Source organism: Bufo gargarizans, chromosome 10 (genome assembly GCF_014858855.1).
Source record: "Bufo gargarizans isolate SCDJY-AF-19 chromosome 10, ASM1485885v1, whole genome shotgun sequence".
In the NCBI taxonomy this organism is placed as follows: domain Eukaryota; kingdom Metazoa; phylum Chordata; class Amphibia; order Anura; family Bufonidae; genus Bufo; species Bufo gargarizans.
Genome location: NC_058089.1, coordinates 122796305 through 122940483, shown reverse-complemented (window position 1 = coordinate 122940483; position 144179 = coordinate 122796305). Strand labels below are relative to the sequence as shown.

General features: G+C 47.0%; 4 protein-coding genes across 5 annotated transcripts in view; 3 read left to right on the top strand and 1 right to left on the bottom strand.

Annotated features, from left to right (window-relative positions):
* Positions 1-24739, top strand: part of GAS8 (growth arrest specific 8) — a 36029-nt gene extending 11290 nt beyond the window's left edge. The window contains exons 4-11 of the mRNA XM_044270690.1: positions 3927-4133; positions 5549-5603; positions 6894-7099; positions 15256-15423; positions 18715-18801; positions 22729-22938; positions 23027-23092; positions 24280-24739. Of these exons, the coding sequence (XP_044126625.1) occupies positions 3927-4133; positions 5549-5603; positions 6894-7099; positions 15256-15423; positions 18715-18801; positions 22729-22938; positions 23027-23092; positions 24280-24429 (1149 nt within the window). The 3' untranslated portion in view covers positions 24430-24739. The remainder of the gene's footprint in view (positions 1-3926; positions 4134-5548; positions 5604-6893; positions 7100-15255; positions 15424-18714; positions 18802-22728; positions 22939-23026; positions 23093-24279) is intronic.
* Positions 24740-24896: 157 nt separating this feature from the next.
* On the bottom strand, positions 24897-50311 carry LOC122920889 (blastomere cadherin-like). 2 transcript variants are annotated; one of them, XM_044270692.1, is made up of 11 exons: positions 50175-50311; positions 49940-50048; positions 47126-47331; positions 43025-43135; positions 39949-40104; positions 39719-39863; positions 34797-34972; positions 33014-33115; positions 29224-29360; positions 26542-26677; positions 24897-25121 (listed from the first exon to the last, which is right to left on the bottom strand). In XM_044270692.1, exons 1-11 carry the CDS (start codon positions 50208-50210, stop codon positions 25032-25034), a joined length of 1404 nt encoding a protein of 467 aa, XP_044126627.1. In that variant the 5' UTR covers positions 50211-50311; the 3' UTR covers positions 24897-25031. The 2 variants fall into 2 exon arrangements, with proteins under 2 accessions (XP_044126627.1, XP_044126626.1); XM_044270691.1 differs by having other exon boundaries at positions 50169-50291.
* A 3344-nt stretch (positions 50312-53655) lies between these two features.
* NUP210L (nucleoporin 210 like) lies at positions 53656-87631 on the top strand. The gene is made up of 42 exons (XM_044269330.1): positions 53656-53859; positions 54040-54221; positions 55176-55312; positions 55495-55626; positions 57985-58078; positions 59175-59325; positions 63807-63939; positions 64079-64237; positions 64576-64644; positions 64727-64836; positions 64972-65112; positions 65905-66042; positions 66404-66559; positions 66670-66859; positions 67807-67952; positions 68046-68267; positions 68345-68518; positions 69744-69936; positions 70280-70368; positions 70449-70550; positions 71304-71405; positions 71948-72076; positions 72161-72288; positions 72715-72847; positions 72935-72997; positions 73453-73632; positions 74167-74247; positions 78557-78688; positions 78776-78928; positions 79011-79102; positions 79193-79367; positions 79443-79618; positions 79727-79947; positions 81037-81173; positions 81578-81600; positions 82104-82168; positions 82289-82438; positions 82546-82781; positions 83330-83522; positions 83798-83902; positions 87130-87192; positions 87537-87631. Exons 1-42 carry the CDS (start codon positions 53656-53658, stop codon positions 87629-87631), a joined length of 5754 nt encoding a protein of 1917 aa, XP_044125265.1.
* A 15659-nt stretch (positions 87632-103290) lies between these two features.
* LOC122920759 (EP-cadherin-like) lies at positions 103291-131470 on the top strand. Its single transcript, XM_044270474.1, is given in 16 exon segments — positions 103291-103421; positions 104850-104964; positions 120496-120701; positions 120782-120925; positions 121969-122118; positions 122611-122755; positions 122962-123134; positions 123211-123339; positions 124031-124213; positions 126681-126925; positions 127122-127264; positions 127449-127673; positions 127890-128111; positions 129622-129752; positions 129856-129999; positions 130353-131470. Coding segments are annotated over 16 exon segments (2625 nt in total). The 5' UTR covers positions 103291-103358; the 3' UTR covers positions 130560-131470.
* Positions 131471-144179: the final 12709 nt, after the last annotated feature.

Below are 144179 nucleotides of genomic sequence, written 5' to 3'. Positions count from 1 at the left end.
CCGTTGCTTGGAGTACATTACCCCTTTCGCAAATCTGGAGGCTAAGAGATCCTTAAGTTGGACTCTTAGGTCAGTTAACTGTGTGAGTTGCGAAACGGCTAGCGATCGCTTATGCGTTTTTTCTAGTGATGAGATCCAGGATAGCAAAGAGTCGACCCCTTGTGACCTCCTCTTTTAAACTGCTGTGCCTAATGCGATTAATTCTCCCCTGATGTAGGCCTTAGCCTCCCACACGTCTGGAGTAGTATTAGTGTTGGAATACGCAGATCATTTCTCCCCTAATGCTGAGATCGTGGCGTCGTCCCTTTTTAAGAGGGTTTCATTAAGTCTCTATGACCAGGCTTTCCGACCTGGTGTTGGTATGTGTAGGGTAAGGTGCCTGGTCTGAAAGTGAGATCGACTCTATGCCCGCGGACCCCACCACTGACTGCGATGCCTGTGAAATAAATAAATAGTCAGTATGACTGTAAGAGTGATGTACATGCGAGAAAAATTAGAAACCTTTAGCTTCTGGATGGAGCGTTCTCCATGTGTCCACCAGGTGGAGACCGTCCAGGTAGGCCTTCAGTTTGCTCCAGTCGGCGAAGGAGACGGCAGATTGTGCGGTAGATGAATCCAATAAGGGATTAGGAGTGACACTAAAATCTCCACCGAGCACCACCATCCCTTCCGTTGAATAGTATTAAATAACCACTTCACTTGACCTTTGTTAGGGGCATATACATTCGCCAGAGTAATAGGAGTATCATCTAGTCTCCCCTTCACGAATATAAATCTGCCGTTCGGCTCCTCGCTGGATTGAAGGCATGTGAAAGCCAGGCCCTTTTTAAGGGCGATGCTTACACCCCTGGAGGCCTGAGACCCATTACAACTATGGTACCATTGGTTAAAGGGGGAGTATTGTAATTTGGGTATTTTATGAGCCTTAAAATGTGTCTCTTGAAGAAAGAGTATTGAAGGAGCGCTCCTGCGAGTCAGAGCAAAGACCCGAGACCTTTTTTGTGGCACATTAAACCCCTTTACATTAAAGGAGTAAATCACATGCTTTGTCGTGTCACCAGTTGAAACTGGAAAAAGCGCTGAAAAGGAGTGCGTCCCATCATCATCCCGGAGGATCCACGCATACGTATGAAATAAGAATTTACTAAACCATAAAGAAAAGAAACATGTTAATTAGTCTTGAGCGTACCTCTTTTTTTAAGTTCTGCGTCCAAAGTTCGGGTTATCGAAGAATCCCATTATGGATTCTAAATTCCGTTATGGTCCGTGGTAGCGGAATCCTTAACGGGATTCTTCGATAACCCGAACTTTGGACCCAGAACTTAAAAAAACAAGTTCGCTCAACACTAATGTTAATATGGCGAGCTCAAGCTGAGCTGAATCCCGGGGCTCAACAGGAGACCCCAGAACGGCCACTAGCCAGACCGGAAGGAGCTCGTCTGGTGCGGTAAGGCAATCGGGGGGGGTTAGTGTGTATGAAACACCTTTACTTAAGCCTACCCCACATAGGCAGCTAAGCCTGACTAGACTTATGATCGCAGAGATACTTTGGCAGGAGGGATAAGTAAAGAGAATAAACGGGAAAGAAGGAAAGTAAAGTATGGAAATATGGAGACAGAGAGAGTAGCAGGCCTGTTATTGGGTGGATCAAGGGTTAACGAGTCACAGCGGACCCGTATTTCCTATGAGAGAGCCCTTAAGAGTGAAAGATACTTGCAAGAGTCCCCTATGTTCAGGTCGCAGAGTTCTTTATCAGGGCCTTCTTCATCCTCTGCATCTGCTTCCTTTCGCCCGCGGTGGACCATGTGTCTCGTGGAGGAGGAAGGGTTGGCAAGTCATCTTCCATCGGGACTTGCATCCATGAGGGTACTGGACAGGAGGAATTTCTAGCTTGTGCCATGCGGCTTGTAGATCTTCTGCTGTGCGTATAGCAATTTGCTTATTATTTTTGAGGATTATTATCCCAAAAGGGTAGAGCCACCTGTATGTCAGGTTGTGTGCTCCAGGAGAGGCCTCATGGTTCTTCTTTTGGCCAGGGTGGTAGGTGAGAGGTCTTAATATATGTGTACTGGGGCTGAATCTAATAGAACTTCTCCCGGGCTTGGTGCAGGATCGCAGATGTGTCAGCAAAGTTAAGTAATTTGCAGATTGCGTCCCCCGGAGGCTCTGTAGGGCCAGGTTTAGGGCAGAGCGCTTTATGAATGCATTCAATAGTTATGGACAAAGCTCTCTTGGCCCAATATTGTAGAGAAGATGGTAGTGGCCACTTGGGTAAGAGCCTCTGGTGCATACCCCTCAGAAATGCCCTCTATGCGCAGGTTAGTCCTGCGATTGCGGTTTTCCAGATCCTCTATCTGGTTAAATGCGGCATTGAGTTGGCGCTGCTGTTCAAGGAATTTGGATCTCACCGAGCTATCAAAGGTGAGCACTGCTGCGTGCTGATCTTCTAGAGCAGGGATCAGCAACCTTCGGCACTCCAGCTGTTAGGAAACTACAATTCCCAGCATGCTCTATGCATTTCTATTTGAGTTCTATGAAGACCAGAGCAAGTATGCATGCTGGGAGTTGTAGTTTCACAACCGCTGGAGTGCCGGAGGTTGCCTAACCCTGTTCTAGAGAGTCCACACGGCCCCCAAGATGGCGGAGGTCTAATGTCCTTCAGCTCCCTCATTATAGGTAGCATCTGCTTAAGATAAGCACCAGTGATTGGTTCTTAGTCTTTCATACCTCCAGCCATGCTGTCCGTGTCCGAATCCTCCTCTGCTTCAGAATCTGGCGCCTCAGTTGCCAGCGCCATCTTGGAAGCCGTAGCGGCTGCGGCAAGATCTTTCTTTTTCAGGTATTTCTCCATCTCCGCCTGCTGTCTCAAAGGTTTTGGGGTTCCAGGGGTCTCCTTGCTTCTTTCTCTGCCAATCTTCCCCATGTTTGGATGCTGATGGCTAATAATAACCGGGCAAAGCGCCAAGTGAGGGGGGGGGGGGGGGGGGGGGTCCCCGTACAGTCTGACATTATCCAATCAAGTGCTGCCAGTGTCAGACTGTGCAGGGACACCCCCCAGCTGGTAACACCCGTCTGGACCTTTAGTTACAGACTGCTGCCAATTTATTCATAAAATTCTAATAGGAATCATAGAGGAACTACACAACATAGAGTTATAAGGATAAAAGCTCCAAAATGGTTTTCACATGGACAATGCAAGTAACTGCTAAAACAGACCCGTCAGGGGAGGTGACAGCCGGGCAAAGACTCTTGTCAATTAAAGGGCTTGTTTCGGATGGCAGACATGACAGGACTGTCTAACAGCCCCTATAGATTGGCAGTAGATCTTGTTGAAACCTATGGGATTTGCTGACCAAATCCTAATGTCTTCTGCCAGTTGTAGGGATCTCGTCCAAGGGGATCTGTTCTTGTGATAGGTTCATGTAGATGTTGGAGTGTGGACTATGGAGAGTAGATTCGATTGCGGTCACACTGCTTACCTGATTGTGTCGGGAAACAGCAGGGACAGAGAGTCCTTCTCCATCAAGTCAGCATTTTCCTGGAGATTCCCCGAGGCAGCGTCTGACTCTAGACCCACGGAGGCGGCGAGACATTTATCATCATCTCCTTCTGCCTCGGGCCAATATTCATAATGAACAAAACTCTGTTCAAAAGGTGCCTAGTGCTATCAGTACATTAAAGGGTATGTAGTATACTTCAGAGCTAAAATCACGATTCTGCAATCTCCCAGCTCAAGGTCTGTACATAGCTTGCTTTGGTGATTTGCATTCTGGGAAGTCCGCTATGTACACCGGCCACTGTCCAAAGGCTTACATTGTAGGGGCACACCTAAACAACTAGTTCTGATCAGTTTGTGGGGGCAGGAAAATGGCAGCTAATTTGACCCTGATTTTCTGCTCCCTCCGGTTTTTATTCTCCTGATTCAGGTATACAAGCAGAAAGTCAAACATCTGCTATACGAGCACCAGAGCAACATTTCAGAGCTGAAAGCAGAGGGCAGCGTCGCCATGAAGCTGTCGCAGAAGGACCATCACACACACGAGGGTCTGTTACGCAAAGATATGCGGGGACTGCAAGTGGAGATCAAAGAGCAGGAGCTGGCCAACGAGATGGTGGTGAAGAACCTCAAGATGGTAAGAAAACAAGGGAAACAGTGAATATGTACTGCCGGGGTAATTAATCTGTATTCCAATCTCATGTAAGACTCGCAGGTATTAGGGTTTATAGGCTGGAAGTCTCAAATTAGACTGCCAGTTATTATTATTTATAGGCTGTGTTCAGCATAGAAAATCTCAGTTTAGACTGCCAGTTATTATGAATTATAGGCTGTATTCACCATTGAAATTCTCAGGCTGGATCCCAGTTATTAGGATTTATAGGCTGTATTCACCATTGGAAATCTCAAGTTAAACTGTCAGTTGTCATTATTTATAGGCTGTGTTCAGCATAGAGAATCTCAGGTTGGATCCTAGTTATTAGTATTTATAGGCTGTATTCACCATAGAAAATACCAAATTAGACTGCCAATTATTTGGATGTGTGGGCTGTATTCACCATTGGAAATCTCAGATTAGGTTTCTAATTATGAGGATTTATATGCTGTAGTCACCATTACAGACTTCACATTAGACTGCCAATTATCAGGATTTATATGCTGTATTCACGATTGCAAACCTCAGGTTAGACTGCAAATTATTCACATTTATACACTGTGTTCAGTACTGACAATATCAAGGTAGACCCACGGCGATGATGATTTATAGGCTGTGTTCACTGTTGGAAGCCTCCGGCTAGACGTGATGTTATTAGGATGTAGAGGCCGTGTTTATCTGCATCCGCTTCTAACCACATGACCAAAGGTAAATTGTCTGGTCTCCGTCGCTCCTGAGATCCAGCACTCTTCCTGCGCTGTGCTGTGACCTGACGTTGCACACCCGCTACGTCCTCACACTGTGCGCAGGTCACAGCACAGTGTGTGGCGTCTGTAGGAGAAGACCAGGGAGTGGTGAGTACAGAGCCAGCACAGGGAGTGCTGTATTCATCGCTCCCTAGTCTTACTGTACTAATGAGCACTTCCATAATGGAAGCCCTCATTAGTATTCACTCTATAAGACGCACTGACATTTTCCCCACATATTTGTTGTCTTATATGGCGAAAAATACAGTACCACATCCTTCCTGCTTGCATAGGAGTTATGCATCCTCTTTTCAGGCACTGGAGCTGTAGACAGTGGCTCTGGTCAGCTATTCCCTACCCCATTTACACTTCTACACTGTGTTCAGTACTGACAATATCAGGGTAGACCCACGGCGATGATGATTTATAGGCTGTGTTCACTGTTGGAAGCCTCCGGCTAGACATGATGTTATTAGGATGTAGAGGCCGTGTTTATCTGCATCTGCTTCTAACCACATGACCAAAGGTAACTGGTCTCCGCTAGATACATCTGGGTTCAGCTACCTTTGTCTGTACAAGACATATAGCAATGCAGAAGCACTGGTTTGCCTTTCTTCTGACCGTTTCTACAAATGTTTTTTTTTTTCTTAGAAACAAGATGAAGAGATCACACGGCTGAGAAATGATTTTGAGAGACAAGTAAAAGGTCAGCTATGACTGTTGAACTATGCGCCCTCTTGCATGCCTCCATGTTGTCTTTGTGTGTCGTCCATCATCCATTAAGGATTGCCCTAAGAGGTGGAGATATAAACACTCGGTTCCTCTCTTTTAGGGTCCATTCAGACGTCCGCAAGTGTTTTGCAGTCAGCAAATTGCGGATCCGCAAAACACGGACACCGGCCATGTGCATTTCGCATTTTGCGTACCTCACATGGCCGGCACTATAATAGAAATGCCTCTTCTTATCCGTGTCTACGGACAAGAATAGGACATGTTCTATGTTTTTGCGGTGCCGCTGAACAGAAGTGCGGATGCGGACAGCACACTGTGTTTTAGAGGAAGAAAATAAGAAAAATTATATTTTTTCATCAGACCTCAGATCAGACCCCCAGTGCTAATCAGAACTCAGATCAGACCTCAGATCAGACCCCCAGTGCTAATCAGAACTCGATTAGAAAAATAAATATCTACTCGCCCCCCGTGTTCTGAACGCCGCCGCTCCAGCACTCTTCCTGCCGCGCTGTGCTGTGACCTGACGTTGCACAGTGGGAGGTCAGAGTACGCCGACGTCCTCGCACTGTGTGCAGGTCACAGCACAGCGTGTGGTGCCCGTAGGAGAAGACCAGGGAGTGCTGTGTTCATCGCTCCCTGGTCCTACTGTACTAATGAGCATTTCCATAATGGAAGCCCTCCTTACTATTCACTCTATAAGACACACTGACCTTTTCCTCCACTTTTGAGGGGAAAAAAGTGCGTCTTATAGGGCAAAAAATTGGGTACCACATCCTTCCTACTTGCATATAGTTAAGTGTCCTCTTTTCAGGCACTGGAGCTGCAGACAGTGGCTGCGGTCAGCTGTTCTCTACCTCGCTTATTTCGAGGATTTATCCTAATGTCTGAGACTTTCTGTTGAATGAATCTTTAAAAAGGTTGGTCACTTGCTTTTCCTTAGGAGAGCCCCCAACAATAAGCTGATTCTGGGGTGTCCTGCTGCTGTAACCCCCCAGCGATGAGCTGTAATCTATGGGGAACCTGACAGGAAGAGTCCATCTTCCCTGCAGCACCACCACAGGGGAAGTGAAGCGTTACACAGCTTCCCATCTAACCCTAAGGAAGCAGGGACAGGTCAGGTCCTCCAGACTGAGAGACACTCTTTGTAGCTGCTCTTTTTACTCTGGCTAACAGATGAGGGGATACCCTAATTCACAAATTGAAAATGCGGTTTCTAAACCAGTAAAACACTTTAACCCTGTGACCTCTCTAATCCCACATGCAGAAATTGAAACCAAATATGACAAGAAGATGCGTGTTCTGCGAGATGAGCTAGAGCTCCGCAGAAAGACAGAGATTCACGAGGTTGAGGAGCGGAAGAACGGACAGATCAACACTCTGATGAAGAACCACGAGAAGGCCTTCAGTGACATCAAGAACTATTATAATGACATCACACTCAATAACCTGGCTCTTATCAACTCGCTGAAGGTACGTAAAGCAAGGAATCCTCCAGCGGGGGACAGGAGACTGGCATTAATTCAGTAAAATGTCTCTACAGTATTTAGTAGGAACCTGGTCACTCTGCCGGGATGGTGACCTGGTAGAGGCAGACTTATGGCCTGGAAGGGACAGAAACCTGCTTGACACCACAGCTGCAGGATTTTTTTTTAGGCCATTTTTGGAAGTGTTTGACTTCTGCATGTTTAGTGTTTCACTGTACATAGCATCTGCAGAATGCTGAAATCCATTAGCTCCGTCTCCATAATCTCTCTCTTCTCCTGAACGATCTTCTAAGTTGATTTATGGCCATACATCCGTTTAGCAGATCATTCAGGAGAGGAGAGAAAGGGTCTGAGTTCTCTTGACAGATTTTGACGCTTGCTTCGTACTGTAAAACATAAAAGCTGCAGAAACCAAGTGCAATTTGGCTTCTGCAGCTTTTCAGCCAATAAGGCAGGGTTCATATCACGTTTTTCCCATCCGTTTAACATATACAAAAAAAGTATACGTTAAACAGATTCCTCAGACTGATGCCATACAGTAGCATCCATTCACCGTAAAGTTCCTTTGTAAAAAATAATGAAGATTACCCTTACCGGCAATTGGATTATCCTGAACCCATGACAGCACCACGACAGAGGCTTCGCCCCCATAGACAGGAACCCTGAAGTACAAAAAGGCAGAGGCTCTCCTCCCACTTCAGTATGTCTTTCCAAGGATGAGAGGAACTCTGTCCACCAGACCGCCGCCTTACAGATATCCTCAATAGAGACAGCCCAAGAGGTAGAAATGGCCCTTGTAGAATGGGCCCCAAGGCCTACCGGAGGAGACTTCCCTGAAGCTGAATACGCCAAAGATACTGCTGACGTAAACCATCTGGCAAGAGTATTCTTAGATGCGGTATGGCCCTTAGTCTTCCCCTGAAAGACAACAAACATGGAGGAGGATTTCCTCCAGTCTTTAGTTTTGGACAAATATTGCAGTAAGCATCTTCTATCGTCCAGGCAATGAAAGGACTCTTCAGGCAATGAAGATACACTTCAAAGTGCTAGGAGACAAATCAATTTGCAAACCTCTTTGAAGAAATTCTAAAATCTGGCATCTGGCGGAGCTTGGGAAGGGATGCATCTAAAATCTAGACCAGCAAAACTTAAAAACTTCCTCCATACTCTGGCATAGATAGAGACTGTAACTAGAGTGTTGACTAAATCAGAAGAAAACCCCCTATTGATCAGCAGGATCCTTTCAAATTCCATCCTGTCAGATGGAGGTTCCCTATCTGTGGGTGAAACACCGGACCCTGAGATAGAAGGTCGTGGACTTCTGGAAGGACCCAAGGGTCCGTCACAGACATCCTCCTGAACCACGTCCTTCTGGGCGAAAACGGAGCTATTAGGATTATTCTCGCCTGATCTTCCCTTATCTTCTGCAGAACCCTGGGGATTAAGGGGAAAGGCATAAGCCAGAGGGAAGGCCCATCTGTGGAGAAAAGCATCCAGACCACAGGGGATCCCTCTGGCGACAGGGAAAGAACTTCTCCATCTTTTTGTTCTGGCTTGAGGCAAAAAGATCTATCGAGGGGAGACCCCAACTGTTTGTAATCATCCTGAAAATCTCCTGGCTCAAACTCCACTCCCCCTGAGAAATCCACTGACGACTCAGAAAATCTACCTGGATATGTTCTGTCCCCTTGATGTGAACTGCAGAAATGGATTTGCAATTTCGTTCCGCTAAAGAATCTCGCCCGCCATTAACATCAGACTCCCGCTTCTGGTATTCCCCCCCCCGTCTGTTTAAATAAGAGACTACAGTCTTGCTGTCCGACATAACTCTGAGATGTCTGTCTGACAGTAACCAAAGAACTTCCAACATTGCAAACTTCATGTTCGAGGAGGCTGACTTTAGGCTCCCCATCCATAAGCCCTGGACGGATTAATTCAGAATATGAGCCCCCCCCCAACTCCAGGGGCTTGCGTCTGTTGTTAAGCCTAGGAGACCCTCCTTCCTACAAGGAGCCCTCTGAATTAGGATTGTCCCTTATCAGCCACCATCTCAGATTTCCTATTTCCTAAAGTCCGTATTGAAATCGCTATGTTCTCGTCTAAGGGTTCTTTTTCCATCTTTTCCAAGCTGTCAGTAGGTCCCACTGCAGGTCCCTGGAGTGAAACTGGGTCCATACAACAGCAGGAATACAGGACGTCAGACTTCCCAGAATTGACCAACCTTTTCTCAGGGATATCTTTGGGTTCTTGGTTAAGTCTCGAATCCTTTCTTTTAAATTCCCAATCTTCTCCTCCGGCAGGAAGCACTCTTGAACTCTTGAATCCAGGAGTAATCCCAGGAACGTCTGACTCTGGGAGGGCTCTGCTCCGGATTTTTCCCTGTTCAGGATCCATCCCATCTTTTCTAGGATCTGGGACACCACTTCTGCTTTCTTGCAGGACTCTCTGGTTTCTGCTACGATCAAGAAATCGTCTAGATAAAGAGAATGTCCCTCTCTCTGATGTGAGCCCCCATCTCTGATATCAGCTTCGTGAACACCCCCGTGTATTGTATCTAGAATCCAAGAACTGCTTGAAGTCTGTTTCCGTGCAGGTAGACATTTTGCTAATCTTCCTCCTACATGGCATCTGGCGTCATTGTTGATCTGGCTTCTTCTTTTCTCCCAAGGACTGACTGACAAAGGAACGGTCAGATCTCCCTCTAGCAGCAAATGATTGAGCAGGACATGTTTTCTTTTTATCTGCAGCCTTCTCTAAAAGCTTGTCTAGTGCAGGACCCAAAATATATTCTCCCCCGCATGGAAGAGCGCATAATCGCTTCTTAGAAAGCAGATCTCCACTGCAGCCCTTCAGCCACAAGGCCCCACGCGCAGAGCTAGCCAATGCTGGCGATCTAGCTGCAGAAGCATCCGCTAAGAAGTGCTTTTTTAATGGTGGGAAGCCCTGCTAAAATCTCCTCCTTAGGGCATCTGTTTTTAATCTAATCCCCTAACTTAGAAAGTCAGACAATTAAAGATCGGGCCGTACAGGTGGACGCAGCCGAGGGTCTAAAGGTAGAAGTGGGGGCTTCCCAGACGCCCTTCAAAAAACCATCTGCTTTTTTGTCTAACGGGTCCCTAAGAGAACCCATGTCTTCAAAGGGAAGACACGATCTCTTAGTTACCCTAGAAATGGCTACATCAGTTTTGGGGGCTTTATTCCAGGAAGCGCAGTCGTCTTCTGTAAAGGGGTATTTTCTTTTTAATATTTTTTTACCGGAAAAAGGGGTCTTCCTATTTCCTGAAGAATAAGATGAGGCCTTTGAATAAGGGTTCTCAAGGGAAAGAAGATCCGGTTTCTGTTCTGAGTCAGAAGAACGTAAAATAATGGTTGAGCCCTTTTAGACCTGTTTTCTTTTTGCAACTTTTTTGCGGCCATAGAAGAACTAACATCAGACGTCACCAAGGACAGTAGATTTTTATAAAACGAGGGTGACTCCTCGGCTACAGTTCTGTCAATGCAGCCCTGACTTAGCTTTTTTGAATACTCAGAAGACACAGGGGATCGGCATATAGCGCACTCCTTATTTTTCCTCTTGGCCAATGCCCTGTAACATATATATATATATATATATATATATATATCATTAGTATAGAACATATAAAAGGTGGCCAGTGGCCGCTCACCCCCCTTAGTAGGTACCAGCGCTGGAGTGGCAGGAGGATGATCAGGAGTATCTTTCCTTTCTTCCTCCATCATGGGGTTTTCTTCAGGGAACCCACCAGGAGACACTCACCTGCAGTTTGTATTCCCGCTAGACCTGCCGGCAGCTCATTGTATGCGCTTCCCCTGACGCCATCAATGATCACGCCGTTCTTCCAGAGCACCATGCGTTCCACACTCAATGTACTCCAATTCCTGTTACGCCGCTCCAGCTTCCGGAAGTGTCTGTTCCTCCCCCAGGCAAAAAAATAATTTCCTATAGTGCGTACCAACGCCACCAAGCAAGCTGCCCCCAAGCGCTCCAGAGCCCTCAACTGGCTACCGCGCCTCTGCTGACCCCCAGCGCATCACCGAATGCCACCCACAGGGAAGTCGCAGGTAAGAAAGGCACCCAAGGGAGAAGCTCTACCATACTCCAGGCTTCCCTCCAAAGACAGGAAACCATACTGAAGTGGGAGGAGGGCCTCCGCCTTGTTGTACTTCAGGTTTCCTGTCTATGGGGGCGAAGCCTCTCTCGTGGTGCTGTCATGGGTGAGGGGAAAAATAAAATAAAAAAATATACAGTACAGACCAAAAGTTTGGACGCACCTTCTCATTCAAAGAGTTTTCTTTATTTTCATGACTATGAAAATTGTAGATTCACACTGAAGGCGTCAAAACTATGAATTATCACATGTGGAATTATATACATAACAAAAAAGTGTGAAACAGCTGAAAATATGTCATATTCTAGGTTCTTCAAAGTAGCCACCTTTTGCTTTGATTACTGCTTTGCACACTCTTGGCATTCTCTTGATGAGCTTCAAGAGGTAGTCACCTGAAATGGTCTTCACTTCACAGGTGTGCCCTGTCAGGTGTAATAAGTGGGATTTCTTGCCTTATAAATGGGGTTGGGACCATCAGTTGCGTTGTGGAGAAGTCAGGTGGATGCACAGCTGATAGTCCTACTGAATAGACTGTTAGAATTTGTATTATGGCAAGAAAAAAGCAGCTAAGTAAAGAAAAACGAGCGGCCATCATTACTTTAAGAAATGAAGGTCAGTCAGTCCGAAAAATTGGGAAAACTTTGAAAGTGTCCCCAAGTGCAGTCACAAAAACCATCAAGCGCTACAAAGAAACTGGCTCACATGCGGAGCGCCCCAGGAAAGGAAGACCAAGAGTCACCTCTGCTGCGGAGGAGAAGTTCATCCGAGTCACCAGCCTCAGAAATCGCAGGTTAACAGCAGCTCAGATTAGAGACCAGGTCAATGCCACCCAGAGTTCTAGCAGCAGACACATCTCTAGAACAACTGTTAAGAGGAGACTGTGTGAATCAGGCCTTCATGGTAGAAGATCTGCTAGGAAACCACTGCTAAGGACAGGCAACAAGCAGAAGAGACTTGTTTGGGCTAAAGAACACAAGGAATGGACATTAGACCAGTGGAAATCTGTGCTTTGGTCTGATGAGTCCAAATGTGAGATCTTTGGTTCCAACCACCGTGTCTTTGTGCGACGCAGAAAAGGTGAACGGATGGACTCTACGTGCCTGGTTCCCACCGTGAAGCATGGAGGAGGAGGTGTGATGGTGTGGGGGTGCTTTCCTGGTGACACTGTTGGGGATTTATTCAAAATTGAAGGCATACTGAACCAGCATGGCTACCACAGCATCTTGCAGCGGCATGCTATTCCATCCGGTTTGCGTTTAGTTGGACCATCATTTATTTTTCAACAGGACAATGACCCCAAACACACCTCCAGGCTGTGTAAGGGCTATTTGACCATGAAGGAGAGTGATGGGGTGCTGCGCCAGATGACCTGGCCTCCACAGTCACCGGACCTGAACCCAATCGAGATGGTTTGGGGTGAGCTGGACCTCAGAGTGAAGGCAAAAGGGCCAACAAGTGCTAAGCATCTCTGGGAACTCCTTCAAGACTGTTGGAAGACCATTTCAGGTGACTACCTCTTGAAGCTCATCAAGAGAATGCCAAGAGTGTGCAAAGCAGTAATCCAAGCAAAAGGTGGCTACTTTGAAGAACCTAGAATATTACATATTTTCAGTTGTTTCACACTTGTTTGTTATGTATATAATTCCACATGTGTTAATTCATAGTTTTGATGCCTTCAGTGTGAATCTACAATTGTCATAGTCATGAAAATAAAGAAAACTCTTTGAATGAGAAGGTGTGTCCAAACTTTTTTGGTCTGTACTGTGTGTGTGTATATATATATATATATATATATATATATATATATATATATATATATATATATATATATATATATATATATATATATACAGGAAACCGGACAACACTCCAGATAAAAAATAGTGGACTATTTTTTATCTGGAGTCCTGTCCGGTTTCCTATGATATTGGGTAAGCAGCTATACCCTTGGACCTAGCACCCGTCCTCTTCATTTGTCCGGTGCGCCATCATGTTTCAGTGTGTGTGTGTGTGTGTGTGTGTGTATATGTATATATACACACTTTTTTTACTGGACTGTGCAGGATACAAGAACGTGGTGGGTTGTGTCAAACTGAGGCATAAAACGTGAGGTGAACCCACCCTAATACATGCATTTAGGTAGAAGAAATGGCGCCAGTGGTGTCCATAGCTTTTAACGGACTAGTGCTGATATTTTGGGTTTGCATTCAGATGTCCTCAGAGGTTCACCCTAAAGCAGTATCACCACAGACGTGTGGCTTCCATCAGCTGAATCCTGGGATACACATGGGCTAGCTATGTGTCCGCTATGCAGCTGATGAGAGGAGCAGACGGGACATTAATGGATACTATCTCTCCATGCCTATTGTTTCCCCCCCCCCCCCAAGATAAATCCCACTACTCTGACCATACACATTAGATGTACAGTATATGGCCTCATGCACTCCAGCTGTTGTAAAAGTACAACTCCCACCATGCCCTGCTGAAGGCTGATAACTGTAGGCAGTGTGGGCATGCTGGGAGTTGTAGTTTTTTCAACAGTTGGAGAGCCGCAGGTTGGCCATCCCTAGTCTAATGTATATGGGGGTCTCCCGGTTCTCCACTCCTAATAGCAGATGGCTGTTGAATTTCAATTTGCCCAACCCTCTTGTTCTCGGGGAGGTAAGCCATGGCCAGAGGAGTCTGGCAGCGGCTTTCTCGCCACTCTGAATTCAGAACACATGCATGCTCAGCCGAACAAAGCCTGAATGTGCACCAGGGTGGGTCGGGAGAGATCCCGCACTTGGCCGACAAATATCTCATATATAGCCAGGTTAAGGCTTCATTCACACGTCCGCAATCCTGTTCCACATTTTGTGGAACGGAATTGCGGACCCATTCATTTCTATGGGGCCACACGATGTGCTGCCTGGACCTGCAAATGCGGATCTGCACTTCCGGGTCCGCAATTCCGTTCCCGAAAAAAATAGAACATGTCCTATTCTTGTCCGACAAGATTAGGAATTTTATATTATAGTGCCGGCGATGTGCGGTCCGCAAAATGCGGAACTCACATTGCTGGTGTCTGTGTTTTGCGGATCCGTGGCACCGCAAGACACATACGGATGTGTGAATGGACCCTAAGAGGTGTCTGCTGGCTCCTTATCCAGATCCCACACATTCCCATTCACCTGATCCACACAGGCAGGTTTACGGCGAAGACTGATCAGTCCTCTAAGGCTGTGTTCACATGTGCATCAGATGCTCTAGTTCGAGTCCATCTCAGATTCGTGCGCACTGTGTCTGACTGAAACCCGACGGACCCTTCACAGTCAGTGGTGTCCATCAGATGCCATTTGTTTCCGTCGGTTTTCTGTCTCTGGTGTGAACACAGCCTTAGGATCTTTTCACACGTCTGTTTTTTCTTTCCTGATCTGTTCCGTTTTTTGCTGAACAGATCTGGACCCATTCATTTTCAATGGGTCCTGAAAAAAAACGGACAGCACAATGTCTGATTTTTTTTCAGGACCCATTGAAAATGAATGGGTCCAGATCTGGTCCAGATCTGTTCAGCAAAAAACGGAACAGATCAGGAAAGAAAAAACGGACGTGTGAATAGACCCTTAGGCCCCATGCACACGGCCGTTGTTCACAGCCGTGTGCGGGCCGTGGAACCGCGGCCTGGATCCCTCCTGAGAGCAGGAGCGCACGGCGTCACTGGTTGCTATGACGCCGTGCGCTCCCTGCTGCCGGCACAGTACAGTAATACACTGGTACGATCTATACCAGTGTATTACTGTACTGTGCCGGCAGCAGGGGGCGCACGGCGTCATAGCAACCAGTGACGCCGTGCGCTCCTGCTCTCAGGAGGGATCCAGGCCGCGGTTCCACGGCCCGCACACGGCTGTGAACAACGGCCGTGTGCATGGGGCCTTAACCTGATTTTACATTCGTAGTCATTTCTGGCTGAAATATTGCATTGTAATGAACTGATGAGACTCCATTGTAACGGCCCTTTATATGACCCACATTACAGGAGCAGATGGAGGAGATGCGGAAAAAGGAAGACCGGTTGGAGAAAGAGATGGCGGACCTCCAGCTACAAAACCGTCGTCTCACTGAGCCCCTGCAGAAGGCTCGGGAAGAGGTGGCTGAACTCCAGAGACAGCTAGCCAATTATGAAAAGGACAAGAAGTCTCTGGCAGTAAGTCTCATGCTGTGTAATGCCGTGTGACTGTGCGCCGGTCATGTTCTTCTCACTAGGAAGACATCATTTCACGCCAGAATCCCTCAGCTCGTATGTCCATATCCTCAGCAGCTTGATATCATTGTGATTGGCTCAATAGGGCGTCTGCCTTGAAGGAGATCTCGCGGTTACCACGTGCTGAGCGCTGGCCATCTATCTGCTCTTTAGGACGTCGGCGTCTAATGGAGTTTTCTATGTTACATTCATTCTTTTGGGCCGCAGCACAGCGGGGTTAATTCCCAGGATGAGGTGGCTGTTTATACGTGCATTTTGGTGGGATGCAATTTTGGCAGCATTTTTCAGACTATAAGGCCACTTTCACACTAGCGTTTTTATGTTACGGTATTGAGATTCATCAATACCGGAGAAAAACGCTTCAGTTTTGTCCCCATTCATTGTCAATAGGGACAGAACGGAACGCTCCAAAATGCATTCTGTTCCGTTTAGTTGCGTTCTCAGACCAGAGAGTAAACCGCAACATGTTCTAGTTTGCTTTCCGTCCTGGGATGCGGAGCGAGACGGATCTGGCATGACCCACAATGCAAGTCATTGGGGACGGATCCGTTTTCTCTGGCACAATAGAAAACTGAGCCGTCCCCTAATGACTTTCAATGGAGTTTATGACGGATCCGTCTTGGCAATGTTAAAGATATTACAACCGGAGCCGTTCGTATCGGATACAGATGGTTGTATTATCAGTAACGGAAGCGACTTTTGCTGAGCCCTCCCGGATCCAGTAAAAACACTAGTGTGAAAGTAACCTAAGACGCACACTTTTTCTCCCCCAAAAGTGAGGGATAAATGGCAGTGCGTCTTCTAGTCCGAATGCTAACGACCTGTTCCATTATGGAAGCAGTTATTATTATGCAGGCGGCGCGGGGAGCGGTGAAGGAAGTGCTGTGCGGCTGTACTCGTCCTCCCTGGTCTTCTGGGCCCTGCTCTGCATACAGCGTCGGGATGTAAGCGCGCACTATGACCTGATGCTGTGCGACGTCAGTTCACATAGTGCTGCGCGGACCGGAAGAAGACCAGGGAGCAGCGAGTCCTGGATCTGCAGTGCCATCCGAGGCAAGGGGGTCTTATCTGAGGCTGATGGAGGCTGGGGGGTCTGATCTGAGGCTGGTTGAGCTTGGGGGTCTGATCTGAGGCTGATTGAGCTTGGGGGTCTGATCTGCAGCTGATGGAGACTGGGGGGTTTGATCTGAGGCTGGGGGGGCTCTGATCTGATGCTAATGGTGGTTGGGGGCTCTGATCGGAGGCTAATGGGAGGTTGGGGGGCTCTTATCGGAGGCTGATGGAGGTTTGCCAGGTCTGATCTGAGGCTGATGGAGGTTTGCAGGCTCTGATCTCAGGCTGGTGGAACTTGTGGGTCTGATCTGAGGCTGATGGAGCTTAGGGGTCTGATCTGAGATCTGATTTTGGGGTCTAATGAGGATTCGGAGTCTGATCTGAGGTCTGATAAAAAAAAAAAATCTCTTATTTTCCTCCTCTAAATCCTGGGTGCATCTTATAGTGTAAAGAATACGGTACTTCTCATCCCATTGTACTCCATAGCAGTTCATGGTACAGCAGTGCAGATTAAACCTGGCGGCGTGTAGTTCCCCAGGGCTGGATTTAAGGGGTGGCAAACTGGGCAACTGTTCAGGGGGGACCCCCAGGAGCAAGCTAAAGCCACACATATAAAGCAGGGGTATATGGCGGTATTATTTAGGAACTGAATTGCAGTATTATATGGGTTTTGTTAAGGTTTTATTTTAAAAAAGTTTGGATGCTGCATATTAATGTTCGACATAAGATATTATGTGGGTGGTATATGGAAGTATTTTCTACGTAGTACTATATGGCGATATTATGTGGGCGGAAATTATGAGAAAATCCTAAATATGGCAAGTGGCGGAGCTCTTTGCTGGGTGCCCAAGATCGCGTTTTTATAAATCAACCCTAAGGCCTTATTCGCACAGTCAGTGTCTGGTCAGTGATTTTCATCAGTGATTTTGAGCCAAAACCAAGTGCGGGTCCAAAACGCAGAACAGGTGCAGATCTTTCCCTTCTACCTTATGTCTGTGTAGGATCCACTCCTGGTTTTGGCTCACAATCGCTGATGGAAATCACTGACCAAACACTGACTGTGTGAATGAAGCTTAAGTCTCTGTTCACACAACGTGTCCTGCTGACATAATTTTGATTGGTGGGGGGTCTGGGTGCTGAGACCCCACAGATGGGAGAATCGCTCAAGCATGTGCTGATAAAACCTCTATGAGCCTGTGGTCAGCTAGCTCCTTCCTCACTATAGCAATTGGTGGGGGTCCTGGCACCCGGACCCCCACTGATTAAAACGCTTGATGTGTCACTATGACGGGTAACAGCGGTCACGCTCTAATCATTGTCTATCCCGCGCTCGTTACTCTCACATCTCTGCCATGTACTGTGAGCGCTTGTCACTCTCACATCTCTGCCATGTACTGTGAGCGCTCGTCACTCTCGCATCTCTGCCATGTACTGTGAGCGCTCGTCACTCTCGCATCTCTGCCATGTACTGTGAGCGCTCGTCACTCTCACATCTCTGCCATGTACTGTGAGCGCTCGTCACTCTCGCATCTCGGCCATGTACTGTGAGCGCTCGTCACTCTCGCATCTCGGCCATGTACTGTGAGCGCTCGTCACTCTCGCATCTCGGCCATGTACTGTGAGCGCTCGTCACTCTCGCATCTCGGCCATGTACTGTGAGCGCTCGTCACTCTCGCATCTCGGCCATGTACTGTGAGCGCTCGTCACTCTCGCATCTCGGCCATGTACTGTGAGCGCTCGTCACTCTCACATCTCTGCCATGTACTGTGAGCGCTCGTCACTCTCGCATCTCTGCCATGTACTGTGAGCGCTCGTCACTCTCGCATCTCTGCCATGTACTGTGAGCGCTCGTCACTCTCGCATCTCTGCCATGTACTGTGAGCGCTCGTCACTCTCGCATCTCGGCCATGTACTGTGAGCGCTCGTCACTCTCGCATCTCTGCCATGTACTGTGAGCGCTCGTCACTCTCGCATCTCTGCCATGTACTGTGAGCGCTCGTCACTCTCACATCTCTGCCATGTACTGTGAGCGCTCGTCACTCTCACATCTCTGCCATGTACTGTGAGCGCTCGTCACTCTCACATCTCGGCCATGTACTGTGAGCGCTCGTCACTCTCGCATCTCTGCCATGTACTGTGAGCGCTCATGAATAAATGATTACAATAATTGTCTTCCTGCAGAGCACAAAATCCCGACTGAAGTCGACTGAGAAGGAGCTAAACGAGCTGAAATGGGAGCATGAAGTCTTAGTGCAGAGGTTTGAGAAGGTGAGTGCTGGAAGAGCGCAAGCTCCTGAGCCAAGGACTGCTATTTGTGGAGTAACAGAGGGGGATATACTCGGCATCCGTTACTCCGAACTTTTCAGGGCTTTGATGTCCAGAGCAAAATTTCCCTTTTTCAAATGCTCGATTCTAAAGCCAGGTTCACACATGACCGAAAATACAGCCGAGAACAACTCTGCGTTGTTGTTTTTTTTCATTTCCACAGAAAAAAAAAAAAATCGCAGGTACTACATATGGTTTATTGCAGAGGGTGTTTAAACAATGTTTATTAAGCAATCTAACAATTTATCATAAGAGGCATAAAGTGCTCACACTTTCAGATATATACCCGCGCAAGTCAGTGTCGCAACAGGCGTGTCGAAGAACAGTCAGCGAAGCGCAGATAGTAGTAAGGCAGGAGGGGAAAAAGGAAAGGGAGAGAAAGACAAGAATATATATATAATATATATATATTTATACACACACACAGGGAGGGCCATTTATATGGATACACCTTAATAAAATGGGAATGGTTGGTGATATTAACTTCCTGTTTGTGGCACATTAGTATATGTGAGGGGGGAAACTTTTCAAGATGGGTGGTGACCATGGCGGCCATTTTGAAGTCGGCCATTTTGAATCCAACTTTAGTTTTTTCAGTAGGAAGAGGGTCATGTGACACATCACACTTATTGGGAATTTCACAAGAAAAACAATGGTGTGCTTGGTTTTAACGTAACTTTATTCTTTCATAAGTTATTTACAAGTTTCTGACCACTTATAAAATGTGTTCAATGTGCTGCCCATTGTGTTGGATTGTCAATGCCACCCTCTTCTCCCGCTCTTCACACACTGATAGCAACACCGCAGGAGAAATGCTAGCACAGGCTTCCAGTGTCCGTAGTTTCAGGTGCTGCGCATCTCGTATCTTCACAGCATATGCTGAAACTACGGATACCGGAAGCCTGTGCTAGCATTTCTCCTGCGGTGTTGCTATCAGTGTGTGAACAGTGGGAGAAGAGGGTGGCATTGACAATCCAACACAATGGGCAGCACATTGAACACATTTTATAAGTGGTCAGAAACTTGTAAATAACTTATGAAAGAATAAAGTTACGTTAAAACCAAGCACACCATTGTTTTTCTTGTGAAATTCCCAATAAGTTTGATGTGTCACATGACCCTCTTCCTACTGAAAAAACTAAAGTTGGATTCAAAATGGCTGCCATGGTCACCACCCATCTTGAAAAGTTTCCCCCCCCCCACATATACCAATGTGCCACAAACAGGAAGTTAATATCACCAACCATTCCCATTTTATTAAGGTGTATCCATATAAATGGCCCACCCTGTATATATATATTAGTGGATATAAAAAGTCTACACGCCCCTGTTAAAATGTCAGGTTTCTGTGATGTAAAAAAATGAGACAAAGATAAATCATTTCAGAACTTTTTCTACCTTTTTAATGTGACCTATAAACTGTACAACTCAATGGAATAACAAACTGAAATCTTTTAGGTGGAGGGAAGAAAACAAAAAAACTAAAATAATGTGGTTGCATAAGTGTGCACACCCTCTTATAACTGGGGATGTAGCTGTGTTCAGAATGAAGCAATCACATTTAGAATCCTGTTACATAGGAGTCGGCAGACACCGGCCATCATGTAAAGGGCCTCTGATTAACCCCAGATAAAGCTCCGCCGCTCTAGTTGGTCTTTCCTGAAGTTTTCTTAGTCACATCTCACAGCAGAAGCCACGGTCCACAGAGAGCTTCCAAAGCATCAGAGGATCTGTGTTAAGCCACACCCTTTGGGGTGTGGCTTAATGATGTCGGTATTTTTGGTTGGGAAAAGTGGCAGCCCTAACCAGAACCGGTAGGGGGAAGATCCTGTGGGTGTCAGCGGTGTCATTGTACAGCTGGGACTTGTAGTCCTACACATACAACATGCTGCCGAGTCTCCCAGCAGTTTATTCACTCCTTTTATGTATATAATGCCGACCATCGGATTTACAGTGCTATATATTTGGCGATTGCGGCTGTGGAGTCCTGGCTATTAGTATATCGATCCTTTCGGCGCAGTGAGGTGGTGCGTCTTCTCCTTCATAGCCAGGCCGCGTCCCCCAAATCCGCACCGCAGGTCAGTTTACGCTGTGGTTTTTGTACGTCACGGGAGAATGACATAAATTCTCATCCATTTTGCTGCAGATTATTATTATTTTTATATATCATTTCTTAGTTTACCCTCAATTTTTATGTTGTTTTTATGAGACATTTAGGGCTTTCTTATTACTTAACATTGAAGTTGATAAAGTGGGATTTTTTTGGGCCTTATTTAGAGAAATCTGTCGTGAAAAGGCACATTTTTTTCATTTTTCATCACTTTTAACCCCAAAATGAATCCTCTGATTGTTCCTCACTGTAGCATTCAGAACAGAGGCCCCATATTAGTTTTGGTTTCAAAGACTCTATAATAATTTTCTGTGCATCTCCTCCCCTGACTACAGCCGAAAATCATCCAGGTACAGAGAGGTAAAAGCTGCTAGGTCCGGGGCAAATGCTGTATGAACATGCGCCGTCCGTGGCGCACACGGGGGACTGAAAATCGCACGGGCACCATCCATGTGGCCTGCAGTGATGGATGCAGCCACTTGAATGGGTCCGCAATCCATTTGCACTGCAAAAAATAGAGCATTTTTTGGGGCGATGCAGAGGCACAGACCGAAATGCCATGGATGCGCTCCGTATCTGCCAGATTGAGTGAATGGGTCCACATCCGTGATACAGTGCGCACACGGCCGGTGCCCGTATATTGGGGTCCCGCTGTTTGCAGGCTGCAATACAGGCGCAGGCAGCACATGTTCGTCTGCATGAGCCCTTTAGGGTAAGGATCCATTCACATATCCGAATAATGGGTCCGCATTCCATTCTGCGGAACGGTGTGGACCCATTCATTTCAAAGGGGCCGCAAAAGATGCGGACTGCACACTGTGAGGTGTCCTGATCCGTAGTTCCGTTCCGCGAACCCGCAAAAATGATAGAACACGTCCTATTCTTGTCCACAATCATGGACAAGAATAGGCATTTCTATCATAGGACTTCCATGTGCGGTCCGCAAAATGTGGAACAGACGTGGCCAGTGTCCGTGTTTTGTGGATCCGCAGTTGCGGATGTGTGAATGGACCCTATGGTACATTCTGCATGACAAGAACGTCATGTATGAACGCAAAGCACCTTCATGTTACATAGGATATTTACTATACACGTGGTTTCTGAAAAGCTGTGCTTTTTTTAGTTTTAGTTTTTTTGTCTTATTTTCTACATTTTACTATATTTATCTATTAATAGTGGTCCGGCGGCCCCCGTCAGACCTGATTGATTCATGTCCTGACAGCAGCACCAGAACCAGAGAGGGTTAATTGCGGTCAGATGTGAACACTGCTGTGACTGAGACCTTCCTGCAGCACGGGGCTGGGTGCCATCGTTGGCACCTGACTAGTTCATTTGTGCATTCCATAAACGCTGCACATTGCTGTAGCATGCTAGGGGTTGTAGTTTCTGAAAGGTTGCAATTGTAAAATGTCAACCTATAAGCAGTTAAAAACACACATAATACACGTGAACATTAAAAATGCGAATTCAGTATGGTATAAACTGGTATTGAGAGCTAGGTGTGCAGGGTAATGGAGGTTAATGTTGAGCAGGGATCAGCAACCTTCGGAAACTACAACTCCCAGCAGACAAACATGCTTGGCTGTTATTACTCTCGTAGAAGTGAATGGAGCATTCTGGGAGTTGTTGTTTCTGAAATCAGCTGATCCCTGATGTAGAGCATCTCGTTGTCTCCTTTTGCATGAGTCGATGGAGGGTGCGGTTTACGAGCATTAGAACTTCCCTGGTTTTTAGTACCTTGTGCGCTCCTTCCTCCGTAGATCCAGAGCGAGCGAGATGAACTGTACGGCAAATTCACGGCGGCAATTCAGGAAGTTCAGCAGAAGAACGGATTCAAAAACTTGCTCCTGGAAAGGAAGCTACAAGCCCTGGGAGACACTCTAGAGAAGAAGGAAGCGCAGCTCAACGAGGTGCTGGCCGCATCCAACCTGGATCCCGTCTCTCTGAGCACGGTTACTCGCAAGCTGGAGGTACGAGACGCTTGACCAGTGTAGAACAGACCTTTCATGTGGCGTTTCTTATGTACGAGGGAACAATCCTTTCTCTTGTTCCACACAGGACGTCTTAGACACGAAGAATAACGCCATTAAGGACCTGCAGTATGAACTGGCCAGAGTGTGCAAGGTAAGGATTCCTAGCAGTGGGAGTACTGCTTTCTGCTGAGCCCAATTGTGTCCACTAGCTCGGATTTGGTGGTTCATCATAAGGGTTAGGGTGCATTCACACGACCGTATAAATGGATCCGCATCCGTTCCACAAAATAGTGGAACGGGTGCGGACCCATTCATTTCAAAGGGGCTGCAAAAGATGCGGACAGTGCGCCGTGTGCTGTCCGAATCTGTAGTTCCGTTCCGCGGCCCCGCAAAAAAAACATAGAGCACGTCCTATTCTTGTCTGCAGCCACGGACAAGAATAGGCATTCTCTGTATTATTGCTCTATTGATGACCTACCCTCAGGAGATGTCAACAGTATCAGATCGATGGGGTCTGAGTGCCGGCACCCTGTATGACGAGAACGCTGCGCTCGTATGAATGCTGCATTCTCTTCTCTGTTCACCTGCTCACCGTCGACATTGCAGCAGCGAGCAGTGAATAGAAGCGAGCCATCCCACTGAAGTGACTGGGACGGCGGAGCTGTGATTATATCTACTGAAACGGTTTATGCTACTTTCATCTGCATCCGTGATGAGCGGATCCGTTTGTATTATCTGTAACACAACCAAGACGGATCCGTCATGGACTCCATTGAAAGTCAATGGGGGACGACAGATCCGTTTTCTAATGTGTCAGAGAAAACGGATCCGTCCCCATTGACTTGCATTGTAGGTCATGACGGATCAGTTTTGCTCTCCGCATCCCAGGATGGAAAGCAAACCGCAGCACGCTGCTCTCCGGTATGAGGACGGAACGGAAGGCATTTCGGAGCGCTCCGTTCTGTTCAGTCCAGTTTTGTCCCCATTGACGATGAATGGGGACAAAACGGAAGCGTTTTTTTTCCCGGTATTGAGATCCTATGACTGATCTCAGTATCGGAAAATATTAATGCTAGTGTAAAAGTAGCCTTAGACAGGTCATAGAAGTATGGTAAGTAGGGGCCGACATTGTTACTAGGGGGCATCGTGTTCCTGCCTGGAGAATTGGCCCCGTGTGTGCAGCCAACTCTCCATAGATATTAGTGGGGAATGGCGGAAATCAGTGCGTGGGATTTTCATATGATGTAATTAGTCCGTCCCTATAAATGATATCCGTATATCGATTTCTAAAATGTCGCTTCCAATTTTCTGAACACTTTTTTTTCTTCCCACGTTCAGGCGCACAATGACCTGCTCCGGACATACGAAGCCAAGATGAGGGCATTCGGAATCCCTGTAGAAGAGCTGGGGTTTAACCCTCTGGAGAGCCTGGTACCCGGGCAGAGCTTTGGGCAAGGACCAGCGGGCTTGGTAGCAGCCAGCACTTAAAGCTGTACAGACCCATTCTTTCTGGCAGGAAGAGCGAGGAGTCATCCGACCCGTGCCGTCCTTACCGATAAACATTTGCACATGGAGGCTGCAGAGTATTTATTTTTTGAACTAAATTTCTAACATTTTAAAGACTTAATATTATATAAACTATGACAAAGAAAAATATCAACGCTGTGCCTTTATTTCTGCAAGGTGGCCTCAGCGATGTCCTTGGGTCGAGGCTACTCGCATTAAATGACGCACTTGGTGGCCATAAACCTTGAATAAATGTCGGCTGAACCCATCCTTTTCAGCATAATAGGGTCTTCACTTACCCCCAATGGCAGATGCGGGGGGGAAAAAAGGATCAAGCATGTTGGATTTCAACAGACCTGGTCCTCTTGTTCTCAAGGGAGATAAGCCTCTGCCATGCCCCTGGGCGCTGACACGGCCCATAGACACATACAAACCAAAAGTTAGAGTGATCCTTGTGTCATCTTTTTATTTGACCCTACGTGCGGCCTCACCATGAAATAACGAAGACTGTAGGTGACAGCTGTATCCAGGATCGGGGATGTAGACCCCGCCAGAATAACACAAGGAGTTGCACATTTGTACCATTAGCTCCCCCTGTAGGTGGTGTACGAGAATTGAGTCAGCAGGAGCGGCACGTGGTACTTCTGTTTTGGGTCTGTGATGGTGAAAACGACCTGTAAAATATAAGAAATGTACAGATAAGAGCAGCATCATTTACCAGCTTTGGGGTATGTGCAGCCATATACGGGCCCCGGAGGGTAAGGGGGCCCTCAGATATGGTGCAGGGTTCTGGAGACACACGATGGGTTTTCCCATGGAGGGAGGCTCCAAGGTGATCACATTCTAAGGCCTCATGCACACAACAGTATTTTTTCACTGTCCGCAAAAACGGGGTCCGTAGGTCCGTGACCTTTTTTTCGTCCGTGGGTCTTCCTTGATTTTTGGAGGATCCACGGACACGCTTTGGTGTCCGTCTGGCCGTGCGGAGCCAAACGGATCTGTCCTGAATTACAATGCAAGTCAATGGGGACGGATCCGTTTGACGTTGACACAATATGGTGCAATTGCAAACGGATCCGTCCCCCATTGACTTTCAATGTAAAGTCAGGAGTCCCTTTTATACCATCGGATCGGAGTTTTCTCCAATCCGATGGTATATTTTAACTTGAAGCGTCCCCATCACCATGGGAACGCCTCTATGTTAGAATATACCATCGGATTTGAGTTAGATCGTGAAACTCAGATCCGACAGTATATTCTAACACAGAGGCATTCCCATGGTGATGGGGACACTTCAGGTTAGAATATACTAAAAGAACTGTGTACATGACTGCCCCCTGCTGCTGGCGGCTGGCCCTCCCCCTGTAGTTAACACATTGGTGGACAGGAAACACGGATCACGGATGCGGCTGCAAAATGGTGCATTTTCCGATTTTTCCACGGACCCATTGAAAGTCAATGGGTCCGTGAAAAAAACTGAAAACGGCACAACGGCCACGGATGCCCACAACGGTCGTGTGCATGAGGCCTAAGTCAATAATTACTAAACTTCTGTTTACAGGGACATAGTGGTGGCAGGGGCACCCAGGTACTCTCACACATGAAGACACTGGTATTATAAATGGCCCCTGATAGGTGGGGTTTTGCATTGGTGCCCGGTCGTCTCAAGTTATACCTCTGCCCACTTCCAATGTCAACGCGATAACCAGTCCCAAAGGAGGAATCGGCTATTACAGAGAGATGGGTGCAAGTCATGTCATCTCCAAACAAGGGCCCTCTGCTGTCAGTGAGTTAAAGGGGTTTTCGGGGCCTTTAATATTGATGATCTATTCTCAGGATAGGTTATCGATATCAGATGGGCGGGGGTCCGATGCCTGGCACCCCCATTGATCAGCTGTACGAGGAGACGGGGTTGGCAGTGTGCCCGTGCTGTCTCACTGCTGCTGTATGTCTATGGACAAATCACCAGCGAACAGGAAGGGAGACGGCACCGGCGCACTGCGCACCTCATCTCCTCATACAGCTGATCGGCGGGGGTGCCGGGTGTCGGACCCCTTTAAGATTCCTGGTCACTATTATAGGTGAAGCATGTACCTCCACGTAAGGGTAGAAACTGTCCTGCTGCATTTGTTTCCAGTAGTCCTTGGTATCAAAACGTAACTGGAAGGTCCCGGCGGTGAGAGGTTCTCCTCGCAGGAGCCCAGGGCAGCGGCCATCCTCATTAGTGACGCTGAAGAAGAAAGATTCAATTCCAAGTTTCCATTATCAATTGACAGAACACATTGAATGAAATGACGGCCTATATCGTTACCAAAGACATCAACAAGTACCTGGATATATTAAAGGGGTAGAAAAACATGGCAGATTTCTTTAAAAAAAACAGCGCCACACCTGTCCACAGGTTGTGCATAGTATTGCAGATGACACTAAGCTGTGTAGTACTGTACAGTCTATGGAAGATGTCCATAAACTACAAGCTGATATGGACACTGAGTGATTTGGAAGTTCTGCACCTTGGCAGTAGTAATCTCCATGCTTCATATGTCTTAGGGCAGTGGTGGCACGGGTGCCAGAGGCGGCACTCAGAGCCCTCTCTTCGGGGACCCTCACCTTGGAAAAAGTCTATATGTCTTAGAGTTTTCCTGCCATTCATCAGCGCAGGGCGCACTATGAACGCACAGGCAGCGCACTGAATGTAGGCAGATATTATAGCTAAATGATGAAGTACATGGAAGATCTATTATATTGGTATTCAGGTTACATTGCCATGTTGGCACTTTGCGATAAATAAGTGGGTTTTGGGTTGCAATTTGGGCACTCTGTCTCTAAAACGTTCACCATCCCTGTCCTAGGTGATGTAACACTGGGGGAGTCACTTGTAGAGAAGAATTTGGGTGTCCTTGTAGATTAAAAAAACAGCACAATGTCAATCAGCTGCTTCTAAGGCCACCAGGATATTGTCAGGGAGGTAATATCACCACTTTACAAAGCGCTGGTGCGGCCTCACCTGGAATATGCAGTTCAGTTCTGGGCACCAGTCCATAGAAAGGACGCCCTGGAGCTGGAGAGAGTACAGAGGAGAGCGACTAAACTGATACGGGGCCCGGAGGGTCTGAGTTATTAGGAAAGATTAAAACAATTAAAGGGGTATTCTCATCTCAGACAATGAGGACATATCGCTAGGATATGCCCCCATTGTCTGATAGGTGCGGGCGGGTCTCACACCTGTCTCTCTGGCAAAGTGGTGGTGGAGCCACCCTCCTTTAATTTCTATGGGGCCGCGGAAAGGCTATTTACATCGACACCATAGAAGTGAATGGAAGCAGTGCATTCTGAAAATAGTGTGCACCACTTTGCCATTTTCGGTGGGCCAATAGGAACACTTTGTGGTGGCCGGACTTGGCACTGCCGGCCACCACTTTGCCGGCTTTATTTTTGGCTGCGTTTATGAGATAGAGGTGGGACCCGCACCTATCAGACAATGGGGCCATATAACTAGCGATATGCCCCCATTGTGTGAGATGGGAAAACCCCTTTAAATGTATTTAGTCTTGAGAAGAGGAGTCTCAGGAAAGAACATAATTATCCCATATATAAACGGGCCGTACAAAAAATATGGTGAAAAGTCTGTTCTAGGTAAAATCCCCTCAAAAGACAAAGGGGCAACAAGTTCAGTCTCCAGAGACTTTTCTGTAGGAGCTGTGCCCTCCGGACATGGTCACAGCAGGAACAGTGGACGGTTTAAATAAGGCTTAGATTAACGACCGTATATTTGTGTCCGCATCCGTTCCGCAAAACTCATTTCAAGATGCGGACTGCACACCGTACAATGCTGTCCACATCCGTACTTGCATTCCGCGGCTCCGCAAAATAGATAGAACATGTCCTATCCTTGTCTGTGTTTTGCGGAAAGGAATAGGCATTTTTATCATAGGGCTGGCCGTTTCGTTCCACAAAATGCAGAAGACACGCGGTCGGTATCGGTGTTTGTTCCACAAAATGCAGAAGACACGCGGTCGGTATCGGTGTTTGTTCCACAAAATGCAGAAGACACGCGGTCGGTATCGGTGTTTTGCGGATCTGCAATTTGCCGACCTTCTTACAATTAAATAACATTAATGCTTATGTAAATGGGTAGACATCTCGGTCTCGCTCCCTTTCCTAAAATTCTCATCCCCAACGATCCCATTGGTTGGACTTAGGCTACTTTCACACTAGCGTTCGATCGGATCCGTTCTGAACGGATCCGCTCATATTAATGCAGACGGAGGCTCCGTTCTGAACGGATCCGTCTGCATTATATTGGCAAAAAATGGCTAAGTGTGAAATTAGCCTGAGCGGATCCGTCCAGACTTTTACATTGAAAGTCAATGGGGGACGGATCCGTTTGAAGATTGAGCCATATTGTGGCATCTTCAAACGGATCCATCCCCATTGACTTACATTGTAAGTCTGGACGGATCCGCACGCCTCCGCACGGCCAGGCGGACACCCGAACGCTGCAAGCAGGGTTCAGGTGTCCGCCTGCTGAGCGGAGCGCCAGACTGATGCAGTCTGAGCAGATCCACATCCATTCAGACTGCATCAGGGCTGGACGGAAGCGTTCGGGTCCGCTCGTGAGCCCCTTCAAACGGAGCTCACGAGCGGACAGCCGAACGCTAGTGTGAAAGTAGCCTTAGTTTTCATCCATACCATGTGTTCGGTCCTGCCTCCTACAAGGGTCTCCATCTATAAATCTGCACCCAGTTTGCACCTCCGTGCGGGGCGGGCACCCACCTTCTGCTCACTTGTACCCATCGCGCTTGGCCGGCATCCAGCTTGGACAAGGTAATGGTCAGGCCTTTTGCGGGAATCCCCTGCGCTGTATTTAGGACGTGCGTGCTCAGCAGGCTGTCACTGCCCCCCGACATATCCTGTAAGATGAGCAATTGGAGAAATAGAATTATTATTATTATTACATTTTTAAACAAGTTCCTCATTTTTTCTATTGGAAAGAGACGGATTTGCCCCCTCACTACACCCCCCCACCCCATTCTCGGGTCAGACCCCCACCAATCAGATATTGGGTAAAGCTCTTACAGCTAAAGGGTTAATCTATACATTGGGACGGGTTGGCTCCTTGTGATTTGGCGGATTATTTCCTTTCCCGTATCTCACTCTTGTAATGAGGGCGAAGCAGATTAGTTTAGAGAATCGCCTTCTGTGCAATTGCCGGCTGTGCTGCAGGCCCCGGAGCAGATTCCGACTACTCCTGCGGATAAGGGAGGCAGCCTCATTAATACAAGTTTTTTAGGGAATGACTATTTTAACAAACACCTAATATGTTCTGCAGAGAAGCTCCCGAGCCCCCATTATCTCCAGTAGCTGTGGTTCTATACCTACATGTGTCCTAGGAGCTCAGCCGCAGCACTTCCTGAACTGCCGAAATGCACTGGCCCAGGGGGGAGGGGTGTGATCCAGTCTCACCCACAGAAATGGGACATGTATTAGCCAATTCGCAGACACTTACCGGAGTGCCCTGCAGGTGCTGATGAAGGAGCTGCAGCCGGGACCTGCTCATAGCAGAGCGTGTCCTGTCCTGAGCCCGGACCTTTGTACTGTGCGGCTCCTGTGCCCCGGGGGCCGTGGTTAACTTTTACCAACCTGCTCTGTGTTTTTTTTCCTGCTGACCTGTTGTTACAGATCAGTGACCCCAGAGGCACCGAGTTTATCTAGCAACCAGCCCCTGGTCATATTCAGGCCCCTTTCACACGAGCGAGTTCTTCCGCGTGCGCGCAATGCATGAAGTGAACGCACATCAATCCTGACCTATTCATTCAATGGGTCTGTGCACGTGAGCGTTTTTTTTCATGCGTCATTTCTGCGTTCTGTATTCTGTGTTTTTCACGCAGCCCCGGCCCCATAGGCCTCTTTCACACGAGCGTGACGGATTAGGTCCGGATGCGTTCAGTGAAACTCGCACTATTTTGCAAACAAGTTCAGTCAGTTTTGTCTGCGATTGCGTTCAGTTTTTTCCGCGTGGGTGCAATGCATTTTAATGCATTTTTCACGCGCGTGATAAAAAACTGAAGGTTTACAAACAACATCTCTTAGCAACCATCAGTGAAAAACGCATCGCACCCGCACTTGCTTCCGCACTTGCGATGCGTTTTTCATTGATGCCACAATCTCTTCTATGGGGCCAGGGCTGCATGAAAAACGCAGAATATAGAACATGCAGTGTTTTTCACGCAACACAGAACTGATGCATAAAAAAACCGCTCATGTACACAGACCAACTGAAATGAATGGGTCAGGATTCAGTGCGGGTGCTATACGTTCACGTCACGCATTGCACCCGTGCGGAAAACTCGCTCGTGTGAAAGGGGCCATAAAAGTGAATGGGGTTTTTAGTGAAAAACGCATTGCATCCGGATGTAACCTGGATGCGTTTTTCACCGACAGTTGCTAGGAGATGTTTGTAAGTCTTTTCATGAAAAACGCATGAAAACGGATTGCACCCGCGCGGAAAAAACAAACACTGAACGCAATTGCAGACAAAACTGACTCAACTTGCATGTGAAATGGTGAGAGTTTCACTGAACGCATCCGGAGCCAATCCGTATCGCTCACGTGAAAGAGGCCTTAAAGGGGTTCTCCGGGAATGATTTCCTAGATGTGAGCAGGACTGGGTGCCTCCACTCGTAGAGCTGCCTAGGGGGCTGAGGGTGCGGGACCACACTGCGCTCTAGCATTTCCATATTCTACACATTGGTGAGCGTTCCTGTCAGGCTGCTCAGCCATGATGGCATATCGTAGCAGGATCACATCATTACCATCTATTGTTACAGCAGTGCCGTATGGTTGCATACGGCAGCTTCATAATACCCCAGTATTAAAATTTTTTAATACCTTTATATTTGCCCTTCATATAATGCATTTAAATCTGGAATATGATGTATCTTTCAATTTTGGAACCCCCATTCCAGAAACTTTACGACCCCTCTCCGTACAGTCCAGGAATGCCTACAAAACCTCCAAGAAATGCTCATTTCAGGTTATATAAACCCCAGCGCCATAGCTAGTGGTGCGCTAATAATAAGTGCCCTCCTTCACTTCAGTAGCCCGATGGGTGACAATCTCCCTCGACAGAGAAAAAGAAGAATCGGCCAAAATGAATTTCAACGCCCGATCTTTTTGTTCTGGCAGGAGATAAGCCACCACGTCCTCTCTCCCTGCTGAAAACACATGCATGCTTAGCCACACTGAGCATGCATGTGTATGGACAAGTATTGGAAGGAATAGCTGCCGGCTGTGTTTAGGGGCACACCTATGTGGGCAGCCCCAAGGTTGCATTGGCCATATACCCTACAGGGTAATTTCCTGGTGAGCCTGGTGTCCAGGTGGCTGCTCAAGACCTCCTCACAGCCGCTGCCTCAGCATTAATTTATACTAGGAGCATCAGATACGTATATACTTGGCCAGCAGCTGCAGGTGCCCTCCTGAGCTCAACCCCATCGCTGTCTTCAGTATGGAGATAGAGCAGTATTTTGTGCTGCATTGTGGTATTCGGTTCTGCTGGGGCGGTATATTGTGCTGCACTGTGGTATTTGGCTCTGCTGGGGCGGTATTTTGTGCTGCATTGTGGTATTCGGTTCTGCTGGGGCGGTATTTTGTGCTGCACTGTGGTATTTGGTTCTGCTGGGGCGGTATTTTGTGCTGCACTGTGGTATTCGGTTCTGCTGGGGTGGTATTTTGTGCTGCACTGTGGTATTTGGCTCTGCTGGGGCGGTATTTTGTGCTGCACTGTGGTATTCGGTTCTGCTGGGGTGGTATTTTGTGCTGCACTGTGGTATTTGGCTCTGCTGGGGCGGTATTTTGTGCTGCACTGTGGTATTCGGTTCTGCTGGGGCGGTATTTTGTGCTGCACTGTGGTATTCGGTTCTGCTGGGGCGGTATTTTGTGCTGCACTGTGGTATTCGGTTCTGCTGGGGCGGTATTTTGTGCTGCACTGTGGTATTCGGTTCTGCTGGGGCGGTATTTTGTGCTGCACTGTGGTATTCGGTTCTGCTGGGGCGGTATTTTGTGCTGCACTGTGGTATTCGGTTCTGCTGGGGCGGTATTTTGTGCTGCACTGTGGTATTCGGTTCTGCTGGGGCGGTATTTTGTGCTGCACTGTGGTATTCGGTTCTGCTGGGGCGGTATTTTGTGCTGCACTGTGGTATTTGGTTCTGCTGGGGCGGTATATTGTGCTGCACTGTGGTATTCGGTTCTGCTGGGGCGGTATATTGTGCTGCACTGTGGTATCTGGTTCTGCTGGGGCGGTATATTGTGCTGCACTGTGGTATCTGGTTCTGCTGGGGCGGTATTTTGTGCTGCACTCCAGTATCGTTGGTCCTGCCTACTTGTTCCACCTACAACACAGGATGACTTTTAAGCTCCCAGTCGGCCCCTGTCACCATACAATGGTGACCTGTATAGTTTTGGATTATTCTGGAGTGATCCCAGGGTTTCCCATGAAGCCTCAATGTAATATTTTCTATAGCCCTCCAGGACATAAAAGACATCTACATGACATGTGACTCACTCCGTCGGCCTGCAGCACACTGATGACAGCTGTGGCGGTAGTACTAAATCCCTGTCCATCTTCATCGGTAGCTGTGACAGTCAGGACATATTTTTTGCTTTGCTGGAAAGAACACAGAACATCATGATCAAGAAAAGAGAACAATAACGGTGATCATTCCTGCCCCTCGGACCGTACCTAACCAGCCATGCTGCTGCCTCTAGATTACCCCCATTAATAAAGCATGGAAGGAGAGTAATATAAAGTGTCTTGGAAGAAAAGTTCCCTGGTGGCCTGGAAACCTTGTAAAGCCTCATGCACATGACGTATGTGTAACACCCCAGAGTGATGTCACCACTCCTGCACCCTGCTACTGTCTTTATTGGGCTAACACCAATGCCACCTATGTATTTTGTCCAGGTCGTCCACGCCGTGCATTCCTAATCTGTTTGAAACTGTTATGTTCATGTAATGTGCCTGGTTCACCAGCAGATGGCAGCAAATATGGCAGAGCTGTACTTAGAGAGAATGGAACTTACCATTCCATTCTAACCCCCCCTCTGTAGGGGAGTGGGCTTGTCCTACTTCCTGCGGGAAGGGTGGAGCAGAAGTTCTAGTCAGTCTAGTTTACCCCCATCTCTGCTGGATGTGCCCAGGCCAGCCAGAGCACCCTAAGCTCTGATGGCCATGGAGGCCAAAGCTTGAAGCCTCAGGAGCCAGGAGGAAAGTTCCCTGGCATAACCTAGAGTCAGACTACAGAGAGAAAGTGCAGCATACAGAAGAAGCTGAGTTATACAGCCAGCCTGTCAGTACAGCAGTCAGAGAGAAACAGATATAGCAGAGTGGAGTTTGCCTGCCAGTTTCATGCTAAAACCTGCTGGAACCAAGACAAAGCCTGTAAAACGTTTGGGAGAAGGTTTATGCAAAGTAAAGCTGCCATAGAACTTCAACTCAAGGACTGGACTCAAGTTATTCTTTTATACCTCAATTATTTCCCCTATTTATTGCTTCGGAGTCAAAGCCTGGGGTCCAGCGGTATCCAGGTAGGAGCACCGTGACACACAATAAGAGACATTTTAGGCTGCAACATATCACTCGGCAATTCCTACACCTGGGACGCGCGTTAAATCGTAGGGCCCTGGGGGGAGGTCTGCAAAATATGGATGACACCCGTGCTGCATCCTTTTTGTTTGCGGACCCATTGACTTCAAGTATAGGACAGCTATCTTTTTGCGGGTCGGATTTACGGATGCGGAAGGTACGCAGATTATCTGTATGTCCATTCTGCAAAAGGATAGAACATGTCCTATTCATGGCTGCAAAATGAGGATTGAAGTCAACTGTTCCGCAAAAAAAACTAAAAATACATACTGTCGTGTGTGCATGGGGCGTGAGGCTGCTATTATATAGGTGATCAGGCTGAAAGACACGGGTCCGTCTAGTCCAATATATCACCCATGACCCTATATTAGAAGGAAAATTCCTTCCCGACACCAAATCTGGCAATTGGAATAAATCCCTGGATCAACATTCTGTCCTGCGATTTGCGGACCACAAAACGGATACGGTCCTGTGCACGAGGCCTTATGTATATTGCTATGTACTCTATGGAAGGGCTTTCCTAGCTCATAGCGGGGGGTCCAAATGTTGCCCATATGTTCTATGGGCATTTGGACAGGGATTGCCTTCCTTTAGTGACGGGCTGGTTTTTGGTAAGAGGGTCTGGCAATAGGACAATCCCTTTAAATGCAGATATAGGAGTCCTGCCTGGAGAAGACATTTAGGGCGAGAACGCATCACACACCTCATAGCTTAGTCCACTCTTGTCGACGCTGATCAGTCCACTTGTGGGATCAATACGAAACATTTTCTTGCCGGGCTCTTGGGGTGTCTGGTCAGTAATGGAATATTGTATCACCCCGTTATTGCTGTACACAGTGTCATCTGGATCCATCGCTGACACGGTCATCACGGGCGTACCTTCAACAACAATACAGTCACTGCAGCAGCACACCTCCTGGTCTACTGGGGTTTTCTACATAACAAAGCTCAACTGTTTGTTGTCAGTGAATGGAAGCGCTCTCATTTTACACTCTTACAGCTGAGAGTTTGTTACAGTTGGATCCAGTTTGTGAGCTAAATAGATCTGTAGGGAAGTATTATGTGTTAAAGGGGTTATAATGCCCCCCAAAATACCCGGGCCCCTCATACTGGTCATTCTTACCCCACTCACGGTGTCACTTTTGATGCCCGCACAGCCGCCGCTGCATCTCCCTAACGTCACCCACAATGCTAGGGAGGCTCGTTCCCGTCGCGGCCCGCTATTGGTTGATACCCCCCATTGTCGGATGTTTCGATCAGCGCAACGGGGAGATGCAGCAGAGGCCGTGCGGGCATCAGAATCGACGCGGGTGCCAGGGAGCGGGGCAAGTATAAACTATATGAGGGGCCCCGGCATTTTGGGCGGCATTATAGGAGTTGGATAATCCCTTTAAGCCAATAAGCAATGACTTAGAGGGGTTGTCCAGGACCTAAATCTTGTTAGTGCAGTGCCCCAGAGGATCACTGCAAAAAGGGCCAACATTTACTATTCAGGAAAATATATTTTATGTGCTTTAATATTATTCCAAGAGCTGAAAATGGTATTTAGTTTATGGTGCCCTGAGGGGGAAGCCTGGGCCTGGAGTGAGGGGCTGCATGTGGCCTGTGCAGTGTGAGGCCTACTCAAACCTTAGGAAATGAGAAGGGAAAATAGCCGAGCCACTGATTCTGGATGAGGGTATGAAGGGTCCTGTGAATCAAATGCAGGAAGCCCAGGAAGAGCGAGTAGATGGAGGATGGGCGCAAAATAGCAGGGGACGCCAGGCAGCAGGAATTTTAATGTAGGCCATAGTGACCTGAAGCCTATGAAGCAGTAGAGCGGCGCAGGAGATCGGGATTACCTCATCGTGACCTCCTGCGCCGGGTCTCGCAAGATGACGTGGCGCACGAGGGCACGGTGATGTGTTTGTGACCGCCTGGGCCGGGACACTTCAAGACAGGCCACAAACGGTGACGGAGTAAAGAGGTGAGTATGACTGGGGGCACTATGGGGGACATTATACAAAGGAGGCAATTATATATAGAAAGAATGGGGGCCATTATTATTACAATTATTCTACAGAGGGGGCCATAATTATCACAATAATAATACACAGGCGGCCATTATATATTATAATAATACAGAGGGCATTATACATTTGGGCACTACAGGGGGAGGGAGGTCTTTTATCTAGTGGCACTACAGAGGGTCATTGTAACTACTGCATGCTCCTATAGGGGTATCTTATAGAGGGGCCCTGTTACTAATGGGGGCATTATTATTGAGCACATATTAATGGGGGATACTATTGGAGGTACTGTGAGGCAGTGTTCCTCAACTCCAGTCCCCAGGGCCCACCTACCGGTCATGATTTGAGAATCTGACACAGAATGAGTTTCTGACAGGGGCGGATTGGCCATAGACTTTACAAGGAAATTTCCCGGTGGGCGGATGCCTCCTCGTGGCTGGCCAATGGAAGGTCTTGGGGATGTATTTTGTGATGGACTGTGGTATTTGGCTCTGTTGGGGGGTATAACGTGCCACGATATGCTATTGCTGGCCCTGCCTCCAATCAATTTGGACCCGACTACAAAACAGGGCCACTTTCAGTATTGTACTAGCACAGTATTGGGGTAGCAGCAGGATGACAGTGTTGAGGCACCAGGATGATAGTAAAGTGAGAAATCTAAAAACAATTGTGGGTGAAACTCTGTAGAGACGCGGCTGAGAGAAGGTGTCATGGCGGTCTGATCTCCGAATGAAGACATTGAGGAGAGTCTACATGACGGGAGATGTCACTGGATGGAAGAGGTGTGTGCTGCTGTATTGTACGGTATATTTTGTAGCAATGTATGTAATGTCCATCCAAATATCTGTTTCACGGTAGGGTAGGGGGTACAGGTCCTTCTAAAAAAATTAGCATATTGTGATAAAGTTCATTATTTTCTGTAATGTGCTGATAAACATTAGACTTTCATATATTTTAGATTCATTACACACAACTGAAGTAGTTCAAGCCTTTTATTGTTTTAATATTGATGATTTTGGCCACAGCTCATGAAAACCCAAAATTCTTATCTAAAAAAATTAGCATATCATGAAAAGGTTCTCTAAACGAGCCATTAACCTAATCATCTGAATCCACTAATTAACTCTAAACACCTGCAAAAGATTCCTGAGGCTTTTAAAAACTCCCAGCCTGGTTCATTACTCCAAACGGCAATCATGGGTAAGACTGCCGACCTGACTGCTGTCCAGAAGGCCATCATTGACACCCTCAAGCAAGAGGGTAAGACACAGAAAGACATGTCTGAAGGAATAGGCTGTTCCCAGAGCGCTGTATCAAGGCCCCTCAGTGGGAAGTCTGTGGGAAGGAAAAAGTGTGGCAGAAAACGCTGCACAACGAGAAGAGGTGACCGGACCCTGAGGAAGATTGTGGAGAAGGACCGATTCCAGACCTTGGGGGACCTGCGGAAGCAGTGGACTGAGTCTGGAGTAGAAGCATCCAGAGCCCCCGTGTACAGGCTTGTGCAGGAAATGGGCTACAGGTGCCGCATTCCCCAGAAACAGCGGCAGAAGCGCCTGACCTGGGCTACAGAGAAGCAGCACTGGACTGTTGCATGTCATTCGGAAATCAAGGTGCCAGAATCTGGAGGAGACTGGGGAGAGGGAAATGCCAAAATGCCTGAAGTCCAGTGTCCAGTACCCACAGTTAGTGATGGTCTGGGGTGCCATGTCAGCTGCTGGTGTTGGTCCACTGTGTTTTATCAAGGGCAGGGTCAATGCAGCCGCTATCAGGAGATTTTGGAGCACTTTATGCTTCCATCTGCTGAAAAGCTTTATGGAGATGAAGATTTCATTTTTCAGCACGACCTGGCACCTGCTCACAGCGCCAACACCACTGGTAACTGGTTTACTGACCATGGTATTACTGGGCTCAATTGGCCTGCCAACTCTCCTGACCTGAACCCCATAGAGAATCTGTGGGATATTGGGAAGAGAAAGTTGAGAGACGCAAGACCCAACACTCTGGATGAGCTTAAGGCCGCTATCAAAGCATCCTGGGCCTCCATAACACCTCAGCAGTGCCACAGGCTGATTGCCTCCATGCCACGCCGCAGTGAAGCATCCTGGGCCTCCATAACACCTCAGCAGTGCCACAGGCTGATTGCCTCCATGCCACGCCGCATTGAAGCCTCCTGGGCCTCCATAACACCTCAGCAGTGCCACAGGCTGATTGCCTCCATGCCACGCTGCATTGAAGCCTCCTGGGCCTCCATAACACCTCAGCAGTGCCACAGGCTGATTGCCTCCATGCCACGCCGCAGTGAAGCCTCCTGGGCCTCCATAACACCTCAGCAGTGCCACAGGCTGATTGCCTCCATGCCACGCCGCTATCGAAGCCTCCTGGGCCTCCATAACACCTCAGCAGTGCCACAGGCTGATTGCCTCCATGCCACGCCGCATTGAAGCATCCTGGGCCTCCATAACACCTCAGCAGTGCCACAGGCTGATTGCCTCCATGCCACGCCGCATTGAAGCATCCTGGGCCTCCATAACACCTCAGCAGTGCCACAGGCTGATTGCCTCCATGCCACGCCGCATTGAAGCCTCCTGGGCCTCCATAACACCTCAGCAGTGCCACAGGCTGATTGCCTCCATGCCACGCCGCATTGAAGCATCCTGGGCCTCCATAACACCTCTGCAGTGCCACAGGCTGATTGCCTCCATGCCACGCCGCATTGAAGCATCCTGGGCCTCCATAACACCTCAGCAGTGCCACAGGCTGATTGCCTCCATGCCACGCCGCATTGAAGCATCCTGGGCCTCCATAACACCTCAGCAGTGCCACAGGCTGATTGCCTCCATGCCACGCCGCATTGAAGCATCCTGGGCCTCCATAACACCTCAGCAGTGACACAGGCTGATTGCCTCCATGCCACGCCGCAGTGAAGCAGTCATTTCTGCAAAAGGATTCCCGACCAAGTATTGAGTGCAGAACTGAACATAATTATTTGAAGGTTGACTTTTTTTGTATTAAAAACACTTTTCTTTTATTGGTCGGATGAAATATGCTAATTATTTTAGATAGGAAATTTGGGTTTTCATGAGCTGTGGCCAAAATCATCAATATTAAACCAATAAAAGGCTTGAACTACTTCAGTTGTGTGTAATGAATCTAAAATATATGAAAGTTTAATGTTGATCAGTACATTACAGAAAATAATGAACTTTATCACAATATGCTAATATTTTTAGAAGGACCTGTATATAGAATTTGGCCCACACTGCCACAGCCTGGCCCCAGATTTCAGGTCACACTGTGTTCACACCCATCTACTACATTATCTGTACTCAGAGAGTTATCACTGTGTTATCTGTGGTGTTACATAGGACTGCAGGTGACATCTACTACATTATCTGTACTCAGAGAGTTATCACTGTGTTATCTGTGGTGTTACATAGGACTGCAAATTATATCTACTACATTATCTGTAAAAAGGGGCGTGGACACAGGTTGGGGGGGGGGATACTTGGCTTGCCCCAGGTGCTGGCAACCCACGCTACACCACTGGGCTGCGGTACAATGGTCGCCTAGCCTTACACTCCACGTCTTAGATTACGGAGACATTGATATCACTTACCTGGCTTGGAACCTTCAGCCACTGTGCCTTCAAAGACTGGCTGGGTAAAGCGCGGGCGGTTATCGTTCTGATCCATGACCGTGATATCAATTTCTATCGGAGCTTCCACTGCCGCTCCACTTCCCGATACGGCATGAACAAGAATCTAGAAATACAGATAGTCCTCAGATATGGCAGGCCATGACCACGTCACAGGGAGGTCTCCAGGTTAGGTCAGGCGGCGAACTTACTTTGTAGCTCGGTATCTCTTCTCTGTCCAGGGGCTTGGTGATGTATAACCAACCGGTGGATTTCTCTATGGTGAAGAGTCCCACGGGTGGAGTGTCGGCCCCCTGCCCTGTGATGCTGTAGAATACCGTCATCTCGTCGGCTCTGCTAGATTTAATCTACAATAGAAGACAAGAGGGGCAATGGTGTGCCGAGTCTGAGAGAGGACGCAGGTCCGCCGAGCTCCTGACCTCCCATGGGCAATTGTCCTACTAATTACTATCACCATGATGAAGAAAAAGGATCAGAAAGGTGCGGATAGAGATATCCAAGATGGCGCTGACTCACCGGGCCGAGGTGGGCGCTCAGTCTCCGAGGTGGGCGCTCAGTCTCCGAAAAATATGAACCATCCAATCCGACAGAGTTAAGTGGCGAGGGTCTCATCGAAGATGTGGGACAAGATTCGGATACAGATAGTGTGAGTGCACTGGGGCAGGGCGTGGGGGATATGACGCACTTAACGTCCAGGTTGGTGGTATGGTGGTATAAAGGAGGACATTTCCATCATGCGCCATCACCTGGAAAAGTTAGCCGAATGCACTACTGCCCTGGAGGATAGAATGGGGGACATGGAGGATGCTTTACAAATAGATGAGGCAGATCATGGAAGGAGATAAGACCTTGTGGCGGCTAAACAGGATGATCTGGAGAACAGGCTACGTCGAAATAATGTGAGGATGGTGGGGGGGGGGGGGGGGGGCAAGACATTCCTCAAGATGTTATCTTGAAGAGAGCCAGAGATATGCCAGATCTTGCCATTGATGGCCACAAGGTGTCACTGTTTCCTGAGGTACAGAAAAGCAGAGCGAAATTTGTGGATATCAAGACACGACTAAGGCTACTTTCACACTAGCGTTTTTTTGCGGATCCGTCATGGATTTGCAAAAACGCTTCCATTACAATAATACAACCGCATGCATTTGTCATGAACGGATCCATTTGTATTATGTCTTCTATAGCCATGACCGATCCGTCTTGAACACCATTGATAGTCAATGGGGGACGGATCCGTTTTCTAATGTGCCAGATTGTGTCAGAGAAAACGGACCCGTCCCCATTGACTTACATTGTGTGCCAGGACGGATCCGTTTGGCTCCGCTTTGTCAGGCGGACAGCAAAACGCTGCTAGCAGCCTCCAGCGCGGAATGGAGACGGATCGGAGGCAAACGGATGCATTCTGAGCGGATTCTTTTCCATTCAGAATGAATTAGGTCAAAACTGATCCATTTTGGACCGCTGAGCCCTGAACGGATCTCACAAACGGAAAGCCAGTGTGAAAGTAGCCTAAGGAATCTAGGGATCCCGTACGCCGTTATGTATCCACCGCTTTGGGATCTACCCTATCTTCGAGGATTCTAAAGAGGCCCTGCGGTGGCTAGACCGCAACGAACATCAGCTTGGAAGAGACGAAGCTCCTGATGCTTGAACTGTTGAGCTTTCTGTGGAGGCTTTCTTGAGAGGGATACCGATAGCAGAGGACAACAAGAAAAAGAACAAGAGCGATGCAGAAAGGGCAGCCCACGTGGCTGAGCCGAACTACGTGTCTGACCCCTCGGAGGTCAAAGCCGGTGCCGCGAGGAAAGCGCAAAAACTTCTCAATGAGCGGCTATTAGGTAAAGCGGAAAATAAACGTTTTTTTTTCATACCCAGAGAGGGAGAGAGGGCAGGTCGCCTACTGGCCTTGGTGTCTATGGTGGAGACCGCATATATAGCGGCTCTGAGATCCGGTAATGAGGAGCTGAGCTTAGAGCCCAGTGAGGTGCTAAGTACCAAAACCAGCCCTACAGCGGCCGAGCTGCGGTCATTCCTAGGACCCCTCTCCCTGCCAGTATTAACGGGGGAGCAGACGTTGAGGATGGAAGGGGCCAATCACTATAATAGAACGAGAGGAGGCGCTGGCTAGCATGTCAAACAATAAAGCCCCCGGAGTGGACGGGATCCCAGGGGAAATAACTGCTTCCCCGAGGCCCGGGACAAAGGACCTCTACAAACCTCCATGAATGAGGCAATTGGGGGAGTGTTACCCAAGCCGGGAAAGGACGTACTAGTGTTGGAGTCTTATGGACCCATTTCACCGCTATTAGCGGAAATCCTAGCCCATCATCTCTCTTCAGTGATAACACCCATCATCCACTCGGATCAGCCTGGCTTTGTGCCGAATATGTCTACAGCTGTTAATATAAGACGATTATTCGTAAATATCCAGGCTAGCCAGGTCCACACCTCCAATGCGGCGGTCGCGTCCAAAGCATTTGACAGTGCGGAATGACGATACCTTTGGGCTGTTTACAGCGGATGGGATTTGGCAGTGCATTTATTAATTGGATAAAATTGCTGTATGGGGCGCCTAATGCTAGGATTCGGGCTAAAGGGAGGCTCTCTGAGTCTTTCTCGCTGTATCGGGTGTCCCCTGTTGCCACTACGCTCTGCGGTGGCAGTGGAGCCCCTGGTGACGGCCCTTAGAAGGGTTTGCCTATAGAGCGGTACAGGAGAAAGTGGCGCTATACGCTGATGACTTGGCCGAATTCACTCCCAGGGGCAATGGCTAAATTGTCTGGGCTCATTAATTGGACAAAACCAGTCCTATTCCCGTTGCATTCACGTGAGAATGTCTCCAATTCTCAAACTATGGGTCTCCAAAAGGTGGAGTGAAGTGCAAACATGGTGCCCAACGTGTGCAGCGGGCATCATGGCCGGCAGGTCTCCACTGTTTCAAACAGCAGAGACCCGCGGCAATAATGCCAATCACAGTCATTAAAGCCTTTAGATGCTGTGATCATGGCATCTAAAAGGGTGAAAAACCGCCATCCTCTGTGGCCAATGAGGATGGCGGTAATTGGTTTCAATACAATGGGTCTTCTCTGAAGAGACCCAAGGTATTGAAGCTGCAATTCTTATTTTGGCCAGCAGGTGGCAGGCCAACATTAGAAATGAGCAATTCTCCTCGAATCACGTGTCTAAAAGACCCATGAGGGTTCAGAATATATTTTTTTTTTAAAGTCCATATATTCCTTCTGTAGATAATTCTCTGCACCCTACCTCAGCAACCTTTATGGGATATGGACCCCTCTGGTTTTCAAGTATGTTGATCGGAGGGATCATCCAGTCTCTCTTGTGTCTTCTGTGGCTGTGGTGGTGGCCGTGTTCAGACTGGAACGACCAAACGCACAGAAAATAAAATGTGTCATTATCTATTTTGACATATTTTCAATATTTTTTACATATTTATAATGTAATTTATGGATGAATTCACTGTATTATTGTAAGATTAGTGTTTATTTGCTACATGAACGTATTATAATACAATGTTTTGCACTTTATTAGTTTATCATCTTAATTGTCTCGTCACCATGTGGGTGGTACTTATATATGTATTATGCACCATTGCTGTTATTGCTTGAAAAAGGGTCCACTGAGAGGACCGAAACGTGGCATCTGGTGGAATAAAATACGGACGTTATTTTTGGAAGTGCCGTGATGAAAGCTGACTGGCGAGGTTCCTGGATGTCAGACCCCCTCTAATCAGAAACTGATGACCAATCCAGAGGAGGAGTCAGGAAACCTCCTTAAAATGTTGTCAAGTGGAACATCTGTTTAAGATTGAAGTCTTGCAAATTAATGGGGTGGTCCCATTACGACAACTTATCCCCTACCCACAAGATGTCAGTGGGGGACTTCTGAGAACGGAGGCCTGTGCATCCCACTGAAGTGGGGCGGCAGCCATGCATGCGTGTCCTCAGCTGCACTGAGCTCTATGGGACTGCTGGAGATAACCAAGTACAAGCTATCTCCCATAGAGCTGAATGGGGCGGCAGACATACATGTGTGTCCTCAGCTGCACTGAGCTCTATGGGACTGCTGGAGATAACCAAGTACAAGCTATCTCCCATAGAGCTGAATGGGGCGGCAGACATACATGTGTGTCCTCAGCTGCACTGAGCTCTATGGGACTGCTGGAGATAACCAAGTACAAGCTATCTCCCATAGAGCTGAATGGGGCGGCAGACATACATGTGTGTCCTCAGCTGCACTGAGCTCTATGGGACTGCTGGAGATAACCAAGTACAAGCTATCTCCCATAGAGCTGAATGGGGCGGCAGAGCACATGCACAACTGCTGCTCCAATTGAAGAGGGGAGCACAGGCCCCCATTTTCATGCCTGGCAGGGGTCCCAGTGGTCAGGCCCCCATCGATCAGTCACTGGATAGACAAAAAGCTCTCCTAATCGGACAACCCCTTTAAGAGCTATCACTATGATGCCTTCTAATCCAAAGAACATATACCTAACAGTGGCCTTCTTTTGTATAGGAAAGCACATTCCTGTCTGCCATGAGCCTTAGGCCTCATGCACACGACCGCATGTCTTCTGGGGTCCACACAATAAGGATACCATCTGTGTTTTCATCTGCATTTTTTGTGGACCCACTGACTTCACAGGGCCTTAGTCAGGATTTTGCGGCCAAGTATGGTACACTGTTCTATTAATTTGCGTATCGGACATACGGATGCGGAAAGTACACAGATTGTATTTTGCGGATCGGTGGACCACAAAGAATATACGGTGTGTGCATCTCTAGCTGATGCACAACTACAGCCTCCGATCATGGAGTAATGGGAAAAAAATTTAAATTACAATTTTGTTTAGTTTTTTTTAACAAAAAAATAAAGAAATGTCACACTCTGCTGTATCAGAACATTTATTTATTTATTCATCCAAATAAAACGGGAGCAGCAATGACAAAAGAAAGAGCAGGACACTTTAAGATCTTCCAAAAATCCGATCCGCTGCCTAGTAATTTAAAAGGAAAAGATAAAGAAGAAAAAAAAAAAAAAAGGGACGTTATACATTTTGTTTTCATTCTAGTCCATAAATCTAGAAACCCTATTAGAAAATAAATGGTCGCTAGCATGCACACATTCAATTCTAGCTGCCTGCAGGTATATATCTATACGGAGCGCACGGACCTCAATAATAGCTCTGTCTGCAGTGAGCTCCCTCTACTGGTGGCAGCAGGCAGCACAATCCTATTACTTTACTCTACAGGGAGTGCAGAATTATTAGGCAAGTTGTATTTTTGAGGATTAATTTTATTATTTAACAACAACCATGTTCTCAATGAACCCAAAAAACTCATTAATATCAAAGCTGAATATTTTTGGAAGTAGTTTTTAGTTTGTTTTTAGTTTTAGCTATTTTAGGGGGATATCTGTGTGTGCAGGTGACTATTACTGTGCATAATTATTAGGCAACTTAACAAAAAACAAATATATACCCATTTCAATTATTTATTTTTACCAGTGAAACCAATATAACATCTCAACATTCACAAATATACATTTCTGACATTCAAAAACAAAACAAAAACAAATCAGTGACCAATATAGCCACCTTTCTTTGCAAGGACACTCAAACGCCTGCCATCCATGGATTCTGTCAGTGTTTTGATCTGTTCACCATCAACATTGCGTGCAGCAGCAACCACAGCCTCCCAGACACTGTTCAGAGAGGTGGACTGTTTTCCCTCCTTGTAAATCTCACATTTGATGATGGACCACAGGTTCTCAATGGGGTTCAGATCAGGTGAACAAGGAGGCCATGTCATTAGATTTTCTTCTTTTATACCCTTTCTTGCCAGCCACGCTGTGGAGTACTTGGACGCGTGTGATGGAGCATTGTCCTGCATGAAAATCATGTTTTTCTTACCTTGCAGACTTCTTCCTGTACCACTGCTTGAAGAAGGTGTCTTCCAGAAACTGGCAGTAGGACTGGGAGTTGAGCTTGACTCCATCCTCAACCCAAAAAGGCCCCACAAGCTCATCTTTGATGATACCAGCCCAAACCAGTACTCCACCTCCACCTTGCTGGCGTCTGAGTCGGACTGGAGCTCTCTGCCCTTTACCAATCCAGCCACGGGCCCATCCATCTGGCCCATCAAGACTCACTCTCATTTCATCAGTCCATAAAACCTTAGAAAAATCAGTCTTGAGATATTTCTTGGCCCAGTCTTGACGTTTCAGCTTGTGTGTCTTGTTCAGTGGTGGTCGTCTTTCAGCCTTTCTTACCTTGGCCATGTCTCTGAGTATTGCACACCTTGTGCTTTTGGGCACTCCAGTGATGTTGCAGCTCTGAAATATGGCCAAACTGGTGGCAAGTGGCATCTTGGCAGCTGCACGCTTGACTTTTCTCAGTTCATGGGCAGTTATTTTGCGCCTTGGTTTTTCCACACGCTTCTTGCGACCCTGTTGACTATTTTGAATGAAACGCTTGATTGTTCGATGATCGCGCTTCAGAAGCTTTGCAGTTTTAAGAGTGCTGCATCCCTCTGCAAGATATCTCACTATTTGTGACTTTTCTGACCCTGTCAAGTCCTTCTTTTCACCCATTTTGCCAAAGGAAAGGAAGTTGCCTAATAATTATGCACACCTGATATAGGGTGTTGATGTCATTAGACCACACCCCTTCTCATTACAGAGATGCACATCACCTAATATGCTTAATTGGTAGTAGGCTTTCGAGCCTATACAGCTTGGAGTAAGAAAACATGCATAAAGAGGATGATGTGGTCAAAATACTCATTCGCCTAATAATTCTGCACGTAGTGTATGGCTGTGTGAAAAGGCGCAGGGATTTGGACCTCTGTTGGCTACATGCACACAAACATTGTTTGTTTCCGTGTCTGTTCCGTTTTTTTTTTTTACGGATATGATGCGGACCCATTCATTTCAATGGGTCTGCAAAAAACGCATGTGCTGTTCGCATCAGTATGTCTGTTTTGTTGCCCTGCAAAAAAAATAGAACATGTCCTATTTTTTTCTAGTTTGTGGACAAGGATAGGCATTACTACAATGGATCCGCAAAAAAAAAAAAAAAAGGATGCCATACGGAACATCATCTGTTTTTTGGGCGGATCTGCAATTTGCGGACCGCAAAACCCACATGGTCGTGTGCATGTAGCCTAACAGAGACACAGCTCTAACCCTTGATAATATCTGATCATCGAAGTACTTGGAAACTATTCAGATTTACAGGAATTAGATGGTTTTGAGTTTAAGTTCTTCGTTTTCAACAACTCTGTTTGCAGTCAGTGGACAATAACAGTCCAGATCTAATCGGACTGGATTGGTAAGAATTCACAATACCTGTTCTTCTCTTTCATTCCACACAAATATGGGCACAGAGTGGCGCATTCCGTTGGCATCCCATGCATTCAAAACAAAACTGACGGATCCGCCGTGGAGGGTGAGCTGCCGCTTCACTGTCACTTTGCCATCAGGGAACACCCGGAAGCGGGTGTCATCAGGGGAGAAGAGGGCCCGGTTGTTAGCGGAGCAGGATGTAAAACTCACTGAAACAGAAGGAGAAAAGATGGCGGTCACGTCTTATTTACCACTATTTTCAGTAACACGTAATTTTGTGATCTGACTCTATTCACGCATTTCGTCGTTGCGACATTCATTCCGTGCTACAAAATCTCGCCCCAGAAAAGAGAGCAGACAAGGGTGCATTAAGGGTCCGGCTACATGGCGACTGGCGCAATATATGGCGCAAAAGGCCAAGATAGCATCGCAACTAATGAAAGTGAATTGAGTTCAGTTGCAATCCGCAGATTTCCAGCGATGTGCGGGGTTGCAATGTGACCGCATTCACTTTCATTGCAACGTATGCTGGGGGCAAAGTCGCCATCTAGCCCGAGCCTAACCACAACATGTGAATGGGATTTATAGGATAACAAGAATTTTCGGACCGATGGATCACCCTTCTATGATGACAATCCACACCGCGAGAGATGGAAACCACCGGGCCCTCGCAGAGGTGTACCCAGGCCATGGACTGCACATGATGACATCACACTTGTATATGATGACATCACACTCATCCCGTCATCGCTCTTGCTATTCTTCAATGTGTGGGATACCTGCAAGATGCCACGTAACAGTTGAGCCACGGTCCTGGTGACACTGGGTCTGCTTGGTAGTCATTTTCGGGATTTAGGTTTATCCCTTCATCTGTGTGCAGCCAGTCTTCCCAGTTGCTGTCCAGTTAACCCAGCGAAGGCCAATTTATAATTGACCGTCCAGGGGTCTTTAGGAACCGATTTACTGTCCCATGTTATTACTCCCCCCAGGGCCTGTAATGTGGCAGCCGCCGCAGACTATCACGCCCCAGAAAAGCCTGGAATGTGAGACTGGATTCCTTTTGGGGTTTCTATGGAATTTATTACAGAGGAGTCCAGATGTGCTGCACTTAAAGGGGTATTCCCATCTTATAAAGGGATGGCTAAGATATGCAATCACTTTCAGGCTGTTGAGGATCTAACCTTGGGGACACAGAGAACGCAGGGGCCCCAACTCTGATGCCGTCACTATTTTTCCTGTAACCGCTGTGCCCCACCACCCAGAGGCGCAGGCGAACTGCATTAAAGTCCGGTGCTCGGGAGCGATGCTGTGCAGGGAAAAGTTAGACGGGGATGCATCACTAAACCACGTCCTACATCCACGGGGGTCCCAGACATCCTAGTGATATACCAGCACTTTACGAGATGGGACTACCCCTTTAAGACGGACTAAATGGAAGTTTATAACTAGAGCTGCCAACATCAAGTGCCATACACTGTGCGTATGAATATGATCCCGGAGGATCTCCGCACCGAAGATACGCGACACCTGAGTTGCAGGATTTCTGGGTCCTTTGGGGCTCATGCACACGACTGTATGTGTTTTGCAATGCGCAAATTGCGGATACGCGGGGAAAAAACGGATGACATCCATATGCCATCCGTTTTTTTGGGTGGATCCATTGTAACAAATGCCTAAACGGACAAGAATAGGACATGTTATATTTTTTTTTTTGCGGGGCTACGGAACGGACATACGGATGCAGTTAGCACACTGTGTGCTGTCCGCATTTTTTGCGGACCCATTGAAAGGAATGGGTCTGCATCCTATACGTAAAAACAAAAAAGAAACCGGAACGGACAAAGAAACAAAATACGTTTGTGTGCATGAGGCCTAACACAAACACGAATAGGACACGTTCTATTTTATTGCGGAGCGGCTCTGCGGACATAGGGATATGGAATGCGCACTGAGCTATTTCCTTATTTTTTTTGCGGTCCCATTAAAATTAATGGTTCTGGATACGGGCCGCGAAAAAAAAAAAAGAGCAGACACGGACAAAAAATACATTTGTGTGCATGAGCCCCGATAAGGAGTCCAGTTCCCAGGACCTCTGACCGTCAGAAGGCGCAGCTCCATGCGTATGGTTGTGGCTGTGCCATATTACCCAGCCGATACCTGGCAGGCGTTACACCGCACACAGGACCCGAGTCGTGCAAAGATCCTGAGGCCCTGCACTAAGCATAATGAAGTCTATCCTTTAAAGATAGCATTTAAAGGGATGGAGCATTAAAGGGGTTTTGCCATCACATACAATTGTCTGATAGGTGCCGATTCCTGCCTATGGGACCTGCACCTACAACGAGAACGGAGCGGTGGGGAGCAGTGCTTGGTGGTGTACAGACCCCCGGAAACCCGGGGTCCTCCAGCCACAGCTCTCCCCGCTCCATGCTTCTTGTAGGTGCAGGTCCCAGCGGTGGGACTCGCACCTATCAGACAATGGGGGCATATCCTAGCAATGGGATGTGATGGGATAACCCCTTTAAAGAGACCTGCCTTTATGGAGTACTGGATGTGCTCCATGGTATGGAGACTTGTTCCATGGGAAAACAATATGCAAAGAGGTATTTCCCCAGGGAAAGAGAAGAAGCATCTCACTAACGCCACCTTGTGGAAAGCATCTGATCAGGAGTCGCCGGGTGCCCACAATATAACAAAGAGCTGTCCAACCTGTGCCACCCCCTTTAAATGGCACTACCACTGGTGTGATGTGCCAGTGCCTATAATGTGAGGGACTAGTTTTCAGACAATCTGTGATGGAGCCGCAGAATTTCTTACCTTTGCCGATGATTCGGTTTCTCTCCAGGAATTTACGGGTCACAGCAAAAGCGTAGCGCTGCTCGTTGAAGCCGGGTTTGCACTGCTCCTCTGAGACCACCAGGGACCCCTACAAAATCAAGATAGAAAACTGTAATTTACTGTATACCCATGCTGACATTAACTTTAGCAGTTGGGCTGGATTTGCAGGCATGCTGGAACTAGTAGTGCACACCAGTGTGATATTTACCTTCACCAGGACTACGAGCAGTGCCAGGCAGGCGAGCCTCATTGTTCCAGAGCGGTCCGGGCTGAGCTCTTTGCAGTTTTTGGGAAGGAGTGAGAGAAAGTCCAGTGCGTCCCTCCTCCTCCTCCTCACTCAGGGTGTGGTCGCCGTCCCCTCCAGCGGTCTAAGCGTCTACAGATCTGCAGCTGAGACAGCAGTTTTTGCTTTTAGGGGCTGGTGGCTTTTTTTTTGTTTTTATGCCATTTTTTGTCTTTGCACATCCTGATGTGTTTTTTTGGGGCATTTTTATTCCCTATAGAAAAAGGTTGGGGGGGGAAAAAAACGCTATTGCTACAACATGCTAAAAATGCTACTAAATTATAAAAAAAAAAGTGTGTATTCTGCATTTTGTTAACATCCGGATTCTGCATTTTCTTCAGGAAAAAAAAAAACACTCCCAAAATTTGCGTGACAAAAAAAAATCATCAAAAATGACATAAACAACATGTGCGCAATTCCTGGCAGCGAAATCCATTCCCAGTCACTACAGAATGAGAAGTTCAGGAATGTTTCTACCTACTTTGTGTGTGGGGGGGGGGGGGGGGGGGAATATTGGGGGTAGATTTAGGCCTCAGCCACATTTCCGTGTTATTTTAAAGTCTGTGAAAAAAGTGTCTTTGTTTCATCCGTGAAGGATCCGTGTTTGGTCCGTGTGTCCGTTTTTAGCCTCCTTGTGTCAATTGTAATCCATGGATGTTGATCAGCTGAAAATTCTTTTCCAGAGCATCTCCTATACGTTTTCATGGAAAACGGACGCACCACGGACGCCACACAGATGGGTCAGGGTTAGGATCCATACACTTTAATGGGCACGTTTGGTTCACATAACGGATCAAAGTAGCGCATGTCTCAAATCACTGGGTACATGTGTTGTCCGTGGAAAATGCGGACAGCACGCGTCAGTGAATAACGGAAATGTGGACGAGGCCTGGTGCAAAAGGAAATTAAATTTTTTGCCCGTAGCAGCCAACCGGATTGATCCTTTCATTTTCCAAAGAAGCTCCAAAAAATGAAGTGTGTATTTTGATTGCTCGAGTTATACTTTGCACCAGTTTTGATAAATCTCCCCCTTATGTTTCGACTCCTCACCATTTTCAAGATCTCTGATTGCGGTCAGTGAATGGGAACGTTATAGCTTACATGCAGAGGACAAGAAAGATGTACAGATCTAAACACTTCCCACAGCTGAAGGTTTGCTACAGTTGAGACAATCCTGTGTGATCTGAACAGTCTGGTCTCCAGGTGGATACATTTTACCTGCACTGATACATTGTAGCAGCTCTAAGAAATGATCCTCCAGAAGGGTTACTTCATGAGGAGCTCAAGTATCTACTAAAGCAGACATGTCCTCTACAAACCCAGAGAAGGTCGTCTACACCGGATTCAACACTGGCCCAGGGCGGGGGCGACTTTTTAAAGGGGTTGTCCCAAGATGGAGCCGGAGCCATAGGTTATGGGTGACTGCTCTCCATATGAATGGAACCACAATTGCTGGAGATAGTAAAATACGGCACTTGGCTGCCCCAACAGCTCCAGAGATGAAGCCAGTGTCACTGCTCAAGCGTCACCTGCTCATCCATTTATATGGGGGGACACAGGACCCCTATTCTCGGGGGTCCCACTGACCAGACACCAGGGATAGGGAATGCGTTTAAATCTTGGGACAACCCCTTTAAGTAAATGATGGCGAGCACTTGGGGGAGGGATGTGCTGCCCCCTGGTGGAGCCTTGTCACCCTGGCCGTATCCTATAGGGGGTGACAGCTGCAAACGTGGCGATTGTGCCGCCCCCCCTTCTGTAACATACACAACCCATGGGGCACTGCTGACCTGGGAGGAAGGGTACAATGTGGGGGGGGGGTCAGATTGTTTGGGTCAGTATTAAGGGACTCCATTAGGATGGGGGGCCAGTTTAGTTTTTTCGCAATACTGTAGACCTGTGATTGCTAAACTCCAGCTGTGGTCAAACTACAACTCCCAAGATGCACACTTGCTTGGCTGTACTCAGAGCTCCATTGAAATGAATGGGAGTCGTAGTTTCACGACAGCTGGAGGTTAGCCCTCACTGTCAGGCAGCCAATCAGATTCCACTCTCCACCGTGATCTAGAATATGATTGGCTGTTGTGGACACTTCCACTTTCTGGCTTGTACCATTTGTCATGTGCAGAGTGGAACGTCCCGGCCAACTGTCACCTCACCGCAGATCGCATCGCTGGCCGGCGTGTTTGATGGCGGTGAGTGGTGGGGCCGCGGTGATCAGATTTTTAATGCTTTTAGAAGGACTGAACACAACTAAATGATGGGAAAAAATAACCAATATGGAGTTTAGGGGTCATTGCTGGTCGGGATCACAGTCCAGATCGTACATTTGATATAGTGCTACCTGAGACACAAGGAATCGGATGCGTCGGATCACATAGGACGTGCAGCGATTAGACGCTGGGATAATTTAACAGAGCGATCTGAGGTGAAATATGGGCGATGCTTTACAGCAGGCGTAGCTTGTCCATAATGGGTGTAGTACAGCAGTGCGTGAACCAGGCCATACGTGGGGGAAACGTCCCACCGTCCTCTGAGATTTACATTGATGGTCTACGGACAACTAAGGCCTCATGCACTCGACCATATGTATTTTGCGGTCCCCAAAAACGGATCCGCAAAATATACCGATGACGTCCGTGTGCATTCCGTATTTAGCGGAACGGAACAGTCCTATCCTTGTCCGTAATGCGGACAATATAATAGGACATGTACTATTTTTATGCGGAACGGAAATACGGACGTACAGAAACAGAATGCACACGGAGCAACGTCTGTTGTTTTTGCTGACCCATTGAAAGGAATGGTTCCGCGTACGGTCCGCAAAAAAACGGAACGGACACGGAAAGAACATACGATCGTGTGCATGAGCCCTTAGATTTATTATTCAGCTAAATAAATGTAACCAGAAAGATGGAGGAGCAGCGAATAGCGATTGCGGAAGGCTGTGGGGGCAAATGATCATTTCCTGTGCGCCTGAAATGTGGTGTTAAAAAGTCACATGTGCAACCTTCTAACTGCGACTTTTTAAAAATTTGTTGCATTTCCCCTTTTTCGCCATCCTCCGTACTTTTCTGAAAGAGGGGAAGGCGGCGTGGCCCACTGCGACTTATTTTATCTTCGTGCGCCAGTCTTCTGGTGTAAATCTATGGCAGATCTGAGTTGTCGCGGACAGCAGGAGCATGCGCCTAATTTATCATGAGGCGTGCACCTTGTCATAAATTAGGCGCATCCGCCGGCAGAGAGGATAAACCCCCCCCATAGGTGTGAAGGAAACGCAGGAGACCTCTGCCGACAAGTACCCAGGAATAAAACCACCGGCTAAAAACGTCGTACTCGGAGACTGGGTCAGAAACGGCATCAAACTGGCTGCAGAGCTGAAGAAACCGCGGCCTCCATCGATCAGGACGGCATGAAATTCAGCAGCGGATTTCAAGTAGCCCCCAAAAATCAACTCGAGGACTGTCTCAGCAGCGACGAACGACATGTCAGCAAAACCGTACAGAATAACGTGTGTGCAGGAACAGAAAGACTCGGAAATGACTGGACGCAGTTCCTGACAGACCCATTGCTGGACATCATGACGGACGAAGCTCGGTTTTATTTATCAGGTGGCGTAAAAATTCCCAGAATACGAGGTACTGGTCCGCTAAAAATCCCCATTTGACTCACGAAACACCACTTCACAACCAAAAAATTGGCGTTTGGTGCGCAGCGTCAGGAACACAGTTACGGAGGTTAGGAGTGATACTCTGTAACGTACTGGTCAATGAAAGGTTCTTGTGATCTTTTTCAGCATGTGTTTGTGACTGGAGACATGAGAGCCCTCGTATCAATCTCGTTGTACGCCACACTCTTCATCGCTCTGCTAGTGACCGCCGAGGCCTCCAGGTTGTCGGTTCCCAAAGTTCTTTTGCCCTTTTTCCCAGGGGTGGAGGTCCCTTTCACAATTGAAGCTGGTGGAGGATGCTATACCTGGTAAGTGATTTATTCTGTACTACAGGAGGAGGCCCCGGGGGCATGCATACTTCTCAGAAAAACTCTCATAAAAAAAAATGGAGCATGCTGGGAATTGTAGTTTCACAACAGCTGGATGGCCGCAGGTTGTCCACCCCTGGAGGGAGTCTTACAGGCCAAGCAATGCTCCCTGGGAAAAAAATGGCATCCAATGAAGTTCTCCTGGAAAAGGAAAATGTCTTTCTCTAGAGCCACACATTGGGGGGTAGATACCGTATTAGTCAATGTCCGAACTTTTAATAGTCCTTGGGATATAACCCAAATCAGAATCTTATCCATAAGGAACAGAGAACCATCTGCAACCAGCTGGGTTTTTGCCCCTGATCCGTGTGGAGCGGGTTACTAGTTTGGTTGGGCGAGAGGACTTTGATGTGCGTCTGGGAGAATAAAGTTTCTCCTTGTAGAAGCCACCAAGTATGGGCTTCTTTTCTTTATTTTGGAGAAAATCCTGGTTTTGCCTATTTCTAAAGTCATGACCTAAGGCCTGTTAGAAAATCGGACATTGACTATTAGGCTGCACTACAGAGATAATTTACTTTCTTCCGGAAGAACTACTTTGCACGCTCTATGTGCTAATAGAATGAATTGCTGATGGTAAACCTTGAATAATCCGAGAAAAATAATTACCAGGTTCTCAAGGTCTTCTGGTGCCAAGCCTGGTAAGAAGAACTCCTGGTAAGATGTGGGTTGTGAACCCTACCGATACACCCTAGCTCTCCTGCCTACCCTTTGGGGTGCAGCCACACGGTCAGGTTTCCTGATGCAGTTTCGGAAGCTAAAATCAGAAGTGGATCCTAAAAGGAGAGAAAGTAGAGATAGGATTTCTCTTGCTGAAACCTGAAGGTGTGGCCGTACTCTTAGGAGTCAATACTAGGCACCCGTCTTCTCATTCTCCCGGCGCATCTCTACCTGTAGGTACACCCACCACCCTGAGATCATCTCGGTGACACCTATATTTGAGAACAGCACCTTATGCTCCCAGAAGGCCATTTTATCATCTAAAGCAGAGCAACCCAAGCGCGTGACCACAGTGGTGATCGCTGAGGAGATAGGTAGGTACTTGTGAAAGACTGTGCCTCGGTGCCTCATTCCGAGAAAGGGGCCGACGTGGAATGTACCGTTTCCTGCTATGCGCCCGATTTATTAATAAGTTAGTCGTGTCTCCCTCCAGAGCACATGGCATATGGGAGCATTTAGATAGATGTTATCCCTTACTAGCCTCTTTTGTCGGCAGTGACGGGACAGGTCTTGCGCTGTGATGTCATCGTTGATCTGATAGTGACATTGGAGATTGAATCGCGGACTCGAGAGCTGTACGTGGATGACGCTCCTGTGGAACTGACTGTTGTTGGGTTAGATAAAGAAGGTGCGCAATTATCAGTCTATCATTTTCTCTGCACTACCAAGCTTAAGGCCTCATGCACACGAGCGTATTTTCATTCCGTGCCTGTTCCGTTTTTTTTGCGGACCGTATATGGAACCATTCATTTCAATGGGTCCGCAAAAAAACGGAAGTCACTCCGTGTGCATTCCGTTTCCATATGTCCGTATTTTCGTTCCGCAAAAAAATCGAACATGTCCTATTATTGTCCGCATTACAGACAGGGATAGGACTGCTCTATTGGGGGCCGGCTGTTCTGTTCCAAAAAATACAGAATGCACATGGATGTCATCCGTATTTTTTGCGGACCGCAAAACACAAGGGGTCGTGTGCATGAGGCCTAAAGGGATTGTCCATGAAGACATCTTATGGCCTATCCACAGGACACGGGATGCGTCTAATCGGTAGGGGTCTGATTGCTGTGGCTTCTGCCGATGACCCCCTTTTGAATGGCGGCAGTCACATAGGTGCGCTGCCACTCCATTCATTTCTATAGATTGCAGACCGCTTATATTCCGCAATCCCCTGCTGAATGGAGAGGCCGACACACACGTATGTCCGCTGCTTAATTCAGCTGGAGAGCAAGGAACTACATTCTCATGATCATTGGGGGCCCCAGTGTTCGGACCCCGCTGATCAGACGCTAATCCCCTAGCTCTAGCTCACACAGTCTTCGCGGACCGATGGATTACCGTGCAATGGATCCCGCCAGATTCAAGCAGAGAAAGACATCCAAATGAAGAAATCCAGCATCGGAGTAAGATCCAATATGTAATCTATATTGAAGATGAATAAAATCACAGCAATAAAAAATTAAGAAAGCGACATCACAATAAAATCACTTACGCGATTCGGGCGACTTATGCGTCCTCAGTTTCACTATGACTAATGTGCGAAACGCGTTAGTTTTATTGGGGTAACTCTTTCCTACTTCTGTATTGCTGTGATTTTTTTTATAGACTACATTTTGCTGGATTTCTTAGTTTGGACTACTCCCCCATTCGGGAGGCTACGGAGAGCTCCGCAAACCCTCCCTCCTCACCACCCCATGCCCGTCAATCTTGTGGGTGACGCTCCAATAGGTAAAAAAAAACCTACCTGGGGAGGAAAACTTAAAGGGGTTGGCCACATTCTGGCTACTATTGACCAATGTGTGTGTATTATGACTATATGCTACCTACTAACATAGCCTTTGTTAAAATTCTGTGCCTTTTTCTATATTTTATAAGATGTGCACCCTTGTGCTGTCCACAGGGAGGTCCTGTCCACAAAATGGCTGCTGATGGAGAGTCATGTGACCTGGCAAATCATTCTCCTCCATTCAAACTCATTGCACCCGCACTAAACGCCCAACAGTGCAAATGGCAGGTGCAGTGTATTTGAATGGGGAAAACATCACGTTTAGGTGATTCGCCTGATCACATGACCCTCCATCGGCAGCCATTTTATGGACAAGACCAGCACAAAACACTTGGCAAACAAGTGAGAATACCTTAGGAAATATAGAAAATGGTGCAGAATAGAAACATAGGCTATATTAGTAAGTGCCATGTAATCATCTCACAAACACATTGGTCAACAGTGACCAGAAAGTGGCCAACCCCTTTAAAGGTGTTGTTCAGGCACTTAAAGGGGTTAGACAATGGGGGCATATCGCTAGGATATGCCCCCATTGTCTCATAGGTGCGAGTCCCTCTGGGACCCGCACCTACAAGGAGAACAGAGCTGGGGAGAGTTGCGGCTGGAGGACCCCGGTTTTCCCGGGGTCCGTCCACCTCCAGGCGCAGCTCCCCACGTCTCCCATTGAAGTGAATGGGAGCGCACCACGCACGCGCGGCCACCACTCCCATTCATTTCTATGGGGCCGACGGAAGTAGCCGAGCCAGCGCTCAGCTATTTTCAGTGGCTCCATAGAAATGGAAGGTGGCTGCTCATGCGCAGTGCGCCCGCCGCAACTTTCTCCACTCCGTTCTCCTTGTAGGTGTGGGACCTGCACCTATGAGACAATGGGGGCATATCCTAGCGATATGCCCCCACTGTCTAAGATGGGATAACCCCTTTAAATAAAAAAGAAAACAAAAGAAAACAAAAACAGTTCAGAACGAAGTAAAGTGATTAAGGAAGTATTAGTTACCTTACCGATCCCCTGCCGTTCCTGTGCGGATGCTTCCCAGTCCCTCGTGGTCTCTGTAGCTCCCACACCATAGCAGGCCACCGTTCCGGCCAGTTCTGGCTGAAGAGTCACTTGCATTCTGCATATCCCGGATGGAAATCCGATGTAAGCACTGGCAGCAGGCAATCCCCCGCTGGTGACATTGAGGTGCTGTGTATTGTGGTTGACAGGCAACACCTTCAGCAGTTTGGCCGGTATCAACTTCCAGTGGACGGTGATGATGGATGAATCTGCAGGAATCCTTGAGCCGTCTACAAAAATCAGGTGGGAAAAAGAAACGGCCACATGATGGGCAGCACAGTGGCTACTACTGATGCAGACGGTGCTGGGGTCAACATCTGCATGGAGCTTGTACGTTCTCCTCCAAAATGCGGACAGATTTATTGGAGCTACTTCCACACTTGCGTTTCTATTTTCCGGTATTGAGATCCGTCACAGTGCCTCAATACCGGATGAAAATGCTTCCGTTTTGTCCCCATTCGTTGTCAATGGGGACAAAACGTAACTAAACAGAACGGAACGCTCCAAAATGCAGTCCGTTCCGTTTGGTTGTGTTCCCATACCGGAGTGTAAACCGCAGCAAGTACCGTCATGGGATGCAGAGCAAAACGGATCTGTCATGACCCACAATGCAAGTCAATGGGGACGGATCCGTTTAAATCCTCTTTCACACTGGCGTGTGCAGCCCATTGCCGTATTGCGGCCCGCAAAACACGAGCACAGTCCGTGGGGCAGCCACAGCGGATCGCAGACCCATTTACTTGAATGGGTCCGCGATCCGGCCGTTCCGCAAAAAGATAGGACATGTTCTATCTTTTTGCGGAACGGAAGTACGGGACGAAACCCCACGGAAGCACTCCGTAGTGCTTCCGTAGGGTTCCGTTCGGCACCATTCCGCATCTCCGGATTTGTGGACCCATTCAAGTGAATGGGTCATCTGTGATGCAGAATGCCCACAAAACGGCACCCATGTATTGCGGATCCGCAAATGCAGTCCGCAATACGGCAACGGGCCGCACACGCCAGTGTGAAAGAGGCCTAACACTGACAATAGAAAACGGATCCTTCCCCCATTGACTTTCAATGGAGTTCATGACGGATCCGTCTTGGCTATGTTAAAGATAATACAACCGGATCCGTTCATAACGGATGCAGACGGTTGTATTATCAGTAACGGAAGCGTTTTTGCTGAGCCCTGCCGGATCCAGTAAAAACGCTAGTGTGAAAGTAGCAGAAGTGGATCCAGAAGGAAATGCTGCATGTGGCTCCACGTAAATGTTTCTGCTCAGGATTGGCGCATACACGTGGGTGCAGTACTATGTTATGCCGCCATCTGAAGGTCAGTGCCATCTTCCATTAGGATTCTGCGGTACACGGAGGCTCTCTACTACATTCCCGAGTACATTGCATTGATGGAGAAAGCTGGAAAACAGGGAGATATTGTTCTAGTGTCCGGCATCAGCACCGGATACAGTGCGGTCAAAGTACGGATCGAGGCCGAAGTTTACAAGGTGAGAGGAGGTGGTTATATATGTGCAGTAAGGGAAGGTCTATGCGTAAGAACATAATTCTAAAAAATCAGCCGCTGTGGCACTTAGCAATGTCAGAGATTTCTGTAAGGGTATGTTCACACATATTGGTTGAGGTGCGGTTAACCACTTCAGCCCCGCTAGGTGAAACCCCCTTCATGACCAGAGCACTTTTTACACTTCTGCACTACACTCCTTTCACCGTTTATCGCTCGGTCATGCAACTTACCACCCAAATGAATTTGACCTCCTTTTCTTCTCACTAATGGAGCTTTCATTTGGTGGTATTTTATTGCTGCTGACATTTTTACTTTTTTTGTTATTAATCAAAATGTAACGATTTTTTTGCAAAAAAAATGACATTTTTCACTTTCAGCTGTAAAATTTTGCAAAAAAAACGACATCCATATATAAATTTTTTGCCAAATTTATTGTTCTACATGTCTTTGATAAAAAAAAAATGTTTGGGCAAAAAAAAAATGGTTTGGGTAAAAGTTATAGCATTTACAAACTATGGTACAAAAATGTGAATTTCCGCTTTTTGAAGCAGCTCTGACTTTCTGAGCACCTGTCATGATTCCTGAGGTTCTACAATGCCCAAACAGTAGAAAACCCCCACAAATGACCCCATTTCGGAAAGTAGACACCCTAAGGTATTCGCTGATGGGCATAGTGAGTTCATAGAACTTTTTATTTTTTGTCACAAGTTAGCGGAAAATGATGATGATTTTTATTTTTTTTATTTTTCTTACAAAGTCTCATATTCCACTAACTTGCGACAAAAAATAAAAAATTCTAGGAACTCGCCATGCCCCTCACGGAATACCTTGGGGTGTGTTCTTTCCAAAATGGGGTCACTTGTGGCGTAGTTATACTGCCCTGGCAATTTAGGGGCCCAAATGTGTGAGAAGAACTTTGCAATCAAAATGTGTAAAAAATGACCGGTGAAATCCAAAAGGTGCACTTTGGAATATGTGCCCCTTTGCCCACCTTGGCAGCAAAAAAGTGTGACACATCTGGTATCGCCGTACTCAGGAGAAGTTGGGGAATGTGTTTTGGGGTGTCATTTTACATATACCCATGCTGGGTGAGAGAAATATCTTGGTCAAATGCCAACTTTGTATAAAAAAATGGGAAATGTTGTCTTTTGCCAAGATATTTTTCTCACCCAGCATGGGTATATGTAAAATGACACCCCAAAACACATTCCCCAACTTCTCCTGAGTTCGGCGATACCAGATGTGTCACACTTTTTTGCAGCCTAGATGCGCAAAGGGGCCCAAATTCCTTTTAGGAGGGCATTTTTAGACATTTGGATCCCAGACTTCTTCTCACACTTTCGGGCCCCTAAAAAGCCAGGGCAGTATAAATACCCCACATGTGACCCCACTTTGGAAAGAAGACACCCCAAGGTATTCAATGAGGGGCATGGCGAGTTCCTAGAAATGTTTTATTTTTTGCATAAGTTAGCGGAAATTGATTTTTTTGGTTTTTTTCTCACAAAGTCTCACTTTCCGCTAACTTAGGACAAAAATTTCAATCTTTCATGGACTCAATATGCCCCTCAGCGAATACCTTGGGGTGTCTTCTTTCCGAAATGGGGTCACATGTGGGGTATTTATACTGCCCTGGCTTTTTAGGGGCCCTAAAGCGTGAGAAGAAGTCTGGAATATAAATGTCTAAAAATGTTTACGCATTTGGATTCCGTGAGGGGTATGGTGAGTTCATGGGAGATTTTATTTTTTGACACAAGTTAGTGGAATATGAGACTTAGTAAGAAAAAACAAAAACAAAAAAAAAATTTCCGCTAACTTGTGCCCAAAAAAATGTCTGAATGGAGCCTTACCAGGGGGGTGATCAATGACAGGGGGGTGATCAATGACAGGGGGGTAATCACCCATATAGACTCCCGGATCACCCCCCTGGGAAGGCTCCATTCAGACGTCCGTATAATTTTTACGGATCCATGGATCGGATCCGCAGAACACATGCGGACGTCTGAATGGAGCCTTACAGGGGGGTTATCAATGACAGGGGGTGATCAGGGTGATCACCCCCCTGTCACTGATCACCCCCCCTGTAATGCTCCATTCAGACATCCGCATGATTTTTTACGGATCCATGGATCGGATCCACAAAAAACATGCGGACGTCTGAATGGAGCCTTACAGGGGGGTTATCAATGACAGGGGGTGATCAGGGTGATCACCCCCCTGTCACTGATCACCCCCCCTGTAAGGCTCCATTCAGACATCCGCATGATTTTTTACGGATCCATGGATACATGGATCGGATCCACAAAAAACATGCGGACGTCTGAATGGAGCCTTACAGGGGGGTGATCAATGACAGGGGGGTGATCAGGGAGTGTATATGGGTGATCACCCCCCTGTAAGGCTCCATTCAGACGTCCGCATGTGCTTTGCGGATCCGATCCATGTATCCATGGATCCGTAAAAATCATGCGGACGTCTGAATGGAGCCTTACAGGGGGGTGATCAATGACAGGGGGGTGATCAATGACAGGGGGTGATCAGGGAGTGTATATGGGTGATCACCCGCCTGTCATTGATCACCCCCCTGTAAGGCTCCATTTAGACGTCCGTATGCGTTTTGCGGATCCGATCCATGTATCCGTGGATCCGTAAAAATCATACGGACGTCTGAACGGAGCCTGACAGGGGGGTGATCAATGACAGGGCGGTGATCAATGACAGGGGGGTGATCAGGGAGTTTATATGGGGTGATCATGGGTGATCAGGGGTTTATAAGGGGTTAATAAGTGACGGGGGGGGGGGGGGGGTGTAGTGTAGTGTGGTGTTTGGTGCGACTGTACTGACCTACCTGAGTCCTCTGGTGGTCGATCCTAACAAAAGGGACCACCAGAGGACCAGGTAGGAGGTATATTAGACGCTGTTATGAAAACAGCGTCTAATATACCTGTTAGGGGTTAAAAAATTCGGATCTCCAGCCTGCCAGCGAACGATCGCCGCTGGCATGCTGGAGATCCACTCGCTTACCTTCCGTTCCTGTGAGCGCGCGCGCCTGTGTGCGCGCGTTCACAGGAAATCTCGCGTATCGCGAGATGACGCGTATATGCGTGACTGTGCGCCAGCCTGCCACCTCCGGAACGCACATGTGCGTTAGGCGGTCCGGAGGTGGTTAAAGGGGGATATCCTGTAAAAAATGAAAATCCGGCATCATATAGAACATGAACCTCACATGGGTCCAGAGATCTCCCCATTCATTGCTCTGCTGGATTTATATCAAGCTGACAGCTCAAGGGGCGTGTCTTTTATGCTGTAGATAAGGGGGCGTGTCCATGCTCTTCCTATCACAACTCAGGAGCCAGCTGAAGGATGCAACTGAGCATGTGCGGCCACCTCAGTGAGCAGGACAAAGAAATAAGAAAAAGAACCAACAGCAGATGGATTATACTGAATTACTCGGCGGCTATACAACATTTTTAATTACATGCAATTACAAAAGTATTCAGATCCAGGTGCTGGTTTGAGAACTGTAGAGTATTTGTCGTGGGACAACCCCCTTAAGGCGTCAGTGATAACCGCATCTTTTTTTGCAGTGGTTGTAATTTTTACAGGTATAACATAAAATAAATGTATTTCACCTGTAGAAATGAGGCGACCACCTTGAAAACCGCATAATGTTTTTTTACTGATGTGGTTTTGATGCAGTTTTAAAAGGGATGCCCTAGACTAAGGTAATACAAGGCACTGATTAAGGATTTTTAATCCGAAATGCGTCGACCGTTTGTGCGGTTCCTGCTCACACAAGCTTTTAATGGATACTCAACCAATATTGGATTTTTATGGAGACATTGGGTGCTGGAGTCTTTTTTTTTTTGGCTTGTATAATGTATTGCGTTTCTCCATATTGCCTCTTTTGCACATTATATCCAGGGGTTACGACCACCCTGCAATCCAGCAGCGGTGGTCGTGCCTGCACACTATAGGAAAAAGCGCCGGCCTCTCTGGTGGCCAGGACCATAGGAGCTGCTGTAGATGTGTTTCTTTGTGTGCTCCCAAGAGAGGCTGGCGCTTTTTCCTGCAGTGTGCAAGCACGACCACCTCTGCTGGATTGCAGGGTGGTCGTAACCCCTGGATATGAGCCCTGTATAATGTGATGAAAAAATGAATCCAGCCAGCAAAGGAGGCAATACGGAGAATCACAATACATTAGTAAGGGCCTTGTATTAATGTCGTCTACATGATAAATGCCATTCGCTGAAGTGAGAGTACCCCTTTAACCTCACCTCGATCACCATGTGTTCAAAACTAGCCTTATTCTCCAACCTCCAGCACAGCAGTTGACTTCTATGGTGCTATGTGCTGCCTCAGTTTTTGACAGCCCATATGACATACACATCATTTGCCTTCAGTTCCACCAGCCATTGCAATGTGTTCCGTTCATCCAATTCATGCATGTTCCGCCTCTCCCCGCAGAACATACCTGTTACCAGCATACGCCTGCTGGTCCTGGAGAAGATATTTGTGACACCATGCTGTGAGGTCCTCCTGTTACTTCATGCTCGTGTCCACTTCCAGGTCAAGAGGCTGGTGGAGCGCAAAGTTACAGGTGCCTGGGGTGTAAGAGACAATGGTGGGGCTGAATGGCCAGGAGAGCACAGAAGTCAATTGCCTTGAGAAGAAATGCTGAATGAAGATATCAATGAGTTATAAAGATGAATGGCGCCATTTTCTTTTTTGTTTTGCAGAGATGGACCCACCTCTGATTAGTTATATGGTGCAGCTGGAGAACCAGGTGGTATTTCCAGGAGGGGACCCTGACTTGCCTGTGGCTGATCTTGACGAAACGTCCCTTGTGGTGACGGCCGTACAGCTGGGCTGCACCAGCCTAATCTTTGCACACAAGAGTATCCTTGTACGATACACAATTCTGGTAAAACTGCCAGGTTATTCCCATATAACAGTTTCATTGATTGACATTACAGACCCAATGCTTGCAGATCCACTGTTTCCAGCCAACACTTCTGTGACCTGGTGGGTTGGCTTGGTCATCATAGTCACCATCAACCTCCTCACGAATGTTCACATGCCAACCAAAACCCGAGCCAAGAGAGCACCGGGCAGACAAATTCCATCTTTCATTACTGCCTATTTTTGGACTGAAGGTGAATCGTGCAATCACAATACCCAAATTATTTTGGGCCAAGATTGTCTCAGATGTAGAGGTCCCTTAACATGACGCTAGATATTCTCATGCCTGGTGGTTCCAGCCTTCCTAACTGCACGGTGTGCGTGGTGGAGCCAGGGTATCTTGGTATGCTTCACGCGTCTTCTTCGACATCTTTGTGTATGAAAACCAGGGAGAAAGATGTAATTGTCCATCTACTTCCCCTCAGGGTTTTCCATTCGCCCCGGAGAGCTCTGGATTCTGGAGGTAGAGAAGTCGTATGAAGTCAGCATTGAGGTGTATGAAAAGATAAGCAGTCGCCGGGTCTATCCCTCACAGGTATGGACTCTGCTGTCTAATGTGACCACGACATCATGGAGTTAGACACCATCCTCTTCAGATAACGAGAGTTCAGTATTCATTGAGATCTTGGGTCTATTTCATTCTCCTTCATCTGTTCTCCTATCTTAACAGAACCTGCGGATCAGCGTTCAATTTCCCCCCCAATTCTTCAGTCTGATATTGTCCTCTGAAAACGGGTCATACCATGTGGTACGTGCCCTCCATACTGGAACCACAAGCATCAATGCTTCACTTACTGGTGTGGATCCTCAGGTGAGATCAAAGTCCTAAACCTATTCTCATTGTAGAGCCAAGCGGTGATGATGGCCTGGCTTCTAGATCTAGATCTACGACCCTGTGCATTCATGGTTCATCAGGACCTGGGTGAAGGGGGGGGATATGCTTACGTCACCTTCAAAGCACCAAACACATCTTGTCAGAGTAAGGACATCTGACAAATGTCTCTGACTGCCTCTTAGAGGGGTATTCCATCTAATAAGTCATGGCATATCTGGGAACTCTACCCACCCTGAGAACGAAAGGGCTGACAAGAAGTTTACTAAAACAACAGGTATCCATTAATGGTCCCTTTACACGGGGCGACGATCTAGCAGATTGTCGGGAAGGAAGTGTTCCCTCCAACAATCTGCTGATCACTAGCGGAGGAGACCGCCTCATTTACATGCACCGATCTCCTCTATAGTATGAGGAGGAGCGATCACTAATGCTATCACTCTCCCCCATACTGTCTTGTTGTGTCCCAGCAGCAGATCATAATTACACAGCATCGGGAAACAATGATCTCTTGTGCTGCACAAAAGATCCAATCACCTGATGAATGAGCGTTTTGCTCGTTCATCGGGTAATCAGCGGAGCATTTACACCGCAAGATCATCGCTAACTAGTGTTACTAGTAACGCTGGTTAGCGATGATCTATTCAATTGTCGGCCCGTGTAAAGGGCCCATAAGGTTTACAAGTACCCAAGGAGCTCCTTGGACAAATAGGGTGAACAATGAGATCCTTGGATCTTCTGGAAAATAAATCTTTCTTGTGTCATTGACAGGATTCACCATTCTGGATGTTTTCAAACCAAATTTTCCAGGAACAAGAGGTAAAGATATTCTTACCCATTACCCTGTCTCCCCAAACTGTGGCGTTCCCTGCTTACCCAAGAGACGCATCCTATAGATACTTGGTAAAGGTGAGATTTTTTTATTAAGTAATCAAACAGTGAAGATTTACTTTTAGGCCGAGCTCCATAAGGGAAAAAAATAAATAAAAAGTACGCAAATTAGCTCTCCTCCAGAAGGAAGAAAACTGTCATACCAGCCAAACTGATGAGGGGCAAGACCCCTAAAACCGCAGTCTATAGATGGAGCCTCTCCCTTTTGGAGGAGCTTCGGTCTATGAGGCAGTTCCCTTCCTTCTGGAGCGGAGCTAATGTGCAGAAGATTTCTACAGAAAGCGATCACCGTGAACAATATGACTGAACGCGCTGCTACGTCTATGTTTTTCTGTGGCACGCAATATACCTGAAGGCTTCCACAACATGTTCTCCTCAGGTGGCAGGAGGCAGCGGGAATGTCTCCTGGTTATCCACAAATGAGAGCATCGCAAGTGTTACCACCAAAGGCGTTGTCATCACTAGACGAGACCCCGGCCACTGTATGGTCCAAGCCAGTGACATTATGAACCCGTTACACAGCGCTGAGAGCCACGTAAGTAAGCAGCGACTTATGTTGGAAGGAATAATTTTTCTATAGGTTTTTTCAAACAAAAATTCTCAAAAAATGTTTTGATCCCATGTTTTCCATTCATTCTCATACAGGTTTTGGTGCTCTCGGTCACATCTTTGGAGCTTGTCCCATCCAATGCGGACACACAGGTCGGCCGGGAGATCCATATTCCATTAGTGGTGTATGGGAAATATCAGGGTGCCCGTATTCCTTTCATAAACTGCTCACAGCTTCCACTGCACATCAGCATGGACAGGGGTGGAGTGTTCAGCATCCAAGAAGGTGAGGTCTTCTGCATGCCAAAAACTAGAGGCAACTCATCCCGTATTACCGAACGAGAGTGAAAATGTATACCTGTAATGTTTCCCACATATAGGGCAACTAATCTGGAGCCACTTTGTATGAGAAGGCATAAACTGTGACCTGTTTGCCCTGGGGTATTAGCTGGTGGGTTGACTTGGTTAGGGGTATTCCAATAAAAAAAAAAAAAATCATCTAGAGGTGATATATGCTAGATTGATGGGGATCCGACCTCTGGGACCCCCATTGATTGGCAGACCAGCGGCCCCATGTTCCTTTCAAAGTCTATGAGATACTATCGCGCTGATGAAGTGGGGCACTGTATAAAAAGGGAGCAGCAGACAAAGGTTTTTGCTTCTACCCACTCTCCGAAATGGATTGGGAAGGTGGTTCTGGATTTATGGATGGGAGTATGTAAGGGGAATCACAGCACTTCACCTTAGGTCAAGGCAATATTACAGACCCAGGACCAGCAGGGCAGATATGAGTGGGGAGGACATGGCTGTGTGGTCTGTGCTCAACTATGAACTAGGATAAGTCAGCCAGGCTGGGCTAGGCCTGACCGAGCTAAGCAGGGTCTAACTGGCCCACCAGGGTACCGGAGAATCCTCAGGTAGTCTATAAAGCCACAGCCCTAAGGGTCCATGAAAAAAATCCTATCTGGAACTGCCTTTGAACCTAATCACTTGCCACTAGGGTCTAGTTCTTTGATGATATAAGACTTGGGCCCCCATTATAATTTTCTCTGCTGGGCCCAAGAAACTCAAGTCTGACCCTGGAGCAATGGGTGCAGTGTCTCGATTAGAGTCAGGTTGCCCAGTGTGTCTTGCTTTTACCAATGTGGTTGTTTTGAGGCAATGGGATTAGCAGGTTTTCTCCTTATTGTGCACTCCTCGGGTAACATTTCTCTATGTTTTTCTCGGCAATAGACAGATGTAGATTTGATCCTCCATCATGTTCCTGCTTGAAGATACTTGCACAAAACCTCGGCCATGTTGTACTCACAGTCAGTGTAACAACAGCGGATGGAGAATACCACAACAACACCATCTTCTCAGCATACAACCCTCTCAAGGTTGATCTATAAGAGTTCTCAGCTTCCCATACTTACATATTTCTGCTCCATATTAGTCTACTCAAATTACCTGTAAGTCACTTGTTCCCATAGGCAGTGGATCCAGTACACACCTCTGTACTCTCCCTATATTCAACCAAGGTCATGGTCTTTGAAGGTGGTCCAAGACCATGGCTTCCCGAGCCAAGCAGTTTCTTTATGTGGCTCACTGCTCAAGACTGGAGTGGTGTTCACATACAACAAATCGGAGATCCTGCTAAGGCAAAGCAGAAATTACACACATATCAGGTCCAGTGCACTAAACTGGGAGAGCAGGTGAGCGAATGTCCGAAAACATCTATAGCGTGGGACACATGAATGGTAGAGATGACGGGCTAGCCTTTATCTTGCAGGTTTTGACATTCCAACTCGGAAATCATCCCGGAATCCTAAATCCAAGACCATCTGTGGACATGGTAGAGGTGATGGTTATCTGTGCTGTTCCTGCACACATGTCCTTGTATCCGGTGTACTCTGTGCCGAATGGAGCTCAGCCATGTCCTATCCCAAAGCATAACCGAGAACTTGTAAGACTTTTGCTCTCCCTTTTTTTTTTTTTTTTTTTTATTCGTTAAGAAAATTAGAAAAAGCAGATACAATAGTCTGACCTCTCAATAAAGATGGTGGGTAACAAATATGTATGATGAGTAACATATACAGTACATTATATCTTGTTCAACATATATCAGTATAAGTATCAGATAGGCAAATGAAAACAAGATGGTATTTCTTATCTAACAGAGCATGAGAGATCTTCACATAACCACATACATGCCAAAAGGCAAATATACTATGGGCAAGGGGGGAAACAGACAGCAACTGGACACTAGAGGGGGGACAGACTGGAACAGTAGGGAAGGTGGGGGAGATGGATGTAAAAAATTTAAATCGGGAGAAGAAAGGGGAGAAGAAAAAAAAAAGGGGGGGGGGGTCTTCATTAGGCTACTAAGGTCCGATATTCCGGGGTGTCCTGGAACACAAACCACAGGGTCCAAGAAGTAATGAAGGCCTCGTGGGTGTTTCGAGAGAGAGCTGTCAGTTCCTCCATTCTCCATGTTTCCCAACTTGTAAACCCAAAGATCTATAGAAGGTGGGGAGGGGGACTTCCATCTTGCTGGTATGCAGGCCCAAGCAGCACTAACCAAATGACGCAAGATTGACTTACTGAGCAGACGAGTAGGCAAATCCGAGAGGAATAGCAAAAAGAAACCTGGGGTATTTGGGATGGAGAATGGAAAGATTGAGGCAATGGTCCTGTGGACCGACTCCCAGAACTGCCTGAGTTTACGACAATGCCAGAAGATATGATTCAGAGAGCCTTGCGCAGAAGGAAACAATTTATGAAGACTGGTCGGTACAGAATACCATCTAGACAGTATTTTGTAACCTGCCTCCTGGAATTTGCTAGCTATCGGGGATTTGTGTGTGAGACAGTATAGTCTTGGCCACTGGTCGGAGGGGATGTCGATTTCTAAATCAGAGGCCCATCTATCAACGTAGGGAGGGCAGAAATCCGACTGGGGTATCACCAAAGCCTTATAGAATTCAGACAGAGAGTGCCGGTATACACTCGAGCCAATACTCATGTTTTCACAAAGGGGTGAGAGGTCTCTCTAAACCCGGGGACAAGGGGATAGTGGAAAGGAAATGGGACAGTTGTCTAATCCTCTCTCCGTTCCTTCTTGTAGACAAGGTACCATAGCTGAATATAATTTTTATCACTTGCTCAGCCTGTTGATATTCTTTATTCAGATGCCCGTGTCCATGTTGAGGGACACAAAACTAGAGCTGATCCTCTATGACCAGTACAAGAGGAAATTTGACAACTTCAGCTCACTGGCGATGGACTGGACATCTTCCAACGAGACCATGGCTCACCTGTCGTATAGCCAGGGCATGCAGGAGATACCAAAGAGTGATGCTACTGGACAGACATGGTTACACGGTGAGTGGTCATGCTTCATTTACACAACATACAGGCTCAGTGATGTCAGGACATCTCCATTACCCTCTCAAAATGTGCCACAATTAAGGTATTTTTCCTCATGGGTTATTGGAAATGGAGATGAGGTATCATACATAGCTATGAATCACCTGAAGACCACAGCATGAATGGTAAGTAATTGATCTATGAAGGATGAAAACCTGTCGAATGATGCACTAAGAAGATCAGGGACAGGTATGGTGAACCTTTTCATTGGCACTGGCCACCTTCATGCGGCGATGACGGCCAAGTTTTAATTTTGAGTGCAGGGTATGTGATAATGTGAGGTAATGGTTTCCAATAGGTCAGCATCTTCTAGAAGTAAAGAACATCAAAGGCACAGTTTTCATCAGTGTCACGTGTGCTGGATACAAGTCCTGGGTTCAGGTCCAAGTAAGTAACTTTAAGGCATATTTCTTAAAATATTTCCTAATGCTGCGGGGCACATTTCTTAGAGATCTCTCTAATCACAGGATACGTCGCTTCTCATTATCACCACGCTGAAACTCTCCCTGGTCGATGAAGTGTCCATTCTACCGAATTACATCACTGTGTTTGATCACCCAAAGGTTGAGGTGAGAGCTTTCTGCTCATGTCTAAGGCTCTGTCCACATCCGAGTTGGATCCATTGCAGATTATGTCATATTTGTCAGCAAAAATACAGCACTCCTCTACTCCCCCTGAGGAAGCCGACCCTAAACACGTGTCGGGGTCTCTAGGAGGGGCCACCAGCCGGGTCTGTATTGTGTATATGTTGTGAATCATGGTTATCATCTAGGTGGGGGAGCCACATCTTGTATTTCCATCCCACCTTTTCCACTACTTGCAATGCTATAACTAGATGTCCCGATGTATTGTGTGCACTCTCCATGTGGTGGTGTCTGTCTTTGCCAATTTATGCATCTATTTATTTGTTTTATCAATTTTAATAAAGATATATTTTTGTATTAACATTTTTGTATTATATCTGTGTTTATGCTGAGTGTCTGGGTTTGTCCCATCTAGGAGCCAATCTTTTTTCTGGTAAAACAAACGTTATGACCGAAACCAACAAATCCCAATTCTGCTATAAGCCAGTGGGGTTTGTCGGTGTCATTGGTGCCCACCACGTGGCCGATCCATCTCAGCTTGAATTCCAGAAAGAAATGGAATTTGAAATCCAGATGTAAGCTCAGCCTTGTAAGAAGAGTCATTCTGAAGGCCCAGTATCTGATGTGTCTAATGGTCCATTGTGTATTTTTGGCCATCCTCATGGAGGAAATGCTCTAAATGATGTTTTTATATGTTATAATGTTAAATATTCAGGTTGTTAATATTTTACTTCAAAGGAAACCTTGAACTTAGTGGAAGGATCTGGATATTTTCTGGTAAATATTAGTGATCCCAGGATGGTGACGACCACATATGAAGAAGCAGAGAACACAGTGCAGGTAACAGAACCTCTCTACATTGTTGTGGTACCGAGGATACATTTTAGGCTACTTTCACACCTGCGTTCGATCGGATCCGTTCTGAACGGATCCGCTCATATTAATGCAGACGGTGGCTCCGTTCAGAACGGATCCGTCTGCATTAGAACTTAGAAAAAGTCTGAAAGTAGCCTGAGCGGATCCGTTCCGACTTTACATTGAAAGTCAATGGGGGACGGATCCGATTGAAGATTGAGCCATATGGTGTCATCTTCAAGCGGATCCGTCCCCATTGACTTACATTGTAAGTCGGAACGGATCCGCTCGCCTCCGCACGGCCAGGCGGACACCCGAACGCTGCGGGTGTCCGCACGGCCAGGCGGACACCCGAACTTTTTCTACTGGGGCCTCACTAGTGATTGAATTCCATCGGCCATTTTATCTTTCCTTTCTACATTACGTACTTAATAACTCAATTGATTATAATGTTAATCTAGAGACTTCTGCAGTCCGAGAAAGACCATATTATTACAAAACCAAAAGTCCCCTGTATCTTTCTTCAGGTGATCCCCCGTCACCCTGGTACTCTGACACTGGAGGTCCAAGACCTCTGTATCTTATCTGCAAGTTATGCCACTGCTACCATCCACGTCTCCGACATCTACGAATTGGAGATCAGCTTGGTAGATAAGGTAGATGTTTTTTATACACTGTATTACGTGTGTTCCCTACTTATGACACATACTATACATCCAGTTCTTGTGTTTTTTCTACAGGTAGAAGTAGGAAAATCTGTAGAAGTTTTGGTGAAAGTCTGGGATGTTTCTCATAGGCCGTTCCTGAATAGACATTTCAACATAATGCAATTGAATGTCCAGAGCTCCAGCCCCATCGTCATTCTCAAGTAAAACACCTCTCCTCTCTTTCCCATCATTGAGATCCTACTCATCTTCCTTTCTATTATTTAGAAGCATAGACCCACCTTTAACCATGGCATTTACCTTTGCAAATGCCTAAAGGGAAGGTTTCACCCTGAAAACATCTTCAGGCATGTCACAGAGGCAGCTCAAAAGTACACAATGGTGGGGTTCTGTGCTCCGTGACTGAACACTAATGTGTATGAGATCCCCAATGCACTAAACTGGTGATTCCATCTATGGGCTTAGAGATCCAAAGACCTCCGACTCAGAAGACAATGGGGAACAGCGTTGTGGCACCTTTAATCTAGAGACTGGTGGGGGTCAACGATGCCCTTCGAGTTGCTAAATCATCATGTAAAGATATAATTCTTATTTTGTCTGTAGCTTCAGAATATAATTTTCTCCTCCAGAAAACTGCCTGAAAATGACAAGTTCTCCTGGAGTTACCTCCTTCATGGCACTGGTGTAGGAGAGACAACCCTGGTGGTGACTGCACACGATAAAGCCAGGAGGACAATAACCTCGGCTCCTCATCCAGTAGAGGTGAGATGACCATCGCTAGAGATGTCTTGTACATGTCCACTGTCATCTTGTTATGTACAGTGCATACATGCTGGTTTGTCTCTCTAGGTATTTGCGCCTTTCCGACTGGTACCAGACAAAATCACATTAATTCCTTACAATATGATCCAGGTATGAAGTTTTATTGCACAGTTGAAACCAAATTAGCGAATGCGGTAAAAAAAACCAAAAAACAAGAACTGGCCAATACCGCCATACAAAGGCTAGATTGTAAATTGATGCAAGAGTGGCCCAATTTCTAACGCTTCCCTTTGAATAGGCTGCACGTGGTTTGTCCGTCAAGTAATACAAAGATCAAGGGCTAATTTCCCCCTCAGTGGGCAATGAATTGGGCTCCCCTCAAATTTATGGCATATAGATATAAATCCTTCTCTCCAAATTTCACGCCATTTGGTTGCCCTCAGTCAGTGGTCTGCTGCATTCACAAACCTCTCTCCAAGTTACGAGAACATGTAAAGATTTTTCTGTAGCCATTTTTGTCCCCAAAAGACAGTCTTCGTCATTATTCACTAGATTATGGCCACCAATCATCTAAAATAGATCTTCTAATGGATTGATCCTTCCAGGTTACGTCTGAGGGAGGGCCGCAGCCGCAGTCCGTTATCCAGTTCTCCGTTAGTAATGACAGCGTGGCCACCATAAATGAAGTGGGCCAGGTGACTGGATTAGCTGTGGGAACCACCAAAATCAGAGGGACTGTCCAAGCCATAAGTGAAGAGATGGGAAGCTCCATGGTATCTACTCAGGTAATGGTTCTATACAGGTTTCAGGTTCTCATAAGTAAGAAAACAAACCAAGGAATTCTCTTGATCCTCATAAAAAATATTTTATGTTTGGAGGGTTTCTCTTCTGGGAGCCCCCATAATTAGGTAAATACATAGTGTTACTATACTATAATAATATGTGTTCTGTCGTCGGATATGAATGTTAATGGAACAGTTGAAGATGATGTAAGTTTCCTCTCTCACAATTAAGGTGCTCATACACATTACACCTGCCGACTTCTGATTTATACCATTGAATGTGTATGGAGGTGTCATGAATTTCAACTTGCCCAATCTTTTCACTTTTAAGGCAGATAAGCTGCCGACATGTCTGGCAGTGCGTCTCTCCTCTTCCTATCTAGAACATATGACACGCTGGGCCAAGATGAACATGCATGAGTATGAGTGAGGATCAGGGGGATCGTTCAGGCGGCAACTATCTAAAGTATATAGTCAGCTTTACAGCACCTTTTGTTCATGACATTGTCTTCAGCACCCTCTGTTTTTGTCTTACAGGATGAAATAGTGGTTGAGGTCATTCATCTGAAAGCGATCAGGATCCATATCCCTGTGACTCGTCTTATTATACCATCTGAGGTCTGTAAAGCAGCTCCTAGTAGAAGGGATTATCCGGGCTCAGATCTGAACCCACCCCATTCTTCACCCAGGCAGCCCCTCTGAGATGAGCATCACAGTATTTCATGCTCCAATGCTCTCCCTTGCCGTGCGCGGCAAGGGCTTTTTCTGCAGATCCAGGAAAGTACCGGGTCTCTGCTAGGTGGAGGCGTCATGTAAAACAAAAAATCACCTCCCCTGCGCGATACCACACAGGGCATGGGAGCATGAAATGCTCCGAAGCGCAACTCAGCGGGGCTGCCGGGGTGAAGAAGGGGCTATGTCTGGGTTCATTTCTCCAGGCTCCCAGTATTGATGACTTATCCTCAGGATGGGTCATTAAAGGGCTTTTCAACTTTCCCTATATTGCTGACCTATCCTCAGGATAGGTCATCAATATCAGATTGGTGGGGGTCCGACTCCTGGCACCCCTGTAGATCAGCAAGCGCTGCATTCTCTTCACTGTTTACTAGCTCACCATCAGCACTGCAGTGGCTCCTCCGTCCCATACACTTGAAGGAGCTGTACTTACACTGCAGTGGCTCCTCCGTCCCATACACTTGAAGGAGCGCTACTTACACTGCAGTGGCTCCTCCGTCCCATACACTTGAAGGAGCTGTACTTACACTGCAGTGGCTCCTCCGTCCCATACACTTGAAGGAGCTGTACTTACACTGCAGTGGCTCCTCCGTCCCATACACTTGAAGGAGCTGTACTTACACTGCAGTGGCTCCTCCGTCCCATACACTTGAAGGAGCTGTACTTACACTGCAGTGGCTCCTCCGTCCAATACACTTGAAGGAGCGCTACTTACACTGCAGTGGCTCCTCCATCCCATACACTTGAAGGAGCTGTACTTACACTGCAGTGGCTCCTCCGTCCAATACACTTGAAGGAGCTGTACTTACACTGCAGTGGCTCCTCCGTCCCATACACTTGAAGGAGCTGTACTTACACTGCAGTGGCTCCTCCGTCCCATACACTTGAAGGAACTGTACTTACACTGCAGTGGCTCCTCCGTCCCATACACTTGAAGGAGCTGTACTTACCCTGCAGTGGCTCCTCCGTCCAATACACTTGAAGGAGCTGTACTTACCCTGCAGTGGCTCCTCCATTCCATACACTTGAAGGAGCTGTACTTACCCTGCAGTGGCTCCTCCATTCCATACACTTGAAGGAGCTGTACTTACACTGCAGCCGTGAGCAGGTAAACAGCAAAGAGAACTTACAGCTCACATGAATGCTGCTCTCTCTTCCAAACAGCTGATCAGCGGGGGTGCCAGGAGTCGGCCCCCTGACGATATAATATTGTTGACCTATTCTGAGCACAGGTCATCAATATGGGAAAAACAGAAAATCCCTATCTGATCGGTTAGGGTCAAACACCCCGCATTCCCACAGATCAGCTGTTCGCTGCAGCCTCCGCCACTGGAACTAGCACTGTGAATACAGAGGGAACCACAGCTCCGTGCAAAGCTTAGTGGCCGTGTCAGGTTACTGCAGCTCAGCTCCTATTCACTTCAATGGCAGCTGAGCTGCAGTTACCCAGCACGGCCACTACACTTTGAACGGAGCTGTGATTCCCTCTGTATTCACAGTGCTAGTTCCAGTGCCGGAGGCTCCAAGGAACAGCTGATTGGTGGGGGTCCGGGGTTTCAGACCCTCACCAATCGGATATTAATGACCTATGCTGAGGATAGGTCTTTGAAATTGGGAGCCTGAGGATAGATCATTCATATTGGGAGCCTGAGGATATGTCATTGATATTGGGAGCCTGAGGATAGGTCATTGATATTAGGAGCCTGAGGATGGGTCATTGATATTAGGAGCCTGAGGATGGGTCATTGATATTAGGAGCCTGAGGATGGGTCATTGATATTAGGAGCCGAAGGATAGGTCATTGATATTAGGAGCCTGAGGATAGGTCATTGATATTAGGAGCCGGAGGATAGGTCATTGATATTAGGAGCCTGAGGATAGGTCATTGATATTAGGAGCCTGAGGATAGGTCATTGATATTGGGAGCCTGAGGATAGGTCATTGATATTAGGAGCCTGAGGATAGGTCATTGATATTAGGAGCCTGAGGATAGGTCATTGATATTAGGAGCCTGAGGATAGGTCATTGATATTGGAAGCCTGAGGATAGGTCATTGATATTAGGAGCCTCAGGATAGGTCATTGATATTAGGAGCCTGAGGATAGGTCATTGATATTAGGAGCCTCAGGATAGGTCATTGATATTAGGAGCCTGAGGATAGGTCATTGATATTAGGAGCCTGAGGATAGGTCATTGATATTAGGAGCCTGAGGATAGGTCATTGATATTAGGAGCCTGAGGATAGGTCATTGATATTAGGAGCCTGAGGATAGGTCATTGAATTAGGAGCCGGAGGATAGGTCATTGATATTAGGAGCCTGAGGATAGGTCATTGATATTAGGAGCCTGAGGATAGGTCATTGATATTAGGAGCCGGAGGATAGGTCATTGATATTAGGAGCCTCAGGATAGGTCATTGATATTAGGAGCCGGAGGATAGGTCAGTGATATTAGGAGCCTAAGGATGGTTTATTGATATTAGGAGCCTGAGGATAGGTCATTGATATTGGGAACCTGAGGATAGGTCATTGATATTGGGAACCTGAGGATAGGTCATTGATATTAGGAGCCTGAGGATAGGTCATTGAATTAGGAGCCGGAGGATAGGTCATTGATATTAGGAGCCTGAGGATAGGTCATTGATATTGGGAACCTGAGGATAGGTCATTGATATTAGGAGCCTGAGGATAGGTCATTGATATTAGGAGCCGGAGGATAGGTCATTGATATTAGGAGCCTAAGGATGGTTTATTGATATTAGGAGCCTGAGGATGGGTCATTGATATTAGCAGCCTGAGGATGGGTCATTGATATTAGGAGCCTGAGGATAGGTCATTGATATTAGCAGCCTGAGGATGGGTCATTGATATTAGGAGCCTGAGGATGGGTCATTGATATTAGGAGCCTAAGGATGGTTTATTGATATTAGGAGCCTGAGGATAGGTCATTGATATTGGGAACCTGAGGATAGGTCATTGATATTGGGAACCTGAGTATAGGTCATTGATATTAGGAGCCTGAGGATAGGTCATTGAATTAGGAGCCGGAGGATAGGTCATTGATATTAGGAGCCTGAGGATAGGTCATTGATATTGGGAACCTGAGGATAGGTCATTGATATTAGGAGCCTGAGGATAGGTCATTGATATTAGGAGCCGGAGGATAGGTCATTGATATTAGGAGCCTAAGGATGGTTTATTGATATTAGGAGCCTGAGGATGGGTCATTGATATTAGCAGCCTGAGGATGGGTCATTGATATTAGGAGCCTGAGGATAGGTCATTGATATTAGGAGCCTGAGGATAGGTCATTGATATTAGGAGCCTGAGGATAGGTCATTGATATTGGGAGCCCGAGGATAGGTCATTGATATTAGGAGCCTGAGGATGGGTCATTGATATTAGGAGCCTGAGGATAGGTAATTAATATTAGGAGCCTGAGGATAGGTCATTGATATTAGGAGCATGAGGATAGGTCATTGATATTGGGAGCCTGAGGATAGGTCATTGATATTGAGAGCCTGAGGATAGGTCATTGATATTGGAAGCCTGAGGATAGGTCATTGATATTAGGAGCCTGAGGATAGGTCATTGATATTAGGAGCCTGAGGATAGGTCATTGATATTGGAAGCCTGAGGATAGGTCATTGATATTAGGAGCCTGAGGATAGGTCATTGATATTAGGAGCCTGAGGATGGGTCATTGATATTGGGAACCTGAGGATAGGTCATTGATATTAGGAGCCTGAGGATAGGTCATTGATATTAGGAGCCTGAGGATGGGTCATTGATATTAGGAGCCTGAGGATGGGTCATTGATATTAGGAGCCTGAGGATAGGTCATTGATATTGGGAGCCTGAGGATAGGTCATTGATATTAGGAGCCTGAGGATAGGTCATTGATATTAGGAGCCTGAGCATGGGTCATTGATATTAGGAGCCTGAGGATAGGTCATTGATATTAGGAGCCTGAGGATAGGTCATTGATATTGGGAGCCTGAGGATAGGTCATTGATATTAGGAGTCTGTAAAAACCTATTTAACTATGAAATGAACAGGCAACTTTTCAAAACTGGTTTAACGGAATTATGATATCCTTGAGTCTATGGGCACCTTTAGACTAGGTAAACATAGTTCCTTGGTTCTTTCTTATCAATGGTCATGTCAACAATGATATCTCTTTTACGCTACAGATGCCTGTATATGTGATGGGAATCTCCAGCACACAGACTCCATTTTCCTTTAGTAACTCAAAGCCTCCTTTGCAATTCTACTGGTCACTAAATAAAAGGGATGTGGTGACCCTGGAGCCCCGTATGACTGAGGTGACTACTGGGAAATAAATCTCTCCTGTACGTCTTTTACATGAAAATAATTTCAGGATAAGCAAGAAAAATCCTCTTTATTTCCAGGCATCTGTAGAATTGCAGCCAGAGTTAAACTTTGCTCAGTTGGTCCGGACTTGGGCCATTGGTCGGGTAAGCATTAAAGTGACCGTACGCTCTGTGTCTGGAGAACAGTTTGAGGGTAATACAGCTGAGCTAGTAGACCAGGTACAAGTTGTGGTAAGTCTGGCTCTTACGGTTCTCCTGATAGTCATGTGCAGAGTTAGGGTTCTCCAACTGCTAAAAATGTTTTCTGAAACAGGTTTTACGGGGCCTCTCTCTGTTGACGCCAAAATGCCCGATACACCAGATCCTTATGGCTCCAAATTCTTATCTCACTGTGACGACAAACAAGTAAGAGACGGTGAACATTTCCACTTGCTTCTTGATAATGAGTAGATGATGGTCCACCTGCAAGCCAGTAAATCGACCTTTGTGATTTAGAGATGGAGGAGCTTCTGTGATCTCTTACATCCTTCAGTCTTTTCCCAACGCTTCGGTGATTGAAGACGATGGTCATGGCCACCTAAGAGCTGGAGGCATTACGGGATCCAGTATCCTAAAGATCTCAGCTGTGGAACCATTTGGAATAACCCAGAACCTTGTCATTGGTGTCCAGGTAGGGGGAACCTTCAAGAACTTTATTTATGGCAGATAAAGCGATTTCTTTCACACTACTGCGTTATAACCTCAGGTGGCTCCTGTCAACTACCTAAGAATTGAAGTCAATCCCAAGCTCCATACTAGAAGCGGTCATCCTCTGGCATCTTTTCCTGTTGGTATAACCTTGGAGCTCAATGTGCACTTTTACTCTAGCATTGGGGAAAAATTTCACACCCAGAAAACACAACTTCGTTTTGCAACAAACAGGTACTAGCAAATTGTAAACCACCTCAACCGATGTCCTAGACCCCTGCCCAAGCCTGTCCTATGGTCTTCACATAGTTTTGCATTCAATTTTGTGTTTCTTCCTTACAGAGATGACCTCCTACTAATTGAACCTGGTATTAAGAATTACACCTTCCTGGTAACAACAGTGATGCAAGGAGAGACACTGCTGAGAGTCTGGGATGAAGCACATCCAGGGATGGCAGATTTCATGCCAATACCTGTAGAGGATGCCATATCGCCAGAGCTCAAGATGCCCATTGCCGTTGGAGAAGTCATTTGTTTAAGTACAGAGCTGGTCAACAGTAACGGTGAGGTTATTACTGCTAAGATGATGTAATATTTTTCAGAACCTTAGGCCCTCTTAATGATATCACACATTATCCTCAAATATGTCATCCAGTGCTCTTCCTGATAGGTCACAGTCTAATCTGTTGCACTTTTTTCCCTTGTTATGTTCCAAGGCTTGTTAAAAAGTTGGACTTCGACTCATGGTGCTAGCAAGAGGGGTTCTCTTTCCCTAGCAGATACTTCTTTCCATATTTTTTTCCCATGGAGCATTGCCAATAATTAGTAGTCACCACAAGTGTCTGGCAGCGGCTTTATCCCATCTTCCAATTTAAAGCACATGATGTACGCTCAGCCGAGCTGCACCTGCATGTGTGTTGTGGGGGGAGAATCAGGAAGGATAGCTGTTGGATGAACTAGATAAAATAGATAAAGCCAGGTACAAAGTAGAAAAATTTAAAGGAATATCTATAAATCTATAAAATATGTGCAAGTTTATGCGCATATATATATATATATATATATATATATATATATATATACACACATATACACACACACACACATACTGTATACAATACTCACAAAAAGTTAAGGATATTTGGCTTGTAGGTGAAATTTCCGGATGAACCTAAAATGCCCTCTAACCTTTACAGGTGAACTTAATGTGACCATCTCTAATTTTCTGAATGCACATGTCCAACTATTCAATGTTTCAGGACTTTTTTGCACAACTTGCTGTTCTCTAACAAGGAGCTTAACGGCAAAATTCACAACAGGTGTTTGATCCATGAATCGCCCAATACATTTATTGGTTCAATTAGAACTAGGTATTTAAACAGTCCTCCTCATCATGCTGTTCACATTTTGACATCATGAGACCAAGACGACACCTAGTAATTGATCATCATTACCTCGCCATTGCGAGGCTTCACTCAGGATGTTCTCAGACAGGAGGCTATGACTCCAAAAAGGCTTGTAAAAAATTAAATGTTATGATTTCTTGATTATAATTGAAAAGGTAAATAAAAACGAATATATAAAAAAAATGAGAAAGTTTTGCAATCACTCAAAAGATGCTCTCACACCAACCCTCTCTTGTTCTTCCCCAGATGAGCCAGGGGTCTGGCAGACGTCTCCAGGTCCATTCCTTCAGGTAGATGGGGTGACAGGTGTGGCCGTAGCTCGCAGTAAAGGGATCACAAATGTCTTCTATATCATTACTGGGATGTTCACGACACACAAGCAGGTGAGAGGCAAAGGTATATATGATAATATACTGCCGTACAGCAAAGCGAGAGGATATAGGCTGATTAGAACAGCATGGGCCATATAAGAAAGCTGCAAGGCTGGAACTACAGTACAAGGGTAGTCAGCAGAACTGGACCCATCATTTATAGGACCTCCAATTATCTGCCCACTATTATTGCTGCTATTAAGGATGGTTTGATTGTTGCAGTGCAGACAACGCCGCATCATGTAGTCTTCAACCATTTCTCTTACATGAGGCCCAGTCAGTGGATAACAATACTGTGGTATTTAATTTCAGGTGACAATCGAATCCTCTGAGTCCCTCATTATGAGACTCATATCTCAAGGTCATGTCACTAACTTCCCGTCTACACGTCAGTATACTGCGTTTGTCTCTTTTAGCCGCACAGAGCCTGTTATAAAAGGTAAGGATGAGAAATGTCTACGTTGTTGTTATCAGGTTGTCTACAGGGTAGGCCATGAGATCACTGAAATGGTCACTGCTCCGATCCTAGTCCATCAGGCCCCTGGTCTTCTGGCTTGAGTTTTCCGAATGCTTTAAAGTTCCTCATTGCTTTTCTGAGGGTCCATTGCAGCTATTGTCAACAGACACTTAGGCCAAATGGCTAAAGAAACTCTCCTTTTGATGGTGCCAAAGTGCTTCAGGCGGCACAATTCACCTATAAAACCTCTTCTTCCCTACGAGCTCAGTTATGACGAAGGTGTCTGGTTGACTTCAGATGCAGAAGTCAAGAGGGTATGGCACACAGAATAATCCAAAGAGGTAGTCAGACAAAAAACAGGTCACAACTGCTGCTGAAGCTCCAGAAATTACATACCAGGTTATGGCAGTATGCAGGGCACATAAGCACAGCGCCTAGCACTGTAACCGGCCAGGAGACTGTGCGCTCTGCACATGTGCTCCCAGACATATCTACCAGCACCGCCAAGAGACTCCTCATGGAGAGGAGGCAGAGGAGGCTCTGGAGCTCGGTGAGCACATGATGGCTTATTTTTCATTGAATATATTTCCTCGTATAGGGGTGCAAGAACTTTCCGCATGGCACAAAATGTCTTCTTCCCGTTACCATTTTTTTATATTTTATTGGTCAGGTCCATGCAGCAAAGTGCAGATAGAGGTGGCGCAGGAAATGCTGACATCTGCCAATCTCCTGATCTGCTCGGTGCAGTTCAGTAACCAGTCCATACACATCCCAGCCACAAAGGTCTTCCAGATCCGACCAGACTTCAGTGTGGAGACAGGTATATGCTTGGAAGCAAGGTTGGTCGTAGACGGGGGAGTCACCTGATGATTTCGAGGAGTATAATTCAGGTATTTGTTAACGTTTTAAAATCTATTGTATTTCTAGGACAATATACTTGTGAGATCTCCCTCAAGACACTGACACACATGGAGATGCAAACCCTGAGCACAGCGGACACCCTGGTGGAGTTAAGAGCATCTCTACTTGGAGGAGTTGGGTTTCTTCACGTCCCTTTCCACCCGGCCTTTCATGTAAACCAGACTGAGCTGCTCTTCAGTAGGCACGAGCTGGACAGCCATATCAGGATTTATGGGACCAGCACTGTTCTAAGGAATGTGGAGGTATCTGCATCTACTGCTCATGCCACGCCGTTCTTCTCATCAAACTGTGTCAGAACCTGATGGATGCCATCACAGTCAATGGGGTCTATAGAGCGCCATTGGTGTCCATCATATAATGGAGCCAGGACTATTTTAGTTTCTCTGCTCCTAGGGACAATTTTAATATGCAGTAATTACTCATTATTCTTTCTTATTTTACAGGGTTGCCAAACTTGGAGATACACATAATCAATCTTAAGGCTGTATTTTATTAAACAAGCCAGAAGACGATTGTCGGAGAGGGAAACGTTCCTTCTCGGCAATTGCCTGCCCGTTAGTGGAGTAGTCTCTGCTATTACATGGAGATGCGCGATTCCAAATGCCATCGCTCATGGCCATACTGACTCGTTGTTTGCCGGCAGCAGATGGACCGGCAAACAATGATTTTTTCAACCTGATGAAAGATTCCAATTGCCCAATGAAGAATCATCGGGTAATCGGTGGCAGTATTACACCGCCAGCGACGATCGGCCAGTGTAATACAGGCTTTACTTTCTTTTACCCTGCAGATAGCATCAAGCTTCCCAGACTTGCTGTTCGGAATAGACATAATTCCAGCAAAGCAGGCCGGACTGTTCCTCATCTCTGTGTCTGCTCTGGACTTCGAATCCATCCGCTTCTCCCCAGTGCCCCTGTTTATTAACATCTCGTGTGCTCTGACCGGTCAGGATATGGCACTGCCAGTGAAGGCTGTCCTGGAAGGTCAGTTTGATAATGGTGTTAATGGTAGACTGCATAGCTAGTGCCATATGCAAAAAGTGGCCTCTAGATGGCAGCAGAGTCTAGTTGTGCTCAAGACCTTCAATTCCAATGACGGCTCGAACCCCATTACCCTCCAATCACTGGTTAAAATGTATATATATATCAGTACATTAGGGAATTTGTGTAGTATATTATTAGTTACATCAGTGACTTCCTTGCTTCATTTCACCCCCCACCTTGATTAACCCAATGACTTGCTATGATTTTCATTTCAGACCAGGAGGCTGAGCGCAGGCCTTTATCTAAACCCGCCATCTCCATCTATGTTATACTTCTCACTGTGTTTGCCGTAACGGCCATCACCTGCGTCACACTCATTGGTAAGTTATTCAGTGTTACACTCAATTGGGCCCATCCATGTCCAAGCACGTTACATTCACGACTCGTGTACTTTCTTCTTTGGGGTGTCTTGGTAGCCCATAAAACAGCAACAGTATAGAGGCAGCCCCAGAAAGGGGGGATTGTGGAGGCCGCATGACCCCAGACTCCCATCCTCTGCAATTTTTTCCAAACAAAGATACATCCAACTCACATCACCCATTGGTTTTTATGCAATGGGAAGACGGCAGGTTGGACAAGTACCAGGAGTGGTGGTCCAGGATCTGAGACTTCAGCAATATGATCTTCTTATGTGTATCTATGATATCAGATGATTGTATGAACTCGGTTCCCTCGGGATAGGTCATCAATATGAAATCGGCAGGGCTCCAACTCCTAAAACCCCCGCCGATCATCTGTATGAAGAGGCCACAATGCTCGGTGATTGCAGCAGCCCCTTCCTAGGTCGCGTGACATCACGTTCATCAGTCACATTCACAAGTGAATGGGCTGAGCTACGATACCAAGCAGGGCCACGATCAAATGGACGGCACTGTACGTGGTGAGCACCGCAATCTCCTAAACAACTGATTGGCGGGGATCCCTGGAGTCAGACCAGTGCCAATCTCATACTGGTGCCCTATCAAGAGGATAGGACATCAATATGATAATTCCAAGAGAACCCCATTTAAATATGAACAATCATGTTTACCTTCAGTGTCATATGCAAAGGGAATCCAGAGGTTGAGATCAGTCTTGTCTACCACATAAGATAGCTCCTAGAAAGGCACAACCTTTCCCCGCAGAGACCCTTATTAGACTGGAAGATAGTCTGCCCGATCATCTGTAACAAGCGTTCGTGGGTGAACTGGTAACTATCCGATCCAACCAGAATGCTGGTCTTAGTATGGGACGGGACAAGTCTCACTGGTCTATAATCATTCAAACATCCAATACCCTGAAGGACACTGGGATAATGGTAGAAGTCTTCAAACTTTCAGGGACTGTTACCAACTCAAGTGAAAGACTAAATGAATTAGAAAAAACTCCCGCCCATTGATCAGCGCAAGATTTTGCAATGCGCCCCTGGACTCCATCCGGCCCCCCTTGCCTCGGTAACATCAATTTTCCTCATGAAAGATCTCACTTCATGACTGTCACGCTTCGGTGTGGGAGGGAAACACCACACCGAGCATAAGAGGGAAGGGGGGCATGGAATCAGGCCTGAGAACTAGGGAAGGAAGATGGACACCTCCTAGTGAAAACCCTGACTGACTACCAGTATGAACAGACCCCAGAGGTAGGTGTGTTCATACGCAGGAATACCTATCTAGCCCTATAGGACCCTGGTACTAATGGCAGGGACGAAAAGGACGAACAGGAGTCTCCTTCAGGCCTAATACAAACAAAAGGGAAATGCAACACACAGAACCCAAAAAGTGAACAAAGCTTAGCCCCGCCCACGCTAGTTGATACTAGTCGTGACGTCAGTGGGCCGGCGGTAAACAGTGAGAAGGCTGCGGCGCTACTGGAGCGCCGCTACCTTCTCAAACAGCTGATCGGCAGGGGTCCCGGGTGTCGGACCTCGGCCGATCAGAATCTGATGATCTATCCAGAGGATAGATCATCAGTTAAAACAAAGTGCAGAACCCCTTTAACTTCAAAGAGGCTATGAAAACACCAGGAGCTCAGCCGAGATCCAACCAAAAAACCGCACAGCATAGTGGGAGAAGCAACTATAAATAAGGAAGGTTAAATGACCACATTAGCAACACCTGAGGCAAGAGGTGAGGCCATTACCTGAAACAACACAGACGCCTATTGATCCACAAGCAAAACCTGTCAGATCAAACCACGTGTTGCCAGTCTCACAGATCTCCTGCCACTCACTGTCGCCGGGACGTCCGTGACAATGACACTATAAACCAGTTCGCACTTATGTCCCCTATGGGGCAGTTACATTTGTACCTCCCCTCCTGTATCCCTGCTGTTATCAAAATGTGCAAAAAACGGAATCAGGAAGCCCAGGATCCAAACTAGGAGAACCCGCCTCTCCCTTATAATCAGTTACAACCGTAACTCCCTTCCACATACTCCAGTGAATTATTTTAAGATAATTCACTGAACTTGTGCACATCGTTGTTGGCCATCCTGATACCTTTACTCAGTTCTCAGGGATTTGGAAATATATTAATGACCATTTTGTAATTACTATGTCCGTACAAAAGGCTACCTAGTATAATCTAATACTGAACAATATATCCCTCCAGTGCTTCCCTTGTACAAAAACATCCCAGTTCATACGTTCCAAACAGTCCTGCAAAACCCTAGTCTTACCGGTAATTCCTTTTTCACGAAACCTCTACAATGGCACTCGGTATTCATGGTCTGAGTGCCGCCATGGAGGGTGAAGGCAAAAAAACGATCTAGTCTTACCAGTAATGCCTTTTTCATGCAACCTCCAAGTCGGCACTCAGACCATGAACACCAAGTGCCGTCATGGAGGGTGAAGAGGAAACTGCAACTGTCATGACCTATCCTCGGGACAGGCAAACGGTATCTGTTTGGCAGGGGTCGGACACCCCGCACCCCCTACGATCAGCTGTTTCAGAGTAGCTCCGGCGCCAGAACTGCATGGCTCCATCCATTCTGTAGTGAACAGAGCTAGTTACTACAACACTGCACCCATTTACTTCAATGACCCAGCTCCATACGCAACGCGGTGTAGTTCCGGCGCCAACTTAAGTGCACAAAAATTTCTGCAGAACAGATGATCAGCAGGGTCGAAGGGTGTTAAATCCCTGCCAATCATATGATGAGTGCCTATCCTGAGGCGGTACCAGTCATCACTTGTCAATGTTTGACCCCAAAATAGAGCTTAGAGACATGACTATATCAGCCAAACTAGGGCCACCCATCTGCAGACACCAGATCAGTATCTTCCAAAATCTGCTTCAAGGGGATCTCCTCCAGTCTAGCACCACCGTGCTGATGAGGAGCAAAAACTCAAACAGTGCTCTATCACGGGTCGGACACTGACTTATAGGGTTTAGCTACCTATAGGGGGCACCACGGGACAGTCTTCTGGAGGAGAGCTAATTGGTATCACATAAGCCTCCGATATTATAACTACTGTAGCATGTGATTGTTGTTGGCCTGCACTGAGCCTCCATTTCCCGTACTAATCTGCAGAAGATGAAATTCTTACTGAATATGTCTCTATTTCCAGTATACAATGCATTCATTGACCGCCTGCAGACAACACCCATCATTTATATGTCAACGTTAAACGGTGAGTTACCAAGCGTCTCATGTATGGGACGTTCACTGGGTATGGAGAGATAAACAGGTTGCAAAACTATTGCCAAACTGAGAATTATCAGCGATACGCGTTTCTAGATAATCGTCCCATGTGAAGATAGCAAATGCCTGTTTATTGGGTCTCCACCAAAAATCGCAGTTCCCGGGCAGCAGATTGTCCTGCATAAAAGGATCTACTGCCCAGAAACAATGAATACAGTGGAAATGACTGTGGCAAGTAAATGCAGCTTCAAGCAAATAATAAAGTGTTTGGTTCTTTCCCGATTATTCCTTGTAACTTTAGTGCAGTCATGAATTATTTCCTCCTACATCCAGGTCTCAGTCCCATCAGAAGCCCACAGGACACAAGGTCCAGCCCAGTCAGGAGAAGATCCAACTATCATGGCCGACTGTGGAGCTCCGGACACTGACGAGCCACCACATCCCATTCATGGAAGTTATTATGTCACTTACAGAGAAGTTTAACGTGGAAATAAAAGTTATCTGACGTGGTCATCGGGGGTCATGTGCTGCGACAGCAATGTAACGGGGCTGTGATAAGTGTGTACATACCAGACGACCGGGCATGGGGACCCTAGGGAGAGACGGCCCAGTCAAGGTCGGTGCTATCTTCTTTGCTTGGGCGTTGAGAAAGTGTAAGGGACTTCTCCATAGAAGCTGCAATGAGGGAAGCAGCACATGGGTAACGGATTGGGGACCAACATGCACCGGGCTCCTCTTCCGTCGTGGTTGGCATAACCCAGTGCCAAAAGTGACCTACTATGATGCCTGCCACCTTGTGTGTACGTGTTCATGCCCTATGACGTTTGCACAGGGAAGTTTTTGACTTAGGGCACCAGCCAGATGCTACTTTACATGTATCAAGAATATATCCAGACCTATTATAGTCATATAATACTTCTCCAGTGCCTTAAAGAGGTTTTCCTGAGATCGGTGGGGTCAGACACCCGGGATCCCTGCCGATCAGCTGTTTCGAGAAGGCACTGACGCTTGCAGTAACGCCGAGTGACGTCCAGTTCATCGGTAACGTGGCCTAGGAGCAGCTCAGTCCCAATGAAGTGAGTGCAATACCAAGCACGGCCACTATACAATGTACAGCGCTGTGCTCGGTGAGCAGGGAGAAGGCCGCGCCGCTCACAGGAGCGCCAATGCCTTCTCAAACAGCTGATCGGCGGGGGTCCCGGGTGTCAGTCCCCCACCGAGGGATGAGGATAGATCATCAGTATGAAAATCTCAGAAAACAACTTTTAAATAAAAATTTTCTGGGTCACCTTCATAAAACCACTGCGACCACCGGGAAGTATATTAATGTAATAATATACTCACGAGGTATTAGATAATATCACCGAAAAATGAGGAAGTCACAGTCGAAACTCGAAAGTGATACTTAAGTAAGAAGTCGCAGGCGCTCTCTGCTCAGTTTTGGCCGGAATCCCCCTCCTGCCTTGGCTTTATTGGAAATACAATGGTGGGATATTTACAAGAATCCTAATGTGGAGGAGGCTCGGTGCGTGGGTGAGGGAAGGGGAACCACTGCATTTACAACATGACATAATTCTATCCTTTTTGCGTGAACCAACACTAGGAAGGAAGGTCTTGTTTGTAAGATTTGCTGTGTTGCCCCCATCTGTATGTGCGCTGGGAACCTGAAAAACAGGTCAAGGAACAACGAGGAGGACACAGTGTACAGTCACCAGACAGAGATACGGCGCAGTCACTGCCCACAGTGCCCCTTCCAGTGTCCTGTAACCATGCAAAGCATAATGCCCTCATACAGCAGCCAACCCAGTCCTCTAACAGTACCAGACACAATGCCTTCTTATAACAGCCCGTCCAGTGCCTAGGGATGTATCTGGAAAGTGCGTGACCCTGTACCAAAATCATCTGAATTGGTGTGTGCCAGGCCCTGATGGCATGTGGCAGTAACCCCATAAAAGTGCCAGCAACTATGCCTTAAGACAGTGCCCGATAACAGAGCCGGCCACAGTGCCCGATAACAGGGTTGGTCACAGTGCCCGATAACAGGGCCAGCCACAGTGCCACTACAACAGGGCCAGCCACGATGCCACTACAACAGGGCCAGCCACGGTGCCACTACAACAGAGCCAGCCACGATGCCACTACAACAGGGCCAGCCACAGTGCCACTATAACAGAGCCAGCCACGATGCCACTACAACAGGGCCAGCCACGGTGCCACTACAACAGGGCCAGCCACAGTGCCACTACAACAGGGCCAGCCACGATGCCACTACAACAGGGCCAGCCACGATGCCACTACAACAGGGCCAGCCACGATGCCACTACAACAGGGCCAGCCACGGTGCCACTACAACAGGGCCAGCCACGATGCCACTACAACAGGGCCAGCCACGATGCCACTACAACAGGGCCAGCCACGATGCCACTACAACAGGGCCAGCCACGATGCCACTACAACAGAGCCAGCCACAGTGCCACTACAACAGAGCCAGCCACAGTGCCACTACAACAGAGCCAGCCACAGTGCCACTACAACAGAGCCAGCCACAGTGCCACTACAACAGAGCCAGCCACAGTGCCACTACAACAGAGCCAGCCACAGTGCCACTACAACAGAGCCAGCCAAAGTGCCACTACAACAGGGCCAGCCACAGTGCCACTATAACAGGGCCAGCTACAGTGCCACTATAACAGGGCCAGCCACAGTGCCACTATAACAGGGCCAGCCACAGTGCCACTATAACAGGGCCAGCCACAGTGCCACTATAACAGGGCCAGCCACAGTGCCACTATAACAGGGCCAGCCACAGTGCCACTATAACAGGGCCAGCCACAGTGCCACTATAACAGGGCCAGCCACAGTGCCACTATAACAGGGCCAGCCACAGTGCCACTATAACAGGGCCAGCCACAGTGCCACTATAACAGGGCCATCCACAGTGCCACTACAACAGGGCCAGCCACGATACCCGATAACAGGACCGGCCCCAATGCCACTACAACAGGACCAGCCACTGTGCCACTATAACAGAGCCAGCCACTGTGCCACTATAACAGAGCCAGCCACTGTGCCACTATAACAGAGCCATCCACTGTGCCACTATAACAGAGCCATCTACTGTGCCACTATAACAGAGCCAGCCACTGTGCCACTATAACAGAGCCAACCACTGTGCCACTATAACAGAGCCAGCCACAGTGTCACTATAACAGAGCCGGCCACAGTGTCACTATAACAGAGCCAGCCACTGTGCCACTATAACAGAGCCAGCCACAGTGTCACTATAACAGAGCCAGCCACAGTGTCACTATAACAGGGCCAGCCACAGTGCCACTATAACAGAGCCAGCCACAGTGCCACTATAACAGAGCCAGCCACAGTGTCACTATAACAGAGCCAGCCACTGTGCCACTATAACAGAGCCAGCCACAGTGTCACTATAACAGAGCCAGCCACAGTGCCACTACAATAGGGCCAGCCACGATGCCCGATAACAGAGCCGGCCACAGTGGGGCTCCCATACCATTACCAGCTATAATGATCCCATAACATAAAATACCAACCAGTGCCCCCATACCAGCGCCAACTGGCATAGTATATGTAACCAATCACAATGTCCCCATAACTACAACCCCTTTAAGTCCTCGGGTCTTTGTCACCTCCACCTCTGCTGTATAAAAAGGTGTAAAAGACGCCATATGGTTAACCAAGCAGCTTTCCCATAAACAGATGTAACCAAGATGAATAGAACAGAACTGAGAGGATGACATGAGGAGAAAGGGGATTTCAACGCGTTAGGTTTAATATCCCCGTAATGGGATCACAAGGCTTTCTGCATGAAGTGAGCTCATTCTGAAAGAGAACAAACAAGTGATATGGAAAGAAGCTCCGGGACATTCACGTCTGTCACGGTACATGCAGGCGAGCTAGAAACATGGGGGTTACAGTAAGTCACCAGGGCCGCAACGGGAACGGGGATGGTAGCTGCCCCCCATATAATATAATAGAGGTAATCGTACACTATTGTAGCTGTGATAATAATGTGTAAAGCTGCTCAGAGGTGTAATGAGCTCATTTGGGAAAATTGCTCCCATCACATGTCTCATGTGCAGCTCCATTCACAGAATACAATACATGCTACATGTAATCGTGGGCGCTAAGCAGTGACTGTACGCGGGGAAATCCACTCCCTCCCTAACACAGGCCGGCGAGCGGCTGAGCGATCTCTGCCCCCGGGTGACGAGCCCAGCGACCCGCTCTTCTGTCATTGGTCGCATCTTTTATGCCGCATAAAATTGCTTATTTGTCATCAGCACATTGTCCCCTGTAAATGTGATGTCAGCAATACGCCAACTGTGAGGACGAACAATCGCACTAACGATCGTTTGTTCTCGTACAGTAAGATGGCTCCTCTATTTAAAGGGCATCTGTCAGAAAATTTGTACCGGTTCCATGTGCACTTGGCAGCTGAAGGCATCTGTGTTGGTCCCATGTTCATATGTGCCCGCATTGCTGAGAAATATGATGTTTAATATATGCAAATGAGCCTCAAGGTGCAACGGGGGCGTTACCATTACACCTAGAGGCTCTGCTTTCTCTGCAACTGCAGCACCCTCTGCACTTTGATTGACAGGGCCAGGAGTGATGACATTTATACTGCCTGGTCCTGTCAATCAAATTGGAGAGGGTGCGGCAGTTGCAGAGAGAGCGGAGCCTCTAGGAGTAATGGCAACGCCCCCATTGCTCCTAGAGGCTCATTTGCATATAATAAAACATAATTTTTCTCAGCAATGCGGGCACATAGGAACATGGGGCCAACACAGACGCCTTCAGCTGCTGTGCGCACATGTAACAGGTCAGCCAGTGTCATAGGTACAAAACTGCTGACAGATGCCCTTTAAATAAGCGGTGAGCACCCTTTGTAATACCACATGTAAAGTGCAGATTTTCTTGTGGATTTTTCCTCACCACATAAAAAAAAAACGCTTTTGCGGTAAATATATATAGGGGAAGAATAAATCAATATAAACTAGAACACCTTCCCAATTAAAATATACCTTTTATTAATCGTCTACTAAAATCTGGCCTCCAGCCGGACTACATGTAACAAGAGGGTCAGGAAAACGCATATACAATACATATTATGTCATCATGCTCAGAATCAAAAGTAGGGCTGCACGATATGGGAATTTTGTGCGATTGCGATTAGGGCCCTAAAAATTGCGATAACGATATTTTAAAGGAATTGTGCTAGAGGTCTATTTGCTTGGATTTTCCCATATGAGCCGCTGACGCGGCTGGGTATGACATAGTTATGGGGGATCTGTGGATGACGCTGTGTTGTGGGGGATCTGTGGAGGGTGCTGTTATATGGGGGATCTGTGGAGGACGCTGTGTTGTGGGGGATCTGTGGAGGGTGCTGTGTTGTGGGGGATCTGTGGAAGACGCTGTTTATATGGGGGATTTGTGGAGGACGCTGTGTTGTGGGGGATCTGTGGAGGACGCTGTGTTGTGGGGGATCTGTGGAGGACGCTGTTATATGAGGGATCAGTGGAGGACGCTGTTATATGGGGGATCAGTGGAGGACGCTGTTATATGGGGGATCAGTGGAGGACGCTGTTATATGGGGGATCAGTGGAGGACGCTGTTATATGGGGATCAATGGAGGACGCTGTTATATGGGGGATCAGTGGAGGACGCTGTTATATGGGGGATCAGTGGAGGACGCTGTTATATGGGGATCAGTGGAGGACGCTGTTATATGGGGGATCAGTGGAGGACGCTGTTATATGGGGGATCAGTGGAGGACGCTGTTATATGGGGGATCAGTGGAGGACGCTGTTATATGGGGGATCAATGGAGGACGCTGTTATATGGGGGATCAGTGGAGGACGCTGTTATATGGGGGATCAGTGGAGGACGCTGTTATATGGGGGATCAGTGGAGGACGCTGTTATATGGGGGATCAGTGGAGGACGCTGTTATATGGGGGATCTGTGGAGGGCGCTGTTATGGGGGATCTGTGGAGGGCGCTGTTATGGGGGACCTGTGGAGGGCACTTATGGGGGACCTGTGGAGGACACTTATGGGGGACCTGTGGAGGACACTTATGGGGGACCTGTGGAGGACACTTATGGGGGACCTGTGGAGGACACTTATGGGGGACCTGTGGAGGACACTTATGGGGGACCTGTGGAGGACACTTATGGGGGACCTGTGGAGGACACTTATGGGGGACCTGTGGAGGACACTTATGGGGGACCTGTGGAGGACACTTATGGGGGACCTGTGGATGGCACTGTTATAGGGGATGTGTGGAGGACACATAGGGCCATGAGGGGGGCCAGCTTAAGACATATAGCATCTTATGCTGGTCCCCTCATGTGTCCTAAACTGGGCACATAACTGCCCTTTGTGTGTAAAGTGTGTGTGTGTGTGTGTGTGGGGGGGGGGGGGGGGGGGGGGTGAAACACTCTCTTTCCTAACAGGTCCGGCCTCTGTACTCACTTTGAATGCAATGCACTGCAGTGAGCGGCAGCGAGGTGGCCGGCCGGCGCGTGACTGACGTCACTTAGTAACGCTCCTGCTTCCTGAAGTGGGAGGAGCGTTACTAAGTGACATCAGTCACGCGCCGGCCGGCCACCTCGCTTCCGCTTGCTGCAGAGCATTGCATTCAGAGTGAGTACAGAGGCCGGACCTGTTAGGGGAGAGATTGTTTCACCCCCACACACACACACACTAGTAAAACACTGTACACGAGCTGGCCGGGCGGCTCCTGACGTCACTTAGTAACGCTCCTGCTTCCTGAAGTGGGAGGAGCGTTACTAAGTGACGTCAGTCACGCGCCGGCCGCCACCTCGCTGCCGCTCGCTGCAGAGCATTGCATTCAGAGTGAGTACAGAGGCCGGACCTGTTAGGAGAGAGATTGTTTCACCCACACACACTAGTAAAACACTTTACACGCAAAAGGCAGTTATGTGCCATGGGCCCCTTAAATAATCGCGGCATTTTCCGGTCGGCCAAATCGCCATATCGCATTTGCCGATTATCGCGATTCGATTACTTTTTCGATTTATCGTGCAGCCCTAATCAAAAGGTATTTTTGTAGTACATGGAATACACCCACGTAGGGCGATTCACAAACAGCTGAGGAATCAATCAAATTCAATAAACCAATGTTTTCAGCTCAGTGATCACCTTCTTGAGACCATCATAGAATAACAAATATGCAGCAGGGTCAGTTCACTTCAAAAGTACTCTGTTGTTACTCACGGTTAGCTGAGATACCATTGAATGAAGTGTTTCTCAACCAGGTGGTAATCCTCAGCATAAAGCCTCATTTACACGCCCGTGTCCATGCTAAAATCCGTGAGCAGGTAGTCGGTAATGCATCCGTGAAGCTGTCCGTGAAGGATCCGTGTTGGGCCCATGTGTCCTTTTTTTTGCTGTCCGTGTTGCATCCGTGTTTCACTGACACTGAACAGCTGAAAAATAATTTTCAAAGCCTCTCTTCCTAATGATCCGTGAAACACAGATGGCATCCGTGTTGCATCCGTGGACCCATAGACTATAATGGACGTGATGGATCTGTGAATACGGACAAAACAGAGCGAACATCCGTGCTGAAAACACGGACCGTGCTAAAACACTGATGTCTGAATACACACATTAAAATGAATAGGGACGTGCGCTGTCCGTGGAACACGCGTGAATGAGGCTTAACACATACTAGGTGGACGTACCCTAAGGGGCTATGACTGAGGGGCCACACTGCCCTGAAACGTGTAACTGTCAGCTGGTCGGTGTCACGTTGTCATTGCTAAATCCAATGTGGATTTCGCCCTTTGCAATTCATAGGGTGAAATCCAAGGCACAATCTGCATCATGTCCATGTCGGATATCTGAGGGCGTCACACGTGGACTTGTTTTACAAAGGGTGGAATCCATGGTGCACTTACAAAACGACACATTCACCATCATTAGTTTCGAAGTAGCAGTTCGGCACTGTGATCGCGTAGTCGTAGTCATGGCTGCTACAGCTTGTCATTTTATTGTCAAGAAATGAACTTACCCATCTTCTCCTCAAAGTGGGTAACGAGTTGTATTCTGCATCAGAGATCTCTCTCTGTCCATATAATGTGCCGGACACAAAGGGATCTTCCAAATCTACTGAAGAAAGCGGCACAACAGAGCAGCGACGTGGCGTGTCCTCCTCAGTCATTAGACGGCCTGACGAAGGAGCCTCTGAAAGCCTGCAAACAGAAGGTCTCTAGGGTAAAACTGCTACAATACACACATATATATATAACATCACATATGCTTATCATATACATACATAAGGAATACTATATCCAAATACATAGATCTCCTCATATGGATTTAATATTTTCTATACCTTTAAATATCATTTAAAGGGGATTTTCTCCATAAATTATTTTGGAGGCGTGTCGGACTCTCTGCCCTTTACGCCTACCTCTCAGCGTCCCGTGCGGTGGGTTTCGAGGACTCCTTGTCTTCGGGTCCTTTCACACATACTGGTGGGGTCACTTCTGATGCAGTAATATATCAACCAATCACAGAGCAGGTTAAGGTACGACACCTGTGTTCTGATTGGTTACTATGTGCCACAAGGACCAGTTTTCGCTAAGAGAGGCGCATTGTATGAAGAGACTTGTTTTAAAAGGGGTTGTCCAGTGAGTGAAAACTGCTTAGAAAGGCCTCAAATGCAAGACACGCACCCTCACCGATCCCCTGCTGCTCCCGTTCTGACGCTGACTGGTCCCTGTTGATCTGCACTTCCTGTTCCTGCCCAGCCAATCGCTTGATTCCCTTGCAGCAGCCCCGCCCCCCTTCTGCCAGTGATTGGCTGAGCAGTGCATTGAGACCGGACACGGAACCAGAGGCCAGCCGGAGCCCAGTAAGCATCAGAACAGGAGCAGCAGAGGATCGTAATTTTTTTACACCACTTTGAACCCTTTTGAAATAATTTTGCCCCCCACTGGGCAACCCCTTTAAATTCCATTCTCTACAATGTAACATCAAAATGCTGCAAAAAGAACAGAACAAACATACAGAGGTGGCGTCCCTTAGACGGCGCCGTTCTGTTCCCTTCTCATGGCCTGCGCTATGCTTCCCTGTAGAATAAACCACAGTCCTGATGCACCCGTCATCAGTCATTAGGACCCTGCATGAGCCGTCATGGCCGCTGTATGAGAAACGCGGTACAGAACAACCACAGGCTTCATTTTATCTAAATGTCTAATTGATGGAAAAACAGTAAAAAATAAATACAGACTCTGCAGAATACAAGAACGCGGTGCGCTGCGTTTTTGTATCCTTTTTTTCTAACGTATACGCTAATCGGAGGCACAAAACGTGATTTGAACCCAGCCTTATATTGTGTACTGCTGAGTCCACCCTGACCTCGCCGCAGAACAGTTCATTATGCCCCCCCCCCCAATCTGCGGATGATTAGAAGAGGCCTTGCTGAGATAATGAGGCATCATCTTATCACGCCCGTCATCATGGGTGTACGTTCCCAGCATTTAATATAATCATGTGTGTTAAATTTGGGAGCTGGGAGGAAGGGCTCATGCACAAGACCGAAAACACGGATACCGGTCGTGTGCACTCCGAACATCTGGCCCCTGATAGAACAGTCCTATCCTTGTCTGTAATGCGACAATAATAGGACAAGGAACGGCCATGCGGGCACAGAATGCAAACGGAGTGATTTACGTTTTTTTGAGGACCCATTGAAGTGAATGGTTCCGCACACAAAAAACAGAACGGACACAGTAAAAAGATCTGTTCATGTGCATAAGTCAGGTCTGAGAGCCGCGTCTATCCAATGTTTAACCCCTTCAAATCTCTTGCACCAATAAAACCATAGCTGGCTAGCACATAGATGCAGGCATTCGTCTTCTGCCTCACCTGACGGGTCGGAGGACTCTTGTTCTCTACATAGGAGTCCCAGGGGGGGTGGGGGGATCTGCATCTATCAGATATTACTAACGTTTGCACACGTGTGCTGCCGGAAGTCCGCTCCAGCCCCATTCACTATAGAGGGGACCGGCCGCAGCACAGCAAACATGCCGAGAGGCGGCCGGACAATAACCGCAGCGCAGAACAGCCTGCCGGACAAGCCTAACGCGAGTGTGAAAGTAGCCTAAGGTGGGAATAACCAGGATCCGCAATACACGGGCACAGTTCCGTGGCCATTCCGCTTCGCGGATGCAGACCCATTCACTTCAATGGGTCAGCAAATCCGGAGATGCGGAACAGAAGCACGGAACACTACGGAAGCACTACGGAGTGGTTTCTGGGGTTCCGTTCCATGCTTCCGCACCGCAAAAAGATAGAACTTGCTCTATCTTTTTGCGGAACGGAAGGATCGCGGACCCATTCAAGTGAATGGGTGTGATCAATATTAAAGACGGCCCTGGTTAGACCCCTACCAATTTCATATTGATGACCTACCCTAAGGCCTCTTTCACACAGGCGTCGCGCGTGAGGACCGGATAGGATGCGGGTGCGTCACGGGAAAATGCGCAAAAGAAATAATTAAACTCACCTCATCCACTTGTTTGCGCAGCCCGGCTTGCCTCTTCTTTCTTCTTCTTTGATGACCTGGGAGGAAAAGGACCTTTGGTGACATCACTGCGCTCATCACATGGTCAATCACCATGGTGATGGACCATGTGATGAGCGCAGTGATGTCACCAAAGGTCCTTTTCCTCCCAGGTCATCAAAGAAGAAGAAAGAAGACAAGCCGGGCTGCGCGAACAAGTGGATGAGGTGAGTTTAATTATTTTTTAACTCCTCCATCTCTAATTTACTCTAATCTGTATTAAGAATGCTATTATTTTCCCTTATAACCATGTTATAAGGGAAAATAATAAAGATCGGGTCCCCATCCCGATCGTCTCCTAGCAACCATGAATAAAAATCGCACCACATCCGCACTTGCTTGCGATTTTCATGCAGCCCCATTCACTTCTATGGGGCCTGCGTTGTGTGAAAAACGCACAATATAGAACATGCTGCGATTTTCACGCAAAGCACAAGTGATTCGTGAAAATCACTGCTCATCTGCACAGCCCCATTGAAGTGAATGGGTCCGGATTCAGTGCGGGTGCAATGCGTTCGCCTCACTCGCCCGTGTGAAAGGAGCCTAAGATTAGTTTCACATCTGCGGCACGGGAACTCCGGCTGTTCTGCACTGGAGTTCTCCGGATACCGCATTGCTGGAAAATAACCGCCTTGACTATAATGGGTTCCGGCAGAGATCTGGCCGCTACCCGGCAAATCTGCTGAGAATTACAGACATTCAATAAATCTATATAAACCTCTGTAGCCCAAATGTCCCACCTCTAACCAGTTAGAATTTATGGTTGACACTTGCATCTTGCGGCACACGTCCACATGATTGCTTTATGTTCCTCGCTCATTTTCACTACTCCTGGATGGGAAACGTCTGATCTGCACACAAGACTGTGCCAACAATCTGGAAATAAACCGGGGCTGTCCATACACCTTACGTGGTCGGCGGGACCCCACGGTGGACCCTCTATGAGCCAGAGCTGACATTTCTATATAGCAGATCATGGAAACTTTATTATGGGCGACCTCATGTGGCCATGGAGTCCATATAGCCGACCGGCATCATCCCAAGTGCATGAACCGTCCCCAAATCGTATTCTGCAGAGAAACTAGGTTCGCTGAATAGCGAAATGAATGGGATCACCGCTACTCAGCGAACCTGGCTGCTGCGAGCAGTGTCGCCCGAGAGACATAGGGCTCATGCACACGACCGTGCGTCGGCCGTGCCTGTGTTGCGTCTCACAAACAGCTAGTCCACAATATATGGGCACCGGCCATGTGTGCACCGTGTCACAGATGCGGACCCATTATCACGGAGCGGAAGGCCACGGAAGCACTACAGAGCACTTTTGTGGCATTTCAATCTACAAAAAAATAGAAGCAGCTATATTTTTTGCGGTGCAGACGGATCACAGACCCATTCAAGTTGACTGCGTCTGTCTTTGTTCCCTGCGCTGACGGATGCAATTTGCGGTTCCCAATAGTGTTGAGTGAACTTCTGTTTTCAAGTTCGGCGTACAAGGTTCGGGTTCTCTAAGAATAACTTATGGTCCGTGGTGGCGGAATCCATAACGGAGCCTTGTACGTCGAACTTGAGAACAGAAGTTCGCTCATCCCTAGTCCCCAATGCACAGCACGTGCGGCACATGTTCGTGTGCATGAGCCCCTACTGAGATACTCCCCTGTAGAAGCCTACAGCTCTGCACCACTGAAGCGCGGGGACTGTGCCTGCCCCCATATAACCCCCAGCACGCGGCTCTGCCCTGTACATGAAGATTTCTAGTGGACCTGACTCCGCTTTAGTAAGTGCATTGCATTTCTTAGGCCAGTGTCACACAAGCGTTTTAGAGCGTTTCCCTGGGTCCGGCATTGCTGGGCGCTGCCTGAATGCCCACCAGTCCCATCAAAAGGGTTTTCTGAGACTTAGGGATCATGCACAAAACCGTATGTATTTTGCGGTCCGCAAAAAACAGATCCACAATAAAATACGGATGATGTCTGTGTGCATTCCGTATTTTGCGGAACGGAACGGCCGGCCCCTAATAGAACAGTCCTATCCTTGTCCGTAATGCGGACAATAATAGGACATGTTCTATTTTTTTGCGGAACGGAAATACGGACATACGGAAACGGAATGCACACGGAGTAACTCCTGTTTTTTTTTTTTTGCGAACCCATTGAAATGAATGGTTCCGCATACGGTCCTTAAAGAAAATAGGAACGGACATGGAAAGAAAATGCGTTCATGTGCATAAGCCCTTAAAGGGGTCCTCTAAAGTATATTAGAAAAACGTTTATTGGGGACAGCTTATTAAAATTTGATTTAACACAAAGGTTTATTTACTCTTTAAAGGGGTCCTCTCACTTCGGTAAGTGGCATTTATCATGTGGAGAAAGTTAATACAAGGCACTTACTAATGTATTGTGATTCCTTTGCTGGCTGGATTCATTTTTCCATCACATTATACACTGCTCGTTTCCATGGTTACGACCACCCTGCAGTCCATCAGTGGTGGTCGTGCTTGCACATTACAGTAAAAAGCACTAGTCTATGTGCGCTCCCATGGTCCCGGACACCAGAGAGGCTGACGCTATTTCCTATAGTGTGCAAGTACGACCACCACTGCAGGGTGGTCGTAATCCATGGAAACGAGCAGTGTATAATGTGATGTAAAAATGAATCCAGCCAGCAAAGGAGGCAAAATGGATAATACCAATACATTAGTAAGTGCCTTGTATTAACTTTCTCCACATGATAAATGCCACTTACCGAAGTGAGAGGACCCCTTTAAAGAGTAACTAAACCTTGGTGTTAAATCAAATTTTAATAAGCTGTCCCCAATAAACGTTTTTCTAATATACTTTATTAATTATTTTGTGTTTTTATTATACTTTTTCCTCCCTAAAGAGCACCATTCACTGTGCGCCTAAAGCTCAGCGGTGTACGGAGTACGGGTTGTGAAATGTATGAATGGGCCGCATAAGCAGGGAGACCGGCAGGAGCGCACATTGCCCCCCGGAGGTTTACTAAGATAGCACACGGGTGCCCTGTATCCGGCCGCAACCCGGCAAATATGCCGAGAATCGGATGGACACTCGCTGCTGCGTGTATCGGTTTTAGTCCGGACGATTCTCTGCATATTTGCTGGGTTAAGCACATGAACGTATGTATTTTGCGATCTGCAAAAAAAAAAAAAAACGGATGACGTCTGTGTACATTCCGTATTTTGCAGAACGGAACAGCCGGACCCTAATAGAACAGTACTATCCTTGTCCGTAATGCGGCCAATAATAGGACATGTTCTATTTTTTTGCGGAACGGAAATACGGACACACGGAAACGGAATGCATACGGAGTAAGGGCTCATACACATGAACGTATTTTCTTTCCGTGACCGCTCCATTTTTTGGGGGCAGACCGTATGTGGAATCATTCATTTAAATGGGTCCTCCACAAAAAAAAAACAGAAGGTACTCCGTAAACATTCCGTTTCCATATGTCCGTATTTCCGTTCTGCAAAAAAATAGAACATGTCCTATTATTGTCCGCATTACGGACAAGGATAGGACTGTTCTTTTAGGGGCCGGACTGTTCTGTTCCGCAAAATACTGAAAGCACGCGGACGTTATCTGTGTTTTTTGCAGATCCGTTTTTTTGCCGAGCCCTAACTTCTGGGTTGTTTTTTTTGCGGACCCATTGAAATTAATGGTTCTGCATACGGTCCACAGAAAAAACGGAACGGACACGGAAATAAAATATGTTCATGTGCATAAGCCCTAAGGCTACATGCACACTAACGTATTTTGTTTCCGTGTCCGTTCCGTTTTTTGTTTTTTTTTGCAGAATGGATGATGGCTTATTCCTTTCAATGGGTCCGCATCCGTATGTCCGTTCCGTGACCCCGCAAAAAATATAAAGCAGGTCCTATTCTTGTCCATTTTGCGGACAAGGATAGGCATTGTTACAATAGATGCGCAATAAAAATGGATGCAACACCCATGTCATCCGTAATTTTTGCAGATCCACATTTTGCGGACCGGAAAATACATACGGTCGTGTAAATGCAGCCTTAGGGCTCATGCACACGAACATATTTTCTTTCCGTGTCCGTTTTTTTTGAATGGGTCCGCAAAAAAAATGGAAGGTACTCCGTGTGCATTCCGTTTCTGTATGTCCGCATTTACGTTCTGCGGAAAAAAATAGAACATGTCCTATTACTGTCCGCATTACGGACAAGGATAGGACTGTTCTATTAGGGGCCAGCTGTTCCATTCCGCAAAATATGGAATGCACACGGACGTCATCCGTATTTTTTGCGGATCTGTTTTTTTGCAGACTGCAAAATACATTCGGTTGCGTGAACAAGCCCTAAATTAGGCTGTAGAATCTGCACCCCCGATCACACCACGTACCTCCATATGTGGATCCCGCGCTCCGTATTGTCCGATTTCTCCATCACCTAAAAAAAATTTAAAAATGAGTTCCTATGATAAAAAAATCTAATTTCTGCCAAACTGTCAACAAAAAACAACTATTCAGCCGTTTCTTGGGTGTATCTGATCCTAGGAAAGCTGGGTGGTCACTGTGCAGTCCGACCCCCGGGGACTATATTCAGGCGATTTTTTATTTTAGATGCCGATTAATACGCCGTAGCGGTCCGCCTGGTAATCCGCTTCAATAAGCTCGTGTTCGCACGGCGCGGTTTTGGTGACGTGGACCTGCTCGTGAATAGTGTTGAGCGAACTTGTGTTTTAAGTTCGGCGTCGGGTTATCGAAGAATCGCGTTATGGATTCCGCTACCACAGACCGTAACTTATGGCTGTAGCGGAATCCATAACGCGATTCTTCGATAAGCCGAGAACTTAAAACACAAGTTCGCTCAACACTGCTCGTGAACTGATCGCATCCACCAGCAGACTTCTGTCCGCACCAAAAACCGGACGTGTCCGGAAAACCGCACACAAATAACCTACAGTACAAACGGCCATTAAAAACAATGGAAGGCGGCATCGGCAGGAATCCGCACAGAAATCCGTGGCTAAACGCCGCTGTGTGAACACAGGCAAAGCGACCTCACATGGATTTCAAATCTGCAGCAGAAAATTCCGCTCCCGTACAAACGGCGGTGCAGATTTTTCACGGAAAACAAAATGGATTTTACAGGGATTTTGGCCCAGAAAACCTTATAAAAATCCCACTTTGTGAAAATAGAGGGGTATTTTTGCCACTGTTTACTGGTGACCACCCCTTAGGCGGCCATATTTGCGTTCCCCCAACTTTCCTGGGGACAGATGAAACTTTGTGACTGTCTGAGGAGACGCCGCCGCCAGATCTCCTCACAAGACGCGAGTCCGACCTTCAAGGGGTCACGTGGTCCTCACACCCAGAGGCGGGCAGAGGGTCCAGGGGTGATTGACGTCCCGCTCGGCCAATCAGAGCGTTCACCTGCCTACGTCACAGCTGCCGGGCTCACCTGCGCCTGATTCAGAGTTACAGCGAGTAAAGAGCGAGCTGCAGGCTGTGGGACACCGAGCGGCTCCTGACTGCTGCACATGGGGGGCCACAAGTTACCCTGCCCGGCCTTGCGCCTGTGGGCTTTGCTTTGCACTTTACAGGTAGGTAACCCCTTTTTTTTTTATTTCGGGTGTTCGTGCTGTCTCGCCCGCTGCTTGCTTCGGTCACACGTTCTAGTTCGTTGCGGGTTTCGGGTGTAAATCTCCCCTCGTGTCCATTCTGGGTTATTAATCCGTCTGAGGAGATTGCGTTTGTGTCTCTATCTGTAGCCCCCCTAGGGGGTGTAATTTGCCCTTACCCTTGTAGTTCCCCCCCCCCCCCCATATATTCCATAGGAGTGGATTAGATATCCCTTCACCCACTGTGGGGGGCTCTCTGATTCTCCCTTTTGGGGGTCACACGGCTAATCCCCTTCCTGCTCTATTAATCCTATATGTTGTAGGGGTGGCTTTTTAAATGTGTATGATTTTATTTATTTTTTCCCACTTGAGTGTTAAACTTTAGATTTGATTTGAACCCCTCCCAATAAAAAAATATCTTTGTTTATATAATGTATAAAAGTCAAATATAAAGTATATATTATACTATATTGTATAAGTGTGTGTATATATTATTCCCATAAAACATTATAAATTCTTGTGTTTAATGTATAAAGTGTGTATGTATATATATGTATATATATATATATATATATATATATATATATATATATATATATATATATATATATATATATATATATATATATATATATATTATATATATATAATATTCCCATAGAACATATTATATATTCTTGTCTCCCCCTTGGTGTTTTTCCGTATTGCAGTCTGTATACCCCCATCTTCCTTCCATGTGTAATATGGGTCCACACACCATAGGTTATAGAACATGTTGAAATCCGGTCCATATTGTCACATGATGGGAATAAGAAGTTACTCCCGTCCCGCCATGTGACAATATGGTACCGGATTTCGACATGTTCTCTAACTTGATGGATAACCTATGGTTCTGGACCCATAGACGTGAATGGGTCTGTGTGCAATCTGCTAACTCCGGTGGTGGGCCTTAGGCCTCATGCACACGACCGTTGTTGTGTTCCGTTCCGCAAAATGGGGTTCTGGTCCGTTTCCGTGTGTCTTCCTTTATTTTCGGAGGGCAACCAGACATAAAGGAAAGTAAAAAAAATAAATAAATTGCCATGCAAATGATAGGAAAAACACGGATGCGCAGATGACCATCTTGTGTGCCTCCCCTTTTTTTAGCGGTCCCATTGACTTGAATGGGTCCGCAAACCGTTTTATGCGAAAATAGGACAGGTTATATTTTTTGGACGGACTGGAATCACGGATGCGGATGGTAAACAGTGCATTAGCCGAGTTTTCAACGGACCCGTTAAAAATCAATGGGTCTGCAGAAAATCACGCAAAACGGTTCAACGGACGCGGAATAAAACGGTCGTGTGCATGAGGCCTTAGGCGGCACATCAGTGTTTTATATCTCTAATCGTTGTGCCTTCCCCCCCCCAGGTCTTGGTCTCTGTGAGTGCCAGCTCTTCGGCGTGTCAGCCTGGCTTCTCTTCCCACGAGTATATCTTTGCCGTGAACCGTAGGGAACTGAAGAAGGATAAGAAGCTTGGAACAGGTAAGTCGTGGTGGCCTATGGCCAAGTTCCGTCCCCCCCCCCCCCCCCCCCCCCCCCCGGGTTGAAGTGCACCCCTTCCGCTCGGTGCACTGCCCCTTCCCCTGTTTTCTTCTTTCCTTGGAGTTAATCTTTAGCCAAGCCCTGGGCGCTAATTGCACAAGGTCTGTGGCAGCGCAGGAGTTAATGAGTGGTCCTATTTTGGTGCTGGTTTTCTCGGATGGTGTAATGTGTTAACACTTTCCTTGCTGTACCTGTTTACATGTCCGCCTCCTGAAATGCTGCGTCTGCATTGTGGTGCGTCCTAGTAATCTGGGCTCATTCACCGCTTGTAGCCTTTAATAATTCAGTGACGGTCTTGTACTTGTATCTGCGGCCGTCCCTCACGGTTGGATGGGTTTGAATTATGCACAGTTTTTGTTTTTTTTCATCGTAGCGCGTTATCTCCCACCAAACAGCGATGGGCAGATTTAAATGTCCACCTAATTACAGCTCTGGCTCGGTGGGATCTATGGTCTCCGATCTCCAGCTCCACACACGTCTTTAAGAGGTTTTTAATTATTTCCTCCCCTGACGTCGGGTTCCTTGAATGGCTTATTAATGGGCAGAGTGGCTGCAGTCCAGCACCGCTCTATGGCATGCGATCGGCGCTCTAGTCAATGCACAGCGATGCACCTTGACTCTTCCTGAGCATTTGGGGAATTTTTTAAATATCGGAGTGATGCATTGTGGGTCGTCTTCTCACCATTGACTAGAAGGCATTACAACCTGCGTGGCTCACACCCATCCCCCCTGAGCACACCGTGGGTCGGGTTACCTGCCAGCCCTTTTCTTCTCCGTTGCTTCCTTTATAAGCAGATGTTTTGTCACCTAGTTTCTGTTGTCTCTTGTTCCCCTGCCTGATACTTTATCCCGGCTCCTTCCAGGTTGTCACATCCGGTATCGGCTTCTGGTGTATCTTTTATATAAATAAAATGGAATTCCTGAGGGTCCGCACCACATTCCTACAGGGTCGGGTGGGGAGTCTCTGGCCTTGTGGGCTGTTTGCACAGACCTTATCTTATCATTGTTTGGGAATGCAATATATTTTATTTGGGCTGCAGCCCCTTTCACATGCTGCATACAATAGGCAACCCTGTGCTACAAGTATGTTAGTGTAGCGGAGGGGGCAAGGCTTATCTGCCCATGCTGTATTACACAGCCCGAGGGGGGCGCTCCTGCTCGCTAGTGGAGGAGACTGTCTCCTGCTCGCTAGTGGAGGAAACTGTCTCCTCAGTATAGGGATGGGCGATCGCTATGCCACCGCGTGTCCCCACGCCGTATAGTGGTTTGCCGGCAGATCATGATTAGACACCGAGATCTGCCGCCTGCAAACAATAATTTAACATGTCAAAAGATTTGAATTGCTCATTCATAGGGCAGTCGGTGGCAGTATAACACCGCCAGATCACTAACTAGCTTTCATCTGCTGAAAAATCAGGCGGTATAATACAGGCTAGATTAAAGGGGTCCTATCAAGACCACCCCTGTCCATATTTCCTGTTAATACATAATATTGTGGGGGAGGGAGAATCAATTAAAGGGGTCCTCTCACTACAGCAAATGGCTTTTTTCATGTAGAGACAGTTACTACAAGGTACTTACTGATGTATTGTGATTCTCCATATTGCTTCCTTTGCCGGCTGGATTTAGTTTCCATCACATTATACACGGCTCGTTTCCAGAGGCTCCGGCCACCGCTGCAGCACAGATGGGAGCTGCTGCGCATGCGTGCCTGTGTGTTCCCACGGTCCCGGCCACCAGAGAGGCCGGCGCTTTTTCCTATAGTGTGCAAGCGCGACCTCCTTGTTTCTGCACTGCAGAAAAATGAGCCTATCCAGCAAAGGAGGCAATATGGATAATCGCAATACATTAGTAAGGGTTTTGTATTAACTTTCCCTACATGGTCGCCATATGAAGTGACACGGCCCCTCTTTTAAGACTTTCCATCTGAGAGCAACTGCGCAGCGTGACGCCCTGTATCGGGGGTGCACAACTCGCAGACTATTGGAGCCGATCTGCAACTATATGGACGCAGACGTCCTTGCGTGGTCATGTGTACCTTCCATGTCGGGGGCAGAGGTGAGGTATAGGGAAAGGGACAAGCAAATACTAATAATCCACTATGTAGACCTCTAAGCCCCTCATATTAAGGGATTAGGGCTTTTAGACCCCCAGTTTGTGCAGACTGCATCTGTATCCCAGGGGTAGGTCCTCATTCTCCGGGCAGGGATGCCCAACTTGTGGCCCCTCCAGCTGTTGCAAAACTCCAACTTCCAGACAGCCTACAGCAGGGCATGGTGGGAGTTGTAGTAGTTTTACAACAGCTGGAGGGTTGCAGTTTTCAGGTCTAGCTGGTATCTGGGAAATATAAAAACTACTTCAGCGCATAGCCACGGTCTACCCCCGACCTAACGGTGCATGGGGCAGAGGTCTGCTGCCCGGGGTCTCCCTCTTTGCATCTTGTAAATCCCTGTGAATGGTCCCTTCCTTTTGAAGTGTTAATAGCCGTGCGGATAGTTCCTGGAAGCCATTGTCCTGTGTAGGTCTTGTTCCCATCCCCCCCACCCCTCTGTGGGTACCGGCCATCCTCCTGTTGGTGTGAATAGCTTCTGATGGTGGTCATTACTGTGTCCCTTTGTGTCTTGTGTGTACAGGACTCCTCTGCTGCTAATGCCTCCGACTGTAACTGAAACTCCAGTGAAACTCACGTTGTGTTTTCGGCTCTTCTTGGGGTTTAACAACAGGGTCATTGTTCTTCTTGCCCAGGTGCATGAGGAGTTCAGAGGAACGGACCCGCGGGCTGCACATGATCGTCCTAGAATGTGTTTGGCACCGGTAGCGCCTTATGATAGTGGGCTGATGAGAGCCCTTAAAGGGCAACTCCACCCAAGCTGGGCAATGCATTGCACTGGGTAACGGGCCATTAGGGGAGCTTTCCTGGTGCATATGGCAACTGTAGAGTGAATCGTGTAACGCTGAGGTTCAGGTTTGATGCCAGTGTGGGGGTTTTCACCCTCTCCTCTGCTCCAATTTTGACTTAAAAAATGGTACAAGTGACCGCACCCTGACACTGCACATTCTGGGTGCCATATTCACAGAACCCCCAGCGCATATGTCAAAGGTCACCCCTGATCAGTAGCAGTGTGTTTTTTGTTTTTTAAATTGACTTTTTTTTAACCCCCCCCCCCCACACCTTTTTCGTGTAGAGCCGTCTGCTCTATTCCTCAGAAGCATCTATTAAACATTGTACTGCATATGTTTTTGTAACGGCGGCCCGCGGGTGAGAGGTGCCGCTGTATACCTCCACTGCAGCGTCCAGGAAACTATTTGACCGCTACTAAGGCAAGAGAAGATTTGTCCTGAATGGTCCTGGTTTGTATCTTCAAGGTCATCTGTCAAGGCCTGTAGACTAGGAGACCGGCTCCGGCAACTCTTATCTACGTCCTGTGGGTGTAGATGGTGAATGTGGTCTACAAAAAGAAGAGAGGGTGAGAACCTTCTGGGTTGTCAGTTCCAGACAATTATGGGCACCTCTTGCCGTGTTATGGCTGGTACTAGACCTGAGGTGGTGAACGGTTTCCCGTTATTGGGGGGGGCATGCACCTCTGTTGTGATTTTTAGGTCCTGCAGCCTATGATTGGGTCACGGTGGTAGGTCACCTGTTGAACGCAGAGCACATCTGATTGTCCAGTATGACTATTCCAATGGGAAAAAAACTGTATTCTCCCACCACCACTGGACCTGGATCCTCGGGAGGTCTTGCTGAGACGCCTCAGGTAATGTCCTGCAGGATCCTCTTAGTCTACGGACTCCTGTCGGCTTTTTGTGCTGATTTTGTTGTTTTGTTTCCTCTTCAAAAAGGCCAATTGATTTGCAGATCTGATGCTTGGTTAATGGTTCGCTGTGGTCGGGCGTTCGCCGCCGTCTAAGTGCTCTGCACGGTCCTGGGTTATTGTAATGGGCTGTGCGCTCCGTTCCTAATCTAATCAAGGCATATATTTTTGTATGTTTTGCTTATCGCAGCTATGTGATCCGTTATTATGCCCCAGTGAGTCACCTTTATTAGTGTGTGCATTAATATTGAGATTTATTGGCAGCTTCGCCTCCTGCCCTCTTAGTTTTTAGGATATTTTATTTTTCTTTCTGCTTGCGCCATGTTTATGTTGCATTTGGCATCTTTTGTGCTCGCAGAGCATTGCACCCTCCCCATCCCTACGGCTTCACCTGTTCAAACACGCTCCTCCTCGGCAGCGGATCAGGTATCGGTGTCGTTAGTATTCATGCGGCTGACTGCACTGTGTACACTGCGACATGGCGATCCCTGCTCTGCAGCCCTCCATCTGCATACATGACACTGTAGTCGCTTCTATTATAACTGACTGGGAGGGGGGAGATGGCCATTGCTGGTTATTTCACAAGCTGGCATGACCAGTGGGTTATATTTTGGGACCAGCCGCTTGGCCAATGACTTGAAGGAGTCCCCCTCATTTCAGCAAATGGCATTTATCATGTAGAGGAAGTTAATACAAGGCACTTTGTAATGTATTGTGATTGTCCATATTGCTTCCTTTGCTGGCTGGATTCATTTTTTGATTATACACAGTTTCCGTGGTTACGACCACCTTGCAATTTACCAGTAGTGGTCGTGCTTGCACATTAAATGAAAAAGTGGGAGTACACTTAAGCTAGTGCCTTTTTACTATAGTGTGCAAGCACGACCACCGCTGCTGGATTGCAGGGTGGTCGTAACCATGGAACTGAGCAGTGTATAATGCAATGGAAAAATGAATCCAGCCATCAAAGGAGGCAATATGGAGAATCACAATACATTAGTAAGTGGCTTGCATTTACTGAAGTAAGAGGACCCCTTTAATATCGACCCCTGGAGGATGCTGGGATGGCATCTTTTTAAAGCGAAACTTTGCATGGAAATGGCTCCTGGTGGACTTTCTTAGGGGATTGTCCCCCACAGGATTTTGGCAAGTTTTCTCCACTGATGGCCAAGTCAAATGGCTTCACATAATCTGCTAAGAGGTTGACCTTTTCAAGATCTCTTGTACATGATGTGCAAAATCCTCGCGCTGTTGGGTGTCCATGAATCTGCTCCGTCACTTGTGTTGGGTCTTGCGCTGACTAATGTTCCCGCCTTTACCCTTAATGTGTTTTGACAGTTGGTATTCCTGCTCCATAAACAATCATTTGGGTCTCATTACAGCTGGTAAACCCCACCGACAATCGGCTCAGGCCTGACAGGCGGTGGAAAAACAGCCAATTACTACAGGCGTGAAGACCTGTGGTGCTGGGGGGGGGGGGGGGGGTTTGATTGCTTTACAGTAGATGCCACGAATAATGAACATATCGCGATATGATTCAGTATTCATATACAGGAATTTTTATTTGTTTGCGTTTGGGCCTGACTTTGTCCTGTAAGATACAGGTCTTCTCGGCGGTCTATATCAAGCGTCTGTACAAATCAATACAGCTGAGTTATTAATGAACAGAATCCATTAATGGAAGTCATGTACGTCTTAAAGGGCTGCTACACCTAGAAATGACATGCATGGAAACGTTTTTTGGAGGGGGGGGTGCTTGGACTCTTCTAGAAGATGTTTGGTCAGGTTCTCGGCCATAATAGATTGCATGCCTTAGATGAAAAGTGATGGTCTACTGATGACTCCTATGTCGCGGTTGAGCGCTGCAGCTAAAAACCTAATGTATGTGAGCACGGCCTAACCCTAAGTTGTCCTGACTTTGCGTGGGGTACCTGCATGATGTGCAGGAGCACGCCGAACATGGTCCCTTCTAGGTGGATGTGCTGCCCTTGTATAAAAACTTGACCCGCACTTGTACTCTGTGCCGTCATATGATTAGATGGAAGTGACAAAAGTACGGAGGGCATGAGACTGGATTTCAGAATAGGTCAAGCACTGGCAAAGAGGAACCACTTGTCATGTGAAATCTCGCAACCTCTCAGAAATCTAAATTTATTTTCCTTTTTTGAAGCGTATAAGGAAGTGCAGCCGCTCCGCTCTGTCTCGGAGCTTCTTCTGGCAGGGTGCTCAGTGGTGCTTCATAATGGAGTTGTTCTGACTTATTGCTCCTCAAGTCGGTAGAACCCTAAGTGTGAATTCACATGCAGCAGCAGAAATGTGAGACTGGCCCATTCCTTGATCAGGTAGCACATCTGTCATGTGTGAATAGACCCTACCACTGGTTTTGCACAGGCAGTTATCAGAAATGACCATTTGCAAATATTCCCTGATTATCAGCGGGGTGATTATACAGATTTTCTGAGTTTCAGGTGCCCCTATTTGTGCTGGACCGTTGTCAATCGGATATTAATGGCTTATCCTGAGCATAGGTCATCAATACAAAGCCTGGAAGACCCCTTTTAACAGGCTGAACTTGGTTGAGCTCTCACTTTGCCCAATACGTCCACCGTTCAAACCTGAGTTGTCCTATGCGATCATGTACCGGTTGGACAGCCTTACTCAGTAGCCGTTCCTCCATATTGTACAACAGGAAAATTGCTGCTTCTGAGACCCCGGCGCTGACGTCTTGCTGAAAGCTTCATATTTAGGTCTAGATTCTTCTGCTCCTTGGCTTGGATGGTGGAGGGAAGCTTTCTGCGGAGACCTTGCAATCTGTAACCTGGGGAATTGTTGCGCAGTAACGAGCAGCGTAATAACCTCGCCGTGCTGAGTGTTACAGGAAACGTTATCTAATGACCTTGTCTAATTTTGCTTGCAGAAAGCACGATTATGGACCATAATGAAATTGCTCAGTTGGAGGGAACACGTTTAATGGTCTCAATGGATGACGTAACAAACGTTCTCTAATTATCTTTGTTGTGGACGAGACTAATATAGCATTGAGATGCTGGTCCTACCATTCTGGATCTCATCTCACTGACCAAAATCATGGAGGGAAACTATTACCGAACCCTCAATCAAAATTAAAGGGGGTATTCCAATTTCCAGGACTCCTATATTGATGACCTGTCCTCGGGATAAGGGCTTGTGCACACTTTATTTATTTGTCCTAATTTCTGGCGGGTCGGATACGGACTGCTGTCTGTCCTGTGGTATCTGCAAAAAAAAATAAACAACCTGTCCTATTCTTGTCCACTTTACAGACAAGAATACAACTGTTCTATTGTGGCCCGGACATTCTGTTCTGCAAAATGCGCAACGCACGCGGCTGGGATCTGAGTTTTGTGGACAGCAAAAAGGGTAACGGCTGTGTGCATGAGCCCTAAGTCATCAATATTTGGTCGGTTCAGGTCTGACTCTCGCCATTCCCACTTCTCAGTCTCCATTTCTCGAAGGAACAAACGAGGAACTGTACTACAATGCTCCAGAGTTGAGATTTCATGGAAAAGTAATTGGTGGCGCGTCCTCTTTAAAGGGGTTTTTCCAGGACTCCTATATTGACTCCAGCACTCTCGCAGATCAGAGGCCGTGGAAATAACCACTTACTATAATGGACCGGGAGAAGTGAGGTTCATTTTTAAAGAAACCCTCCGGCCTGAAAGGTTTACCTATGTTATGCCTAGAGCAGCGCATGATCGAGTATTTCATGTCTCCTTCCCGTTTCTGCATTTTACGTGTCCTTCTCCCTCTGCTGTGGAACAGTTAACTGCTGACCTGAGCAACGCATTGTTGCATAACCCAAACACATTCCTCATTCCTTTCCATGCAGGCCGAGCTCTATTGTCCCGGCTCTTGTGTTCTTGTTCTGCGATGCTCAAGTTGAGCTAGATGAGCTTCTTGCCACTCACTGAAGCGTGCAACTAGTACCAGGAGAGGAGATTCGGGGGGGAAGGGGACTCTCGTCCTATCTTTTTGCAAAGTGTAAAACATCTAATTTTGATACCTACTAGTACCTGCCCCCTTGACATGAAGTCCAACACGTATGCAATGCACACAAAGAAGTTCCAGTGCAAAAATAAACATCTGCCATGAACCTTTCTCAGATCCATTGTGTTCTATCAGATCTGAACTGGTTCCCGATGTTCCCGTCTGTCATGGAGGCAGAAATGTTGACTCTTTCCAGTAATGTATTTATTGCTTTGACATCTCTGCGTACTGTGTCATGGACCTAATGGAGAAGATAAAAAGCTCTGAAGTCGGTTTATGAATATTTAACACATTTCTATCTACTTTAACCATCTGTGGGTTTTCTTTTTCCATCCGCTACATCCAATTACCAGCCATGCAGGCTTGTAACGTTCATCTGTATGTATAAAGCAGCTGTCCACGTTCTCGCCAGCTCTGCCGAGTGTTGGTAGATGTGGCTGCTAATCTGCATAAAATATTGGTCTTCCATTAAGGCCTCATACACACAACCTATGAGTTTTGAGGTTCTGGCCGTTGCAGATCTGGTGGGGATCAAAAAAATGGTTGTATGCATGGGGCCCAAAGGGGTGAAAATCTCAGTACAAGCAATTATAGGGCACTACCAAGTTCGAGACACCTTGGCGTTCTCCTTTCTCACTCCAAGCAGGAGGTAGGTGATTACTTTGTCTGGTTTGACCATGGTTGAACGGCTCAATGTTCTTGAGTGAGATGGCTGCATAGACCACCTCTTCCATGATGGCCATCCAGTCTGGGAGATCAGGTCTTTAATATGCCTTGTGGGAAGGGGGAGATTTCCAGGGTCCATCATGGTTGCACAGTTAGAATTCTGGCCAATACTTTCTTACTGACCTTTCCAAGAGTAAATGCTCTGTAGCACTGCCTAGTGGGAGGTTGGTGCTCTGTATTGACCTTTAAGACTCTCTCTAGCCTGGAAGGGGTGCTCTCCAGAAGGACAAACCATCCCCCATGTAAAAGTCCTTTTAATCTAGCCAAGCAACCTGCGCTGTACTGATGAGGTGCAAAAAAACACAAAACAGCTGTCTGCTAATTTTTCTTCTGGAGAACGCTCTTGGTTTGGCCAATATCATGTTACAAGACCAGTTGGATGTGGACTGTAGGGAAGCTACCACCACTTGGTGGCACTAGACAGGTTTTACTCTCAGAAGTGAGCTCCTCTGCATACTTGTCCCAGGGAGCATTGCTTGACTTGGAAGTCTCCCCTGATGCTCTCCACAAGCTCATTGACCTTCATGTAGAAAATTTGGAGAACTAACTTGTGAAATTATAAAGGCGCCCATACTCGAGTATCTGTCACTGCCATGTCTCCTTACTATGTGCTTTCCACTTCCTGCGGCAGCTTCTCTTAGGTTGATGATCAAGGCACCTGATCATGATGTTCTTGAGTCTGAGCTCCCTATAAACAATGGTTTACTGGCTGACCCCCCCCTTCATTGTCTCTTCTTTCCCACCAAGACCTTCAGGTTCCGTTGATAATAATTTATGGGGGCTATAAAATGCCTCACTTTTCCCTCCAAGACCTCATTTGGGAGGCTGTAATGGACCACCTCCAACAGTAGAAGTGCAGACCTTAGACCATCATTGAACCATTTATGGTGATGTATGTTCAATGGGAGGTCCTGACTTTACAGCCTTAGGCTGATGCACACAAACGTTTTGAATTTTTTTTTTTTTTTTTTGAGGACCGTATGAGGAACCATTCGCTTCAGTGGGTCTGCCAAAAAAAAAATCAAAAAACCTTTAGTTACTCTGTGTGCATTCAATGTCTGTTCTGCTAAAAAAAAAACGTCCTATTGTCTGTGTTACGGACAAGGATAGGACTGTTCTGTTATAGGAGCCGCAAAATGTGAAATACAGATACCGGCTGTGTGCAATTTGTGGACTGCATAGCGGGTGCATGCATGAGCTCTAAGGCTGAACTTGCATTGCCTGGTTTTGGTCCTTGATCAATTTGAGTCTTGGGTTATGTCTTTCCTGTAGTTGCCATGACCAAGGTGGAAAGGGTTTGAGATGATGAATCCATGTCCAGCAGAAAACATGAGGGACTCGTTCACCTGAATCGGGGCCTTCCAATGCTCCTTCAGTAAGAGTAGGTGCCCTGTACTGTGGACACCTTGGTCTTCTGCCAGTCCTACGCTTGACCCACCTCTTACATTTCCTGACTGCCATTTGCATCTGTGCTTTAATCTGATGAAAGGAGGTTGTCGGCAGGATGTGATTTCCTCTCAGTGATGTGTGAATGGCTGCCCAGGACTGTGTGTAACTGGTTTTACTGGGAGCGTTGGGGGAGGATATCTATGCCTATCCTGAACTGGTCATAGGTGAGTAAGCAGAGACTTTTGTTGAGGCTCGAAACCCTTATGTTACAGTAATGTGGTTTTACAGCAAGACTCATTGTGCAAACTTTTTTATTTTTTCCGGAAAATTTAGTATAATTATAGGCATCCAGTCCTGATCAGACCACAAATTGCGGCGTGATGTGCAATACGTGTGACCTCATATCCTAATGGTCGTCTCACAGATGGTAAAACATCCAGTGTGCAAATCGTATCAGCATGTGGAGGCCTATCGACTGCAGCGTTTAAGTTTGCATTATTTTACCCTCTTTCTAGTTGTCCTCACAATCGCAGAAACTGCAACATGCTCTTATTGAGGGCTTACTTGCAGCTTTTTATCCTGTTCAAGAATAGAATGTCAGATCTACAGTGAAGACTGACACAGGGGTGATCCCATGATTCATGAAAAATAAAAATGCTCCTCAGACTTCCTACAGAATGAGAATCTTTCTAGCAAAGGTTACTACCCTCCTTGGACCTCGTATGGATCCAGAGATCCCCACATTCATTGCTCCAATCGCTCTGCTAAATGGATCTCAAGCTGGCATCTCCGGGGATGTGTCCTTTGTGCTGCATTTGAAGGATGGAACAAAGTGTGTGTGCACCTCAGGAGGGGGACAAATTTGTTGGAAAAAATGGCAACCAGCAGGTGGCGCTATACAGTTACATTTTATTGAATGACTCGGTGACTACAAAATTTTCAATTAAATGTAATTACAAAAGTATTCCGATCCAGGAGCTGGTTTGAAAACTGTAGAATATTTGGGTGGGGGACAACCCCTTTAAGCTGGCTTTATAGATTAGATGCCCTGTCAACCAACACCATCCCCCCCCTGCAACAAGTCTGGCAGTGGCTTCCTCCCCTCTTCCAATGGAGCCCACATGCTCAGCTGAGTCGAGCATGCATGTGTGTGGGGGGGGGGGGGGGGGGAGTTATTGGGAATGATGGCTGCCTCCAGTTGTGGCCCTCCGGGCACTGTACTAGAGCATGTTTTTGGATATCTAGTCTTAGATTGTTAAAGCTCTGTAGAAAATGTAAAATGTGAGGCGTTATGTGAACACGTTGCATCCATGGTGCGCAGTTTTTCGTTTTCTGTACCTGCAAAGTACAGCTTTTTTGCCGCTATATTGTACAAAATGTTGGCAAGGTACAACATGAATCCATCCTTGGCTCTCAGGCAATTGGACAGATTGTGCCCATAACAGGTATAGAAGTTGTTTATATTTTTCTTTATTTACTCCCCAAAAATAACTGCAGTCTGCATCGTGTGACTATGGCCTTGGCTCTGTACTGAGTTGTCAGCCCTTAAGATAAGAAAAGATCTGTTCATTGACATTCATTTTGTGGCATTAAAACACAATGTTGCATAATGTAATTTTTTTTTTTTTTTTTTCTTCCCTGTGAAGCCCAAAAAAAAAAAACACGGCTTGAAGTTTTTGCCCACTGAGTCCATGTAGCACTGGGTGCTAGTTATGTCTCTGATCCACCCACTCCCGGGGCGTCGGAGCGAGACGCAGGATAAAACGCTCCATTGTTGCCCTGTTTGTGCTGTGCTTGGCCTTCCTCACATGTCGGCCCGCGGGGAACGGTCAGCAGATCTTGGCTTCAAATCTGGAGGGAGATCAAACGGCTCCAAAAAAACCCTAACACAGGGTCGTGTCTCTAAATATGTTTGGTGCTGGATGGGTCTGTCTTCATCTATGGGTATTGCTAGAAAGGAGGATAGATATAGATTATTTTTTTTTTTATACACACTTGTATAGCGGTGACATATTCCGCAGCACTTTACAGACATTAGCATCAAGCTGTTCCCAATGGGGCTCAGTCTGGGGTCCCTATCAGTCTGTCTTTGGAGTGTGGGAGGAACCAGAGGAAACGCACAACACAGTGAGAACATACAAACTCCATGCAGCTGTCCATGGTCGGAAAGCTAATGCCAGCTATTGTTCCATGTTGTCAGCCAGGACACCCCCCACCCCCATGTTTGCACAGTGTGACCTTTTTGTTTACTGCAAACAGATCCCGAGCTCCCAGTATGGAACTGGCAGAGCCGTCCTATTGATGATCTGTGACAATGGGCCCCACGGGGGGGGGCTGCTGACTGATGGTGGCGCTCTAATGAGTCATCCTGTCGGCAGCTCATTGCTCAGGGCACAAGTCTGATTGGTGAATAATATCCTGACGAGGACCCATGTGATGCCACCCCACAGCAATGGCTGCTTGTATAGACTGGGCCCCCCAGGAGGAGGGGTGGCATGTGGGTAGGTTGTGGAGTCATGCCATGAGTAAGGTGGTGTGGGCAGAGGGGCCTTGGCATGAGGCCTGGTGTCAGTAGGGTGGGTAGTCCTGCCATGAGTAGGGTGGTGTGTGGGCAGAGGGGCCTTGCCATGAGGCCTGGTGTCAGTAGGGTGGGTAGTCATGCCATGATTAGGGTGGTGTGTGGGCAGAGGGGCCTTGACATGCCTGGTATCGGTAGGGTGTGGAGTCTTGCCATGAGTAGGGTGGTATGTGGGCAGAGGGGCCTTGGCATAAGGAGTGGTGTGGGCAGCGGGGCTTTGGCATGAGGCCTGGTGTCGGTAGGGTGGGTAGTCTTGCCATGAGGTGTGGGTGGGGTGGGTCAACTTGCAGTAAGTAGGGTGGTGTGTGGGCAGAGGGACCTTGCCATGAGGGTTGGCACCTGAGCAGGAGAGGGCTTCACTCAAGTTAATGTATTGAGCTACAATGCTACTTGAGTGGGCACCAGTTTTGTTTTTTTTTTGTTTTTTTTCCAGTAACTTTTCTCCAAATACACTGCCCTTGACTGTTCCGGTGCAGACGAGCAGCAGGACCAGAGCCTGTAATGGTCTCCGCCATTCACCCTGATCTAACTTCAAAAGATCCTGCGGTGACTATGGAGCCTTTTGAAGGCTGATAAATTCCCTTAAGGGGATGGGGGGTGCCCCGCTGCGTGTCTAATGCGCTTGGGTGCGGGATCGTGTCTCTACTGGTGTGCAGCGTGGTGTTTGTGGGACGGTTGTCTCAGCCTAAAGCAGAATTTTTCATCGTTTGTGAGAATGCGGAGGGGCAGGCCTTAAACCTATAAGTAGCAACAAAAATCTAGAAGCCGCAGCGAGTTTCTAGACCCGTCTGTTATGTTGTATATTCTGTGAACTCTTGTTCTCCAGTCGTTGGCCTACAACTCCCAGCATTCGGTTGTGACTGCTGTAACGGTTGTTGCTGATTTTATGCAGCAGTGGATTGTGAAATGGCTAATTTCCCCCATTCCCATAGGTTTGTAGTGCAAATAGCTCTTTGTTTCCCTCACACAATTGTGCAATTAGCCAGCTCCTGGGCCTCGGGCCATGGCACCCCTTCCACCAACTTCTTTTTAAGGGGATCATTGATGAATCAGTTTCGGGAGAGGGATAAGTCATGGAGGCAGAAAAGTTTGTGTTCATCTCTGAACTGCTGCTCACGTCGCAGCTTAATATGGTGGCTGCGTGGGGTCCTTTAAACGGGCGTCTAGCTGTGGCCACCAACCACGTCCGCCTGAGCTCTGATGTCTGTTACTTTACCATAAAGCAATGTGATTGTGGCCATGTCCTATGTGCAAGGTGTCTACCAGGCCCCCTCCATGGCGCCTGCACAGTAGATGCAGGTTGAAGACTCACTTCCTGCCAATGTAACGGCACCTGCGCAGCATAAGTTGGGGCAGGGGCTGGCTATCCTTGGAGCTTCCACGGAATTGAATAAAACTTGCTGGGAGTTGTAGTTTCACAACAGCTGGAGGTTGCTGTTCCCTGGGTTTGGGGGGGAGGAGATGGGGGTTTGGGGGTCTGCTGACCACTGGGACCCTCAACTATCACAAGAATGTGGTGCTGGAGTGGGTGTCAGTCACGCAGGATAGTCGAGCGCTCGTGAACTGCTTCTCTTCCACCAGTCCTATATAGCTCGGCAGCGAGCATGCATGACCACTGCTGGTGGTTGGTCGGGGTCTGACCTATGGGACCCCCACCAATCATGCCTAGCCGATAACTTCATATAGTGAGAGAACGCCTTAAAGGGCTTCTGTCAGCCCACTAAACCGTGTGTTTTTTTTTTTTTTTGTTTTTTTTTTGTTAATCCCTATACTGCGAGTTCCCTATACATAAGCTAAATATTCATTTTGGTTCAGTAGAAGTTGATAAAAAGCTATTTTTATAATGTGTAAATTACCTTGCTACCAGCAAGTAGGGCGGTTACTTGCTGGTAGCAGCCGCATCCTCCGATCCTAATGACGCCCCCTCCGCAGTGTGATTGACAGGGCCAGGGAACGGGATCGTCCTCTGCTGGCTCTGTTTGAATTCCAAATATCGCGCCTGCGCCCTACCTGTCTTTTAATTGGCGCAGGCGCACTGAGAGGCGGCCGCTCCATCCTCAATGCGCCTGAGCCGGGTGTAGATGAGACGTCATCGGCGCAGGCGCATTGAGGATGGAGCAACCGCCTCAGTGCGCCTGCGCCGATTAGAGACAGGTACGGCGCAGGCGCGTTTTTTGGAATTCAAACAGGGCCAGCAGAGAACTATTCCGTTCCCGGTCAATCGCACTGCGGAGGGGGCGTCATTAGGATCGGAGGATGCGGCTGCTACCAGCAAGTAGCCGCCCTACTTGCTGGTAAGCAAGGTAATTTACACATTATAAAAATAGCTTTTTATCAAATTCTACTGAACCAAAATGAATATTTAGCTTATGTATAGGGAGCTCGCAGTATAGGGATTATTAACCAAAAAAAAAAACACTGTTTAGTGGGCTGACAGAAGCCCTTTAAGAAGCTGGCTTAAAGGGAAGATCAGTGAGCCCGCTGCTTCATCGTCCTCCTCCTGTGCAGGGTAAAACTGAAGGGCTCCGTGCCGCCAACGGCAGGTCCACAATATACAGGCAGTGGCTGTGACTTTAATGGGTCCACGATCTGCAAGATGGGGCCAAAGATGGGACCCATCCAGTCTTGAGCAGAGGCACGTATCGGAAGCCCACTGAAACGCTACACTTCTGTGGGCTTTCAGGTCGGTGCTGTATCTTGCGGACCCATTAAAGTCAATGGGTCCGTGTCTGCCGCAGCTATTTGAGGTCCCCAGCACGGAGCCCTTACGTTTGTGTGCAGGGGCCCTTAGGAGGAGCTGTCTGTAGCCTGTACAACCTCTTGCTCTGAGTGATGTGGGTATTGGGTACAGGATAAAATTGGGCCGCACTTCCTCCCGGTTACTCCCTGCAGTGATGTCCAGTCTAACCCCCCCCCCCCCCCCCCCCTCTTTTTTTCCAGTACCGTTTGTTGACTGCACTGCTCGGAAACACGGTAAATTTGATGTTGGCGATCCCCGCTTCCTGGTGCTCACCGATGGCAGCTTGATTGCAAAACGGCACGTAAAGCTCCATGACGCCACCAAGTTTCATGTCAATACATGGGACGCCCGGGGGACGAAATATTCCACGGCGGTCACTATAAAACGACTGCATCGGCCTAAAGAGGTAAAGTTGAGTGAGACCGCGTGGACCGCGCGCGCCCGTCTGCTGCGTCTGTAAATGTCTAATTTTCCCCTGTTTTGTAGAAGTCTCATCGCAAAGGAAAGCTCCCCGTGCTGACTTTTCCTGAGAAACAGGGCGGCCTGAAGAGAAGGAAGAGGGACTGGGTCATCCCACCCATCCACGTGTCCGAGAACGATAGGGGCCCTTTTCCTAAAAAACTTGTACAGGTAAGAAGGATGCAGTGTATGCGGCCTCATCAGCCGTGTCCACCACCGCTGCCCCTGTACTCTACAAGGTTTATGATCTTTAGAATTTTTTGGACAAAACAAAAACGTACTGCCAAGATTTAGGACTTATTTTTAACTGACTCTGGGATACGGTCTGTATTATCCAGAATTGCAGTCGCTATTCCCAAGTCTGTCAATGGAGTCAGTCAGCAAGCATGCCCCTTCTATAATGCACGGGAAACCCCAGGACCTTGTTAACCAGACTCTTGCAGTGTTGTAGTTTGCGGTTCCTGCCTCAGGGGGGGAGCTGTTTACTGGAAAAGGGCCATCTCTAGTGTGCAGGTAGCCAAAGTGCTGCAGACATACAGACAAGAACGCTGGTGGAGATCTGCTCACCGTAGAATTGTGAATGCAGCTTTGGAGTATCCTAAAGACTAACTCGGAATACTATGTACACTGACTCCAGAGCTGCACTCACTGTTCTGTTGGTGGAGTATAATACAGGATGTAACTCAGGATCAGTACAGGATAAGTAATGTATGTACACAGTGACTGCACCAGCAGAATAGTGAGTGCAGCTCTGGAGTATAATACAGGATGTAACTCAGGATCAGTACAGGATAAGTAATGTATGTACACAGTGACTGCACCAGCAGAATAGTGAGTGCAGCTCTGGAGTATAATACAGGATGTAATTCAGGATCAGTACAGGATAAGTAATGTATGTACTCAGTGACTGCACCAGCAGAATAGTGAGTGCAGCTCTGGAGTATAATACAGGATGTAATTCAGGATCAGTACAGGATAAGTAATGTATGTACTCAGTGACTGCACCAGCAGAATAGTGAGTGCAGCTCTGCAGTATAATACAGGATGTAACTCAGGATCAGTACAGGATAAGTAATGTATGTACTCAGTGACTGCACCAGCAGAATAGTGAGTGCAGCTCTGGAGTATAATGCAGGATGTAACTCAGGATCAGTACAGGACAAGTAATGTGTTTATAAAAGAACTGAGTTTTATTATATTTTTTTCACTTCCAGATTAAATCCAACAAGCAGACAAGTATTTTCTACAGCATCACGGGGCAGGGCGCAGATACCCCTCCAGAGGGAGTGTTCAGTATTGAGAAGGCGACTGGCTGGATGTTGGTGAACAGACCTTTGGACCGTGAAAAACTTGCAACGTACACTGTAAGTATCTGGTTGTGGTGATGGATGCCTGGGTCTCTACCTGTGCTTGCTTTAAACGGAACAGCCGGCGTGATGTCTGCTGATCCCGGCCATACATGTCACACAGGAGAAACTTCTGGTGGACCTTAGCTGAATGCCAAGTGTCATTGAACCAATGTATGCTATAAATACCAGGGAGCGGCTGGTGGTCTGGGGGGCGGGTGGTCGGCCCTGGTAATGGGGGGGGGGGGGGGGGGGGCGGCTGGTGGCCCTGGTAATGGGGGGTGCGGCTGGTGGCCCTGGGGGGGGGGGGGGGCTGGTGGCCCTGGTAATGGGTGGTCCTGGGGGATGGCTGGTGGCCCTGGTAATGGGTGGTCCGGGAACGCAAAGGGGAGCCTATTAACATTAGGCAGATCTAATATGCTTGGAGACGGGTGGCGGTTTCTCCCCTGTTGAAATAAACATGCATCCTCAGCCGTCAGGAGGTTTTTAACCAGCTTGATTTGACCGCAGCTCCAGTCTCATGCAGTATCTGGGAGCGGCCAGTCCGTGGAGGAGCCCATGGAAATCATCATCAATGTTCTGGATCAGAACGATAACCGACCTAAGTTCACAGAAGAAGTGTTTAGAGGTTCGGTGCGAGAAGGAGTTCCCCCAGGTAAGGCTTCACAGTCCGCTCACTTGTATCTTCCATGCGGTCAGGGGTGCCAACCATCCAGAAATTTTTGGACAGTCCAAGAATGGGCACTTTATTTTTTGGGTGGGAGTAGGGAGAGTTGCTGTTCAAATGTACTCTGTACAAATTGTTGGCCTCCCTGGGTGCAGTTCCATATGTCTCATCGGCTGCAATGCATCTTCACTTAGGAACGCCCTTCATGAACGTAACCGCGACTGATGACGATGACCCTGAAACGGAAAACGCTATTCTTGCCTATTCCATTCTAAAGCAGGAGCCTGAAGATCCGGCGGCCGGGCTCTTCACCATCAATAGCGTGACCGGCGTTATCAGTGTGATTGGGACGGGGCTGGACAGGGAGGTAGGGTCCTTCTGCATGGACTACGTGTGCAATGACTGATATGTCCGATGATTAACCCTGGATTCTGTGTCTACAGAGGATACCAGAATATGTACTGACTGTACAGGCTGCGGACATGGAGGGGAACGGGCTGGCCTGCACTGCCAAAGCAATTATCCAAATCGGGGACGCCAACGATAACCCCCCTGTTTTCGATCCTGTGAAGGTAAAGAAACCCTGTTGTCTCGTTTATACATTGGATCTAAAATATATCAATCCCTTTGTGACCAAACGGGATATGAGCTTCTTATATTTCATAATGGATTCTTCAGCATTAAAGGGGTCCTCTCACTTCAGCAAATGGAATTTATCATGTAGAAAAAGGTAATACAAGGCGCTTATTAATGTATTGTGATTCTCCACATTGCTTCCTTTGCTGGCTGGATTCATTTTTACATGGCTTGTTCCAGGGGTTGCGACCACCCTGCAGTCTAGCAGCGGTGGTCGTACTTGCACACTGCAGGAAAAAAAGTGCTGGCCTCTCTGGGACTACGGGAGCGCACGCAGGCCAGTGCTTTTTCCTATAGTGTGCAAGCACGGCCACTGCTGCTGAATTGGATGTGACCAGTGTAATGTGAAGGAAAAATGAATCGATCCAGCAAAGGAGGCAATATGGAGAATCGCAATACATTAGTAAGGGCCTTGTAGTAACTTTCTGTACAGGATAAATGCCATTTGCAGAAGAGAGGACCCTTTTACTGAGTATTGGGTTTATGCATGCTCAGATTTAGGCCTCATGCGCACGGCCGTTTTGTGTCCGCATCCAAGCCGCCTTGAGGCTCCGTTTTAGGGAAACGCCTCTGCACTGCCGTACAAGCTTTATACATGAGTTCTTCACCTGACGCCTCCTTTCACAGTACACGGCTCTCGTGCCAGAAAACGAAGTTGGATTCGAAGTCCAGAGGTTGTTGGTAACAGACGCCGATGAGATGAATTCTCCCGCATGGCGTGCCGTCTATAAGATAAAGGCGAATGAAGGCGGCTTCTTCTCTATTACCACAGACAAAGATACCAACGAAGGCATCCTGACTACAGCCAAGGTTGGTGCCTGCACCCCCCGCACAGGGGCCGGGAGGTTCTTATGATAAGGGTTCTTGTTTTGAGGAATGTAACCCAAAACAGTGAGTTGTTGGCGTCTTATTTCATCCTCTTGTGTTCCTGGACTGGAAGAAACAGTAGTTGTGCTGTCCGTGTCTTCTGACTCCCACCTGACATCGCAGATGGTGACCTTGCCGTTTGGTAAAAAAAAAAAAAATTTAAGGGAACTATGCAAGTTTGAGTGAGTGCATCGCTGCCGTCACACTGCCCCTAGAGGACACGGCGTGTAACTACTCATGGCGAAGACAAGCGGCCCTTTCACGGAATCCTTAGTGTTTGCTCGTGGGTCAGTGATTGTGTTATGGAAGCAGCTGACTTGTCCTTCAGTACTTCTTCCCTTCCCTCTATTCTGCATTCAGGAACCTCTTTAGTTTGTGTGAAGTTGCAATAACATGTGCCTATGTAGTTGCGTGATGGAACTTCTAGGGCGCTGTAGACTAAGAATGCTTTGTAGTACAGAGGAGCCGTCGCCTCTCCCGACATGTCGCTCTGTAACTAGTTGCATTCCCCTTAGAGCAACAGCAAAACGGGGTCATAAAGAACAGACGCTCCAGAATTACTACGTTATTCCTGCTAGAAGTCATGAATAAATTCCTAGCAGTTTCCAATTAATGTCCAGTTAAGGGGGGTGCGCCTGCCCAGTCTGACACTGGCAGCACTGATTGGATGGTGTCACTGTCCAGGCCCCCCCCCCCCCCCCCTAACTGGTAACACCCAGCAGGGCCTTTATTGCAGACTGCTGGCAATTCATTTGTAACTTCTAGTAGGAATAATGGAGGAATGGCACAACATAAGATTAAAATCTCCAGATTTTACATGGGGAATGCAATTAGTTACTAAAACAGATGTGTTGGTAAAGGTGACGGCAGCTCTTTAATACTGGCCTGAATAGGGAAAGGGCCAAAATGAGGCTGGGAAATTAAAGTTCAAGTGTGCAAAACAGAGAATGTGGTGCTTTGGTGGTCCCATCAAAGAAGCATACTGGGAAACAGAGTATTCAAGTCGAGCAGCGCATAGGGATAAGTGTGTGGTTTTTTTTTTTTTTTGGTTTTTTTTTTCAATGAACAGTAAAATGAGGTTAGTAGTCGAATTTGAAAGCAAAAGCGCTAACGTTCTTCTCGGTCACGTATCATTTTACATGCAGCAGTAGAAGTTTCTGCAACCGATTGCTACAGGCTCGCTATTCCCTGTGCTACATCTTTATGACATCCCTTATCTTCTGTAAGAGCAGGTGTAAGGGTTAGGCCAGTCTGAGTGATCGTCCCTCTCCTCCATACATGACCACTTCTCCCACTGACTGGTTGGGCCAACAAGTTTACTTACAGCAGACAAATGGTTTTGTAAGAAAGTCGAGTCTTTTTGCGTAGGTTCAAGTGCAGTGCCCCAGAGGACAGCTGCAAAGGGTTAACATTTGCTATGAAGGGCTTACACTGCCGTGTAATGCAATTCCAAGGGCTGAAATGGAAAAAGTTGTTTAGTTGTTGTGCCCTAATCGGGAAGCTGGCTGCTCGGCCCCTGCTGAGGGAAGAGCTGTGGGGTCTGCATCAGCCATAGTCTGGCCTAAGCAGCAAAGGTTTAAGGAGCTGCATGAGTCTTGGTACTAGAGGTTTTCCATGCAGAGGACAAGTTGGAGAAGGAAGCAAAGACCCTATGGGCCTGTGATGGCTAACCTCCGGTGCTCCAGCTGTGGTAAAACTATGACTCCCAAGAGGAACACTTAGCTGTTCTCAGAACTCTATATAGAAATTAATGGAGCATGCTGGGAGTTGTAGTTTCACCACAGCTAAAGTGCTGCAGGTCAGCTATCATTGCTCTATGCCAGTGATGGGCAAACTGCGGCTCTCCAGCTGTTGCAAATCACTGCTCTAGGCTGTTCTGGACCACCGAGGATTGTGCATGAAAGGTAATCTGCACGTGGGGACGGTATATTGCTTTGGCGCCCACCTTGAGGAGTTACACCTGTCTGGTTTTAATAGTGGGACTAAACCTCATTGGAGAGACTGAACTTGTCCTCAGTGTTTGCCAAGGATACCTCGGTAAAGTTTGTATGACCTGGCACCTTGCACTGACCACCTGATGACACAAACACCTGTCACCATTACCTGCATCACCTGGGAGTACTGCCTTGCACCCATCTACCTAACGCCAAGGGCACCCCACCTATCGGGCAAGCATCCCTATACCAGGGTGTACCCTGACTGAAGAAGGTGCGCTCTCCTTTCACTGTATGACCCCAGGGAGCGCAAGACGTACAATTGCTACTGTGATCATGGCTACTACTCCTCCACTCGGTTACTTTGTAAGGTTATGGGCAATGAAGTGAAGGATCAATGGACCCAGGTAGAGGTCAGCGGCTGCTTCTTGCCATGGGCAGGTTCTTCTAACCCCTTGTCCTTCTCCTCCTGACAGGGTTTGGATTTTGAGACCAGAAAACAGTTTGTGCTGCAGATCACGGTGGAGAATGAAGAACGTTTTGCGGTCCCTCTGCTAACCTCAACCGCCACAGTGACTGTGAATGTGGAAGACGTGAACGAGGCCCCATTCTTCATCCCACAAGTCACTGTGGTGGATGTGTCAGAGGACTTGCCACGTGAGCAGAAGATCACGGCCCTGGTGGCCCAGGATCCTGACAAGCAGCAGAACCAAAAGCTCAGGTAGGTCATGCTGGATTTCAGCTGCAGGCATGGACCACAAATCTTTCGATCCTTGACAACCTGGAGCAGAAGAACCTGAGGCTCTGTAGTCGGTATTGATACTTCTCAATGTATAAGGAGTCTCATTCTGCAGGAGGGTTTATGTTCAGTGGTATTGATGGTGTCTGAACCCATATTGTTCTGTCTTGTAATTCAGGTACAGGATTGGTAATGACCCTGCTCGGTGGGTCACCATAAATGAGGAAACCGGCATCGTCACTGGAAATGGCAATTTGGATCGGGAGTCTGAATTTGTGAAGAACAACAACTACACCATCATTGTGATGGTGATAGATGATGGTGAGTGGTAATTGTGTTGCACTGTACATAACTTTACGTTGGTCTCTTCTGCCAGTGGAGTTGACGCGGTGCCGACAGTTTGGCCGTTCCCCACATTGGGTTGTAATGCTGGCGTGCTGTAGTTGGGGTTTAGGATATGCCATGTTATATAGACTTAATATACAGTAAATGTCTGTCTTTCCAGGAATTCCATTTGCTACCGGCACCGGTACGCTCGTTCTACAAGTGCTTGACGTCAATGATAACGGTCCTGTCCCCAACCCTCGTGCTTTCACAATCTGCAGCCGGAACCCCGAGCCATTTGAGTTCATGGTTACTGACGCTGACCTTCCGCCGAACACCCACCCTTTTGAAGTAGAGCTCACTCATGGTTCTGATGTGGCCTGGACAGCGGAGATGAAAGGAACAAGTAAGTGGATGGAAGTCCTGGTGTATCAATGCTTTCACATGACCGTCATGCAGAGTCCTCAGTGTCCACGTTTGGCCTGCAGCATCAAGACTCTTTAGGCTTGAACTGAACTTGGCTGCCTGGAAAGCGGTCATACTGAGCATGATCTGTTTTTCTGATCTATTGATTTGTATGGGTTCTGAGAAACGTGCCTTAACTTTTGGGATATTTTCTGTCCCCAGATTACATGTTTGTTCAACCCAAAGAAGAGCTGAAGGCCTGGAGACTACAATCTGTACGTTCGCTTGTATGATGCCCAGAGGCGAGCCCAGGTCACGGTCCTCAACGCTACAGTGTGTAACTGTGAAGGCATTGCAGTCTCCTGTCGAGAGAAGGTTGTTGCTGGTTTCGATCTGCCCATTATCCTGGTCATACTGGGAGCAGTTCTGGCACTTCTAAGTAAGCAATTTGCATTACACCTTTTACCCCCTTCCCCCACTCTTCCACATCTTCAATGTCTTGATACCACATTGGTTCTTAGGTGCCAAATACAGCTGAAATGTCCAACAAAATGTTAGATGTTCGAGAAACTGTATATTCACTCATGTTTAGATAAAGAACCTTCAGACTCTGACATGTGCAGTGATCTAGTGGATTACTGCAAGGGTTAATTTCATTGCTGCAGAGTTAAATGGCATTTAATGCTAAAGTCTCTGTATGCATTCTGCATGGTCTTGGTTAGGATGTTGTGGAGACTGGCTGGTCTGGCCTCATCTGTTGAATTGGAGGGTCTTTGCTGAGCAAAGCTAGAGGCAACGTGCACGTGGGAGGTCCTGCTAGCTAGGCCCAAAATTAAGCCTGATACAGGAAAACGCCATTCCTGAGTAGTGTTTTGAGCGAACTTGTGTTTTAAGTTTGGCGTCTAAAGTTCAGGTTATCGAAGAATCGCGTTATGGATTCTGCTACCACGGACCATAACGGAATTTAGAATCCATAACGCAATTCTTCGATAACCTGAAGTTTAGGCGCCGAACTTATCGAAGAATTGCGTTATGGATTCTAAATTCCGTTATGGTCCGTGGTAGTGGAATCCATAACGCGATTCTTTGATAACCCGATGCCGAACTTGAAACACAAGTTCGCGCAACACTGTTCCTGAGACCTAAAGCAGCCCGAAAACTAAACTAATCCAATAATTTATATAATATAGTGGCTCACCCTCCCTTAAACTATGGTAGAGGTGCTCCTGTTTTTTTTGGTGACTCACCCCGTCACTGGAAAAGCAATATAAATATTTTTGAAAAGTAAAAACAGGCACTCACCATCTATATAGTAAGTTCAAAATTAAAATACATTTATTTAAAACATGCTTAAAAAAAATAAGGTTTAAAACGAGCCTGGTCGATTAGGCAAATAGAAGAAATTCATGAATGACCCCTGAAAAAAATAAATGCAGCTATATTCTGTGGTATACTTCTGAGATAGTCACGGGTTGTAACAGTGTATTAGTTAATTCTTCCTTAGTACGATTGGTGATCAGCTATTAGATTTAAGTTAATATTAGCTTAGTATATACTCTACATTCAATAAACAATGAATAATGGACTGATATAGCCTCTATGAATAAAAAAATTAAAATAAATGAATAGTAATAACACACTTCGTAGGTAATGAGAATGAATTTTGCAGGTATTCAAAGTCTTGATAAAAAAAAACTGAAGTTATCTTGAATATTCAAAGTTTCAAAAATAGTGGTTATAGCAGAAATCCTTATCCTCTTGTGTTTCATCAATTTGAGATGGGTGAATACATGTCCTTGTGTTAAAGGGAACCTGTCACCAGTTTTATGGTGTCCTAACTAAGGGCAACATAAATAAGTGATTCTCTTAGCAAAATGCTGGGTCACTTTTTTGGACCTTTTCAAAATGTCTAGGTGGCTTAATCCCTATCTCTAATTTCTCTCCAACAGTCCTTATCCTGCTGCTATTGCTATTCTTGAAGAGGAAGAAGGTGGTCAAAGAACCGTTGCTGCTTCCGGAGGATGAGACCAGAGACAATATCTTCTATTATGGAGAAGAGGGAGGAGGAGAGGAAGATCAGGTGAGTCTTGCTGTGAGCAGAGTGCAGCAACACATGGGCCCTTTCATCGTATCTGTGCTCAACCCTTCGTCGGAGATAAATAAAGTGTTTCCATATATTTTAGGATTATGACCTGAGTCAGCTCCACCGTGGACTAGATGCCCGACCTGACGTTATGAGGAACGATGTGGTCCCCTCCTTTATGCCTGCACCCATGTACAAACCCATACCATCAAACCCTGATGAAATTGGGAACTTCATAGAGGAGGTAAGTCACGACGGATGGAAGGTTTGAGTAGGTAACACGTGAAGGGTTCTATCCATTACAATGGAGATGTCAGGGCTACTTTCTTAGGGTTAATTTGTGTAGATGTCTATTTCCTGTGAGTGGACATTAGTGAGCTTCCACAGCCGCTTATAACGGGAAGCTGCTTAATGGATTCTCCAGCTCATTAAAAGCAGAAATTGCCTTAAAACAAGCTGATGGAACATTCCCGGCCTAATGTTCTGGAGGACTTTTCGCTTCTATTTTTACAATTTGCTACTAAATCTGCTGGAGTGGTACATACTTAACGTGAGACCCATTTTATTTTTTTTTTCCACCCCTTTTTTTCTTTATAGAACCTCCATGCGGCTGATAGTGACCCCACTGCTCCTCCATACGACTCCCTCCTTGTGTTTGACTATGAAGGTAGCGGATCCGAAGCTGCTTCTCTTAGTTCCATAAACTCTTCCAGCTCGGATGCTGACCAGGATTATGACCAACTCAACGAATGGGGTCCTCGCTTCCGGAAATTAGCAGATATGTACGGTGGTGACGAAGACTAGTTTGTTGGAGAAGAGTATGACAGTCAGATATGGTGTCCAAACTAGAACTTCTACCACATCGCCTTAAACACTGGTCCATAACTTTATTTTTTAAGCCTGAGCTGAAGAGGCTCCATCTTGTATTGTACCTTTTGAACCACTACATGCATGTTTTTTTATTTTTTGTTACCCCTGGCTCTTGTGCTTTACATCTGTGCTATGAAACCAAAAATTTTCCATCGGTCAGTCAGGCTGCAATGCTTAAGAATGGGGGAAATAACCAAAAGCCGTTGCCTGAAGAGGTGCTCATGATGCCTTCAAGATGTGTCTCAGCCGTGCCTTCCTTTAGACACCTTGGATGATGCTGTATTTCATCGTTGCCTTGTTTTTTAGAGTTTTGTCTATCACCCAATAGCACCATTAAGACTTTTAGCCCATCTACATCACATTGACAATTGCCTTTCTTCTGGATTTTGGCCACACAAGAATGGAAGATGCTTTACACTGGAACAATGCGTGAACTACAAAGACTCCCCACCTGTGCACTGGTCTAGTGATGGCCATACAAACCCGTTGTCATGTGGCTGTGACTCATTGGATAATGAGGTCACGGCAATACTTTTTTTTTTTTTTTTGCCAGAGACCCCTTTAATTCATTTAGTTTCCCAAACTCTTATCTTGGTAGGGTGGATCTGATTTTCCTTTCTTATTTTTGTACTTTTCAGTTTTTTAAGCTCTACCTTTTTTTTTTTTTTTTTTTTTTTTATTATTCACAATTTGGGTTATTGCAGCAGGTTTTTATATTGATTAATTTTGTGTACTATTTATAAGAATAAATTGTTTTTCTAACTTGTGTTAAACTTGCAAGAGAAAAATTTGATGTAAAATACCCAAATACATTTTATTAAAGGTTTGTGTCGTGTGGGGTTTTTAATAATTTTTTTTATTTAATATACTAATGCATAGAGCCGTGCGTTAAATGGGGATAAAAGAGGAATGTAATTCAATATTTTTTAAGGATTCTGGTCATGTTCGCAGAAGCAAAAAAAACTACCTGTTCTCAAAGGGGTCGTCTGCTTTTTTACTATTGATGACCTAGCCTCAGGATAGGCCCTCAATATCGGATAACCAGCGGTCGGACACCGGCATCCTTGCTGTTCTGCTCATACGAGCGCTGCCTTCTCTGCTTGGTTTACCTGCTCGCTGCAGCAGTTGTGATCAGTGTGATTGCAAGTCTGGCGTCCCCATTCACTTCTATGCGACGGATCCGTCTGTTCAAGTGAATTCTACAGAGCCGTCCATAGAAGTGAATGGAGACGCCATACTTGTAATTACACTGCTCACCTGCTGGGTAAATGGCGCAGAGAAGGCAGCGCTTGTACGAGAGTGGCCTTCCCTTCAAACAGCTGGGGTGCTGGTGGTTGGACCCTCAGTGACCTAATATTCATGACCTATCCTCAAAATGAGTCATCAATAGTAAAAAGCGGTCAACCCCTCTTCAAGGGGTTCTCTAATTACTGTGGCTTTTAACTCTTTCAGGACAGGTCCATTTTTCACCTTTCTGCCCAGGCCATTTTTAGCAAATCTGACATGTGTCACTTTGTAGTAATAACTTTAAAATGCTTTTACTTATCCAGGCCATTCTGATATTATTTTCTTGTCCCATATTGTACTTCATGACAGTGGTAAAATGGAGTTAAAAAATTTCACTTTTTGTAAAGAAAAAAAAATCAATTTACAAAAAAAATTGAAAAACTTGCAAATGGCAATTTCTCTACTTTTTATAATAGTAATACCTCTGAAAATAGTTATTACTTTACATTCCCCATATGTCAACTTCTTCATGTTTGGATCATTTTGAAAGTGCCATTGTTATTTTTTGGGCATGTCGGAAGGCTTAGAAGCAACTCTTAAAATTTTTTAATGTTTCCAAACCCCAACTTTTTCAGGACCAGTTCAGTTATGAAGTCACTTGCTGGAGCGTACATTAGCAACCACCCATAAATCAACCAATTTTAGAAAGTACACCCCTCAAGCTACTCAAAATGGATTTTACAAACTTTTTTACCTATTTAGGTGCCCCATGGGAATTAAATTTCATAATTTAACTTATTTTTTTATGCGACACATGAAGGGTTAACAGCCAAAAAGAACTCAATCTATTACCCCCAAATCTGGAGTTTACAGTAACACCCTATGTGTGCTCAAAAACTGATGTAGGGGCGCATGGCAGGGCTCTAGAGTCAAACAGCTAAATATGGATTTAGCTGACCTGAATTGGCAGACCTATGTTTTAGGTGACATGTTGCATTAAATTTCCTGAGGTCCCCAGAAATTAAAAACCCCCAAGAAGTGACCCCATTTTGGAAAGAGCAACCCCCATATGAACATTTTAAGTGGTGGAAAGGGTACTTTTTACCAAACGGCTGTCTCACAGAAGACAAATACTAGAGAGGATTTCAAAGCACACATTTGTAAAAATTAAATTACTAGCAGACCCTAATTTTTCATTTTCACAATGGGTTAAAGGAGAAAATGCACCCCAGGTTGTTCCCCATGTTCTCCCTTTTTACAAACGCCCCATATGTGCTTGTAGCCTGCTGTATGGGCGCACAGCAGGGCTGTAAAGGCAAAGTGCAAAAACAGGTTTTTGCAGACCTGAATAAACAGACATGGATTTTAGCTGCCATGTCGCATTAAATACATTTCCTGAGGTCCCCAGGAATGGGGGGGAAAAAAAAAACTAAGTGACCCCTTTCTGGAAAGTGCACCCCCGTATGAACATTTTAAGGGGTGGAAAGGGCATAGTTGTCCCACAGAAAAAAAATATATATAGTTGGGGACCTGAATAGGGGGTATGCTGGTATAATAGTTATCCACATAGAGATGGTGACCCTTATCCAGCAGTGGCTGCAGTAACTCCCACACAATCTTCCCACTAACTCCTAGGATGGGGGGGGCATTCTGGGGGTGCTATTCAAGAATTGCTCCCTTCATAAAGGTGGAGTTTGTGGCTGTACCCGGAGCTACTATCACAAAGTTGGCATATTTTTATGCCATACTTTGCTAGGCAGGTACTGGCGGAATCTAATCCTCCCTTTGAATAGTAATGGGGACTCATCTACACTGACAGTTTTATCAGGGATGTACACCTCAGCAAACTAGGTGCTGCAGTGGTCAATGACAGGTCTAATCTTGAACAGTCGGTCAAATGTTGGGTTGTTTTGGGGTGGGCGCTGTGCATTGTCGTGTAGGAATTTTCGAATTGAATCAAATTGATTCCGGGTGCATGGTCTGACTGTAAATTGGAGTCTGGTAGAAAATGTCCAGACTCCAATATTGCCTAATGTTTTTTTTATACAACGCCCATATGCAGCACGAGTCCCCAAAATGTCATAATCTCTGTGGCACTTACTGGGGTCTAGCATATGGCGAAGTAGGGTTCTGGGAAATAAATTGCTGGGCGTATAAATTTGTTTGGGTCGCCATCAAATTTATATAATTTTCTGAGAAAAAGACTTTGAAAGGGACAAAGAGTGGTTTGGGGATCTGGAACAGCTGCAAATGAGATCTAATCTGTGCAGCTTTTCCAGATGTTCTTCTTTTCAGCAGGAAAGAGGTCAAATCACTGTGGTGTGCACCACAAATCCCAGCAAGCAGCACAGAACCTCTGCATGCAGTCACCGGCTAGAATGGCTGCATGCAGGGAAGTTCTGCCTTTTCCTGTGAGTGTTGTTCCAGCCAATAGCAGCCCTGGCAGGGGACCCAAAACACTGGTGTCCTCACCTTGGAGGTGACCAGTGCTGACTTGTTCAGCACCTGCCACCTCCCCGATGCCTCTGACAGATTCCTGCGCTGCGATGTGCTGGTCTCATTGATCTGCTGATTGCAGGGCTGAGGTGCAGCACCATGATGCCCTTACCGGACATGGCTGCCTGCTGCTGTGATTGCTCACCCCCCCCCCCCCCCCCCCAAAAAAAAACCTTCCCCAGAGCCCTGTGGACCTTACGCCATACATGTACGGCGAGTTACATCCGGTTGTGCCGTACATGTACGGTGCTGGGCATTAAGGGCTTAATAGATATTCTCATATGGTATTTGTTTACCTAATATGTATCCTTTCCTTGCTTTTTTTTTCCCCCCCCTCTTCCTAATGTCGACACGCTGGACCAGTTTTGATGAATGAATGATGAATCACTCTGGTCTCTATCCTCTTGCACTTCCTGAATCCATCATGCACTGTACCACTGATAGCCCCCCACCCTCTATAGTTCCATGTACTCCCCAATTACTGATACAACCCTGGACAAAGGGCTGCTGGCCCAGGGTCTGCAGCGTGGTTGTCAGGCAGGGTATCACTGTCTCAATGTTGTCAGGCAAAGTCTCTACACCTAAACCCTGGTAGCAATCAGCAGCCCCACAGGGGCTCTAACTGCTCCCTTTTATATACAGTTTCTTACTGATCCAGAATCTTCTAGGGAAAGGCCAATTTTGCCGTTCACGGCTGTGTGGAATGGGCTTCAGTACAAGTCAATGGGAATGAAGCAATTTCCAGACATTAACTGGCTGACAACTAAACCACACAGTCAAGTTTTCCCCTCCAAAAGTTGGCTCTGCATACTCCCTTTATGACAGCAATGGAAAATTAATAGCTTTGCAGTGTACAGACTGGAAAGTTTCTCCGTATTGGCTGTCTGTGCACGAGCCCTTTCCATAGTACTGTGCAAACAAACAGCATGTAATAAACATATAAAATGCAGTTCAACAATATAAAACAGTAACCCGCATAGATCACAGTGCAAGTTAACCCTGCAATACAAGACAGTTGATAGCTTTGCATTACAGCAATAGGGGAGGGCTGGGGGTTGTAATAGCTACGAACATCTGGACAGGAGCAGCACTGTTTCTGGACAAATGCAGCCATGGTTTTCTAATCCTAAACCCTTTAGTGTTATGTGTGACCACCACAGACGTCAGATTCTCAGCAGATCTCGCCAACTTTACCTGGATCTGTTTCTAAATATCTCAATGCGCTACTTTCCCATATGCTATCCTTATCTGTATAATTTCTTATTTTCTAAAAGGGATTGTCCCATCGTGGACATTGGGGGGCATATTATTAGTGTATACTAGTGGAGGTGAACATTTTACAGACCGAGTGCCTAAACTACAACCCACTTACCGTATTTTTCGCCCTATAAGATGCACCTGGGTTTTTGAGGAGGAAAATAAGAAGAAAAAAAAAAGTAACCAATGGATAAGTGCTGGTCCCACCTCTAGGAACCACGTCTATCAGCTATGGGATGGGGGGGGGGGGGGGAAGAAGATCTCAGCATTATGTCCCCCAATGTCCCAGATGAGACAACCCCTTTAATTAGACCGCATCAGCAGAGTCTACATAGGTGGCTTAGACAGCTACCTGTGTCCAAGGTACATTTCTAAATTTGTTTAGTTTATCCATAGAGGGAACCCAAAGATTAAGGTGGTCCCACAGATGCTCAAGTCTGGGTTATTGGGGGGCCAGGAGAGTACTTGGAAGTTTTGGTCATGCTCTTTCTTCCACCTGTGTGACATGTTGCATTGTCTTGCTGGAAGATCCCAGCTGCCCCAGGGAAGACTATAAGCATCTCTAGGTGTGTGTGATCTGTAAGGATAGATTCATACCCAAATCGGTGGAGAATGCCTTCCACATGGATGAGTGGGTCCAGAGAATGCCAGGAAAATCTGCCCCAGGCCATAACACTGCCCCCCACCAGCTTGTGTTCTTGCAGCAATGGCTGCAGAGTGTTTGTTGTCTGATGTTTCTCCTGACATGCCAACGTCCATCCTGCAGAAAACATGACTCATCGGAGAAGACAACCCTTTGCCAATCAGCGGAGGTCCAATTCTGATGCTGCCCCTTGAAGCCTTTTTTGTTGGTGAAGCTTCGTTATCAGAGGAGCAGTGACTTCCGTCTGTTCTGGAGCCCCATACTCCGTAGGTTCTCTGACCTGTGGTGGTAGACATGTCTGGTAGCCCCTGGGTTGGTTCTGGTGGTGAGCTGCTCCACTGTAGGGTGTCAGTCTGCCCTCACGAACTTTCATAGCAGTACAAGAACAGTTCACACTGCGCAGTGTCAGAAATACCCCCACCCCGGGCTCTGATAATCGCCTCTTTTACCCATGACCGCAGTGAGGGATATGTGTGCAGCCACCTCAGCACATAGGACAACCTTCATGAGCTACACGCTGCCGACGTCGAAAGTAGGAATTGGTCAGAATAATGGGAATCTGCAGCTTAAATGTCTACCCTCAGGTCTTAGGTGATGTCACCGTGTGTAGGTGACACATCTGTATCCTGGCCACTAGGTGGCTCCATTCTATTACCTTTGCAGTGGTCACACCTCCATTCTAACGTACAAAGACTTTCTCCAACAACTATGAGGCCTGTTTCAGGCTGCTGCATTTTAATGTTTAGTAATTCTTGTCTAAATTGTAGACCGTGTAAACGTAAGGTCCTGTTACACAGGCCAATCAACTATATACAAGTTGATCGGCACTCGTTTAACATGCCTTTCCCACAGTGAAAGGGGGATAAACGATCACTACTACGATCATTCAGCCCACAATAACTTAGCATATTGTGGGCAGCACATGCTTGATGTACACAAGGTGATGCGCTGCCATCAAATTACTATTTTAAGTGCCAAGAAAAAGATGTGATCACCTGACCGTATTTGCTTCTTTTAGGGCGGTCAATGGCACCTTGGGCCAAAACCATTTGTTCCCAATAATTGACCCCATCCTCGGCCAGTGTAAATGCCTAAAAACAGTCTAATAATATGCATGCTGTATGATAAATTTGGTGCATGGCCAGGTACCTTTGTCTAACCTCATACCACCTATTGGTTGACTTATTTTACAACAGAATTTTGAGGCAAAATTTTGGGTTACATTGGCACATCTTAGGCCACACCCCTTTTGATAACCCCTCCTTTAGTTGCGTTTATTGAGACCATCATTTTGCACCACTGGTACATGCACATTTTACGACTCAGCAAAACCATGCCCCTTTTTCTAGACGCTTTTGAAATGTGTCTAGCAAAGCACAAAAATACATAAATTTGTTTAAATTGAAAGAAGACACAACAAAGATGGTCTGATGAAGGTCACAACTGGTATAGGGTATAACTGTGAACTAGATTTTGCGTATATGTATGAAAAATGTATTAACTGCCTGAATATACGCTCAAGCGTATATTCAGGCAGTTAATACGAAGGTCACAACTGACCAAAAATGTTCACACATTTTGTTTGGATTGCTCTAGGTTCTGTCTCAAATTGTTGACGATTTCTGACTTTAATTTGTTTTCCCTTAGTCCTAACAGCAGCGCAATAATGGGGTATTTCCAATAGGACAGACAGAATTTTTAATTAACTTAATCACTAATTAATTAGCGCACCGTGCACCTATATAAGGATACCTAACCCTGCCTACCTTGAGGTTGGCGAGCAGCTTGGAGCTTGCGCCCTACGTTGAATCTCCAGTTCTCGGAGGACACTGTTTTCTGGTGGTTGATTTTAAGTTCCGCCACACAAGAAGGCCCTCCCCATGGTGTTTCTATTTGCTAAAGGCCCTTTGTACTACTGGTTAGGACATAAGGGAAGCATTGATTTCTAACGTTAATCTGTTTTCCCTTAGTCCTAACAGCAGCACAAGCTTCCCGCCCTACATTATATCTTTCTAATAAACACAAGGTGGGATGCAAGGGAAAGAAAAGTTACATAAAAAGTACTCCTCATGCAGAGTTTGTCACACATATATTGCTGCCTTTGGCACATCACCTATTCTCAAGTGGCATGAATGAAACATACTCTCAAGTCATAGTGTTCAGGTGGAATTCTACTGCTTACCATACGGCTGCTAATACATGAGCATTACCACATAGCTCTGTACCTAGACTTGAAATCTGAAGCAATGTCCAGGAGTAGTCAGCAATTTCGGTATTGGCGACTGCTACCCATGGCCGCTATGGTGCATGTGTAACAGCACCCTACAACTACACATACAAGTGATCTTGCTTAGGTAGAATGCAAATCTCTTCTGCCGTTGTAGTCTATGGAACGGTGAACCTAAAATCAGGTGAACCTATTCCTTCACCTCTACTCCTTATCCATCCAGAACTGTAAACTGAGGAGGAGGAGGAGGGACGCTAGGAATTCAGGTGTGAGAAGCAAGAGCGATGGGGGTTGTTTTTTGATCCACATGTTTGGGAATTTTTAAGGAGCCATCTAACCGGTTTGGTGTCGGTTTTCCACTAAATCCTCTGAGAAATGTGACTTCTTTGCCTCATCCGAAAGAGATGTAGATTCAGTTACACAGAGGGGTGAAGGCATAGAGACATACAACCTTCAATACTCCTTCGTGGTCATTCATCCCCCCACCAATCTGCGGCAGGACGTTCCAGCAGAGAGCCGACGGCAGGATTTTGCCGGACTTGGCATTGCCGGATTCTATATGTCATTGCCGGATCCCCATTGACTATAATCCACCACTTTCCTTCATAAATGCCTATTTTTGGCCTGACAAAAATAAATAAAAAATGTTTTTTTTCCATTTTGGACTTGTGCCACATCAGCAGGGGACGGTGCACCACCAATGAGACCAGGTGAGGCAGCACCAGGTAGGGGCGAGAGGGGGGCAGCGGAAGGGCCATGGGCAATGAGCGCTTTATTGTGGCAAAGGGGTTAGGTTAAGAAATTGGGGATGGGGGGGGCGCCGTTTCAGTTTTCGCTTCAGGCAGCAGAAAGGCTAGGTGCACCCCTGCACTTCAGCCAACGCCGCGGATGCAAATGTAACCTCAGTACATCACAGGATTTCCAGTCTTTTTGGTTCTGCATCTTGTCCACATGTGAACAAACCAAGAATTATTCACATAGAGCAGGGATCAGCAACCTCCGGCACTCCTGCTGTCGTGAAACTACAATTCCCAGCATGCTCCATTCATTTATATGTGATTTCTTGGAAGAGTAAGTATGCATGCTGGGAGTTGTAGTTTCACAACAGCTGGAGTGCCGGAGGTTGCCTACCCCTGACATAGAGGATCACACACACTGCTCAATATGGCAGTCGGGGGAACATCTCAATCACACGTTGCGGTTAGGAGCTGCACGTATGTTTAGGAATGTCGAAATTCATCCGTTTCTTCCTCCTTTTTTTAAGTTTCGACTTCAACAAGGAAAAACCTGCAACTGCCGTCTAGGAATATTTTCTAGAACTGTCTCTTTAAAGGGTCCGTCTCGTAAAGATTTGGTCCCGCTCCAGAATGCTCTGGCGGAGCGAGTCCATCCATACATTACATTCATTTGAAAATAAGGAATTTGGAGTGGAAGTCCATCTGTCAGCAGATTTGTCCCTATGACACTGGCTGACCTGTTAGGGTGGGTTCACACTAGCGTTATGGAGTCCGTTATAACAGGGTTATAACGGAATCCATAGGACGGATCCGTTTTGCTGCCCATAGACTTGCATTATGACGGAATGCAAAACGGACGCCTTTAAAAGGCATTCCGTTTGGTTTCTGTCCTAATGGAAGTCAATGGGAAAACATAACGGATCCGTCTGGTTTCCTGTCGACAGGACTTTGTTTTCGTCTTGCATAACGGGACCCAGACAGATCTGTTATGTTTTCCCATAGACTTCTATTAGGACGGAGCAAAACGGAATGCCTCTTAAAGGCTTCCGTTTTGCATTCCATCCTATGGATTCCGTTATAACCCTGTTATAACAGAAAGCCATAACGGACTCCATAACGCTAGTGTGAACCCACCCTTACATGTGCACTTGGCAGCTGAAGACATCCGTGTTGGTCCCATGTTCATATGTGCCCGCATTGCTGAGAAATATGATGTTTCAGTATATGCAAATGAGCCTCTAGGAGCAACGGGGGCGTTGCCTTTACACCTAGAGACTCTGCTCTCTCTGCAACTGCCGCCCCCTCTGTATTTTGATTGACTGGGCCAGGAGTGATGACGTTTACACTGCCTGGTCCTGTCAATCAAAGTGCAGAGGGGGCGGCAGTTGCATAAAGCAGAGCCTCTAGGTGTAAAGGTAACGCCCCCGTTGCTCCGAGAGGCTCTTTTGCATATATTAAAACATAATTTTTAAAAGGGGTATTCCCTGAAGGAAGCCCTCAGGTGGCTGCCGACCACTAGACGCTGACTTATTGCTGGAACGTAAACAATGCAGCTTCTCTAGAACATTGCAGCTCGATTTGCAAAAGGGACACTGTACCCAGACCACGTCAATGAGCTGAAGTGGTCTGGGAGCCTTTTGTGTCACTTTAACTTTAAAATCTAATGAAAGATTGTGTAGGGTGTGGCTGGAGGCGGGGCATGGAGGCGGGACAAGGGTGGGGCTTGCAGCAGAACATGGGTGGGGCCTGTAAGGGTGCCCTTGATTTATTTTGCCCGGGGGCCCTGAGGGTTCTCAGTCCGCCTCATCGGGTGTAGGCTCAGCAATAACACATGTTTGTATAAGATCCCGTGGGCTCTGTAAGTCTTTGAGGCACAATGAACTAACATTTAGGGCATTTGCCATCCCGACTATACTATTCTGTTCAGAATAAAAGGGGACGGAAGCAAAGGGATCCTGCTCCTGAGCTCTTTTATATACTGGCTGATTATTTGGTGCACAGCAGAAGAAACTCATCTCCTCTGGGTGATAAATACATGTATAATAAGCCAGACCGGCAAGAAAACACAAAGATTAATAATTATCAGCAGACAAACAAACTCCCCGAATATTGTGGGGTCATCATCTTCAGCCTGTGGCAAGGCACTTTTCAGGGAAACTTCTTCTGAGCTCATAGAAACATAGAATGTGTCGGCAGATAAGAACCATGTGGCCCATCTAGTCTGCCCAATATACTAAGTACTATGGATAGCCCCTGGCCCCAGGGGCGTAGCTATAGGCTCATTGGCCCTGGTGCAAGAATTCAATTTGGGCCCCCCCCCACCCTCAATACCATTTCCTAACACCACCAGACCCCTGCACGCCCACCGTGCCCATATTGCTGATGATATAGCTGCCGCTTGTGCTGGAATCAGTCTATTGCCGAATGCACACGGCCGTGAACGGTCCGTGGTATCCCGGCCTGGATTGCTGCTGACAGCAGGAGCGCACTGACGCCGTGCGCTTCATGCCGCCACTGTACTTCAGTAATACACTCGTATAGATCATACGAGTGTATTACTGTAGTACAGTGGCGGCATAAAGCGCACGGCGTCATAGCAACCAATGACGCCGTGCGCTCCTGCTGTCATCAGGAATCCAGGCCGGGATACCACGGACCGCTCACGGCCGTGTGCATTCGGCCTATATGTATCATTCTGCAACATGGGAGGTACATAGTTCTTAATTTTCCTTCACTTATCCTTTCAGTTTGCTTCATCATATGCCAGCAGGGCTATTAACATCGCCGCCAAGCCCGCCATTATTGCTCACACAGGGCTGGTCAGCACTGGAAATATGGGATTGCAAGTGCAACCCCTATGGATGCAGTGACTGTCACCATATTGCTGTGAGTGACTGATGATATAGCTGCCGCTTGTGCTGGAATCAGTCACTCACAGCAATATGGTGACAGTCACTGCATCCATAGGGGTTGCACTTGCAATCCCATATTTCCAGTGCTGACCAGCCCTGTGTGAGCAATAATGGCGGGCTTGGCGGCGATGTTAATAACCCTGCTGGCAAATGATAAAGCAGTGATGATCATGATATAGCTGCCGCTTGTGCTATGAATGTGATGGTCTATGGGCCATAGACTATCACATGATTCATAGGACTCTGCTGTGACATCTACCGGTACTTGTAGGGTAGCAGTAGTGGGTCCTCTTACTTGCAGAGCTCATTTGCAGCTGCACATGTGGCTAGAACGGTGCTAGTAAGAGGACGCACTACTGCTATCCTATGTGATGGTAGTGTTCTCTAGCTACTAGCAAGCACCCAACTGCCAGAGCAGAGACTGTCTCCGAGTCTCTGCTAGTCACGTCGCCACGGCTGCCTGTGCCCTCACCTCACTCACTCGGGCGGCACGCAGCTTCTCCTCCGCCGCTCCACTTCCGGACAACAGTACTGCCAGACGGGACGACTCCCTCTCCTGGCTGAGCCTGCTCCTGCACGGCTGCACGCACGGCTCTGCCTCCGCCTCCGCCCCCCCCCTGTGAAGTTAGCCGCCGGATATTCTGTACTGTGTAAATCAGGGGCCACTGCCAGGGCTTCACTCCGTCTCTCCTGGGGGGCCCCGTGGGCCCCCCTGACTTAGGGGCCCGGTCGCAATTGCGACCGCTGCGACCCCTATAGCTACGCCACTGCCTGGCCCTATCTTATATGAAGGATGGCCTTATGCCTATCCCATGCATGCTTAAACTTAAATTAGGACCTGAAATGGTGAGTACCCAGTATTCTTATTAGGCCGCATCCTAATTTCTGAGACATATAATACTCCGCTAAACATAAGATTGTACCTTTGATCTAAGACCTGGTATAAAAAAATCTCTCTGAATGAGGTCAGTGGTTGCCTGTGCTCCCCTATGGCCAAGACCATGATACTGTGCAATTAAAATCGGGGCGCTTGCAACTGGGATACAAGGCTCCCCCTCTTTGCAGATAAGACCCGTATTAGGGTCTTGTACTGCACCTACCGACTGCCATTCCATTTAGTCACTACTGGTAGCCAAATCCTGGAGGCTGAGCAATAGATTGTCAGTAAGGGCAATGTCTGGAACCAGGGAAGGCGTTCGAACTGTTGCTGCCGTCCTAATAGCAGCCTCCTTTGCTGCCTGATCAGCCAGGGCATTCCCTTCAGCTATGTGCCTTACAATGGATAACAGCAACTTTGCTTGGTAATTGGATGGCGGCCAGGAGATCATGTACTAGGGTGGAATGTGAGATTTGTCTCCCATCTGCAGCTAAAGGTATAGGATTCGATTCCAGTATAACATCAGGGAGCTGAACCACCGCGCATCCTGCATGATAAGTGTTGTCATTAGGGCGGGAACAGGATCCATCCACTAAAATATCAGGTGCTCCTTCAATGGGTGTGGACTGTAAGTCAGGCCTAGGTGAGGTATGTCCATGTACAGACGTGGACAAAATTGTTGGTACCCTTTGGTCAATGAAAGAAAAAGTCACAATGGTCACAGAAATAACTTTAATCTGACAAAAGTAATAATAAATTAAAATTCTATAAATGTTAACCAATGAAAGTCAGACATTGTTTTTCAACCATGCTTCAACAGAATTATGTAAAAAAATAAACTCATGAAACAGGCATGGACAAAAATGATGGTACCCCTAACTTAATATTTTGTTGCGCAACCTTTTGAGGCAATCACTGCAATCAAACGCTTCCTGTAACTGTCAATGAGACATCTGCACCTCTCAGCAGGTATTTTGGCCCACTCCTCATGAGCAAACTGCTCCAGTTGTGTCCGGTTTGAAGGGTGCCTTTTCCAGACTGCATGTTTCAGCTCCTTCCAAAGATGCTCAATAGGATTGAGGTCAGGGCTCATAGAAGGCCACTTTAGAATAGTCAAATTTTTTCCTCTTAGCCATTCTTGGGTGTTTTTAGCGGTGTGTTTTGGGTCATTGTCCTGT

Bases quoted from the DNA above. Each gene is read 5' to 3' on its own strand.
- LOC122920889 (XM_044270691.1), bottom strand. From the start codon at position 50,210: ATGAGGCTCGCCTGCCTGGCACTGCTCGTAGTCCTGGTGAAG. The intron at 43,136-47,125 runs GTATTGTGAATT...TGGTCGTTCCAG, and splicing joins GGAATGAAAGAGAAGAACAG to TCTGAACACGGCCACCACCA. The intron at 29,361-33,013 runs GTGAGTCACATG...CTCATCTTACAG, and splicing joins GTGTGCTGCAGGCCGACGGA to GATATGTCGGGGGGCAGTGA.
- NUP210L (XM_044269330.1), top strand. From the start codon at position 53,656: ATGAAATTCAGCAGCGGATTTCAAGTAGCCCCCAAAAATCAACTCGAG. The intron at 66,560-66,669 runs GTAAGTAAGCAG...ATTCTCATACAG, and splicing joins TACACAGCGCTGAGAGCCAC to GTTTTGGTGCTCTCGGTCAC. The intron at 72,289-72,714 runs GTAAAACACCTC...TTTCTCCTCCAG, and splicing joins AGCCCCATCGTCATTCTCAA to AAAACTGCCTGAAAATGACA.